Source organism: Bidens hawaiensis, unplaced genomic scaffold (assembly GCF_021521415.1).
Source record: "Bidens hawaiensis isolate Kalapana, Puna unplaced genomic scaffold, B.hawaiensis_p1.1 tig00002442_1, whole genome shotgun sequence".
Classification (NCBI taxonomy): domain Eukaryota; kingdom Viridiplantae; phylum Streptophyta; class Magnoliopsida; order Asterales; family Asteraceae; genus Bidens; species Bidens hawaiensis.
In genome coordinates this window covers 1,598,565-1,742,743 of record NW_027491135.1, presented here as the reverse complement: position 1 = coordinate 1,742,743, position 144,179 = coordinate 1,598,565, and positions in this window count along the sequence as shown.

Genomic DNA, 144,179 nt, shown 5'->3' with positions numbered 1-144,179 from the left:
TGACAAGAGTATGTACGAAAGTATGTTATATAAGGAAAAAGGTATGTATGGTTAAAGGGTTGCAGACCCTAATAATATCAGCGAGGTTAAAGGGTTGCAGACCCTAATAATATCTGCGAAGGTTAAAGGGTTGCAGACTCTTCTAAACTCTGCGAAGGTTAAAGGGTTGCAAACCTTAATAATATCTGTGAAGGTTATAGGGCGAAAGCTCTTAAAAATGAATAGTTAGTAATGTTTGAAATGCACAGATTAAAAGAATGAAAGTAGGAAAGAAAGAAAGTAGGTATGTACGAATGAAAGAAAGGTAACATGCTAAGTATTTAATATGTGTCTTAGGATATGTATATAAGAACTAATGTGAATGTATTGTATTTTGCCTGATTAACTAGAACTCACTCAGCGTAGCTGACTTTTAGTATGCACGCAGGTGTATAGATTGAGGCAGTTGACTTGAGAGAATGACACATGACAGGATTGAAGAGACTGGCATCCAGAGAATTCTCGTCATGATGTTTTAAATAAACTATTTATGTTTTGTTTTAAGACAAGTATCGAACGTTATAATGAATGTTTGAAGTTTTATTTATTCCGCGATAGTTTTATTTAACTCTGATATTTAGAACTGGGTTTATGAGTAAATCCAACGCTAATGTAGGGTACCGGGATCGGGGCCGTACATGAAATGATGGAAGCATGTGATGATTAGATGAACCGAGGGCTTTGGGATAATGCAAAATCGTTCTAGGGTTCTTATCTGGCTGTTGGAATGAAGGATATCTCGAATAGAGGCTCAAAACAATTTTATATTATTTAGGTTTGCTTTTTCAATTTTAGTTGGTTCGTGTAGCGCGAACTGGCTCTGGCTCCTTTGCGTAGGCCGAATGACAAAATAGTCAAGCTCTGATTTGGCTTGCTTTGCGTACGCGAAGCAGCTGGTACTCATCCCTTCGCGTAGTGTGAAGGGTCCATTTAGCAGGGATTTTTCTAGCAATTCTTATTTTCTACATTGGGAAGCGTGCCGATCAATTCCATTTTTCAGTCTTAATTCCAATCCCATAATTCACCCTGATAAGCATCCTTAGCGTCCAATAACCTAAAACACGTACACACATTTGAAGTACCAAAGTTCACACTATATTTAAACTAAAATGACACAATTAATATAATAATATACAAGAATTATACCCGACCATCATACATATTTCTACTGATTACATGTAAAATAGTTTTATAAAATGTGTCAGCGACAGTTGATGGTGAACACATTTTCTACTGATTACATGAAAAACAGTTTTATAAAAATATGTCAGCGACAGTTGATGTTGAACATGTTGACACTTCTATAAACCTTTAGCTTCACTCATGTCAACTCAACGGCCCTACAAACCGGCTTACCAAATATATAACATAATCAAGCCCAAAGGGCCCTATAGTTTGTCTTAATGAGGAGGCACATGGCACTAAGTGTGGTGGGGATTGCCTACCCTCTGACCACATATGAATGGATCCAAACACACATATATAAGAGCCAATGACTACTAAAGTTTTAGGAATCTATAATCCCATGTAATCTTTTGACTCTTGAAATAACTCAATCTAACTAGACTATTAAACCAATAGACTTTAACTCAACTTGGCCTCTTCCTATTGGTGTTTTCTTAAACTTTCCATGTATATCTAGCACTTCTCTAATTTTCATGTGAATAAAATAAATCTAAAATAAATTAAAATAGTATACAATCAATTCTCTTTAATGATTCTTAATTATTAATTATTAATTTTTTTATTTATCTTATTTATATATTTTGTATTCATTATTCATGATAACGTATTTTAACCTAAAAACCCAAATTAATTATCCCCACTTTCACACCTCTTTCCTCTTCCACCGATCTCTACCTTCATTTCATTTATCCGGGAAATTCACCGTCCACCGTCGATGAAGCTGTTCACCAGCCGGACATTTAATCTACAGCGTCTCAGCCTACCCGTGAATATGTTCAGAAAACCATCAACGTTACTACCGGTCACTTATAGCATCAGGTTTTATTTTGAGAATTTTGATTCAACCTAACAAGTGATTACGGATCTAAATTTATTATAATTGGTTTTAATTTTAGATTTATGAAATTTTACCGATTGACTAATTAAAAAATATAACCATTAAAGTATAAACTGAAATCCGTAATCAATTTCTCTATATTAGGAACAAATCAACCATATGATTAAGGAGTACTTTTATTACGGAATTTCAAAATTATAATCAATTATTATATATACGTGGTATATATGATTTTAACATAATCATCAAATTAACCATATGATTAAGGATTTAAATATATCATAATGATTTTAATTTTAGATATATGGTAATTGATATCTATTACCAGTTACCACATGTTTTAAATTATTCAATTGTTGATTAATTATATTACTGGTAATAAATAAATAAAAATTAGTAAGTTATTTTTCTATATCACTACCTTTATGCTATAGGTTCAAATATGGTGTAGCTTTAAACATATAAATTTTAATTATATTGTAATTATAATATAATAATATAATAATATAATTAAGGATTTAAATATATCATAATCATTAAATAACCAAATGATTAAGGATTTAAATATATCATAATTGATTATAATTTTAGATATACGCTAATTGACAATCAATTTTAAATATACGGATTTATTGAATTGATGATTATTATATTAATGTTAGTAATTAAATTAGTAATTTAATTTTCTACCTTACTAAGTTAATGATGTAGGTTGAAATATGAAAATCATTTAACAAAATTAAATTCAAGTATTTCAAAATTTGAAAATCCCTAATGCAAATCTCCTAATTTTCATCCATAATTTAAGCTAATTCAAAATCTCTAATTTTATGTTTTTAATTAATTATATTTATACCTTCCTTCTTTATTCAACTATCCAAAAATTTAATCATTTACTACTTATGTATATATATTGATCTTCACACAAGAATTTTTACACCGTGACACCATCACGCCGGATATAGCAAAAACGAATTTGTTTCTTTGTAATGTTTATATTTTTGGTCATGCTTATATAATTCATTTTGTTTTTTAGTTGTTTGGTTAAAAGTATTATTGTTCAAAAATTAATTCAGATTTTCTGCCTATTAAGTTAAATGTGAAGGACCAAATTAAAAGTAAACGAAAACACCTTATTATATGTTCATTCATATTCTATTAGATTAGAAGAAATATAATTAGCTTTGTTGTGTTCTTTATATTCCACAAATCATTATTCATGTACTTTTGGATGTATGTTATACAATATGTATTTGAATTATCATGAAAAATTCTCTTATTTGATGGTGAAAATTTCGTTAGGTTATCATGTTGGATCGCCTCGGCATCATTTAAAAAAAAAAGAGACCCAGAGCCGATGGTTATTGCTTTCATATAGAGGTATGTGATCAATAAAGTCAGAAGGCACAACAGTTATGACATTTCATAAAGTGTTTTTAGAAATCATTTATGACAAAATTATACCCAAAACACTTCCCATAATTCCGGTGAGAAATGTTTCATTTTTTTCAAACTATTTTAAAACGATTTATATGTTTTCCTTATTTACCAAATTCAAAGTGTTATCTGTATTAATTATATTTAATTATGCATTGACCTTTCCTTAAAAAATTTTTATAAAACATTTAAAAGATATTACATACGTATTGGTTATAATCAATCACAATATCACAATATTGGTTATTACACACATATATGTTTTCAATTTTTAATAAAAAGAGTTACAAAAATAAGTCATGTTTCTACTATATAAGACGTCAGTAAGTCTTTCATTTTCCGCACTTCTCTTCATTTTAAACTATTTGTGTAGTGCAGCTCCTCCTCCTCCTCATTTAACATCCAAGGTTGCTAAAGAATCTGGTAAACTTTTTTTTTTCTTTTAAACATTGTATGCGTGCACACGTGTGTTATGTTTTTTATTTTATTACTTTTATTTATTGTGTATTAAAAGTAGTGTGATACATTTTGTTTAGAAGGAAGCTCACCTACATACCTTTGTTTGATAAAGGATTTGGAGAAGGTGTTGATAACAGGGCAATTCACATACAGGCAGCCTTAAATGTACTTGTATGATCAATACATATATATATATATAAACGTTTACATGCATGTGTATATATGTTTCATTAAAAATTGTCTTCTTTAAGTTCATTTACTATAATCTAATTGATCACTTGTCTGGTTGGTTGGAACTTGCCTTTTCTTTTTTTGTTTATGTCTTTGATTAGCTTGTAGTTTTCTTGTCATTTATATTGTATATTGAAGTGTTTTTTTTTCTTATTTTTATAAATAAAAAATCTCTTTTCATGTTTATATAAGCGAATGAAAAAAAAGTCGACCTTTTGAGAAAGATCATGTCTATATTATTACTGCAGACAAGTTGAAAAACTTCAAATATCATTAAGAAACTCATTTTATATCATTGAAGTCTTATTGAAGTGTGTTATCTTTGAGAAGTGGGCCTCATTCAAAGGTGAGTTTTATTTATTGTTGATTTATTTATAAATAAATACAATGGTTATGAATATTTGAATTATATTTTTGTTTATATTTGTATAGATGAAGATGTAACCAAATTAACTAATTTGATCATGAGTTGGCTTTAGAACAAAGTTGATACAATGTGATATTGTGGATGTTGTGAGTGTAATAGTATCCCCATTTGGGTTTATAAGTCATGTGAGCTACTTAACTTGATCAATATAGAGGTAGGGTACCAAAAAGACCCAAATACCCTTAAGTATCACCCACGGGTCAGTGGGAAGCCCCTCATATGTCACCCGCAGGACATATGGATCACTCGTATAACTCACTAAAGGAAGAACAACGATACGTCCTAGAGACCACACTCGGAAGCATCCAGGCACCCTCAGAAGTCATCCGCAGGGTAACGTATTCACCTGCTAGGATGACAGGAAGGAAATGCCACATGATAGCTGTAATTAACTAATTACCTTCTGTTAGAGCATGAATTTTATGCTGAGGATCCATTTTCCTTAACTATCTTGTGGATAGATTATCCTTAAGATATGTATTAGGTTATGAAGGATCAATGATCCTCGTAATTATTTGTTTACTAACGATTGCATTTTTAATGGTGTTGTGTTAGCCAGGTATAACAATTTTATGATCAACTCTACCGTATATCTCACTATAGGGCATCTGTAGCACATAATCAAGATTGAAGACTAGGCTGAAGAAAGAAGTAGCAGAATAATAAGACCATTTACTGAGTACTAAGGGCAAGATATGTTATCCTTGAAGACGTGCTTGGATCAATTATCCTCATGGAGAATTCTCTAGCTGAAGTCTGGATCCAAGATCCTAGTCAACATAGCTATTAATGGATGATTTTCGTATGAAGAGTGAAGTTTAAATAACATCAATGGCTCCTAGACTTAGTCTACCGCTTACTTCATCACTAAACATCTATTAGCACGTGGTCAAAGAGCACGATGAAGAAGAGTGGAAGACTAGCGAGTTTATAGGACTTATTTGTTAGTTTGTTATTTTTCTTTTTCTTTATATACATTGAGTTGTGATCGACATTAGGCAGACACATTCACACATACTCTAGCTGCTAAGTTATTTGTAATCACACACATAGCATTCATTGTATCTGTTGATCAACAACTCCAACCTTTGTAACCTTTTTTATGATTAATAAATTGGTGATCGACGAGTTGTCATCACCCGGGGTTTTTTTTTCTTTTGATCTGAACAAGATCAAAGGGTTTTTCCTCGCAACAAATCTCGGTGTTCACTCTAGTTTCATTCATTTAATCGTTGTTATTAGCATAGCACTATTCCTCACTTTTACAGATTTGGATACATTATCCTTAGCTGATTTTTATCCGAAACAATTTGGCGCCCACTGATGTGCTAGAAACAGTCAATTAAATATTAACTAAACTAAACAAGTAATAAAAACTAGACTTAAGACTCAAGTACACAAAACACCGGCAAGTGAACCGGTCAATTTTACTAAAGCTAAGTAAGTCCGGAATATCGAACCCACAGGACTCTATAAATTACGTTAATTAGCTAATTAGACTCGACTTACGACACGACTATTTATTATTAATGTTTAAAGGGGGTTTTTAAACTAAGATTTAACTAAGAAAGCAAATAAACGAGTAAACAAGAAAACAAGCAATTTATCACAAGATCGAAACCAATAAGAGAAGGAATCTACCTAGGTAAGAATCCCATGCATCAACAATCATCAAGCAATGGACAAATAACATGATTATTGAAACTGATTTCTAAACATATTCATCTAACAATACCCTAAGGACCCTTGACTGAATCAAACGAAATCCCAAAGAACAATTATTAGATTATTAAGCAATCAGTATTATTGATTTCCGCAAAGTCATCAATTAGAGTTAATTAATAGTATCTATAGGAAGCAGTCTTACAAAACACTAAACCCTAGATAACTTGATAAACATAACATGACATCATGAACATGGATCAACACAATAAGCAAGAATATTATTACTACTATCCTAGCATGCAATTGACCAAGACACATAAACAACTCCTCACATCACAGCTATTGGAATTTAGCAAAACATCCAAAACCCTAACCAACTGTCAACTAGCTTCTATGATCTAATAGGCCTATTCAACCAAAGTAATCAAAACACCAAGTAATGATTAAACATAAACCCTAAATCTAAAGAACACAATCAAGATATATAGGATCTATGTGAAGCTATACTTAACAATTAATCAAGATAATAAACACTCATATGCATCATGAAAACAAAATCAAGTCTTTACTATTAATATAACGAAACCATAATCAAATCATTAGTACAAAGAAAGAATCAAATCAACAGGTGTTCATCAAACCTAGGTAGACATGAAGTCTAGCCTAGAATCATTATTGAAAACAATCCTAAAAAAGTATTAAAAACAAAGAGGAAAGACATGATAAATAATGAACAAGGAACAAAAATTAGAGCGATAAAACCCTTTGCGATTGATCCTTGAACACCCGGATGAAAGCTTGATGATCCTCCTTGATTCCTAGCCTCAAAACCTTCACAAACCCTTGGAAAATCGGCTCCAAGAATCTCTAATTCGGCTAGGTTTGCAAGAGATGTTTATATAAGCGAGTAACAGGCTTGGACTTGCGAAGATGGCTTACCAGGGAGCCCTAGGCGCCGCGCGAAGGCATATTTACTTTTGCCTTAGCGCGGCGCGGCTTGATTTTTTAGGAGATCCGGGATTTTTTATATTATTTCTTGATTATTCTTGTTAAATCTTGATAATATTCGTTCTTGAACTCCAAGTAACGAAAAGAATCTTCTAGAACTTGCTTCCCGTTCTTCTCCAAGCCACCATATATATTAAAACATAACCAAACATTAGTGAAGCAATCACGTAACTGTTTGACGAATAAAACAAACATAAGCTCCGCATGACATGATAGAAAGAATTAAGTTTAACATGCAAGACACCAAAAGATATAAAACATGAAAAACATATAATACTTGACTCAAAACCTAAATAATAAAAGATAAACCAAAACACGAACTAAAACGAACTCGAAAAATTAAATAAACACAACTTTACAAGGGATCCAAGATGTATAAATAGATGTATATCAAATATCCCCACGCTTACTCTTTTTTCGTCCCTAAAAAAGTCTTATGCAGTTGGATCAGAATCGGAAAATTACAGTCTAACAAACCTATAGGTTTATTTTTAAAGCTTAGAAGAAGCAAAAACCGCGATCACCGATATTGTTGTCCATTTAAACCCATGCCTTAATCTTTACAGGGACAAATAAGATCCGACAATTTTAGTACTCAGTGGCTTACACAATTAAGACCCGCTTATTTTCAGCTTTTACCGGACCAAGCCACCCCAACTTGACTTAAACCTCAAAATTAGCAGAATTAAAACTTTTGTTGCTCTATTTTTTTTTCATGAATAGTTAAGACGATCAAGGGTATTGTTTATCCACCTAAGCTTAAGCAACAAAGTCTACCAAAAAGCCATTAGATACGATTAAGGTTCAATTAATTAATAGCTAGTGTTCCCCACAACATGACATACCCCCGTTATCAAGCAATACCCCAAATCCATCACCATAAGTGAGCATGCAAAATTTCATCTGTAGGGCTTACATGTAGCGTGTCCCTTGTGGTCTGTTTCTTAATGGTAATAAGAGGCGAGCAAGGGGACCCCACATGGTTAACAACGTGGATGATCAAGTCTGTAGTGAATTTGTACTTTTGTACTTTTGTGATCATGTTTAAAGACTTATAAGGGTTTGCTCTTTTTGGCTTTATTTTAAATATCCACAACCCCACTTAGGAATTGTGAATACCTAGATGAATAGATTGCATACAGACCCATGGTCTCTGGACCCGAAGCATCCCATCAATACAAGATTTAAGGTTATAAAACCATACGCCAATGAGGTGTAAAACACTAAACTAACAGTTTTAAGTTTATATCACAGGCTACACGGCATACTCTAACGTTAAACCTACCCAAGCATCATATGATAACGTATTCAGATTTTTAAAATTTATGACATTTCCACTTTTCATACCAATTGAGGCTTGAGTATGGCCCGACCTTTCATTACTTATTTTCCACGGATAAAACGCTTTACCCACAAAAGATTTCGACCCATTTTATCAAATTGCCCTTTCATTTTCAAGGCTGAGCCTACCGAAACATCCCGAGTTAAGTGTATTTTCTTTTATTTATCTCATATTATTATTAGTTTGAAAAACCAATTTCCCGATAAATATCATCATCTCCTACTTTAACGCAAAAAGCTATATTCAATGGACATTTTTAAAACATTTTTCAAATTTTTTTAAAAAAAATTTTCAAATTTTTAAATTTTTTATTTCTTTTTAAAATTTAAACTCGATTTAAACTACGACTCAAATATCCTATCCTCACACTTAAATTTTGCATTGTCCTCAATGCAAGGATAATGACCACTTAAAATAAAAATAAAATTAAAATAAAGTCGGACTACGAAAACTAAGACTCTAAATTTATAAAAACAAAATAAAAAGTTAATATGCTAGATAATGGAAAAGAGTTAGCTGATAATATGCGCATGAAACATGATGCTAAAGTCTTCTTTCCATGAATGTCCTCCAACTACGAACGTGCTCAACAAATGGTAACTCCTTTTCTCACGAACGTAAGCGGCAAAACAAAACAAACATGTCTAAAAATGTATCTTATCATAACGATAGATATTAAGCAATTAAAGTATTTCACCAATAAATATATAAAATATAATAATCAGGAGCAAATAAATAAGCATGAAGTATACGGCTCCACTGCTACATCCCCACACTTGTCTTTTTCAATAAATTCTTCCTTGGGGATCTTCTCTCTATCTCATACAGTCTCTCTTTTACTTAGAAAAACTCAAAAACACAAAAACAACGACGAACTACAAAATACTACGTTAGCGACTCGATGACTCAACGAAACTAAGAAAATAAAAACTAAAATAAAGGAAAATCTACAAACTCTACACTTGAGTTTTCACTCAAGAACCTATTTTTATGAGAATCACGTGGCAAACCGAGTGGAGCTTCTTCCACCTTCTTCCACCTTCACAAGGTTCATGAAAGCTTGATGATCATCCTTGGTTCCTAGCCTCAAAACCTTCACAAACCCTTGGACAATCGGCTCCAAGAATCTCTAATTCGGCTAGGTTTGCAAGAGATGTTTATATAAGCGAGTAACGGGCTTGGACTTGCGAAGATGGCTGACCAGGGAGCCCTATGCGCCACGCGAAGGCATATTGCCTTTTGCCTTAGCGCGGCGCAGCTTGATTTTTTAGGAGATCCGGATTTTTTTTTTATTTCTTGATTATTCTTGTTAAATCTTGATAATATTCATTCTTGAACTCCAAGTAACGAAAAGAATCATCTAGAACTTGCTTCCATTTCTTCTCCAAGCCACCATATATATGAAAACATAACAAAACATTAGTGAAGCAATCACGTAACCTTTTGACGAACAAAATGAACATAAGCTCCGCATGAAATGATAGAAAGAATTAAGTTTAACATTCAAGACACCAAAAGATATAAAACATGAAAAACATATAATACTTGACTCAAAACCTAAATAATAAAAGATAAACCAAAACACGAACTAAAACGAACTCGAAACATTAAATAAACACAACTTTACAAGGGATCCGAGATGTATAAATAGATGTATATCACCCACCGTGGGGCAATTGGTGCTATAATCCATATCATTCCCACCAATTTTCAATTTTTTCATACCCATATCACTATCAATGGCCTCTCAATCAACCTCTGCTTCATCAACTTTGCCAACATCGGTTCCTCTCTCATCAAGGACTCTACCACCGATGCCTCCGCCAATCACGGGAGAACAACGGCATGCTGCTGCTGGAAGCAAGACGCAACTACCAGTCTTCCAGAGCTCAAAAACCGTTGTTGCTGTGCCGGTGGTTAACACTAAAAATGACGTTTCATCTATTTTGTCGCAAGTTAAAGCATATATGGAGCAGCAGAACAAGACCAACCAGTGGATCCTTCGTGAGATAGAAGATCTCAAGAAGACTAAGAGGCCAGCCGAGGATCACACTCCTTTGATGCCCAGGATGCTGGATTTCACCAGTCCAGGGTCCATGGCTTAGTTCTCTCAAGGATCATCTATCCTACAACAAGGATCCATGGGTCAATAGACTCAAGGGTTCTCGTTGGTTCAGCAAGGATCATCTATCCTTCAACAGGGGTCCATGGGTCCACAAGCTCAAGGATCCTCACTGTTCAGCAAGGATCATCTATCCTTCAACAAGGGTCCATAGGTCAACAGACTCAAGGATTCTCGCTGGTTCAACCAGGATCATCTATCCTTCAACAAGGGTCCCTGGGTCAGCAAACTCAAGGATCCCCATACTTCCAACAAGGATCATCCATCCTTCCACCAGGATCCTTTGGGTTATATCACCATGGATCCTATAATTCCCAACCTCAAGGATCCTTCGTTCAGAATCAAGGATTTTCAGAAGTCCAATATCAACGATCCTCCGAAGTCCATGAAGGAGATTTCATTCCCATGCAGACTTTCGCGTCGGGTGGTCCAACTCCAATCGCCGACTCTTCTTATCCCAGATACTCATCCGAGATGCCAACCTTCACCCAGTAAAGAGGTAATTTGTATGATTCTTTATCCTTAGATGCTAACCGTGGTTCCATGCAGGATGCAGGTATCAACCAAGTTATGGCTAAGGAGCTACAGAAGCTCAAGGATATGATATCCAGTGTTCCCGGGGTGATACGACCAATCCCCGAGATACCTGAAGGAAGCCACAAGTTATCCAGAATTGCTCCACCTATCTGTGATCCTGAAATCCCGAAGCAATACCAAACCCCCAACATGAAGACTTACGATGGAACCACCGATCCCGAAGAACATGTGGCACAATATAGAGAAAGGATGGAGATCAACCCCATTCTTGAGAGACTCAAGGAAGCCTGCTTAAGTAAAGGCTTTGGATATACACTGACAGGATCAGCATTAAAGTGGCTGCTAAGTCTTCCTCCCTTTTCAATTACTTCTTTTCACATTTAGTTAACTTGTTCAACAGTCAATTTTCCTGGAGCAGGAAATTTAAGAAGTTAACTAGTGATTTATACCGAGTTGTCCAACCAAGTGATGAATCCCTTAGGGATTTCGTTACGAGGTTCGGCAGGGAAGCTCTGGAAATCCCAAATCTTGATATGGCTACTGCTGTTGAGGCCTTCAAGATGGGACTTCAGAGGGGCTCCCCCATTTATGATGACTATGTGATAACTCCTTGCATGTCTCTAGATGAAGTAAGGAACAGAGCATTAAGGTTTATACGGCTGGAAGATGATAAAAGGATCCAAGAAATATTGGGGGCTCAAACAATGCAAGAGTCCCCTGACAAGAATAAAGGATCCTCATACAGGAACAACAACTCAAAGCCATACACCAAGTTCAACAATCAAAATGTACGAGCAGTCGAAGAAGGAGATGATGATGAAGACTATCCCTACATCTCCGAGTATTGTTTCTCCGTAGATAACCATGGCTTGATCAGTGCCATGAAGGATCTAGGGGAGAAATCAAGGTGGCCCCGTAAGAATGAGAAGACGACCACCTTCAAAGACAAGTCAAAATGGTGTGCCTTCCACGAAGATTTTGGCCACATGACAGACGAATGCATTGGCTTAAGGAGGGAAATTGGATACCTCCTGAGAAAGGGCCACTTTAAAGAGATCTTGGGAAGGAAGAAATCCAAGATCCAGGATCCCGAAGATATTCCACAGAAAGCGACACCACCACCACCAGATGCTCACGTGATCAACTTCGTCCCCAGATAATACAACATATTTCAAACTTGTTGTCCCGCAGAAGAATTCAAGTTGGATGATGATACTCACCAGGACGAACTGGATGTGCGAATAGTCATTTTCATCTATGGAGGATGCGACATATGTGGAACCTCCTTCTCAGCAGTAAAAAGACTCGCCAAAGAGATCAAGTTGGATAACGGAGACCGACCAATAGTATCCACCACTTTAACGACGGACAAAGGATATTCTTTGATGAGGAAGATAAATCAAGCATCCAGGATCCTTATCATGACAGTTTGATTGTTACTTTGTTTATTGCTAACCATTATGTACGCAGGATCCTTGTCGATGGTGGAAGTTCGGTCAACATCATCCAACAAGATGTCCTTCAGAAGATGAACATACCAGACTCAGAAATTATCCCGATGACGTCAGTGTTAGTCGACTTCAGTGGGGAAACCAAGAAGACATTGGGGGACATTAACCTCCCAATATATATCGAAGGGTTAAATTCTTACCAAAGATTTTGTATTATTGATAACCTTTCTTGTTGCAATGTTATTTTAGGTTGGCCTTGGTTACATGTGATGAAGGCGGTGACTTCTACTTACCACAAGTGCATTAAACTCCCAACTCCTTGGGGAGTAGTGAGGATAGACGGTGACCAGGTGGAGGCCAAGAATTATTACTCTTCATCAATGAAGCCGACAGCTAAGAAAACTATAGCATAGCAACCACAGCAACATCCTAGGGACGTGATAGAAGCTCGAGAGAAGGACTTAAAGGAAGTATCCTTGGACCCCGAGGATCCAGATGTGAAAGTGCTCCTAGGATCCAGTATCCCCAGTGAGATTGAGGAGGATATGATATCCTTCCTAAAACGAAGAAAATCCACGTTTGCCTTCAAACATTCAGACATGATAGGTATTTCAAAGGAGGTAATCACTCATAAACTCGGCCTTGACTTATCTATTAAACCCATCCATCAAAAGCGAAGGAAATTTGCTCCTGAGAGGAACAAGATCATACAAGAAGAAGTTGAAAAACTTCTTAAGGCCGGTATGATCAGAGAGGTTCAATATCCTCGATGGTTGGTTAATGTGGTTGTAGTTTCAAAAAAGAATGGAAAGTGGAGGGTATGCGTTGATTTTACATATTTAAACAAGGCATGTCCCAAGGATCCTTTCCCATTACCACATATAGACTCCATGGTGGATGCAATAGCAGAACATGAGATGCTTAGCTTCATGGAAGCTTCCTCTGGATTTCAACAAATTCAGATGGAACCATCTGATCAAAAGGATACTGCATTCATGACTCCTACCGGCATATATTGTTATATTGCTATGCCATTTGGACTAAGAAATGCAGGGGCAACTTATCAAAGACTGGTCAACATGATGTTCAAGGATAAGTTAGGTAAGACCATGGAAGTCTACATAGATGACATGGTGGTGAAGTCAAAGAGGGCTGAGGATCACCTCAGGGATCTTGAAGAAGCATTCAATATCCTTGACCAGTATAATATGAAACTGAATCCGTCAAAATGCCACTTCGGTGTTAAGGCTGGAAAGTTTCTATGATACATGGTGACTAAAAGAGGAATTGAAGCAAGCCCAGAAAAGATTGAAGCCATCATCAACCTAAAGTCGCCTGCAAATGCCAAGGATGTTCAAAGGCTAACGGGAAGAATAGCCGCTCTCAACCGATTCATCTCAAGGTCCTCCGAGAAATGCAAAGACTTCTATGACATTCTTGGAAAGAATAAGAAGTTTGAATGGATATAAAAGCATGAGGTTGCGCTCAAATCCTTGAAGGATTACTTATCCTCAGCTCCAGCCCTGATGAAGCCTGTGGATGGAGAATCCTTATATTTATATCTGACAGTTTCAGGTAATGTAGTGAGTGTTGTTCTCTTCAAGGATCATGAAGGTGAACAACACTGTTTCGGTCAAAAATTGGCAAAGCAACTTTTGATCAAATTAGTGGGTGAGGTGAAGTGATTGTTGATAATAAGACCGAACACAATGATATGATTACGAGAGAAAAATGTTGGAATTACGTATGCCCGAGACACATACTTATATTAATGTGGATAACTGTGTTTGATCCAAGTCGGGTCATACCCAATAACAAGCTAGACGACACCAAATGTATTCTTTTAATGATTTGATCATTTAAATGAATACCGAACACTACGTGTTTAGAAAATTGGTTTTCTAAACAAACACACTTGAGGATTTAAATAAATTATCTGGATAATTTGTTTTTATAAATTAATTATTTAATTGGTTAAATAATTATATAAATGTATGTACATTTTATAAAAATGAGTTTTATAAAATGAATGGAGATGTTTTAATGGTTAAAACAAAAAAAAAAAAAATAATAATAATAATAATAACCGTCCACCCCATGTGGGTGGAGGTTTTTGGTCCAATCAAAAGCCTTGTCTTCTTAAGTTGACCACTTGATAAACCTCCATTCACAACACATGCATTTGTGTCTTGTTTTTTTGAATCCTTTCAAGTGTATTCAAGCTTCAATATCTCTCTCTTCCTCTCTAATAAACTCACGGCAGCAGCAGCAGGAAAAAAGAGAGCTTGGTGAGCTTGTTTTGTGTTCATAAATCCTAGCAAAACAACTTGGTGTTGTCACAAATAGCTTGGGGTATCATACTCTTGAGGTCTTCTTCTTTGGAGGCTTGTCATTCATCCACCATCCCTTCAACAACCCACTTGTTCTTCTAAAGGTAGAAGAAGGTACAATTTACATTTTGTGAGCATCTTGTTCTTGTAATTTTGATCCTTGGCTTCGGGTTTTAGTTTTAACATAATGGTATGTTCATTAACAAGTTTTAAAATCTAAGCTTCCGTTGCGTTTTCTAGTTAAATATGGTTAACTTGAACTTTGATAATCTTGTATAAAACCCAACAATGGCATCAAGAGCCGGTTACAAGGACTTATGCTCCTTACATGTTCCTAAATTTCGGGTTTTTTCATGGGTGAAAAAGGGGTCCGAAAATTTGGTGGATTTTACCCCTCATGGTTTTGTAAGATCTTGACATGCATGGAAAGATCTTAGGAAACCATTTAACATTTGGATGTTGAAATATCAAAATTGTAAAATTTGGGGGGGGGGGTGGCCGTAGCCTCTTGGGGGGGGGCACCTTTTGTCTTTGTGATATTTTGGGCATTGGTTGCTTAGGTTGCATGCTTAGAACATTTGGTATGTTTGATTGTGTCATAACCGAAACCTAGACCTTGGATGTGTTGATTGTTGTTTGTGTATGTTGATTATGTTTATTATTCAATATGGTTGTAATAATTCATAATCTTAGGCTTATGTAATTTATTTATTCATAAATTGGTATGTAATAAATAGATTAGTTGCATTTTCCTTTTTTTTAGAAAAATATGTATTAGGATACATTTTGTAAAAATTGAAGATGCAAGAATTGGTGGATTTGGGCCTTGGACCGAAATTTTGGGCTTGTTGGGCCTCACCGGCCCATCATGGGATTCAAGCCCATTAGGCCCATAAATTTCACTCTTGGGTCCAAGAAGACTTTTGGAAGTTTGGAGCCCATTAACAAGCCCATAAGAACACAACAACTTGGAGAGGATACTTGAAGCATTTGGATGCAAGGTCAAGTGGGAGTCAACATTCCATCCTTGTGTCATGTTTTGTCCCTTAGGTGTGACTTATGACCTACACTTGTTTCGGCTAACAAGTATGGTCAAATTTAGTGGTTTTCGGTTATGACTATATTTTGCATGTGTATGCTTGGTTGTTTGTTTTACTTATGTAATGTGTGGTTGATAGATATTAGGATATCCAAACCGTCACATAGGAACGACAACAAACATAAAACGGGTTCTAATATATATTTGGTAATATCGCGTCAATTAGTTTAATTAAATGGGTTTATTAAAACTAAGCGATCACTCACCTATAATAAAATTGGTTTTATTATAACTAGAACCTTGAAAATTGGTTTTCAAAATCGCCATATTTCTAAATGCATGTTAGGATATGGCATAATGTTTTTCAACTAGAATATTTGAAAAATTTAAAATCCCTTTTTTCATAATTACCAAAGAAACAAGTCTAACACCATCCTTTTGTATGACACTTAACGTATTAGGAAACTTTTAATGGGATAAAGGTCACCTAACCATTTTGAGCAAACTAATATACTTAGGGTAATATTAACATATTTGTGGGATAAAGGTCACCTAACCACTTGTATGTTAATCTTACATGTTTATACAAGTAGGACGACTTGAATTAGAAACCATGTGATAAAGGTCACCTAAGCATGGGATCCAATGGTGTTGATGGGATAAACATGCCAACACGAAATAAGGATTTCGAATGGTCCCATACCTCTAGAATTTGCAAAGGGTTGCAATTGTCAAGGTTGACTACCTTGTTAAATCAAATAACGGGATAAAGGTCACCTAACCGAAATTTGATTTATCGTTGGATTCTAGAATTTAATTATTATTTTAAAATCTGGAATAAAAGGGTATTAATAATTAAATTGTTCATAATACTAAAATAAAACTTTGTTAAATTTTGTAGATGGCCGCTAACAATGCAAACACCTCTACCCATAACACCCGTAACCTATCCTTAAGAACCATCCTTGAAAAGGATCGTTTAAACCATAATAACTTTATGGATTGGTATCGCAACTTGAGAATAGTTCTCAAGCAAGAAGAGATATCATATGTCTTAGACGATCCCATTCCCGACGAGCCTGACGTGGAAGATGAGGAGGCTTATAACAATTGGGTCAAGTACACCAAAGATTCGGTGCAAGCCTCTTGCCTCATGTTGGGGACTATGATTCCCGAAATCCAAAAGGATTTCGAGCATCATGGGGCATACGACATGATAACTCAACTGAAGGAAATGTTCCTTCAACAAGCTAGAGCGGAACGTTTCGAAACGGTTCGAGCGTTTCATGCATGTCGTATGGAGGAAACCCAAAGCGTCTCATCTTATGTCCTAAAGATGAAAAGCTACATCGAAAAGCTTCGTAGGTTGAATTGTCCCGTGTCTAATGAGTTGGCTACGGATTTGATCCTCAACTCTTTGACCAAAAGGTTTGAAACCTTTGTCATGAATTATAACATGAATGGGTGGGACAAAAGCATTGGTGAGCTTCACGCAATGCTAAGAACGGCCGAAGCGGGAATGGGTAAAAGGGTTTTACCCGTTCTAACAATCAATGAAGGAAAAAGGGGACATAACTCCAACCCCAAAGCAAGTGTTGCTAAGGGCAAGGGCCACGTCCAAGGAAAGGGAAAGAGGAAAGCCATCACGCCCATTAAACCGAAGGAAAAGAAGCAAAAGGTTGCGGCGCAAGATCCATGCTTTGAGTGTGGAGAGATAGGTCATTGGAAAAGGAATTGTCCAACCTATCTCAATGCGTTAAAAGATAAGAGGGATGCGGGGCATACCTCAGGTATTATCTTTACTATACATATTGAACTAAATGTTATTTCTTCAAATACATGGGTACTTGATACCGGATGTGGAACTCACATTTGCAATTTGTTGCAGGGGTTCAAAAGAAGTAAACAACTCAACAAAGGGGACATTAGTCTCTTTATGGGCAATGGAGCAAGAGTTGAAGTCCAAGCCCAAGGAGACTACTTGTTAAAGCTTCCAAGTGGTTTGGAAGTAATTTTGAAGAATGTTTTGTATGCTCCTAAGTTAAGGAGAAACATTATTTCCGTGTCTCTTTTAAAACAATGTGGCTTTGATCTTAAGTTTATTGATTATGATATTCATGTTTTGATGAATGGCATATTTTATTTTAAAGCTATACCCATAAATGGTATATATGAAATAGATCAAATTGGTGCGTCACATAGTAGTTCAATGTACAATGTCAACACCAAGAAACTCAAGAAGGACTTGGGTGATTCCTATCTTTGGCATTGTCGCCTTGGACATATAAGCAAGAATCGCATGCAAACTCTTCGCAAGAATGGTATTCTAGAAACAAATGAGTATGATTCATTTGATGTATGTGAATCTTGTTTACAAGGCAAAATGACAAAGCAACCCTTTAATAAAACTTTTGAAAGGTCAAAAGAATTATTGGGTATCATACATTCGGATGTATGTGGTCCTTTTAGACCAATGACTAGGAATGGTGAAAGATACTTCATTACCTTTATTGATGATTATAGTCGATATGGTTATGTGTACTTATTGAAACACAAAGATGAAGCTTTTGAAATGTTCAAAGACTTCAAAATTGAAGTAGAAAGACAACTCAAGACCACAATCAAAGTACTTCGTAGTGATAGAGGAGGTGAATACCTAAGTGGTGTTTTTCAAGATCATCTTAAGAATTGTGGAATTATTTCACAACTTACTCCACCTGGAACACCACAACATAATGGTGTGTCTGAAAGGAGAAATCGTACCCTATTAGATATGGTTCGATCGATGATGGCTAGAAGCACTTTACCTCTATCATTTTGGGGCTATGCTTTACTTTCCGCTGTTCGCATATTGAATATGGCTCCAACCAAGAAAGTGGAGAAGACACCTTTTGAAGTATGGCATGGAAAGGCTCCATCGCTATCATTCTTAAGAGTTTGGGGTTGTGAAGCTTATGTAAAGCAATACACCCCAAACAAATTAGAAGTCCGATCCACTAAGTGTATCTTTATAGGTTATCCTAAAGATGATTTAGGATATTACTTTTATGATCCTAGTGAGCAAAATGTTATTATTGCTCGAAAGGGTAAGTTCTTGGAAACTAAGTTCCTTAAGGAAGGAACTAATAGTAGAACAGTGAAATTTGATGAGGATCAAGAATCACAAGATGATACACAATTGGTTGATACTAGCACTCAACAAGAGGTTGTTGAAAGAGATCAAGTGGTTGATCAAAACACACAAAACGTTCGCAGATCTGGTAGAGTTAGCAATCCACCCGAAAGATATGGATTTTTTGTAGAAGGATGCTACGTGGTAGATTCGGATGAACCAACCACATACCGTGATGCAATGTCCAAGAATGATTGTGACAAATGGCTTGAAGCCATGAACGTTGAGATGCAATCCATGTATGACAACCAAGTTTGGGAATTGGTTGAACCACCACTCAACTCCAAAGCTGTTGGAAGTAAGTGGGTTTTCAAAAGAAAAACTGATATGCATGGAAACTTGGATACTTATAAAGCAAGACTTGTAGCTAAAGGTTTCACTCAAACTCAAGGGGTTGATTATGATGAAACTTTTTCGCCTGTCGCAATGCTAAAGTCTATTAGGATATTATTTGCCATAGCTGCACATTATGATTATGAAATTTGGCAAATGGATGTCAAGACCGCTTTCCTAAATGGATATCTTGAGGAAGATGTCTATATGGTTCAGCCTGAAGGTTTTGTCGATCCGAAACATCCTAATAAAGTATGCAAGTTAAAGAAATCAATCTATGGATTGAAACAAGCATCTAGAACTTGGAATCATCGTTTTGATGAAGAAATCAAAAATTTTGGATTCATCAAGAATGCTGATGAGGCTTGTGTGTATAAGAAAGCTAGTGGGAGTATAATTACCTTCTTAGTATTGTATGTCGATGACATTCTACTATTTGGAAATGACATTCCAACCATGGAAAGCGTTAAGGCTTGGCTTGGAAGTAGATTTTCCATCAAGGATCTTGGTGAAGCTGCCTATATTTTGGGAATAAAGATCTATAGGGATAGGTCAAGGCGCTTGATAGGTTTGAACCAAAGTACATACATTGATAAGATCTTGAAAAGGTTCAAGATGGAAAACTCCAAGAAAGGTTTTGTACCTATTCAAAGAGGGACCATATTGAGTTCAGCTCAATGTCCAAGCTCAAAGGGTGAGCAAGAGATGATGAAACAAATCCCATATGCTTCTGCTATAGGATCCATCATGTATGCGATGATATGTACTAGACCGGATGTGTCATGCGCTTTGAGCATGACAAGCAGATACCAACAGAATCCAGGAAACAGTCATTGGATGGCTGTTAAGAACATATTGAAATACCTTAGGAGAACTAAGGATATGTTTCTGATATATGGATCTGGTGAGGAGGAACTCGCTATAAAAGGTTACACGGATGCGAGCTTCCAAACTGATCGAGATGATTCTCGATCACAATCTGGGTATGTGTTCACTCTTAATGGAGGAGCTGTCTCTTGGAAGAGCTCAAAACAGGAAGTGGTAGCATTGTCCACTACAGAATCAGAATACATCGCCGCTTCATTGGCAGCTCAGGAAGCTGCATGGTTGAAGAAATTCATTACTGATCTAGGGGTGGTCTCTACCATTCAAGACCCCCTAGAAATCTTTTGTGACAACGAGGGTGCGATTGCACAAATCAAGGAACCTCGTTCGCACCAAAAGACAAGGCACATAGAGCGGAGATTCAACTACATAAGGGATGAAGTTGAAAAAGGAAAGATATGTATTCGCAAAGTTGGAACTGATCAAAATCTTGCGGATCCATTCACGAAGCTCCTAGAAAGACCGAAACATGAGCGTCATGCGAGTGGCTTAGGACTCCGATTTTCTAGTAATTGGATTTGATCTATTTTGTATTTACGTTTAAAAGACTTTTGTAATTTAACTCTTTTATATGATTATAGAATCTTGAGTTAAATTCTAATTTTGCATGTTTAATCCATGAATAAGTTATCTTATTCTAAAAGTCCGTAGTCGATCACATTTGTGGGAACAAATATGAAGCAAGACTATTATGAACTAGGATTGGTGGATATTCATAAGGAATGAATATGGAGCATAGGTTTGCTGCCAAGGTTCATAGATATTTGTGGGATACGAATATTGGACTGACCCGCTCTCAATATTACTACATGGAGTCAATGGACCTGATCATTAGTAATTTTGAGTAAAGGAGAATTTCATATTATCCTTAGACCTGAGATGTATACTGGGTCTTGATTTTCACCAAGTATTACACTTTGACTCTGCCCTTCGCTATTCGTAAAAGATGGTACATAAGGATGAGCTCAGGTGGAGTATAAAGTGATAGTGAGAGGCGTATACAGTCAAGATGGAATTTGTTCCTCTTATGTGTTGAGAGTTTAGATGTCTAAGGCCTGATAAAGTTGAATTGTAAAGAGAATGATCGCCTATGTCTCTTAGATCCAACATGACATCTAGTAACAAAGGGATATAATGATAGATTCACCTAAACCATATCAAGTAAGGGACTTGAAGGGATGATGTTATTGAATGGCACTTCGTCAAACACATTAGGGGTGGTGAACTGTTGTTAGGCGGTATTCACCACTTGCATTAATTTTCTATGTATCTCGTGCAAGTGGGAGATTGTTGGAATTACGTATGCCCGAGACACATACTTATATTAATGTGGCTAACTGTGTTTGATCCAAGTCGGGTCATACCCAATAACAAGCTAGACGACACCAAATGTATTCTTTTAATGATTTGATCATTTAAATGAATACCGAACACTACGTGTTTAGAAAATTGGTTTTCTAAACAAACACACTTGAGGATTTAAATAAATTATCTGGATAATTTGTTTATATAAATTAATTATTTAATTGGTTAAATAATTATATAAATGTATGTACATTTTATAAAAATGAGTTTTATAAAATGAATGGAGATGTTTTAATGGTTAAAACAAAACAAAAAAAAAAATAATAATAATAATAACCGTCCACCCCATGTGGGTGGAGGTTTTTGGTCCAATCAAAAGCCTTGTCTTCTTAAGTTGACCACTTGATAAACCTCCATTCACAACACATGCATTTGTGTCTTGTTTTTTTGAATCCTTTCAAGTGTATTCAAGCTTCAATATCTCTCTCTTCCTCTCTAATAAACTCACGGCAGCAGCAGCAGGAAAAAAGAGAGCTTGGTGAGCTTGTTTTGTGTTCATAAATCCTAGCAAAACAACTTGGTGTTGTCACAAATAGCTTGGGGTATCATACTCTTGAGGTCTTCTTCTTTGGAGGCTTGTCATTCATCCACCATCCCTTCAACAACCCACTTGTTCTTCTAAAGGTAGAAGAAGGTACAATTTACATTTTGTGAGCATCTTGTTCTTGTAATTTTGATCCTTGGCTTCGGGTTTTAGTTTTAACATAATGGTATGTTCATTAACAAGTTTTAAAATCTAAGCTTCCGTTGCGTTTTCTAGTTAAATATGGTTAACTTGAACTTTGAAAATCTTGTATAAAACCCAACAAAAAAAACCCTTGATCACAATAATCTTACGTCGGTCAATAATTAACAACATAATCTTTGGTTGAATTACTTCGATCAAAGATTAAGAACATAATTTTTGGTCGGATTCGTATATGATTATGGTAATCTCCGGCACAAAAAACCCCCGGACGGTGAAAACTATCACCGTCGACTTTATTAATAACGTAAATTGATTATTACAAGTGGTGGAGATTATAAGTGATCGAATGCTAAGTGTTACAGAGTATGCTAGTAGCTAGTTAAGTGAATGTGTGTGTTCTAATGATATAATCAGCTCATTTATATAAGAAAAGAGCTACAACTGAAATCCTGGGAATTCCGCCCTTATCTTTAATAAAAAACTTTCTTGCTTTGATCTCGTGGTTTAATTGCTTTAAATGCGAGGTTATGTCTCTTAGCCGTTACTCCTCACGTCTTTGACTGATTCTTTAAGGAGTCACTTTTAAAACATAGTCCCATATGCAAAATAACTTCAAATATTCGAGGATAATACAACTGTTAGCAATTATCGTGGATACAGAATACTGAAATCCTGTCAGTAAATCCGGGATCCTTATACATAGAAATGATTCCAGACAATAATAGAGTTCTCCCACGTGCTAATATTATTTATAAGTGCGAGATTTCAGCATACAGTCAATATTTGACCGTTAACCATTAATTGGCCTTTACTCCTAACGGTTATAACACATTTGAAGCGTTTTCTTCAACCACCAACCGTGTATTTCGCATGGACTAAATCAACAATTAATATTGCAATTATAAATCAACACCAAGAGAGAAATATCTATTTATTAGTATTAATACTCAGGATACTAAACTTATTCGAGAATCTTGAACATATTCGGGATCCTAAGCATAGATCCGACCATAAAATTTGGGCCCTAACAATTACCCCAAAATTTGACAGCTGTTTTTACCAATTTCAGCTGTTAAATTTTCTAATGATAAACTGTTTTCCATGTAGCACCAAAATTTTTTGATTTAGCACCGACTAAAGTTGACATCATTACGAGAATAGATCAGTCCTTCCAAATCCCTGTTTATTAAATCTTTAGAGAAAAAATTGAGTTTATTAGGAATGGAATTCTTTAATAACAGTTTAAGTTTAATTCAATAAACCAACATCAAGTCATAAACTTTATCTTGTAAATAATACGAAAAATCAAATATTCACAAATAGTAAATCATACCAGAACCGTACGTCAATTAACATGGATATTGTCTAGACCATCTTATTCTTGCAATAAGACCATTGTTTAGGATGCTCCTCTAATCCCAGGGATATAGCGATAGAATTGTAATATCAGCATTATCCTGAAAATAATTTAAGAAATTATGGCGACAAGGCCTAAATAAACTGGCGACAAGGACCTTTAGAAGAGATGAAAAATCTCTTAAACCATTAGAAACGAACTTGCGAAAAGGCCTTTTAGAAGAGATGAAAATCTCTTAAACCTTAGGAATGAACTAGCTATGAGGCCCTTTAGAAGAGAAGAATCTCCTAAACCTTAGATTAGGGTACGTCTACCATAAACTTGAGATCCAAACCAATAGCTGAGGATAACGAGGTAACAAGTCACTATATTTCATGTGCTGGCCCCGCCTCTCGAAATAAGGCCGAATAAACATGTGCTACAGGCGACTTTAAGAAGAGGTGAAAATCCCTTAAACCTCAAGATTCAAACCAATAGCCTAGGATAAAGAGGTAACAAGTCACTATATTTCATGTGCTGGCCCCGCCTCTCGAACTAAGGCTGAATAAACGTGCGCTACAGGCGACTTTAAAAAGAGATGAAAATTCCTTAAACCTTAGATGAGATGAAAACCCCTTATACCTTAGGAATAAGCTGGCGACGAAGCCCTTTAGAAACTGCCTACGAAGGCCCAAGTTAACTTCATTCCATATGAGAATCCCTCATATCTGCAAAACAGTCAACTCTACGTGAGGGGTGGGTGTTAGACTTCCTAACACCCCCTCCGATGATTAAGTCAGTACCTTGTTTGAAGAATAATAATATTGAAAATGAATAAAAATAGAAATTTGAATACATACCTTAGTTGTTTAACATTACTGTTAAATTGTCCTTGGGATAGAAGTCTTACATAAAATATTTTTTGTGGTGGATAGCATTCCAAACCCTTGGTAATAAGTCACCATCCAAAGTAGACAATCTGTATGCCCCCTTTCCTGATTCTGACTCAATCAAGTAAGGACCTTCCCATTTTGGTGCGAGCTTTCCATCTGCAGGATTTGTAGTATTCTGAAAAGCTTTTCGGAGAACCAAATCTCCTTTTGAAATCTTCGAACTCTGATATTCTTGTTGTAAGACTTTTCTATCTTCTGTTGATAGGATGTCATTCTGATCTTTGCCAAATCCCGGAGTTCTTCTACCGCATCTAGATCTTCAAGTAGACTTCGAGTATTATCTTCCAGATTTTGATGACTAATTCTGGTTGTCGGGATAACCATCTCTGTAGGGATAACTGCTTCAGCTCCAAATACTAATGAGAAAGGAGTCTGACCAGTAGCATTCTTCAAAGTGGTTCTATCTGCCCAAAGAACAATGGGTAGTTCCTCGGCCCACTTTCCTTTCTTAGACCCCAACTTTTTCTTCAGGTTATTGATAATGATTTTGTTGCTTGATTCATCCTGTCCATTGGCCTGAGGGTGGATAGGTGTTGACGTGATCATCTTGATTCCCCAACTGGCACAGAAGTTAGTTGTTCTCTTGCTGATGAATTGCGAGCCATTGTCACACACTATCTCTGTCGGAATCCCAAATCTTGTCAGGATATTGCGCTTGATGAATGAGATAAATTCTTTCTCTCTGACTTGAGTAAAGGCTTCCGCTTCGATCCACTTTGAGAAATAATCCGTCATAGCCAATATAAAGACTTTTCCTCCTGGGGCTCTTGGTAATTTCCCCAGGATATCCATTCCCCACTTCATGAATGGCCAAGGGGATATAATAGGATATAACGGTTCTGTTGGCTGATGCAAAATGTTGCTATGTCTCTGGCATGCATCACATTTCTGAGAATAATTCATAGCATCTCTCTTCATCGTTGGTCAGAAATATCCCGTCCTGAGGATCTTAGAGAATAGTGCTCTTCCCCCAGTGTGATTCTCACAATCTCCATCATGGATATCCTGAAGAACTTCTTGAGCCTTGCCTTCTACAAGCACCTAAGATATGATCCTGCAAGAGATTTTCTGTATAATATGTTATTTATTATAGTATATGGGATTACCTTTGTGCGAAAAGCTCTTGGGTTTTGATCTTTGGGGATGACACCATCCTGAAGATACTCCTTGATTGGGATAATCCAAGAACTTTGATTATCCTCAGGATCGTGATTCCCATATCTCTACCATCTTCTGATATCTCATTGACACCTTGTTCTTCTATTACTGGGCTCAGGATATGTATGATAGGGATCTTGACACCTTTTGGTATCCTGAAGGATGAAGTTAAATATGCTAGGGCATCTACTTCAACATTTTCTTCTCTAGGTACCTGTGAAATATCAAACATTTCGAAACACTTTGCTAGATTTTTTACTAGCTCTAGATATTTCATTAGTCTTTCTCCTCTAACAGTATATGAACCATTAAAATGATTAGTTAATAATAACGAAACAACATATACTTGAATAAACCTGATTTTCATGTCGATTGCTAGTTGTAATCATGCTATCAAAGCTTCATAATCTGCCTCATTATTTGTGGTTTGAAATCTGCAGGATATGTATTGAGGTATAATGTCCCCTGTGGTGATTTCAGCAGAATACCGAGACCTGTTACTCTAACATTTGAAGCACCATCAGTGTATAGAGTACACTTATATTTGGTTTCTTCAAGTTGTTGGACTTCCAAGTCTGCCTTTTCTTTAAGTTCACTGGTGAAATCTGCCACAAAGTCTGCTAATGCCTGGGATTTGATGGCAGTCCTAGGTTCATATGTTATATCATATGCTCTTAGCTTCACAGCCCATTTTTTCATTCTACCTGACATTTCTGGTTTTCTCAAAACAGACTTAATAGGATAATTAGTTTTAACACATATAGGGTGAGTTTCAAAATAGTGTCTAAGTTTAGTAGATGCCATAATAAGTGCTAAAATTAACTTTCAAGATAAGAATACCTGGTTTCAGTATCCAAAAGACTTTTACTTACATAATTGTTTCGGTCAAAAATTGACAAAGCAACTTTTGATCAAATTAGTATGTGAGGTGGAGTGCTTGTTAACAATAAGAGTGAACACAAGGATATGATTACGAGGGAAAAAACCCTTGATTATGATAATCTTCGTTTCGGTCAAGAGTTTACAACGTAATCTTTAGTCGAATCTCTTCGGTTAAAGATTATGAACTTAACTTTTGGTCGAATTAACGCTTGATTATTATGATCTCCGGCACACAAAACCCCCGGACGGTGAAAACTATCACCGTCAATTATATTAATAACGAAAATAGGTGATTACAAGTGGTGGAGCTGATAAGTGATCGTAAGCTATGTGTTACAATGGTTGCTAGTGAGCTAAGTCGTGAAAAGTGTGTGTTCTAGTGATATTATCAGCTCATTTATATAAGAAGAGATTACAACTGTTATCCCGAAGTAACTGGAAACCCTAGACTAATTCTTCTTTAATCCGTTAGTTGCCCATGTTCGAATTTGACGATGTCCAGATAATATCCGTTGTAGTCCACGTTCTTATTATCACATTTACCACGTGATCTTACTGCAAAACAAAGAAAAATAATATAGGACAATGAAATTAGTCAAACCTCATCCTCGGAATATTAGCGTTGACGAGATAGCTCAAAATCCTTGAATCATAGCTCATCCTGAGGATAAAAAATCTACACCCAACAATTGCCCCCAATTTTTACAGATAACGCGTTACAGCTGTTAAAATTTCAAATTTGGAAAAATAAAATATCTTCTGCCAACTGAAAGGACATTCACCGGATTGTGGAGACTCTATAACCATTTCTTTAGGTTATAATTAAACCATTCCCAATTTTCCAAATCATAATACTTTTCTACCGGTTCATAATCAGGTTAGTTCTTAACTCTTTTCTTCTCAATTTCTTATTATTTTTCTTCCGATTCAATCGATAATGAGGAAGAGAATGCATCGAGAGCCCAATCCTTTCTCTTTCACAACCTCAGACGATTTTGTCGACCAAGCCCTTATTTCGGCCACTGATGAAGACCAGTGTCTCTTTAGAGATCTAGAGATCTTAACATTAGATTTCTAGAGATCTTCCAAAACCTGGGTGTGCTTTTTCTATTACCCTTTTTCAACCGGCCTTTCATACCCTTTCTCCCCGCTTATCAAGGAGTTTTTTGACGTCATTGGGTTCTTGTATTCACAAGTCAAGCCGATGGTGTGGAGAGTCTTGGCCACCGTAGATCGATTGAATAAAACTCATGGGTTGTCGATTGGTATACCTGAGATAGCCGCCACCTATAACCTCCGTACACACGGGTCTTTCCGCTACTGCCTTCAATCCAAATCCAGCCGTCTTTACATGGTTCCCAAGGTGTCCATTAGCGACCTTGATTGGAAGAAAAAATTCTTTTTTGTCCGTCGTGACTCTATTCCCGACGGAATGAATTTGCCTATCAAATGGGTTCACAAGGGTAGGAAATCTTTAGGATAGAATTTCTTTTGCAAATACTTTGTGTTAATATGGTTTCTTTGTTGGCAGTTGTGTTTGAAGATTTGGTAAAATATAGGAAGGATACAAATAGAAGGCTTAAGGCGTTGTTTAAGTTTCCACCAGAGGATAGGGAGTTTTGGTTAGAAGAAGAAACGGGAGAGTCAAGTGTAACTGCTGCAAAGTATGTTGAGAGCATATCTTCTAGTAAGTTTTTTTGGATCTTTATGAATTCCTTAGGATTTTACTTTCTTGGGAATAACTTGATAAATTCTTGTATAGGAATGCCGAAGCCAAAGTCTTCTTTCAGCTTAGTTGAGCTGGACGATCTAATTGAGGATAGGACCGTGGTAAAGCAAGAACACTCCAAGACCGCTTCTCCGATAGTGAGAATTCCAACGACCCGCCAGAAAAGCGCGGCACGGAAGAAGAGGAAAGCCACTACTTCGGTCGAGACCGAGCCCTGTGCCGATATGAGCATTGCTGATGCTGTGGAGAAACTGCAAGCTCTTGCCAATTTCCTTGGGACAGTAAGTATTTTTGTTTATCCTGAAAATAGTAAACTGCATAAAACATATGTCAATTTGGGAATAACAGAATACTGAAGGTTGCCGTCAGAGATCCCAGGATGCTGAGTTGGCCCAAAAAGATGCTGAGGCTAAGGTTGTCGATCTTCTGCATGCTGCTAACATCAAGGACAAGCTGCTTAAAATGAAGGATAAAGAGATTTCGGATCTAAGAGCCTCATTTGAGTTGGAGAAGACTGAGTTCCTCGAAGAGGCCAAAAAGTGTGCAGCCACCAGTATCCTGGAGTCGACGCTCAAGATGTTAGAGGAAGTTCAAGCAAAAGGCTACACGATGGATTATTGAAACTTTGTGGCTTGGAGGAAGAAGCTGAAGATGCTTAGGGGTGAGAGAATCGAGGAAGATGATGTGGCGGGCACTTCTGAGGTGGTCAAGGAAGCTGGGTTGGCGAGCAGGTGAAGGAGAACAAGGCAGGTGAGGTGACGGAGTCGGAGAAGAAGGAGGGCAACCAGGTTGAAGGTGATAAGGTTTAGGTCTGGTTTTCAAATGGTTTTTATGTGTTTTTGGATGGTTATTTGGACAAAATTTATTCTTGTTATGTAAGGATAATGTAGTATGCTTAGGATAACGGTTCAGGACGAAGCCCAAACCTTTTATTTCCTTCTTTAAGACAATTTGATGGTTCAGGTGGATGGGCTCTTTTTTGAGTGAAACCCGAATCATCCTTTTCCTGCACTTTTAATATTAGTATAATAACCTTTTATGACTTACGTTAGTGTTTTATCTTTGCTCATGTTATCGAATTTTTACAATAAAGTTGATTTCATTTAGAACTTAAAAATCTAAGTGAGGTAAGAAACAAAATTTAGGTTTAAGTTAATGAACCAACGTAAAGTCATAAAATTCTTTAAATAGAAGGAAATAAAGAACATTGTAAAATAGGAAGCCATACCATAATTATTTAGTAACCACTTCGTCCTTTAATAAGATTACCTCTCAGGTTATTCTTCTAATCATAAAGATATCCTGCAATATTATCCTGAGAATAATTTCAGAAATTCTGGCGACAAGGCCCAAATATACTGGCGACAAGGCCCTGAGAAGAGGCGAAAACCCCTTAAACCTTAGGATTAAACTGGCGACGTAGCCCTTGAGAAGAGGCGAAAACCCCTTAAACCTTAGGATTAAACTGGCGACATGGCCCTTGAGAAGAGGTGAAAACCCCTTAAATCTTAGGAAATGGTACGTCTACCATAAACTTGAGATTCAAACCAATAGCTGAGGATAACGAGGTAACATGTCACTATATTTCATGTGCTGGCCCCGTCTCTCAAACTACGGCAGAATAAACGTGCGCTACAGGCGATCTTAAGAAAAGGTGATAACCCCATAAACCTTAGAAAGTATTGAATAATACCTTTAACGGGAGACAAAGACCGACTGGCGACAAGGCCCTTAAGAAGAGGTGAAACCCCTTAAACCTTAGGATTAATCTGGCGACAAGGCCTAAAAATACTGGCGACAAGGCTCAAATTAACTCCCTTCCATGTGGGGATATCACATATCCTCAAGCTACAAGACAGTCAACTTTAAGTGAGGGGTGGGTGTTAGCCTTGCTAACACCCCTCTGATACTTAAGTCAGTACCAGGATAGAAGAATAATAATATTGAAAAAACAAAAAGATAAATTAGAATGCGTACCTTAGTTGTTTAACATTACTGTTAAATTATCCTCGGGATAGAAATCTTACATAAAATATCTTTTAAGGTGGATAGCGTTCCAAGCCCTTGATAGTAAGTCACCATCCAAAGTAGACAATCTGTATGCCCCCTTTCCTACTTCCGAATCTATCAAGTAAGGAACTTCCCACTTTGGTGCAAGCTTTCCATCTGCAGGATTTGTAGTATTCTAAAAGGCTTTTCTGAGAACCAAATCCCCTTCTCGAAATCTACGAACCCTGATATTTTTGTTGTATGACTTTGCTATCTTTTGTTGATAAGAGGCCATTCTGATTTTGCTAAATCCCTGAGTTCTTCTACTGCATATAAATCTTCAAGTAAACTTTGAGTGTTATCTTCGGGATTTTGATGACTGACTCTAGTTGTAGGGATAACCATCTCTGTCGGGATAACTGCTTCAGTTCCAAACACCAATGAGAAAGGAGTCTGACCAGTAGCATTCTTTGAAGTGGTCCTGTCTGCCCAAAGAACAAAGGGTAGTTCCTCGGCCCAATTTCCTTTCTTATACCTTAACTTCTTCTTCAGGTTATTGATAATGATTTTGTTGCTTGACTCGGCCTGTACGTTAGCCTGTGGATGGACAGGTGTTGAAGTGATCATTTTGATTCCCCAACTGGCACAGAAGTTGGTGGTCCTTTTGCCAATGAACTGCGAGCCATTGTCAAACACTATTTCTACTGGGATTCCAAATCTTGTCAGGATGTTGCGCTTGATGAATGAGATAACTTCTTTCTCTCTGACTTGAACAAAGGATTCAGCCTCGATCCACTTTGACAAAAAGTTTGTCATTGCCAGCATAAAGACTTTTCCTCCCGGAGCTCTTGGTAGCTTTCCCACTATATCCATACCCCACTTCATGAAAGGCCAAGGGGGATATAATAGGATACAATGGTTCAGCCGGCTGGTGCAGAATGTTGTTGTGTCTTTGGCATGCATCACACTTCTGAGAATAATTCATAGCATCCCTCTTCATCGTTGGCTAAAAGTATCCTGTTCTCAGGATTTTGGAGAATAGTGCTCTGCCCCTAGTATGATTCCCACAGTCTCCTTCATGGATATCCTGGAGAACTTCTTGAGCTTCTGCGTTCTCCAAGCACCTAAGATATGGTCCTTGATGTGCGAAAAAATATATATAAATAAAACACAAGTCACAACTAAGCTTTAAAAACCAAACAATCTATCCTAGTTCACACAAATGGCAAGTGTACCGGTCGCGTATAGCACAGATGAGGAAAGTCCGGATATCGAACTCGAAGACACGTGAAAACGTTTATAATCACTAAACTCTAACCAAGACTCACCAAAATAATTAATTGATTTTTTTAGATTTGATTTAACTACTTAGCTTAACTAAATGAAAACTTTTGACAAAACTTCGGAAACTTTGACTGCAGTGATAAAAACGTCTACCTAGGTAAGAATCATATTGAAGGAGATGACAAGACAATGGATTGAAAACTCTCACGACACCGGTTCTAAAGGATGAAACAACTAAGGTTCGCTCAAGAAGGTCAGATCACATCTCGGTCTCACTAACAAACTCTAACTTATCTTAGTTGATTTTAAGAACAAACCGGGAAAACAAATTATTAACGTGTTCTAATGCCGATTCACCTCTCGGTCTCACCGACACACTAGCCTAATGGAAACGAATACTACGCAACCAAGGATAGAGGAACAATTCAACTTAACTTAAACTAGACCAACTAATCGCTCAAACACCCAAACCCGACAAGAACAAAACCCGCTCTCGCGCGATCTTAATTCTAACAAGTAAAAGTAAAGAGACAAGTTTACTTCTTATCACCTCTCGGTCTCTAAAAAGGTGTTTCACAACTGATTTTATCTAATTAATTTACCTACTTATCCCTACGGTTGTACTCCCCACAAATAAACTCTAAACACAAAGTAAAGAGCCTTAAACATGCAACAACTACTCAAAACCGATTCAATTAATTAAAGCACGAGGTTATTAGGTATAATCAAACAAAACACAGCCACTAAACACAATCTAATTTACTGTTAAATCAAACTTTACATTAACAATTTAAGCCATGATCATTAACAATCCATATTACTAGTCAAAACCTAACAATATTCATCAAACCTAGGTAGAACAATCAAGATTAGCTACTCATTAAGTTTGGACAGCAGCAATATATCAAATTAAACATCATATAACTCAGCATAAACATAACAAAACTCATTCAATGATCAAGAACAATCAAACACAAGTCAATCTCTAAGTTACTTGCAAAACAATCCAACAAAAAGATCAAGTTCAACTAGTTAGGGTTCTTGAACAAGAGATAAAGTTTATGAATGAATACTTATGATTTATAGCTGAGATTATGAATGTATAATGACCCTACGCTGCTGTACCAAGTCTTCCTTAACGATCTCATTCCTCTCCTAGCCATCACAAAGCTTGCACAAAAGTTTTTAACTTCTTTTCTTGGCTGCACTAGGTCCGATCGGAAATTCTGGGCATATTGTAGGGTGTTTTAATTCTTCTTATTGGTTGATATTTGTTGCTGATTTTTTCCACATAAATCAAATTTGTGTTCTTCTTTCTGAGATGTTGGTTCACGCCAACATTAATTGACCAGCCAATCAACAACAACAACTAGTTCTTGATTTTTTTCTTTCTTTTTTGTTGCTACCGTCCGCTACAAGATTAAGGTGCTTAGGGTTTTAATTTTTTAAGTCATATTATATATTAAGACATGTAAGGCTTTCTCTAGCGGGCTTGGGTCGGGCTTTGAGCTTTGGTCTTGTTAACTTGATCATAAAGGCCTCCAATATCTTCAAAAACCCGAACCTTTTCCCTTTTAAAACTCGTCACCTACACAAAATAATAAACTTTGTAAGATCATATAAAAACAAGCCATAATTATTATTTATTATACGATTAAACACTTAAAACATGATAAAAAGGATAGGAAAAGTAAGTGTGTTTTACGACACATCAAACATCCCCACACTTAAGACTTTTTCGTCCCTGAAAAAGATTTGACTGCAGTTGGACCAGAATCGGAAAATCAAAGTCAAATCAAACATATAGGTTAGATTTTAAAGCTCAGAAAAATGCAAAAACCGCGATTATCGATATTGTTGTCCACCTAACTCATGCCTTAATCTTTACCGGGACAAATAAGATCCGACAATAATATTACTTAGTGGTTTACACAATTAAGACCCGCTTATTTTCAGCTTTTACCAGACCAGACCACCCCAACTTGATTTAAACCTCAAAATTAGCAGATTTAAAACTTTGTTGCTCAATATTTATGAATAGTTAAGACGATAAAGGGTATTGTTTATCCACCTAAGCTTAAGCATCAAAGTTTACCAAGCAGCCATTAGATACGATTAAGGTTCAATTAATTTATAGCTAGTGTTCCCCACAACATGACATACCCCCGTTATCAAGCAATACTCCAAATCCATCACCATAGGTGAGTATGCAAAATTTCATCTGTAGGGCTTACATGTAGCGTGTCCCTTGTGGTCCGTTTCTTAATGGTAATGAGACGCAAGCAAGGGGACCCCACATGGCTAACAGCGTGGATGATCAAGTCTGTAGTGTATTTGTACTTTTGTACTTTTGTGATCATGTTTATAGACTTATAAGGGTTTGCTCTTTGGCTTTATTTTAAATATCCACAACCCCACTTAGGAATTGTGAATACCCAAATAAATAGATTGCATACAGACCCATGGTCTCCGAACCCGAAGCATCCCATGAATACAGTATTTAAGGTTATAAAACCATACGCCAATGAGGTGTAAAACACTAAACTACCAGTTTAAGATTTATATCACAGGCTACACGGCATACTCTAACGTTAAACCTACCCAAGCATCATATGATAACGTATTCAAATTTTTATAACTCATGATACTACCACTTTTTTTCATACCAAAATTTGAGGATTGAGTATGGCCCGACCTTTCATTGCTTATTTTCCACGGACAAAACACTTTACCCACAAAAGATTTCCGTTTAACTGTTTTATCAAATTTGCCCTTTCATTTTCAAGGCTGAGCCTACTGACACATCCCAAGTTAAGTGCGTTTTCTTTTATTTATCTCATGCTATTAGTAGTTTGAAAAAATCATTTTCCGATAAATATCATCATCTCCCACTTTAATGCAAAAGAAACTAAAAACAAGGGACATTTTTTTAATCATAAACAACGTACGAAAACGAAAAACAAGTGAAAACTTTTTATTTTTTAAATTTTTTTTCTACAACTAAGTAAAATAAATTCCCATCCCCACACTTAGAACGAAATCGTCCTCGATGAGAACAAGGAAAAGAAATAAAATAAAAATAACTGAAAAACAAAATTAAAACTTAAAGTAAAAAGTAAAACAGAGAACGGGTTACTCCCCTGGTTTAGATGCAGAATCATCACCAGCTGTGTATCAATCGAACGACCGTATAGCATTTCATTCGCGGCCGCAACCTCGGGTGAACCAGTTCCAAAACGCCATCAGAGCTACCATGCGCATAATAATACCTGCAATAACTCAAACTCGCTCGCATGTAGCGACGTACAAAATAAAAAACAAAACATAAGAATTAAACATATTTTTGTGTTTTTGATTTTTCTATTTTTTTTTATTTTTATAATAAATATCCCATTTTTTTGTATTTTTATGTTTTATAAACATAAATAAAAATAAAAACAAATAATAACGAAAGTCATAATACAAACTCTACAACTCGAGCTGTCTCCCGAGTGATGCATCCATCACGACTATTCCTCGGTGAATGAGTCAAGGTAGAACACCTCGACTGTCTGATCAGTTATCGGCTCTCCTATGTAGTGCTTCAATCTATGTCCGTTCACCTTAAACCTCCCGCTTCGATCTTGTATCTCAATCGTGCCATACGGGAAAACCTCAGTGACCGTGAACGGTCCCGACCATCGGGATTTCAACTTTCCCGGGAATAACCTCAACCGTGAGTTATACAGTAAAACCTTATCCCCACACTTGAACTGCTTATTACCCTTCAATTTCCTGTCATGCAGTTCCTTCGTATGCTTCTTATACCGAAATGATTATGCATATGCGTGATCCCGGAGCTCCTCTAATTCGTGTAATTGATGAAAATGATTACCCTCTACGGCGGGTAAATCAAGATTAACCCTTTGAAGGGCCCATAAAGCGCGGTGTTCCAATTCAACAGGAAGATGACAGGCCTTCCCATAAATCATCCGAAATGGTGTGGAACCAGTCGGAGTCTTGTAGGCTGTACGGAAGGCCCACAGAGCGTCGTATAATTTGTCGGACCAATCCTGATGATTTGAACCAACCTTTTTCTCGATAATACGTTTGATTCCCCAATTACTCACTTCTACTTGCCCGCTAGTGTGTGGGTGGTAGGCGGTCGCAAGCCGATGGGTGACCCCATAACGCTTCAACGCCTTATCCATCTGCGAGTTGCAGAAGTGAGTACCTCGATCACTGATCAAGGCTTTCGGGACTCCAAAACGAGCAAATAGACTTTTTAGAAAATGGACTACCACTCGGGCATCATTGGTGGGTAGAGCTTTGGCCTCAACCCACTTAGAGACGTAATCGACGACCACGAGTATGTATTTGTTTCCACGCGAAGATGGAAACGGTCCCATGAAATCAATACCCCAAATATCAAAAACCTCACAAACTTGAATGGCATTCTGGGGCATTTCGTTTTGTGAAGAAATTTTGCCGACACGCTGGCAACGGTCACAACTCTTAACGAACAGATGAGCATCCTTAAAGATAGACGGCCAGTAAAAACCAGAATCAAAGACTTTCTTTGCCGTAGAACTCACACCGTGGTGACCTCCAGTCGGTCCCACATGACAATGGCTCAAAATTTGCCATCCTTCCTTGACATCTACACACCTTCTAATAAGCTGATCGGCACCAATGCGGAAAAGATATGGATCGTCCAAAGGTAAAATTTGATGTCCGCAAAGAATTTCTTCTTTTGCTGGTAAGGCAACTTTGGGAGGTATCCGTCAGCGAGATAGTTCGCAAAATCAGCAAACCATGGAAAACCTTTCTCTTGTGCAGTAACAAAAATCAGACTCTCCGTCGAAAAACGATCATCGATCCTAACTCCAGAATCTCCTAAATCAACTCCCTCTAGACGTGAAAGATGATCAGCGCCACATTCTCGGCCCCCTTTTTATAACGGATCTCTATATCGAACTCTTGAAGCAACAGGATCCATTATAATACGAGGCTTGGCATCCTGCTTGCTGAAAAGATATCTAATAGCGGCATGATCCGTAAAAACAATCGTTTTGGACAAAACCAGATAGGACCTAAATTTGTCGAAAGCGAACACCACAGCTAAAAGCTCTTTTTCGGTGGTGGTATAGCTTTCCTGCGCGCCATTTAAGGTCCGGCTCGCATAGTAGATCGGATGGAAATGTTTATCCTTCCGTTGTCCAAGAACTGCTCCGACTGCGAAGTCGCTCGCGTCACACATCAACTCGAATGGTAACGACTAGTCGGGAGCAACCATGATTGGGGCGTTGACGAGTTTGTCTTTTAGAAGATCAAACGCCTCGATACACTGTTCAGAAAAAACAAATGGAGCATCCTTCTCCAAAAGTTTGGTCATGGGTCTCACGATTTTAGAAAAATCATTGATAAACCGGCGGTAGAACCCGGCATGACCTAGAAAACTACGAATTGATCTCACAAAAGTAGGCGGGGGAAGATTAGAGATGGTCTCGACCTTTTCCCGGTCAACCTCTATCCCCGCACTTGAGATTCGATGACCTAGAACAATGCCCTCGCGAACCATGAAATGACATTTCTCCCAGCTAAGGACTAGGTTGGTGTCAACGCAGCGGGACATCATCCTCTCGAGATTTGATAAACAATGATCGAAGGAACTCCCAAATACGGAAAAATCGTCCATGAAAACCTCCATGGAGTCCTCGATCATATCATGGAGAATGGCCACCATACACCTCTGGAATGTGGCCGGAGCGTTACAAAGTCCAAACGGCATACGTTTGTTAGCAAACGTTCCGTAAGGGCAGGTGAAAGTGGTTTTCTCCTGGTCGTCGGGAGCTATCGGAACCTGGAAGTACCCAGAGAAATCATCTAGGAAGCAGTAGTACTGCTGACCTGCTAAACACTCTAACATCTGATCAATGAATGGGAGAGGAAAGTGGTTTTTCCTGGTGGCATCATCCAGTCGACGATAGTCGATGCAGACTCGCCATCCCGTCACAGTCCTCGTGGGAATAAGCTCGTTCCTCTCGTTGGTGACGACGGTCATTCCACCCTTTTTAGGAACCACTTGGACTGGACTCACCCAAGCACTATCGGAAATGGGGAAAATGATCCCCGCATCATGGAGTTTAATGATCTCCTTCTTTACGACCTCTTGCATTTTCAGATTAAGCCGCCGTTGCAGCTGGACGACAGTTTTGAAATTTTCCTCCATGAGGATTTTATGAGTACAAAACGAAGGGTTGATACCCTTGATGTTGATAATCTTCCATGCAATAGCCTCCTTGTGCTCTCGTAGCACCCTCAACAACTTCTCCTTCTCGACCTCGGTCAAAGCAGATGCAATGATAACCGGAAGCTTCCTCTCTTCATCTAAAAATGCATACTCAAGGTAGGAAGGTAAATCCTTAAGCTCTAAGGAAGAAGGAGGACTCTCGACCAAAGGTCGGTCCATCGGATCGTCTCGTACGATCTCAGCAGACACGCCAGATTCAGGGGTCAGCGACTCGGTGTCGTCATTTAAGGACTGATTAGTTACGGCAACCATTTCAATCTCCGGAATCTCCCAATCAAGAATCTGGGTATCAATGAAGTATAAGGAGTCATCAGCAGACTTGGGGTGTTTCAGTGACTGTCGAACATCAAAGTTGACGTTCTCATCCCCAACTCTTAAGATTAATATACCCTCGCAGACAACGATCAATGCATGTGCAGTGGCAAGGAATGGTCGGCCCAAGATGAGTGGGACACTATCGTCATCGTTCATGTCCAGGATGACAAAGTCCACCGGGAAGATGAACTTGTCGACACGAACAAGCATGTTCTCGACCACCCCTCGGGGGTATTTCACAGAACGATCAGCAAGCTGGATACTCATACGGGTAGGCCTCGGTTCGCCTAGACCCAACTTGCGATACACGGAATACGGCATGAGATTAATACTGGCACCAAGATCTGCCAGCGCATGGACGACCGTATTATCACTCACGATGCGGGAATTGTGAAACTCCTAGGATCGGACATCTTTTCTGGTAACTTTCTCTGCAAGACTGCAGAGCAACCAGCACTCAGAGGAATGGAAGAGACTTCGGCTAACTTCTCTTTGTTCGAAAGAATATCCTTAAGAAACTTTGCGTATTTGGGCATTTGCGTAAGTGGCTCAAGGAAAGGAATATTAAGATGAAGTTGCTTCAGAAGATCAAAAAATTTGCAGTTATGCTCCTCGTCTCTATCCCTACGGACTCTCCCGGGATATGGGAGTCTAGGTTTGTAGACTCTCGGTGGTGTGCTGGGTAATGGTTGGTTCTCGGCCTGTGCTGAACTTCTGGGGCTGTGCCTCTGATGCACCTTGGCCGGTGGAGACTCCAACTGAATCTCCTCGTCTACCTGCTCCTCTACATCTACCGCAGGCTTGTTAACGAGTCCCCTCGTTGCCTCTTGAATCACAGGCTCGCTACGTGCCCCTTCACCGCTCCTTGTCGTCACAGCCTTCGCGAACGCTTTCGGATTTTGTTCAGTGTTACTTGGAAGTATACCTGGAGACCTATCATTTAGACGACTTGCTTTCTCTCCTATATGACGCTCATGATTTTGAATTAACGCTCCTTGATTTCTCATGAATGACTCGTGCTCCCGGAATTTCTCTTGAGTTTCTTTGTGACGGGAGTCCTCTCGAGTCATGAGTTGCGACAGCATCTGTGTCTGCTGTGCCATCATCTCCTCTAACGTGGGCTTCTTCCCCACTACTCGTTCCCTCACCAGAATCCTGGAATAGTCTCTGACTTTGCTGGAAGCCGGACTGATTTCCGTTCCTCCAGTTGGAATTTTGGTTACCTCTCCACCCCGAATTATAAGAATTGAAAGAATGTTGATTTCGGTTTGGATTATTAACAAAGTCGACTGCCTCCTCCTGGAAACCTACGGGGCACTGAACATTATCATGTCCCCCTCTACAGATCTCGCATAACTTACTTTTCACCTGCAAGTCCTTCACGATCTTTGCTAACGCTTCAACTTGTGCCGCAAGTGCGGTGCTCATGTCGACCGAATGCATGCCACGTGATAAGGAATCGACGGTTTTGGTTCTCTTAACTGGTGGTCGCTGGTATCCACTCATGGCTAAACCATTAAACAAGGCAATGCACTCATCTGTATCCTTAGTTGTTAGTAGGTTACCTCCTGCAGCTGTGTCGAGCATACTCTGAGTTGCGTACGTCACTCCGTTGTAGAACTTCTCAACAACCGCCCAGTCTTGTAGGCCGTGGTTTGGACATAACGCAAGTAGATTTTTTAACCTTTCCCACGCCTCGTAGAAGCTCTCGGTGTCCTCCATCTGGAAAGAATGAATTTGGCTACGCAAACGAGCGGCCTTAGCCGGAGGATCGTATTTTTCAAGAAATTGGGTCTGCATGGCAGCCCAAGTAGCAATGGATCCCTGTGGGATGGACTCAAGCCACAGACTCGCATGATCAACGAGTGAGAACGGAAAGATTCGGAGTTTGATGGCGTCTTCGGATACGCCGGCAAGATGAAACGTGTAGCAAATTCGTGTGATGCGAGTGATATGAGCATGTGGGTTCTCATGGAGTAACCTGTGAAATTGATCAGAATGAGCAATCGTGTTCAGAACATTAGATGGAATCTGCCAAGTCGTTTGAACTCCTATAGCTGGTGGAGCAATGCTGGAAGACGGTTTTGTACGACGTCTCTCAAAAAGCTCTCTCTCTGGTTCGGGAAATCCTTCAATTTCTGGTGGTCCTAGAGATCGAGTACGTCTCATACAACTATTAAAACAAATAAAAGAAACTATAATTAGCTAAACTATTTTAAACTAACAAACAAAACAAATAAGAAAGACAAGTAGTAAACAAGGCAAGTCCTAACTCGAGTCGTTCTTAATACGCCTCAAACCGTGTCCCCGGCAACGGCGCCAAAAACTTGATGTGCGAAAATATATATATAAATAAAACAAAAGTCGCAACTAAGCTTTAAAAACCAAACAATCTATCCTAGTTCACACAAACGGCAAGTGTACCGGTCGCGTATAGCACAGATGAGGAAAGTCCGGATATCGAACTCGAAGACACGTGAAAACGTTTATAATCACTAAACTCTAACCAAGACTCACCAAAATATTTAATTGATTTTATTAGATTTGATTTAACTAATTAACTTAACTAAATGAAAACTTTTGACAAAACTTCGGAAACTTTGACCGCAGTGATAAAAACGTCTACCTAGGTAAGAATCATATTGAAGGAGATGACAAGACAATGGATTGAAAACTCTCACGACACCAGTTCTAAAGGATGACACAACTAAGGTTCGCTCAAGAAGGTCAGATAACCTCTCGGTCTCACTAACAAACTCTAACTTATCTTAGTTGATTTTAAGAACAAACCGGGAAAACAAATTATTAACTTGTTCTAATGCTGACTCACCTCTCGGTCTCACCGACACACTAGCCTAATGGAAACGAATACTACGCAACCAAGGATAGAGGAACAATTCAACTTAACTTAAACTAGACCAACTAATCGCTCAAACACCCAAACCCGACAAGAACAAAACCCGCTCTCGCGCGATCTAAATTCTAACAAGTAAAAGTAATGAGACGAGTTTACTTCTTATCTCCTCTCGGTCTCTAAAAAGGTGTTTCACAACTGATTTTATCTAATTAATTCACCCACTTATCCCTACGGTTGTACTTCCCGCAAATAAACCCTAAACACAAAGTAAAGAGCCTTAAACATGCAACAACTAATCAAAACCGATTCAATTAATTAAAGCACGAGGTTATTAGGTATAATCAAACAAAACACAGCCACTAAACACAATCTAATTTACTGTTAAATCAAACTTTACATTAACAATTTAAGCCATGGTCATTAACAATCCATATTACTAGTCAAAACCTAACAATATTCATCAAACCTAGGTAGAACAAACAAGATTAGCTACTCATTAAGTTTGGACAGCAGCAATATATCAAATTAAACATCATATAACTTAGCATAAACATAATAAAACTCATTCAATGATCAAGAACAATCAAACACAAGTCAATCTCTAAGTTACTTGCAAAACAATCCAACAAAAAGATCAAGTTCAACTATTTAGGGTTCTTGAACAAGAGATAAAGTTTATGAATGAATACTTATGATTTATGGCTGAGATTATGAATGTATAATGACCCTACGCTGCTGTACCAAGTCTTCCTTAACGATCTCATTCCTCTCCTAGCCATCACAAAGCTTGCACAAAAGTTTTTAACTTCTTTTATTGGCTGCACTAGGTCTAATCGGAAATTCTGGGCAGATTGTAGGGTGTTTTAATTCTTCTTATTCGTTGATATTTGCTGCAGATTTTTTCCACATAAATCAAATTTATGTTCTTCTTTCTGAGATGTTGGTTCACGCCAACATTAATTGACCAGCAAATCAACCACAACAACTAGTTCTTGATTTTTTTCTTTCCTTTTAGTTGCTACCGTCCGCTACAAGATTAAGGTGCTTAGGGTTTTAATTTTTTAAGTTATATTATATATTAAGACATGTATGGCTTTCTCTAGCGGCCTTGGGTCGGGCTTTGAGCTTTGGTCTTGTTAACTTGATCATAAAGGCCTCCAATATCTTCAAAAACCCGAACCTTTTCCCTTTTAAAACTCGTCACCTACACAAAATAATAAACTTCGTAAGATCATATAAAAACAAGCCATGATTATAATTTATTATACGATTAAACACTTAAAACATGATAAAAAGGATAGGAAAAGTAAGTGTGTTTTACGACACATCAGTCCTGCAAGAGATTTTCTGTATAATATATCATTCATTGTTGTATATGGTATTACCTTTGTGCAAAAAGCTCTTGGGTTTACATCCTTGGGGATAACACCATCCTGAATATATTTCCTGATGGGAATAATCCAAGAATTTTCATTTTCCTCAGGATCCTTGGTTCTCATATATTCATCATTTTTTGATATTTCATTGACACCTTGCTCTTCTAATGCTGGGCTCAGGATGTGTATGATAGGAATCTTGACACCCTCTGGTATTCTGAAGGATGAAGCTAAGTATCCTAGGGGATCTACTTCAACATTCTCTTCTCTGGTACCTGTGAAACATTTTGCTAGTTTTTTTACTAGCTCTAAATATTTCATTAGTTTTTCTCCTCTAACAGTATATGAACCATTAAAATGATTGGTTAATAACAATGAATCAACATGTACTTGAATAAACCTGATTTTCATGTCGATTGCTAGTTGTAATCCTGCTATCAAAGCTTCATATTCTGCCTCATTGTTTGTGGCTTGGAATCCGCAGGATATGGATTGAGGTATAATGTCCCCATATGGCGATTTCAGCAGGATCCCGAGACCTGTTCCTTTAACATTTGAAGCACCATTAGTGTATAGAGTCCACTTATCTTTGGTCTCTTCAAGTTGTTGGACTTCCAAGTCTGCTTCTTCTTTAAGTTCACTGGTGAAATCAGCCACAAAGTCTGCCAGTGCTTGGGATTTGATGGCAGTCCTAAGTTCATATGCTATATCATAAGCGCTTAGCTTTACGGCCCATTTTGCCATCCTACCTGACATTTCTGGTTTTCTCAAAACAGACTTAATAGGGTAATTAGTTTTAACAAGAATAGGATTAGTTTCAAAATAATGTCTTAACTTAGTGGATGCCATAATAAGTGCTAAAATTAATTTCTCAAGATAAGAATACCAGGTTTCAACATGCAAAACTGCACTCACAGCATTATTTGATACAGCTAGATATAGAGATAGAGGTTCACCTTCTTCGGGTTTTACCAGCAGAGGAGCAGAGGAAAGATAAGCTTTTAAGGACATTAAAGCTTCCTCATGCTTACTGGTCCACTCGAACCTTTTTTTTTTCCTCAGGATATCATAATATTCTTTGCACTTTTCAGAAGACTTGGATATGAATCTGTTGAGTGCCGCTATCCTTCCAGTCAGCCTTTGAACATCTTAGACTGATGCCGGGGATTTGAGATTCAGGATAGCGTGTATTTGCTCTGGACTTGCCTCTATCCCCCTTTTGGTGACCATGTATCCCAAGAATTTGCCAGCCTTCACCCCGAAATGACACTTCGCAGGGTTCAGCTTCATGTTATATTTGTCGAGGATATCGAATGCAGTCTTGAGATCTTGGAGGTGATTCTCAGCTCTCTTGGACTTCACCACCATATCATCGATATAGACTTCCATCGTGTCCCCCAGTTGCACTTTGAACATCATGTTGACTAACCTCTGATAGGTTGCACCTGCATTTCTAAGTCCAAAGGGCATGGCGATATAACAATAAATACCTGTGGGAGTCATGAAGGCCGTGTCTTCTTGATCTGAGGGCTCCATATGGATTTGCTGAAATCTTGAGGATGTGTCCATAAACTTCAGCTTCTCGTGGCCGGCTGTAGCATCTACCAGTGAATCGATGTGTGGCAGAGGGAATGGATCTTTAGGACAGGCTTTATTCAAGTCTGTAAAATCCACACAAACTCTCCATTTTCCATTCTTTTTCTACACCACTACAACATTTGCTAACCATCGGGGATATTGAACTTCCCTGATCATATTTGCCTTCAAAAGTCTTTCAACTTCTTCTTGGATAATTATGTTTCTCTCAAGTGCAAACTTTCTTCTCTTTTGATGGATTGGCCTGAAAGAATTATCAATTCCAAGTTTATGTGTTATAATATCTTTGGAAATACCTGTCACATCTTCATGTTTCCATGCGAATGTCGACAGTCTTGACTTGAGAAAATCGAGCAATTTTGACTCAATATCCTCAGGAATGCTGGTTCCCATCAGCACTTTGACTTTAGGATCCTCAGGATAAGGGAATACTTCTTTGATTTCTTGTTCCCTGGCCTCCATTACGCCTCGTGCTGGTTTCTGTAATTTCTATGCCTGCTGGGGTTTGGAAGTACACTTCATAGAGGATGTGTAGAAATTTTTTGCATCTTGTTGATCGCTGATGATTTTGATGACTCCCCACGGATTTGGGAGTTTCAAACATTGGTGATGGGTGGAGGGGACTGCTTAATATAATATTGCAACAAGACAAACAGTCAATAACACAAAATTTTGTATTTTATTTACCCCTTCGACGTATACTGGGAGCTTTATTTCCCCAATAGTGTTCTTAGTCTCTCCGCTGAATCCAACCAATACTGAGGAACTGGGAACGATCTCATCCTCAGGAATATTCATCTTTCTCAGCACATCTAATTGAATAATGTTAACAGAGCTTCCACCATCTACAAGAATCCTGCGCACATAATGGTTAGTTACATATAATGTTATTACCAAACTATCATGGTGGGGATCCTGGATGTTGACTCTATCACTTTCATCGAAGGTCATGGTCTTTGTTTGAGTGAGAACGGATGTCTTTGTTTGTCTGTCAGCCACTTCTAACTTTCTCTGGTCAGCATTTCTTTTTGCAGCAGAATAAGAGGTTCCGCAGATGTCGAATCCTCCGAATATGAACATGATTGTTTTTGCATTCGTTGGTGGAGGAGTTGACTTTTCAGGAACATTCTCAGGATTCTGCTCTCTTCCCTTTTTTCTGCCAAGTAACTCTTTCAAGTGTCCTTTGCATAGAAGATAGCTAATTTCTCTTCTGAGAGCATTGCAATCATCAGTCAAGTGTCCAAAGTCTTCGTGGAAGGCACACCACTTTAATTTGTCTTTGTAGACACCTTGTTTTTCCACCTTCTTTGGCCACCTGGATTTTTCACCTAAATCCTGCATGGCACACATTAATCAACCAATATCAACAGAAAAACAATATTCAGAAACTTTAGAATATTCTTCATTATCCTCATCATCAACTACATTGATCCTGGGGTTATCAGGCTTGTAATAAGGTTTTGACCAATACGATTTTCCTGGGATTCAGCATTCATGTTCGTCTGGTCATACTTCGGGATACCGATCTTATAGTTTTTCTTATCATCTTCCAGCCTGATAAACCTCAGAGCTCTGCTTCTTGCTTCATCTAATGACCTGCATGGAGTCATAACAAGATCTTCATAGAAAGATGAGCCCTTTTCTAACCCCAGCTTAAGAGCTTCTACTGCTGAAGCCGGGTTTAGATTTGGAATTTCCAACGACTCCTTGCTAAACCTGGTAATAAAAACTCTCAAGGATTCCCCAGGATTTTGGGTAACCCTGTAAAGATCACCTGTCATTTTCTCAAATGTTCTACTGCAAGAAAACTGGTTATTGAACAAGTTAATTAAATGAGATAAAGAAGTGATAGTATTAGGAGGAATACTCAGTAGCCATTTCATGGCTGCTCCAGTCAAGGTAGACCCAAATCCCTTGCAAAGACATGCTACCTTGATTTCCATAGGGATTGGGTTGATCTCCATGCGCTCTCTATAATGTGCGACGTGTTCCTCGGGATCCGTTGAACCATCGTACAGTTTCATATTTGGGGTTTGAAACCGTTTTGGGATCTGTACGTCACCAATTGATGGCACAAATCGGGATATTCTGTGACTATCAGTGGGCACTTCAGCTATGGGACGGATAACACCAGGAACATTTGATATCATGTCCTTAAGCTTTTGTAATTCTCGGGCTAAACTTGAACTTATGCCTGCATCCTGCAAAAATCCTTGATTAGCATTAAAAGGAATTGTATTGAAAGTGTTACTCTGATTGATATTCTGAGGAACGGTTTGGGTGTTGTAGCTGGCATTCCCGAACATAGTATTTCCTGAAGTGACAAATGGAGTGGCCGAAGTGTTAGGCTGCATAGGGATGAAGTCTCCCTGGTGCATCTCGGAGGACCCCGCAAATTGCTGAGTCTGAGCAAATGGCTGCTGAGGATTGAAGAACCCTGATGGAGGTACTCCTGAGAATCCTGCCTGTTACAGAAATCCTGAGGATACCACCTACTGATAAGGAGCTGAAGATCCTCCCTGCTGTGTCAATCCTGAGGATAACGCCTATTGATAAGGACTTGAGGATCCTCCTTGTTGCGCCAATCCTGAGAATAACGCCTGTTGATAAGGACCTGAGGATCCTGCACGTTGAAACGGCCCAGCAAAGGGTGCATGCAAGTATCCTTGGGATCCAGATGAGTACAATCCCGCAGACCCTGAGTGTTGAAGAGCGAGGATCCAGGTTTGTACGCCGTGGTTGACTCAAGACGCATCAATCCTGAGTATCCTGGCGGAGTGAAATCCAGAGATGTCGGGATTAATGGCGTGAATTCTTCCGCCGGCTTCTTGGCTTTTATGATATCTTCTAGTTCCTTCACCAGCATCTGGTTGGTCTTGTTCTGACGATCCATCTGTTCCTGTAACCGCTTATAAATAGACAAAAGTTCATTATTAGATACCATAACGGGATCCTGGGAAATGGTCTCAATCCCGAAAATACTGGAGTAGCAGTTTTCTTCCGAATGTTATCAGATTTCTTCGGAATAACAGCAACAGAAGGAGGAGGAGGCATGGAAGGTTTCCCGGAGGAATCTGAAGCTGTGGCAGAAGAAGAAACAATCTTTGGTTAGGAAGACATGTTGTGGATATTGAAAGTAGGGTTTAGTTTGAAAGTTGACAATGATCAAAGCACCGTTTGCCCCACGGTGGGCGCCAAATTGTTTCGGTCAAAAATTGACAAAGCAACTTTTGATCAAATTAGTGCGTAAGGTGGAGTTCTTGTTAACAATAAGAGTGAACACAAAGGTATGATTACGAGGGAAAAACCCTTGATTATGATAATCTTCGTTTCGGTCAAGAGTTTACAACATAATCTTTAGTCGAATCTCTTCGGTTAAAGATTATGAACTTAACTTTTGGTCGAATTAACGCTTGATTATTATGATCTCCGGCACAAAAAAAACCCAGACGGTGAAAACTATCACCGTCAATTATATTAATAACGAAAATAGTTGATTACAAGTGGTGGAGCTGATAAGTGATCGTAAGCTATGTATTACAGTGGTTGCTAGTGAGCTAAGTCGTGAAAAGTGTGTGTTCTAGTGATATTATCAGCTCATTTATATCAGAAGAGATTACAACTATTATCCCAAAATAACCGGAAACCCTAGACTAATTCTTATTTAATCCGTTAGTTGCCCACGTTCGAATTTGACGAAGTCCAGATAATATCCGTTGTAGTCCACGTTCTTATCTGCAAAACAAAGAAAAATAATATAGGACAATTGAATAAGTCAAACCTCATCCTCGGAATATTAATATTGACGAGATAGCTCAAAATCCTTGAATCATAGCTCATCCTGAGGATAAAAAATCTACACCCAACAATAATATATGGGATGTTGTTGAACTTCGAGATCCGTAGCCAAAACTGCACTTATAGCATTATTTGATACCGCTAGATATAGAGATAGGGATTCACCTTCCTCGGGTTTAACCAGTAGAGGAGCGGAAGAAAGATAAGCTTTTAAGGATGCTAAAGCTTCCTAATGCATACTGTTTCACTCGAACCTTTTGTTCTTCCTCATGACATCATTAAATTCTTTACACTTTTCTGTGGATTTGGATATGAATCTATTGAGTGCCGCTATCCTGCCGGTTAACCTTTGAACATCCTTGACTGACGCTGGGGATTTCAGATTCACGATAGCTTGTATATGATCCGGACATGCCTTTATCCCCCTTTTGGTGACCATGTAACCCAAGAATTTGCCAGACTTCACTCCGAAATGGCACTTTGAACGATTCAACTTCATGTTGTATTTTTCAAGGATATCAAATGCGGTCTTGAGATCTTGGAGGTGATCCTCAGCTTTCTTGGACTTCACCACCATATCATCAATATAGACCTCCATCGTGTCCCCCAGTTGCTCTTTGAACATCATGTTAACTAACCTCTGATAGGTCGCACCTGCATTCCTAAGTCCAAAGGGCATAGCAATATAACAATAAATACCTGTGGGAGTCATGAAGGTCGTATCTTCTTGATCTGAGGGCTCCATCTGGATTTGCTGAAATCCTGAGGATGCGTCCATAAATGTCATCATCTCGTGGCCGCCTGTAGCGTCTACCATAGAATCAATGTGTGGTAGAGGGAATGGATCTTTAGGACAAGCCTTATTCAAGTCTGTGAAATCTATACAAACTCTCCATTTGCTATTCTTTTTCTCTACAACCACCACATTTGCTAACCATCGGGGATATTGAACTTCCCTGATCATTTTTGCCTTCAAGAGTCTTTCTACTTCTTCTTGAATAATTATGTTTCTTTCAGGTGCAAGCTTTCTTCTTTTTTGATGGATTGGCCGGAAAGAATTATCAATTCCAAGTTTATGTGTTATAATATCTTTGGAAATACCTGTCATAACCTCATGTTTCCATGAAAATTTTGACTGCCTTGTCTTGAAGAAATCGAGCAGATTTGACTCAATATCCTCAGGAATACTCGTTCCTATCAGCACTTTGACTTCAGGATCCTCGGGATAAGGAAGTACTTCTTTAATTTCTTGTTCTCTGGCCTCCATTACGTCTCGTGCTGACTTCTGTAATTATTGCGCCTGCTGGGATTTGGCAGTACACTTCATAGAAGAGGTGTAGCAATTCTTTGCATCTTGTTGATCACTGATGATTTTGATAATTCCCCACGGACTTGGGAGTTTCACACACTGGTGGTATGTGGAGGGGACTGTTTCCATGTCGTGTATCCAGGGCCTGCCTAATATAATATTGCAACAAGACAAACAGTCAATAACACAAAATTTTTGCATTTTATTTACCCCTTCGACATATACTGGGAGTTTTATCTCCCCAATAGTGTTCTTAGTTTCTCCACTGAATCCAACCAATACTGAGAAATTGGGGATGATCTCATCCTCAGGAATATTCATCTTTCTCAGCACATCTAGTTGAATAATGTTGACAGAGCTTCCACCATCTACGAGGATCCTGCGCATATAATGGTTAGCCACATATAATGTTATTACCAAACTATCATTGTGGGGATCCTGAATGTTGACTCTGTCGCTTTCATCGAAGGTCATCGTCTTTGCTTGAGTGAGAATGGATGTCTTTGTTGGTCTGTCAGCCACTTTTAACTTTCTTTGGTCAGCATTTCTTTTTGCAGCAGAATAAGAGGTTCCACAGATGTCGGATCCTCCGGATATGAACATGATGGTTCTTGCATCCGTTGGTGGAGGAGTCGGCTTTTCAGGAATGTTCTCGGGATCTTGCTCTCTTCCCTTCTTCTTGCCAAATAGCTCTTTCAAGTGGCCCTTGCTGAGAAGATAGCTGATCTCCCTTCTGAGTGCAATGCAATCATCAGTCAAGTGTCCAAAGTCTTCGTGGAAGGCACACCATTTTGATTTGTCTTTCCAGGCTCCTGGTCTCTCCATTTCCTTGGCCACCTGGCTTTCTCACCTAAATCCTGCATGGTACACATTAATCCACCAATATCAACAGAAAAAAAATATTCAGAGATCTTAGGATATTCTTCATCATTTTCCTCGTCTACTGCATTAATCCTGGGGTTATCAGGCTTGTAGTAAGGTTTTGCTCGATATGATTTTCCCGGAGAATCGGATTTCCTATTCGTCTGATCATACTTCGGGATATCGACCTTAGAGTTTTTCTTGTCGTCTTCTAGCCTAATAAACCTCAGAGCTCTGCTTCTTGCTTCGTCTAAGGACCCGTACGGAGTCATAACGAGATCATCATAGAAAGAGGAGTCTTTTTCTAACCCCAACTTGTGAGCTTCCACTGCTGAAGCTGGGTTTAGATTCGGAATTTCCAGCGACTCCTTACTGAACCTGGTAATAAAATCTCTCAAGGATTCCCCAGGATTATGGGTAACCCTATAAAGATCACCTGTCATTTTCTCAAAAGTTCTACTGCAAGAAAACTGGTTATTAAACATGTTAACTAAATGAGAAAAAGAATTGATAGTATTAGGAGGAATACTTAGTAGCCATTTCATGGCTGCTCCGGTCAAGGTAGACCCAAACCCTTTGCAAAGACATGCCTCTTTGATTTCCATAGGGATTGGATTGATCTCCATACGTTCTCTATATTGTGTGACATGTTCCTCAGGATCCGTTGAGCCATCATATAGTTTCATATTTGGGGTTTGAAACCGTTTTGGGATCTGAACGTCGCTAATTGATGGCACAAACCGGGATATCCTGTGACTATTAGTGGGAACTTCAGCTATGGGATGGATTACGCCGAGGACATTCGATATCATGTCCTTAAGTTTTTGTAATTCTCGAGCTAAAATTGAACTTATGCCTGCATCCTGCAAAAATCCTTGATTAGCATTAAATGGAATCGTATTGAAAGAGTTACCCTGATTAACATTCTGAGGAGCGGTCTGGGCGTTGTAGCTCGTATTCCCAAAAATAGTATTTCCAGGGTTGGCAAGCGGAGCAGTTGGAGCATTGGCCTGCATCGGGATAAAGTCTCCCTGATTCACATCAGAGGATCCTGAGGGATGCTGAGCTTTAGCTAATCCTGAAGATACCGCCTGCTGATAAGGACCAGCCTGATGGAACAATCCTAAGGATTCGGACTGTTGAAACAATCTTGAGGATCCAGACTGCTGGAACAATCCTGAGGATCCAGACTGTTGGAATAATCCTGAGGATCCAGACTATTGGAACAATCCGGAGGGTCCTCCCGGCTGTGACAATCCTGAGGATCCTGCATGTTGAAAAGGCCCAGCAGATGACGCATACGGGTATCCTTGAGATCCAGATAAGTGCATCCCACAGACCCCAAATGCTGGAAAGATGGGGTCCAGAGTTGTACGTCGTGGTCGGCTCTGGATGCACCAATCCTGAAGATCCTGGAGGAGTGAAATTCAGAGATCTCGGGACTAGTGGTGTGAATTCTTCCGCCGGCTTCTTGGCTTTCTTGAAATCTTCCAGTTCCCTCACGAGCATCTGGTTGGTCTTGTTCTGGCGATCCATCTGTTCCTGTAGTTGTCTGTACAGAGACAGAAGGTCGTTGTTGGACACCATACCGGGATCCTGAGGAGACGGCCTCAAACCTGAGAATACAGGAGTAGCAGGTTTCTTTTGAACGTTGTCATGTTTCTTCGGGATACCACCAGCAGGAGGGAGAGGCATAGGCGGCCTCGCTGAGGAATCTGAGGTTGCGTCAGAGGAAGAAACAATCTTTGGTTGGGAAGACATGTTGTGGATATTGAGAGTAAGGTTTCGTTTGAGAGTTGATAACGATCAAAGCACCGTTTGCCCCACGGTGGGCGCCAAATTGTTTCGGTCAAAAATTGGCAAAGCAACTTTTGATCAAATTAGTGCGTGAGGTGAAGTGCTTGTTGATAATAAGATCGAACACAATGATATGATTATGAGGGAAAAAACCCTTGATCACAATAATCTTACGTCGGTCAATAGTTAACTACGTAATCTTTGGTCGAATTACTACGGTTAAAGATTAAGAACGTAATTTTTGGTCGGATTCGTATATGATTATGGTAATCTCCGGCACAAAAAACCCCCCAGACGGTGAAAACTATCACCGTCGACTTTATTAATAACGTAAATTGATGATTACAAGTTGTGGAGCTGATAAGTGATCGAATGCTAAGTGTTACAGAGTATGCTTGTAGCTAGGTAAGTGAATGTGTGTGTTCTAATGATATTATCAGCTCATTTATATAAGAAAAGAGTTACAACTGAAATCCCGGGAATTCCGCCCTTGTCTTTAATAAAAACGTTTCTTGCTTTGATCTCGTGGTTTAATTGCTTTAAATGCGAGGTTATGTCTCTTAGCCGTTACTCCTCACATCTTTGACTGATTCTTTAAGGAGTCACTTTTCAAACATAGTCCCATCTGCAAAATAACTTCAAATATTCGAGGATAATACAATAGTTAGCAATTATCGGGGATACAGAATACTGAAATCCTGTCTGTAAATCCGGGATCCTTATACATAGAAATGATTCTTGACAATAATAGAGTTCTCCCACGTGCTAATATTAATTATAAATGTGAGATTTCAGCATACAGTCAATATTTGACCGTTAACCATTAATTGGCATTTACTCCTAACGGTTATAACACATTTGACGCGTTTTCTTCAACCACCAACCGTGTATTTCGCATGGAATAAATCAACAATTAATATCTGCAATTATAAATCAACACAAAGAGAGAAATATCTATTTATTAGTATTAATACTCAGGATACTAAACTTATTCGAGGATCCTGAATATATTCGGGATCCTGAGCATAGATCCGACTATAAAATTTGGGCCCTAACAAACACCCCGTTTATTATGTAAGTAAAAGTCTGTTTGATGCAGAAGCCAGGTACTCTCACCTTGAAAAATTAATCCTTGCTTTAATTATGGCTTCTACTAAATTAAGACATTATTTTGATATTCATACTATTATTTTGAGAACTAATTATCCTGTTAAGAATGTTCTTAGAAAACCAGGACTGTCAGGAAGGATGGCTAAGTGGGCTGTAAAGCTGAGTGCATATGACATTCAGTATGAGCCTAGAACAGCTATCAAATCATAGGCGTTAGTAGACTTTGTGGCTGATTTCAGCAGTGACATGCAGAAAGAAGCCGACTTGGAGGTTCAGCAACTAGACGTAACCAAGGATCCTTGGATCCTCTTCACAGATGGAGCATCCAACGTAAGAAGAAAAGGATTGGGCATACTACTGAAATCGCCACAGGGGGACATAATACCCTAGTCCATTGCATGTGAGTTTCAAGCTACCAACAATGAGGCAGAGTACGAAGCACTCATCGCAGGTTTACTTTTAGCCAAAAGCATGAGGATCAGGTATCTTCAAGTTTATATGGATTCCTTACTTATAACTAACCACATTAACATTTCTTATACCATAAAAGGTGAGAATATGATCAAGTATTTAGAAATTGTGAAGGAATTGGCAAAATCCTTCGAAATGTTTAGTATAGTACAGGTACCAAGAGAGGAAAATGATGGGGCAGACGCCTTAGCAAATTTAGCCTCATCCTTGAAAATTCCAGAGGATACAAAGATTCCAATCATACATATACTCTCACCAGCAATAGGAAAGCAAGAAGTTGGGGAGATAACAAGTGATAAGCAGATTGTACTGTGGGATCCATTATACTCAGACAGCCAAGGATCCTGGATCCTCCCAATCAAGAAGTACATTCAAACTGGAGAGATCCCAGCTACAGAGAATCATAATTCCTTCAAACTCAAGGTATCACAATATATTTTATTAGAAAATATGCTATATAGAAAATCTCTTGTAGGTCCATACTTAAGGTGCATAGAGGATCCTGAAATCCAAGAAGTACTTAAAGATTTCACGAAGGAGATTGCGGCAACCACACAGGGGGGAGAGCATTATTCTCCACGATACTTAGGACTGGATACTTCTGGCCGACAATGAAGAAGGATGCAATAGATTATTCGAAGAAGTGTGATGCTTGCCAAAGGCATGCAAATATCCTTCATCAACTAGCAGAACGAATGTATCCTATATCCTCTTCATGGCCTTTCATGAAATGTAGAATGGACATTGTTGGTAAGCTACCAAAGGCACCAGGTGGAAAGGTCTTTATGATTGCCATGACGGACTACTTCTCTAAATGGATTGAAGCAGAAGCATTCGTACAAGTCCGAGAAATGGAAGTTATATCTTTTATTAAAAGGAATATTATAACTAGATTTGGTATTCCTTCTAAGATTATATGTGATAATGGTTCCCAATTTATTGGGAAAAGAACAACTAACTTTTGTGATAGCTGGGGCATAAAGATGATTACTTCAACTCCAGTGCATCCTCAAGCTAATGGTCAAGCGGAGTCTAGCAACAAAATCATCATCAACAATTTAAAGAAGAAGCTAGGATCCAAGAAGGGAAAGTGGGCCGAGGAACTACCATATGTTCTTTGGGCCGACAGGACAACACCCAAGAATGCAACAGGCCAAACACCCTTTTCGTTGGTATTTGGATCAGAAGCAGTAATCCCAACAGAGATGGTGGTTCCTATAGCAAGAACGAGCATCCGTGATCCTGAAGCCAACGAAGAAATCCTTCTTGAAGACTTGGATACTGTAGAAGAACTCAAAGACCTGGCCAAGATCATAATGGCAGCTTATCAACAAAGGGTAGCTGGGGCATACAACAAGAATATAAGGATCAGAAGATTTAAAGAAGGAGATTTAGTTTTGAGGAAAGCCTTCCAAAATACTACCAAACCGGCTGATGGAAAGTTAGCACCCAAATGGGAAGGACCTTATTAGATCGAGTTGGAGGCAGGAAAGGGGGCATATCATTTGTTCACAATGGAAGGCAACAGGTTACCAAGAGCATGGAATTCTATACACCTCAAGAAGTATTTCTTCTGATCAGGATCAAGTATCCTTGAGGATCCATTATCCTTAGAGGATCCAGGATCCCGAAATTGATAATATCTATCTGATTACTTATTTTTTGTAATTTCCTATTATTAATTCCAGTATAACATATTCTTAATAATTTATTTCTTCCAAGTTTTAAGTATTAATGTAGGATGTTAATAAGGTGTGTAATAACCAAGAGGTTGGCCACCTCTCCTTTACATTCAAGGTACTATACTATTTCCCTTGGCCTAGCCCATGATTGGATATGACCCCTGATGGTCATATCCCCTAAGGATTAAAGGTTTTCACCTTTCTTATAAATTAGAGTTTCTATACTCTCGCCTGGAGCGCACGCTATCCAACGTATAGTCCGGGGCAGCGGGACCAGTACACGCTTAGTGGCTGACAATTTCGTTGTCTTCGGCTATATAGAGGATCCTACAATTTATGGTAGACGTACCATAACACCGGTTTATAACATTTTCACGTTATCTCACGTTTGGCGAAATCCCGGTTTAGGCGAGTCCCCAGTTGACATCCGTATCTTTGGGCCAGTCCCCAGTTTGGGCTTGTCCCGAGTATTTGGGCTTGTCCCCAATTTAACACCAGTTTGGGCTTGTCCCCAGTTCACGGGCTTGTCCCCAGTACACGGGCTCGTCCCCAGTTGCACGGGCTTGTCCCCATTTTATTATTTGGGCTTGTCCCCAGCTTAATGGGTTTGATCCTAGTTAACATTATAAGTTGTTTGCAACAGATTTTTTAAGTTCATCATAAAGACAAAGTCTTATAGATTCAATATCCTAAGGTTATTTCATCAAGTATCATTGACCGTTCAATACTTATGGTAACTTAAGGTCTACCTAGACCTTCTGGTATGATCTCTATTAATAAATTTATACTATCTTAGTTGCGATAATTTTAAATGTTTTGATTTAAAGGATTATTCCTTTAAGGATATTCTATTATAAAAACTTTTGTCAATTTTTAAGGATACTTTATCCTGCGGTTTGTTCTTTAAGGATATTCTATCCTAAATATTTTTCATAAGGATCTTATATCCTAAAAATCTTTTACTCAAAATTATTTTTCCCAAACTTTCAATAAAGCTAAAGCTATAATTAAACAAACTTTCAAAATAACAATAACAAGCAAATAGTAAAAAGTTTTATATTATTTAAAATAAGTTGCCAGGACTTATCTAAAATCCTTAACCCGGACTTCACCATGCGAAAGATGGACCATCCACCCGGGTTAAGTAAGTAGTACTAACTGTTCATAAGTGCCGGAAAATTAAAAACATGGGCACCAAAGGTTTCATCCCCACAAACAGAGGATCCATCCACCTTTGTTACCCCTGCAAATTGTCTTTAGGATCATGGATCCTTTACCCTAGTTACTATTTTCTGTTACAAACCATAGTTATTGTTCATAAAAACATCATCAAGCAGAATAAAACGGGCTTGGGCGTTGTCTTCTTTATCCTTCATCGCCTGTTTATGAAGTTGCTTCCACCTCCACCGTTGCCTCGTTTCCTCCCTCAGCTTCGTCCAGATCCTTCACACCGCTTGTGCCTGCTCCACCGGCATCAGCCATCTCGTCTTCTGCTTCATCCTCGCCTCCACCCAAGTCAATCAAAGCTTGCTTCCACTTCTTGATTTCCCATGAAGACTTGTCAAAGGATGGATCATTGGCTTCAGTCACCAGTTTGATTCTAACTTGGAGGACCGATTTAGCTGCCCAGACCTTTGCTTCCTCGATGGCCCAGTTGATCTCATCCTGCATTTGGACTGCAAGTGTGGAGGCATGGTCTTCTGCCTGTTTCTTCTCCTTAGTCATCTTGGAGAGGGCCTTGTCCTTGGCGGAAGCCATAGATCTCATTGCAGTGAGGGTCTCTTCGTACTCTCCAACGGTCTTCTCATAATGGCTTTGGGCAGAATTGATGGCCTCTAAAAGAAAACAGGATAAGCTAAGAAGGATAATTTGACAATAAAGATTGAAAGAATAAAGGATCCTTACGGTTGAAAGCATTTCCAGAAGTTGTTTCTAAGTATCAAAGGGGTTCTCTGGATCCGAACTCTTCTTCCTCTTAGCTCCTGACTTAGCTCGGGTTGTGATTGGACGAGGCTCGGACGTTGGAGTTGGTTTTGGGATCTCTTTCTTGGTAAACATGCAATCGATATCCTCAAGGGAGAACTTGGAAGCAGACTTTCCTGACTTTTGAGCAACTGTAAATAGTAATTCGTAGATAAGTTTTCAATTATTTCTCTTTTTTATATTAAAAATTATTACCTTTACTTGACATGATTAACTCTGAGTTTGACTCCTGAAAAGCTTCAATGAACTTGGCTTGAAAGGTTCTAATTGCAGGATCCAGTGATAGGAACTTCTCAACTCTATCATCGACTCCAGGTAGATCAGACAGCAAATCAAAGTTTTCAACTACACAAGCAAAGAAAAATATTAGCAAAACAATATATTATCCTACCTTGGTTACCTAAGGATCCTAGATCCTACCCTTTGGTATCCACTTTTTGGGAAGGTCGGTTCCACCCAGAATGAAATTCCTTTTTACAAAGAAAAATTGGTTCCTCTAGAGGGTACCATTCAGAGTAACTTTGGAGATAGGAATAACTTGGTGAGGTTTTGATTTGAAGACGAAGCGTTAGGAACCATGGATAACTAGATTGTATAGGTATGATAACTCTGCCAAGCCGAACTCAACACCCTCCTCTTCGATAATCCTCTCTATGGTATGAAGAACTCTCCACAAAATCGACATGGTTTGGATGTAACTATTCCCAGTCAAGGTAAAGAACCTTTGGGTTAAATCAAAAAAAGGATACTTGTAGCCTATGAGAAACGGTTGGGCTGGAAAGCAAACCCAGTTTTTCGATTTATTGTCACTACGGGCTGAAGAATCAAAGGGTCGGAAACTAGTGTTGGCCGGAAAGTGTGATCGGATTTCATCGATTTCTGGATCTGTGAACTTACAGATCTCGAAAGAAGGGGCTTGAAGGATGCCTTGATGGTAAAGATCGTCGGAGTCGGTATGATTAAAAGAAGAAGAAGAAGAAGAGGATACAGAAATAGTTGACATATTGAAAGAAAATAAAGAAGGAAAAAGAAGGATACCTGGAAGACACCAGGATCTGTGGTTATAAGAGAGTTATAATCATCTCATATATAGGCGGCATATAATTATGGTTTATCGATATTAACCGCCTGACACACGTCTAATCATCTTCTTTTTTGCAGGGGTTTGAAATTCAAAATGACAGCTGTTTTACACAGTCACCCGCCATTTTGGGGGGCAATTGTTAGGGCATGAATTTTATGCTGAGGATCCATTATCCTTAACTATCTTGTGGATAGATTATCCTTAAGATATGTATTAGGTTATGAAGGATCAATGATCCTCAGAATTATTTGTTTACTAATGATTGCTTTTTTAATGGTGATGTGTTAGCCAGGTATAACAATTTTATGATCAAGTCTACCATATATCTCACTATAGGGCATCTGTAGCACATGATCAAGATTGAAGACTAGGCTGAAGAAAGAAGTAGCAGAATAATAAGACCAATTACTGAGTACTAAGAAAAAGATATGTTATCCTTGAAGACGTTATTGGATCAATTATCCTCATGGAGAATTCTCTAGCTGAATTCTGGATCCAAGATCCTTAGTCAGCATAGCTACTAATGGATGATTTTCGTATGAAGAGTGAAGTTTAAATAACAACAATGGCTCCTAGACTTAGTCTACCACTTACTTCATCACTAAACGTCTATTAGCACGTGGTCAAAGAGCACGATGAAGAAGAGTGGAAGACTAGCGAGTTTATAGGACTTATTTGTTAGTTGGTTATTTTTCTTTTTCTTTATATACATTGAGTTGTGATCGACATTAGGCAGACACATTCACACATACTCTAGCTGCTAAGTTATTTGTAATCACACACATAGAATTCATTGTATTTGTTGATCAACAACTCCAACCTTTGTAACCTTTTTTGTGATTAATAAATTGGTGATCGACGAGTTGTCATCACCCGGGGTTTTTTTTCTTTTGATCTGAACAAGATCAAAGGGTTTTTCCTCACAACAAATCTCCGTTTTCACTCCAGTTTCATTCATTTAATCGTTGTTATTAGCACAGCACTATTCCTCACTTTTATAGATTTGGATACATTATTCTTAGCTGATTTTTATACAAAACACCTTCTATAAGATTTACCAAGATCCTTTCTTGGAGAATATGTGACTTATCAGCCAATTAATAGGGGACAGCTGGACAGGTTGTTATAACTGTGCACATGGCCAGATATATTTCGTCCTATCATAGAAAGACACGTGTCCAGGTTGTTCTAACCGTGCACATGGCCAGATATATTTCGTCCTATCATAGAGAGACACGTGTCTAGGTTGTAATAACCGTGCACATGCGATGTATAGCTCAACATATCACATAAGGACATGTGTCAAGACGGTTAAGAGAGCATCTTCTAGAAAGGGACAGTTGGCCCAATCACATTCCCACACTCTTCGGCTATAAATACTTCACAATCTCAATTAGGTAACACATTCACTCACCACTATCTACTCTAAATACTTAAGTACTTTCTCTCCATCAGAACCATACTTATTTTCACACCGGAGGGTGGTTACGGGAAGACCCCCCCCCCTCTTGTCCTTCCCGTAACGAGCTCACGGTGCTTGTTTTGCAGGTTTCTGTCCCTGGACTTCTGGAGGTTGTGCTCATATCGTAGTTGGTTGTTATTTGTATCCTCCCATGTGGACTCATTAGATCCAGGACCCGTTAAGGGGATTGGATTTGTGTTTCTTCATTGGCGCCATCCGTATTGGTGTTAGAATAGCAAACATTTTCTCTTGGTTTTTTGTTCATACGATATGAGTCAGCCTCTCGAGGGGCCGATGGAAACTCCTATAATTTCTAGACGTTCTACTAATGTCGATGCATCTGGAGGTTCTACTCTAGGTAACTTGGAACATGTCGTGGAACCTGGAGGTCCTTCTCTGGGTGACTTGGGACGAGTCACGATACGAACCCGCCGGACTCGCACAGAATTGGGTCTGGAAGAAGATTCTGACGTCTCTGAGTCGGCGGAGACCCAGCATCAAAGTTCCAGGGCTAGAGGACCTTTATCCCCTGAGGAATGGTTCCGTATCCAACGGGAAAGTGTCACAGCCGAGTACGAGCGCATGGTGCGTGAAGAGCGACTTCATGCTTGTACTCTAAATTATGATGAAACTCCTAGGAGATCTCTTTCTCCTCCCCCAACTCTGAGGAATAGTCAAATTCATGGAAGCCTTCAAACTGATGGTTTTCTAAAAGATGAGCTTGTTAGGAGAGGACGTGGTTATCCTCGCAGGGTTACACATCCACCCTCCTACAGATAAGAATTAGAAAGTTTTGATCCATCATACCGTTCGAGTGTTGTCAGCTACTACAGCGGAGATAGCAGACTCCATGGTTGGGAGGGGACTAGTCACCCGTGTGCGACAGTCCACCATGCCGTATACCATAGTGATGCGGAAGAGGACTTTACCAACCCGTATCGTCCTGCAGCCTTTGCTGAGAAATCAAAGTTCATTGCAGATGTTGCAACAGCCCCATTCCCATTCAATGCAAAAACTCCAACATCTGTAGGGAAATACAACGGGATGACTGATCCTAGTGATCATCTGTTGAATTATGTAGCTATTAGAGGAGTCAGAGGTTGGATTCTTTCCTACTGGTGTCACATGTTCGCTTTGACATTCACTGGGGCATCACATGAATGGTTTGAGAAGTTGCTTAATCGGCAAATCAAAAGTTGGGCTAATTTTGTTGCCAAATTCTCCCAACACTTCAGTCAACAGAGAAAACACACTCGTGATCCATCCGAAATATTAGACGTGGTTAGACGAAATAATGAGTCTATTGAAGACTTCATTACTCGGTTTAACAATGAGAGTCTCAATATTGGCAGAGTAAGCGAAGATATGTTGCGGGGAGCCTTCTGCAAAAATGTGAGGAGCAATGAGTTGATTTGGACTCTAACTGGTAGAGATGGAATGCCCACATATTGGGATGAAATAATGTCCATGGCAAAGTTGTTCGCAAGGACTCAAAAGACTTTGGGTACTGATAGTCGAAAGCAGAACGCAAAGGTGAAATTCCAAACTCCACGGCCAAACAAACAGGCAAAAGGAACAATTTGGTCAAGACTACAGCCTTCCGCGGAAGCGTCTAAACCATTTGATGCCAGATTTTTTATTGGAAACAAGAACAAAGAAAATTTCTCAGCTCGAGGCATTAACAATTGGACTCCACTGTCGAAGACTCCTACAGAAATTCTTACTACTGAGAACATGAACTTCAGGAAACCACAGCCACTCACGAGGAGATCGTTCCTTGATGCTAAAAAACATTTTTCGTTTCATGATGACATAGGTCACTATATGAATGAGTGTGTAGCTTTGAAAAATGAAATTGAGACGGCGGTAAAATCTAGAAAACTTGGACACTTGGTCAAAGGTGCAAGACCAGGAACTAAGAAAGCTTCCGCGCTAGATAACTAGGGTCTGCCTAGGAAACAAGTCAAGGAGCTGAATATTTAAATGGTTCAAGGCGGACACAAGGTAGGAGGAAGGAGGAGAGAATTCGATGATGAGGAACGGAAAAATGAGCCGGTAATCTTTCCGCGGGTCAAATGAGGACCTTGCAACAAGAATCCTTTGATAATCACTGCCCTCATAGGCCACTATTGTTCACATTATGTCTTATTTGATACGGGATATACATCAGACATAATGTACAAACAATGCTTCGAAAAATTGGATGACAACGACAAGGTGAGGTTGAAGCCGATTCATGCACCTGTGTCTGGATTTGGTGGTGAAGTGATGCACGCGCCGGGGGGTGGGTAATATCGTTCCCAGTCACTCTTAGTGATGGGATTCATTAAAGAACTGAAGATGTAAAATTTTTGGTTTTACCGGTGACATCAAAGCATTATATCATCCTGGGTCGGGAAGCGATTGGTGACTTTAATGCTCATCCTTCTACAGCACACGACGCAGTGGGAGTTCTGACTCGCACTAGCAATGCTATCATCCACATTAATCGCCACTGCTTCACGACAGAAAGTTCGAAACCTAACAAAGTTCTAAAGCAAGTTTGAAAGACCGAGCCAGAAAAATGGGTATTGAACAAGAAGTTCCCGGACCAAACTGTAACTATTGTGTCCGCTATCTCTGACATAGTGAGGACATTTTTAAAACAGTTGTTGACAAAGAATATGGACATCTTTGCATGGCAACCCGCGGATATGAATGGTGTCCCGCGGAGGATTACAGAGCATAAGTTGCGAGTAAATCCATCGTTTACTCCAATTGTGCAAAAGAAACGTAAGATGGGTCCGGAACAAACTAAAGCAATGAACGAACAAGTTCAAGACCGTTTACATGCTAGAACCATTCGTCCAATCCAGTACCAGACTTGGGTCGCCAATCCAGTCATTGTCCCTAAAAACAATGGGACATGGCGAATGTGCATGGATTTCATAGATCTAAACAAGGCGTGCCCGAAAGACTGTTATCCACTGCGAGAAATCGATCTCAAAATCGATGTTGTAGCCCCATTCAAGTTTAAGTGTTTCCTTGACGCTTACAAAGGCTACCATCAGATCCGCATGGCAGCAGGCGATGAAGACAAGACAGCGTTTCGCACAGACCAAGGCACATTCTGTTACAAGATGATGCCCTTTGGCTTGAAAAATGTGGGTGATACGTATCAACGACTGATAGACGAAGCATTTAAGGGACAAACTGGGAGAAACCTGGAGGTGTATATGGATGAATTGGTAATAAAGAGTGTTAAGGAAGATCAGATGCTCTGGCAGATTAACATGAAATTTAATCCAGCCAAGTGCTCCTTCGGGATGGAGGAAGGAAAATTTTTGGGTGTCATCGTAACGGGTGAGGGTTTCAAAGCTAATCCAGACAAGGTTCAGGCAGTAGCCCGCATGCCTTCACCTTCCTCACTCAAGGAAGTACAGACACTCAATGGAAGGCTAGTGGCACTGAACTGATTCTTAGCCAATCATGCGGCTAAGTCTTACCCGTTTATCTCGAATCTGAGAAATTGCCTCAAGAAAGCACACTTCAAATGAACCGCGGAGGCTGAACAAGCATTCCTGGAGGTCAAAACATGTTTATTAAAGTTGCCTACCCTAACATCACCACAAGCGGGGAAACCTCTGACACTATACTTGTCAGCGTCTGATATCGCCATTGGAGCCATGCTATTGACAGACAGAAAGAACGTTCAAACTCCAATTTATTATGTCAATAGGGCGTTGACCGGGCTTGAAACCAGGTATTCAATGCTTGAAAAACTGGTTGTAGCACTTGTCTATGCTGCCAGGCGCCTCCGCAGATATTTCCAAGGTCATCCCATAAATGTGCTGACAGGGTATAAACTCAAAAATGTGTTAAGCAAGCCAGAATTGTCTTAGCGATTGGTGAAATGGGCCATCGAAATTGGAGAACATGCAATTGAATATAAACCCAGACCAACAATCAAAGGGCAAGTGTTGGCGGACTTCGTCACAGAAGTTCAACAACACAAAGAAGAAGAATTTTTAATTGAACAGCAACCCCAAGTAACTCCGGAACAAGGATAAGTTTGGTCATTGTTCACTGACGGAGCTTCGAGCAATGAGTGATATGGCGCAGGCCTTAAGCTAGACAATCCCGAAGGTCATGAGTTTACGTACGCCATCAAGTTAGACTTCAAAAGTACTAACAATAAGGCGGAGTATGAAGCCTTTTTGGCGGGCCTGAGAATAGCTAAGAAGCTTGGGGTAAAACACCTAGAAGCGCGGGTGGATTCCATGTTGATTGCGGGACAAGTCAATGGAACTTATGAAGCGAAAAACGATGTAATGGCTTCGTACTTGTTACAAGCGAAAGACTTGGTCCTTCAATTCTCTTCGTGCAAAGTCATTCACATAAAACGAAGCGAGAACAAATCAGCGGATGCTCTTAGCAAGCTGGCTTCAACAAATTTTAAGCACTTCTCTAAAGACATTCATGTTGAAGTCCTTGATCGATCATCCATTCCACAGAACCAAGTTTTAGTAATTCAAACCGGCGTAGAATCCTGGATGGCGCCAATCATGGCTTACTTGTCATCAGGAGTTCTACCGGAAGAGAAGGCCGTGAATCGAAAGATAAGATACAAGGCCTTGAACTACCAAATGTAAGATGGCGTTCTGTACAGAAGATCCTTCTATGGCCCACTTATGAGATGTGTGGACGCCGAGGATGCGAATTATTTGCTTAGGGAAGTTCATGAAGGCATTTGTGGTCTTCACGCGGGCCCGAGAATGGTCGTAGCGAAACTCATGAATGCCGGATACTACTGGCCGGGGATGCATATGGATGTTGTACAAGAGATAGAAAGTGTGATTCTTGTCAATGCCATGCTCCGAATACGTTGCGTCCGAAGAACGAGCTTGTACCAGTAACGTCCGCTTGGCCATTCCAAAAGTGGGCTATTGATATCATGGGACCTTTCCTAGAAGCCCCGGGACGCGTCAGATATTTAATTGTAGCCATTGATTACTTCACCAAGTGGGTGAAAGCCAATCCGGTTGCAACCATTACGGCATCAAGTGTCAATAAATTCTTATGGGAATTCATTATCTGTCGATTTGGCCTTCTACAAGAACTTGTGAGTAAAAATGGGACTCAGTTTGCGGATAGCGGATTGCAAGAGTGCCCAAGTCACCCAGATTTTCACGTCTGTAGCTCATTCGCAAGCTAATGGTCAATTAGAAAGAACCAACCGAAAAATCAAAGAAAGGATTAAGGCAAGATTAAGAATCAAACAAACAGGCTGGGTCGATGAATTGCCCCATGTGCTTTGGGCCTTTCGCACCCAGAGAAATACAAGCAATTCTGAAACGTTGTTCAGTTTAACCTATGGCACTGAAGCCATGATCCCGGCTGAAATAGGGGTTCCATCCGCACGAATTTTGATGATCAATGACAACGATAAAGAGTTGTGGATGAACCTAAATCTCCTTGAAGAAAGGAGAGAGTTATCATTGATTCATGAGCATAACTACAAGAGTCAACTACAAAATTATTATAACTCGCGGGTCCAAAAATGCACTTTTGATGCGGGAGATTTTGTCTTCTGCAACAATGAGGAATCTGGTCAAGAGCCTCCGGTCAAGTTAGCCCCAACTTGATAAGGCCCTTACAGAGTTAAAGAAGCATTATCCAACAGTGCTTACAAGTTGGAGAGGTTAGATGGGACTGAAATTCCCAGGACATGGAATGTTGCACAGTTAAAAAAGTGTTACATTTACGTCAAGCTTGTATTCGTTACTTTTTATTTTGGCATGCGTGCCCCAATAGATGAGTAGGAATGAATTTGATATCATAGTTTGTAACATATTGGCATGTGTGCCTTTCTTATTGAAAAATTTTATTTGACGTCATCTACAAGTCTTGGGCAACAAACATCTCCAGGTCCGCATACCTGAAAGGATCCGCAGGACCTTATTAAAAATACAAGTAATCCTTTATTGACAACTAAGAATATCCTACAATTAAACACTGATATTATGTACATAAGACAAAGTGTGACGGAGAAACTTCTTATATACAATCAAAAGGGATTACAAAAGTCTTATGACAATTACAAGAAAGATAAAGCATGCGGTTACAAAAATATATATTTATGACGACGGATCCTCATCCGCATCTTCATCTTCCTGATCATTATTTTATTTATGATCGGAGGAGAAGTAGGCCTTCAAAAGTTCAACGCCATCATCTTGATTAGCAAGCTCCGAAATAGTTTCTTCAATTTGAAACTTTAGATTGTCGAAAGCTTCCTTCTTTTCAGCATAAATCTTGGTGGTATCTAGGCCATGAAGCTCGAATTCTTCAACGGGGCGTTTATCCTCAGCGAACTTCATGCCTTCATGAAATCCTTTTTGCCGGCCAGCTTGTGAAGATGCAACAAGCAGGGTGGCAAGACAGTTTCCAAGTTCAGCACCTTCATGGATGTGCTCAATAACCTAAAACAAAGAAAGTGTAAACAGGTAGTAAAAATATATTCATTAAATGGAAGTAAAGAGAGAAGAGTTACCTGGGGAATTCCTTCCGCCATTAGCCATTTATTGTCCGTCTTAGACCGGATGAGGTCCATTTTGTTATCGGCACATTCAAGGGCCTGCTCCCTATTCTTAGTGGCAAGGCTGGCAAGGCGTTCATCCTTAGCAGATGTTTCGGCTCTTAAAGTGTCCACTTGCTGTTGTAAGAAAGCATTGCTTTCTTCAGCAATGGTTCATCGAGCCTTCTCTGCCTCTAACGCCTTTTTCACATTGGCCAGTTGCCTTTCAGCAATACTGGCAGCCTGGCGGTGGTCCTAGGCTTCCTTTTTGGCTTCCTCAGCCTCCTTCTTCATCTTCGCCCTCTCGACTTCCAAATCTTCCCAAGCATCATTCATACCTATCCAATCTCGGTATATCTCTTGACTTGTAGAGATGGCATTTGCTAGTGTATAAGAATAGGAGTTCACTAGCTCCGAGCGAGGACACCCACGTTGGCGTTCCCTCTCCGCGGGAGGGATACCTTGTTGCAAATACTCATGGCATACATCAGTATTTGCAAATGTGGAATCCTTGTGCACTGACCAACGCGGGTGGTGTACCAGTTGATCCTCCTCATGATGAGATGTGGAAGTTTGAGGACCACTGGCAACAGCACTTGGTCCCTCCTGATCCACCGTGTGAGTAGGAGAATCAGGAGGCAAAGAGATGATAGGCTCCTTAAAGCTGAATGGAGTCCCCTTTAGTTCACCCTTACCAGGAGGGGTGTCATCAAGGACGATAGGATCCTTAACACCTTTCGACGGAGATACGAACGGTGTAGTCAATTTCTAATGGGATTAATCCTTGGCATGTTTCCCTATAGCATCCACAGATCATTTCACTTTATCAATAACATTGTTCTTACAAAAAGAAGTAGTTGATAGCATGAAAACACTAAAAGTGTTACCTGGAAAACTACTTTCGATGCAAGCTGATGGATGAGATCCCCCCCCCCCAAACTTCACCCTCTTGTGTTTTTTAAAAGCAGCGGGCTTAGATAATTTTGATTTACCCTTCCTGGTTGGCTTTGGGGCATTCGCATCATTAGCTCGATGCTCATCATCAGCAGAAGCATCAACAATGTTTTCCCCTGTCTCCACATCCTTACTAGAAGAGTCGTTTTGTTTCCGCTTGTGGGTCAAACCTACAGTTGCACGCATGGTACCCTCGGCGTCAGTAGTATCGATAGGTAACTCTTCTTCTTCACGGGGTACTGACTCCTCACTAGAAGAAAGAAGTACTATCACCCCGCTAGAAGTGAGTGAAGTAAGAGGACGAGGTTTCAAAATTCCCTCACCTTTCGCAACAATCTCCTCACCTTTGGAAAACATTGCCTCATAGACTACAGGCTCTTAGTGGAGGGTTGTAGAAAACAAGAAGTTGATGCGGGTACGTTCGAGAATAGGCTCATCCTTTGGGTCTATGGGACGGCGCACCATAAGACCCTCATCATGATCCAGTAGAGAGCTGAAGATTGATCCTTCACCTTCATAATTAAACATTTAATACCTAAGCAGGACCTTAAAGAATAAAATTACACTTACTCTTGTTGGACTTCTCATAAAATGGTTCCAAGTCAGGAAAAGACCATAGGCAGCTCATCTTGGCACTCACTAGTGCTCCCTAGTGTATCGCATGCATGGGAGTAGGAGTATGGGTCAAAGTTTTAAACCACGAAACGTCCAATTGAGTGGTGGCATGGACCACAGGCATCTCAGCATCAGATTTGCGATAAGTCATCGCAAATGGAATGACATCTTCCCGGATCCAGAAAAATTTTGGTTTCCACTCATGGAGGCTCCAATACCATTCAGTACCAATAACGCCCTTCCCAGTGGTGGCCCAACTATAGTACCCACCACAGCTGATCATCTTGTAGAAAACTGCGAATCTGCTAACTGAAGGCTCCAAGCTATGAGCCTGAAAGCAGAATTCGAAGTGTCGAATTCTTAACATCCCAAAAGGATGGACTTGCGATAAATGGACCCCATACGCCGTTAAGACGGCCTCGATAAACATGGTTACAGAAAATCAAAGATTTCCTGTCGTAAAGTGATCCGCATATACGGCCATCTTTTTAGCCGGAGGCTTATCGGCAGTAGAACCATCCGCCCGATATTCTGCCTCCCATTCCGGCGCCAAGCCATAAACGTTTACAATATCTTCGAAGTCTCTTTCCTTCCAATGGATAACAACGCTATCAATAGAAGGACAACCTTTCTTTTCTCCAGCCATTATATCAATGGGCAGATGGAAGAAGTGAGTTCTTGTAAATATTTGCAAGGAGAAGATCTAAGAATCAAGAAAATTTCAAGAGAAGAAGAGAGTTGAAAGAGATAAGAATGAAATCAAATGGTGAATGCACTATTTTTACACATCGTAATTAATGTGATGGATGGATTGCCAGTGGAGAGAGACACTACGGCTCAATCAAAGGATGACACGTCAGGAGGGAAAGACAAAAAATCAAAAAGGAACTACAGAAGGACGTCATACACGTCTTATTAATTGTCATGCGACAGTTCTTTTTCCGCCACGTCATCGTCTCACCCCACTTGCAAATTCAAAATATCTCAAAATAAAATATCCTAGGTTTAACACAATACAAATTTCACAAAAATGGCGGATGACTTCTTTTTATTCACATCTAAAAATAATTTAAAAATATGAAATGAATTTACAAGTCAAAGCCTATTATATGGGTCCGGAGCGGATACGTCTTTCGTTTCGGATGTTTTGGCGGATGGTGAATCTGGCTTTGATGATGAAGGAGGCGTGGATGGAGTATCTTCATATTCATCCTCTAAATTCTCCTTCAAGCGTTGGACACCATCACTCGCCGCTGTAAAATTCAGGAAGCATACCTTGTAAAGGGAATGACAGGTTGTCATAATCATCTAAGCGCATCTGATACTCCTGTGTTACGTTCAACCCATGCAGCGGGTGTTCCTTAATTGGGCGGCCAGCCTGAGCATACAGTAGTCCTTCATTAAAGCCCATCAGGTGGCCAGATTGAGAAGAGGCATTGAGCAGGAAGGCGAGACTATCCACCACCTCAGTCCCTTCTTTAATGTGTTTGATGACCTGTCAAAAACGGAGACACTTATAAAAATTGACGGCATGATCAAGATTAAGGAAAATAATAAAGGAAAAAAGGGAGAAACATACCGAGTTGAGGCCCTGTCCTAACAGCCACCGTCGTTCCCTTTTAGCTCGCTCTGCCCTTTCCTGAAGCTCGCGGTACCCGCCAGCTATTTTCTGTTTATCATTTAAATATTTGACTATACAGACTTCCGCCTCCTCACGCGCTTGCAGAAGCAAGAGTAATATGCGGTTTTCATATCGATAGCTCTCTTCTCCATGAGCTCCGCTCGCTCCTTCTGCAACTTAGACTCTACCTCAAGGTCCTGAATAATGGCACCTTGGCGAGTCACTTGAGCCTCCAGTGCGGAGTTGGCATCAATAGCCTTTGTCAAATCCTCCTTTTTTCTCTGAGCTTCATCACGAGCAGCTTGAAGGAATGTGTTCTGTTTACTGCAAGACTCTCTCCATTGGCGAGCTGCAACGGCATACCTGTCTTTCTCAGCCTTCAGAGCGATTTCGGCATCAGATAATTTCCATTTCGCAGTGTTAGCTGCCAAACATTGCTCGTTGGCTTCTCCCTTGGCCTCATCGGTCGCCCGGGACATCTCGCCACCTCTCACCCATGGACCGCCATTCCCGTAAAATTTCTTGCCCGCTAGCCATGGTGTTGGCTAGGGAGGAAGAGAAATCCATTTGAAGGTCATGACGAGAATGACCAGGCTAAAAGATCTGTTCCGCAGGAGGAACACACTGGCTAACAAAAAAAGCACAAGTGTCTGGATCTGTGAAACGGGATCCTGATGTGTGAAAAACGTATATAATATTAAAAACCAAGTTTTACCGAATTCACCTAAAAAACACACAATCGGCAAGTGTACCGGTTGCAATGTAATTAGCAATTAAGAACGGATATCGAACCTAAGACACTATGGTTAAACTCTAACTATTAAACCTAAAAAATTACTAACCTAGACTTTTCTTTTGATTTTTAGAATTATTTGTTTTATATTACTTAAACTAATAATCTTAACTAATTAAAAATTAAGTAAAAATAAAACTTTATAAAAATTGGGCTTTAAAACAAATATGAGAAACGACTACCTAGGTAATGGAATCCTACTAGTTAAATTAATAGTCAACGAACTTGACTTGGTTGAAAAACTATATCTTAAAAATATGACACTAAAGACCACTAAAGTACGCTAGATCGCCTCCCGGCCTCACCAACGACACCCTAGAACTCTAATGATATGTGAAGCTCAATTGCTGAAGGTTTGGATCATCTCCCGGTCACACCTTACCTAATAATATTATGGTTCCTCAAAATCCAAATCCCGGTTTCTTAAAATACAATATATATTAATATAAGGGGTATTTTTAATTAACTTGAACACAACTTGTATCACAATAATCTAAGGGACCTAGGATAACTTACTCCCGTGCAATTATTACCCCAGACCACAAAAGACAAAGATGACGCAACACTAAATTGCCTCCCGACCTCTCTAGAGATAGAGCAATATAATCAAATAAACTTTCAATAAATATTCCTCCGGTTTTTTCGACCAAAAACCTCAAACAAGTTGAAAACATAAAGTATACAACCTAATCATGTGTCTAACATTCACCAAAAACTATGAAACACATATGGAAAAAAATATTAAAGTAATAAAAAAGATTTAATTACTGAACTATATCATGAACAAACCAATTAAAAACTTTAAAATAACACCAAATCAACCTACGTCAAATAATTATTCGTTAAACAATTAATATAACATAGTACTCAACCAAAACCTAGGTAGTGTAAAGATTTAGTTACTCTTAATAAAATACGAAACAAAAATAATATATATGTTATTGTTGTTCATTGAAAAATAAATAAATAAAATAGACAATAGCCACAACTCACCTCCCTATAATAATAATGTTGACTTATGTTCCTTTGTAGCTGGCCTCCCCCTCACGAAATATTAATAATCTCTTTTTCCAAGTTATAATAGATATATTATATTTTCGTCTCACCTTCTGCGCGGCTGTGTTTTCTTCCCACAGTAGCAAAACAATTCAACTCAATATATGATGGGATTTCTTTTTCCTTAGTCGGCCCCACCAAATTATATTATATATATTATATATTTTTCGTCTAACTTGTCCAACAAACAAAAACACCTAGATAATATATTATTATATGTTATTAATGTTGTAGGGTTTTGTTCTTTTTATCCAAGTAACAGCCTCACAGCAACGGGTTTTCACCTTTTATATTTTGGCCCGGATCAGTAATTCTCTTTACTTTGAAAGTCCATGTGACCAAACATAAGCCCAACATTCCTTGATTTTGTGGGCCACTCTATCATCAACCCATTTGAAATATTTCAACAAGCTCTCCTGCACTTTGTAAAGAAATAAAACTCAAAAGTAATTGGTGCATGGTTAACGTGGAATTTTATCTTTTAATAAGAATGTTAACATGAAACTCCACAAAATATGTGGCCATCTGTTCCACCAATTATTACTTTGATGTCATTGTGGTCTCAAGTTTAGCATAAATACTTTAGTTTAGCTCGTTAATTCATAAAATCTTTAAAATTCAAAATATGAGCCACCAACGAATATATTTGATAAAAAAAGCACCCAAAAGCTACCCAAAAGTATAGGAAATATTTATATAAATTATGTATATTTAGACCATATCAAATCCTTTCGCGATATTTCAATGAGGAATATACAAGTGGTCATCCTCCCCCGGATTAGGTACCCCATAATAGTCAGAACTTGATTGGGAGCGTACCGAGAAGGAGACAGAAAAGTGAGGTGGAGGAGGAAGAGGTGATGATTGATGTCTTGCCAGTCTTTCTGTGACCAAAATTGGTTCCGGCCTCCTAAATCCAGAAGCGTCACTAGATGTGACAGTTGTTGACGCTTCCGCGGGCTCCGAAGGTGGAAGTGGTTTTCCCTCTGTCTCTGGTGGAGGGGACGGTAACTTCTCCATCGTTGATAGTGGATATGGTGACTTCTTCGTCTCCAACGGCGGAGATGATTGTTTCTCCATCTCTAGAGAAGGAGATGGTAGTTTCTTGGTCTCTGGCGGCGAAGATGGTGGTTTCTCCGATGATATGCTTCCACCAGTAGCTCCAATTGGCTCTACACACAACAAAAACAACGTTTAAACAAGGTTCAAGATATAACAGAAAAATAAAATTTTCATGAAGACTTACGGGACATCTCTTTGATATGATCACCGAGTTTGATCCTCTACTTTTTCGGGCGATGGGTCCGTGCTTTCTTCTTCGCTGGTTCTCCCTCATAATCCGTGTGGCTTGCACCCGCATCACTTGCCTCGGAAGAATGAAGCCTCCTCTTCTTCTCCAACTCTGCCAACGCATGCGAGACAAATGAGATTTCAACATCAGAGGCATGTTCTTTTTGGGATTACGATTCGTCACTCGAAGATAGAATGACGATCACCCCATCGGAGGTATGGGCATTAAGCGGACGATGATTAAGGATGTACGCACCTTTTTGGAAGATAGCTTCCAGACTATAGGTTCCGCGCACCCCTTAGTCGGAAAGAGGAAATGATTCCGGGTCCTGTCCAGAATAGGTAAGACTTTCGCGTATTTGATGCATTTCTGAGGACAACCCTTATCGTCATAAAGGGCATTCAGCATAGTCCCTTGACCTAAAACATTCACAACAAAACTTCAAATAGAGTTTTTACAAAAAACAAAAGTCACAAAGGGTATGAAACTTACTCTCGTCCACATTCATAAAGAATGGTTCCAACTCGAGATACGGCCAAAGGCGGCTCATGCCCACCCATACTAGGGTTCTTCTGGAAGGGACCGCATTGGTGTGTTGGTTTAGACATCAGGATGCGAAACCATTCCTGGCCTTCGTGTGAAGCCGTAACGACATCCGGCAGCACCTCATTGGCCAGACGATAAACCATGGCACTTGGAACAACGTCTTCTAAAATCAAGAAGAATTTATTATGCCATTCCTGAGCACCGCCAGTTGGTTGAATCCCGATAACCCTACCGGATATCGGAATACATTTGAATCACCCACCACAATTGATCACCCGATAAAAAACCTTGAACCGGTCGATGCGGGGCACCATCCCGTTAGATTTACACACGAATTCGAAGTGTCAAATTCGGGTAAGTGCGAGAGGGTGTAGTTGGGAAAGATGGATCCCATAGGCACTAAGTACCTTCACAAGGAACTTAATTACTGGAAACCGAAGATTCCCGTGGCAGAAGAAGTTGTCGTAAACGGCCATCTTACCAGTAGGGGGGCTACTGGCAACAGACCCAACAACAGGGAATTCTGGTTCCCACTCTGGTGCAATTCCATAAGTATGAATCAATTTTTCATACTCAGAAATATCCCAATAAATCTCTACTGTGTCAATATCCGGTGATAATGATCTTCTATCACTAGCCATGGGTCCAACAGTAAAAGAGAAACAGCGAGCAATCTTGAACGAAATCGAAAGATTAATCGAAAGTCTGAAAGAGAAGGCGAAGAGAGAAACTAGAAATCAAAGGCGATGAAACTTCGAAAAGAAGATAACCTCCACTATTTATACCCATCGCAATTAATGCGATGGGATACGAATGGTTGAGAGAGAAATACGTCGTCCACTCAGAAGACGCCATGTCACGCGGGAAACCAAAAAAGTGAAAAATGTGCACAGTCGAGTACAATGACAGCCGGCATAAATGTCTCGTCACCTATTCACATGCCTGCAAGTTATCAAATTGTCCTTTTTTTATGGTTATCCACACCACAACAGAAGATATGTCTACCAAAAACTTCAAAATTTAAAAAACCCCCAAATATATCATGTCTAAAATTTCACCAGCATAAAAATTTACACGGAAGAAACAATGGACTGGGGGACTTATAGAGGTAGGGGACCAAAAAGACTCAAATACCCTTGAGTATCACCCGCGGGTCAGAGGGAAGCCCCTCATATGTCACCCGCGGGACGTATGAATCACCCGCATAACTCACTAAAGGAAGAACAACGATACGTCCTAGAGACCACACGCGGAAGCATCCAGGCACCCTCGGAAGTCATTCGCAGGGTAACGTATTCACCCACTAGGATGACCGGAAGGCAATGCCAAAGGACAACTGTAATTAACTAATTACCTTCTAGAAGATTTATCAAGATCCCTTTTTGGAGAATACGTGACTTATCAGCCGATGAATAGAGGATAGCTGGCCAGGTTGTTATAACCGTGCACATGTCCAGATATATTTCATCCCATCTTAGAGAGACACGTGTCCAGGTTGTTATAGCTGTTCACATGCGACGTATAGCTCAACCTATAACATAAGGGCACATGTTCAAATGGTTACGAGAGCATCTTCTAGAAAGGGAGAGCTGGCCCAATCACATTCTCACACTCTTCGGCTATAAATACTTCACAATCTCTATGAGGTAACACATTCACTCACCACTATCTACTCTAAATACTTAAGTACTTTCTCTCCATCAAAACCGTACTAATTCTCATGCCAGATGGTGGTTACGGGAACACTCCCCCTCTTGTCCTTCTTATAACGAGCTATCGGTGCTTGTTTTGCAGGTTTCTGTCACTGGACTTCCGGAGGTTGTGCTCATATCGTAGTTGGTTGTTATCTGTATCCTACCCTGTGGACTCATTAAATTCAGGAACCATTAAGAGGATTGGATCTGTGTTTCTTCAATCAATATCTCATTTATTATGTTTGTTTATGTAAGACTTTGTGGTAAGATACTATTATATTTTTACTTTTCACTTTGTTCCAGATAGATAAATGGTGAAGGCTTGGAAAGGGTACAACTCTTAGTACAAGAAATACCTAATTCCAAGTTCAAACTTTAAAAGGCAACATAGTTTAGTAAGTGGATAAATTCACTTTTCTATTTACTCGATCTGCAAGACCCATGTCATATGTAGATAACTTTTTAGGTTCATCCATTTGACCTTAAATGGCAAAATTGTTTCAATTAATATAGCATATTTAGTAAACAATTTAAAAGTGTTCACTTTGGCAAAATGATCAATAGCAAATGTTTCTGAACACTGATTATTTACAATCTGTAAATTTACATTTATAAGTTTGTGAATTATGGTTGTAATTTAACCTTGTCTTTACTATAATGATATGCAATTTTATTTATCATTTTTTTATTTATAGAGTTATGATTTATAAAACTAATCATTTTTTATTTATACATGGGAGATTTTGTTACATATATAGGTATTCACCTACAAATTAATATACTATTATGCTTCATTGGCTTAATAAAGCCTAAACTATTGTAGAATATATATTAGTTCCTGATGCTAATATGATCATGAGATGATCGATTACACCATGGGAGCTAATAGCAGCAAGTTGCAAACAACATTCAATTCCCTATGCCTTGTATTATAATTGGAACAATTGTGATTTATATGGTTGGACGTGTTCAATAATGTGTCAAAACGAGTTTGGATTGGCATGGATTATTTTTTTAGCAAAGATGGCTAAGCTAATCAAAAAGATACCCTTCTTTGTGTCTATTTTCATAAGTATTTTTTTAAGTTTAATGCATTGATTATGATTACATAAATGTGTCATGGCATTAAGAGAGTGTAATATGTAATTTTAGTAATTAGAAGTATATAGATTTATTTTCATATTTTTGATGTTTTAGTCCATGTAATACACGAGTTTTTTACATTGTTTTGTAAAATTATCCGTTTATACCACCTACCGACAGTTTTTTCAATTATGTTAACATCTTTTTATAATTGCGCATGTTATTAAAATTTCAGCCCATGTATCACACATGTTTTAATCCATACAAAAAACGAGTTCTTCACAGCGAGACCTTGACGATGGTCATGAAGAAAGCTATAATAGTATATATAAAGAACTCACTACCAATGTATCAAAAAAATTATTTTTTAGAACATAAAGAATATGCTCCTCACGAAAGCAATGATTATAAAGGAAAAGATATGCCTTATATTTTTGAAAAAAAAAATATACGACTACTTGAATAGTTTATTTGACAATATCTATAACTAGCTTCATAATATCCTGCACTTATAAAGTAACATCTATATTGCAGGTCAACATGTGCATCAGGGAAATAACAACCCGTTCACCAGGCTAATAAAATCTACACCAGAGTTATAAAAGGTGGACCTGACATAACAAAAAAGAGGATCCGACCTACATTTTCGTGGGCGTTTATGTACAGTAACAAAACATTATCATATTTGGTACGGTAACACAGTAAAAGTAATTTTCATGTACTAATATTGGTTTTCAAACTTATCTTGTAGTGGTCTAACGACTTCCGATAAGACACGATAGTTTAAATTCAAGATCAAGAGACGACAGTTTCATGTTGCAGTTTGTTTTGTAATGACCATTGACAAATGTCAAGGTCAGTCTCTAGCAAGAGCTGGAATATACTTGACAGATTCGGTTTCACACATAGTCCACTATATGTAGCTTTATCAAGAGTGAATAGTAGAAACGGTGTTATAATGTGTATTTTAGATAAACAGGGTAAAGTTACAAACAAAACAGCAAATATGGTTTAAAATGTTTAGTAGCTTAAGAACATTATGTTTTAAACTTTCAAATAAATTTTGTTTGTGAGCATTCTACTATGTAACGCCATGTTTTGTATGTTTTTGTCTTTTAATACTTTTTTTCGTATGAATATGAATTGCATTTATAAATTATGTTGTTTTCTCAAAAAACATATTTAAAAATATATCGTCGTTTGATTTTATATATGTGTTTACTTGACAATTTTTATATTTCCATCTGTGTCGTACATAGGTTAATAACCTAGTTAAATACTATAAAGAGTTGGGAGTATTCAATATTTGTTATGATGATTAGTTGAACTAATACATGCTTTGATGAGTTACCACAGACATATAGTACGGGAATAACATTGTGTACATCTAGTTTCAGACCTCAGCTAGTCTGATTTTTATAACTTAAACCTTGATAACATATTTTATTGTTAAAATATTACTTTAAACCTTTAGTCTATAAATTCACACCTTGATATTGACGTTTCTTCATGTAGAAGAAATCACTTAAATTATATGTTTCCCCTCTAGAAGATATCATGTTTATAAAACTTTTATGTTTCTTCCTGTAGAAGAAATATGATTATATACTTCGACTACTTAAAGATTTTTGGTTCGTATGATGTTTCGTGTAACATGCTTTGGCCTAATAGGTTTGAACACTCTCACAGAGCTCTCCATGAAAGTAAACAGGTCCCGCAGTTGTTTGGGATTTCACACACTAGTTTGTGTCTCCCGTGTTACGAGGGTAATATATATATATATATATATATATATATATAGAGAGAGAGAGAGAGAGAGGATCGTTCAAGAGAGAAGTCGTTTTATTGCGAGAAATAAATATGAGCAATTGATTTTGTTAATTAATGGTAGATAATAACAATGGCATATTTGTAATAAATAAGAAAGTCAAGTCAATGGTTTTAAGTTGAAATGGGCAGTTTAGTCTTTTATGTCTAGACATATTAGAGGCAACATACATCCTAATAAATTACATTAAATGCAATTTAATAAATTATATTAACTACACCTTTAAATCTAGAGAAATCTGCAATTTGCCTCCCTGGGTTATATCGTCGCTGGATGGAATAACCACTGAAAACGAAATTGCGCATTTTGCACGTCTGTGTTTCTCCGGCGGGTTTTTTTGACTCCTGTCGTCAGTTGACCAAACATTGACTGTTAATGGTGAAGGGTAAAGTTGTTATTGTACATTATAATAATAAAAATAAAATAATAATAATAGATAATAATAATAATAATAATAATAATAATGAGTAGATCTGATGAAGCTTCATCATCATCAACCTCATCACCCTCCCGTCCACCCTCCCCGTCGCTCCTCCACCACCGCCGCACCTCCACCCTCCCGTCGCACCTCCACCACCGCCGCACCTCCACCCTCCCGCCGCACCCTCCCCGTCGCACCTCCATGATGATGGTGAAGATAGAGAGATCATGATGAGAAAGCCAGATCATATTTATTTTTACAAATTTCTTTATACCCATTTCAAGATTTTTTCAGATCTGCCCACTTTTCTTGAAAAAAATCCCTACATATATACATACCATACATTGGCGGTGGTGGTGGTCTTGCCGACGCCGCCTTTGTCGGAGGTGATGACGAACGGTAGGGTTTGGTGGTGGTGGTTGGTGGTTTGATTAGGTCTTTGTGAAGTGGGTTTGATGGAATGAAGGTGGAAGAGAATAGTGACGTCATCTCGCCGGTGACGGCGGCGAAAGATGATGGGGTTGGACGATTCCTAGATCTGTTTGGTTGGTTTGGTACATGAGCAAATAAATCCATGGATTTACCAGGTAATAAATTATTTGATCAACATTCTTTTCTGACTAGTTTTAAACTATTTTAATTGATTTTTTTTATTTATGACTGGGTAGATCACTGTACAAAAACAAAGAACATGCTGAAGTTGAATTCACTGTAAGTTCATTCATTTTCCTTTACTTTTGTTTTATTATTATTATTATTATTATTATTATTATTATTATTATTATTATTATTATTATTATTTCATTGAACGAGATCTGTCAGGTTTTCCAAATCAAAGTTTCCAGGCGACGATCAATTTTAAGAGAAGATGAGAAAAGAGAAGAGACAAATTGAAGTGAGAGAAGGGTAGCTGGTAGCAGCGGTGACAGGCGGGCGGTTGTTACCGGAGACGGTGGTTGTTGGCTTTAGTGATAAAAAACAAAAGGCTTGGTCATCTATCTTTGATTTATAAAAGGCTTCAGTGATTGATTAATCGAGATGATGAAGATGATGATGATGATGAGGAAGTGATAAATATATATTTCATATTGTGTAAGTATAACAAACATTAGTTTCGTTCAAATGGTAAGTTTTGTTTGTTGTTAAACAAGAGGTCAGGGGTTCGAACCCCAGCCTCTACACGATTTTGAAATATAAGTTTTAGAATTAATTATAGGCTCAGGGAGGTAAATAGCATATTTCTCTTAAATCTAACTATACTAATAAAAGAAAATAATGAGGATGATGTGACAATCCCACATTCATTCTAGGCCTAATCTCTCTTCTCATTCATCCTACATATCCATGGGTTATGGAGCTAAACCATATTGACAAATAGGTTATAATTTCCTTTCTAATTCTCTAATTCATCTCATTCATCCTAACTATCCATTGGTTATGGGCCAAAATAATTTTGGCAATTGGGTTATAATTTCATTTTCAGTTCTCTAATTTATCATCTTATTTATCCTACATATCCATGAGTTATGGGATAAAACAGTTTTGAGAAATGGGTTATAATTTCTCTTTTAATTCTCTAATATCTCATCTCATTTATCATAGTTATCCACGGGTAATTGGTCAAATCAATTTTTGCAAATGTTGTATATAAAAAAAATCAAATTTTTAAATTTGAGATTTTAGACTTCTTAATGTTTGTACTATATATTTTATCTTCTTGTTACCTATAATTTTGTTCATTTCTTTCTGACAAATCCCGTGTAATACACGGGTTAAAAAGCTAGTATTCTTATATATTAATAAAATTATAGAAAAACAGTGTGATCATGTGTGATTTAGAAACTAATGGGATGTTCATAAAATTAAAAGAAAAACAATTGCCTTTAATGAAATAACAAATATTTTAACACACCAACACAAGAAACTAATTTACATATACTAAACTTTTACACTATATCATCTACAAATATCCTTACATAAATTACTATGTAGGATGTGTACGTGTAGGGACTTTATGAGGTTGTGTGTGTCTTAGTTTGATGGTAATGTGTAAGAAAGTTGGCAGGTTATGTATGTGTAGTTTAATATTGTGATTTGTGTAGGTAATAACTTGAAGTAGTTTTGTATGTGTAGGTTAATATTGTGATCGGTCTAGGTTTTTATTTTGTAATGGTACTATGTAGGAAATTTGGGAGGTTATGTATGTGTATGGTAATCTAGTATTAAATTATTTTAACTGACAATGTCAATGTTTGAATGATGTAAGATAGTGTATGTACTAGGGTATATACCCGCGTAACACGCGGGTGGAATAACATGTCACTAAACATAATAAATTTATATAAAAAATTCAAGCACACAAAACTTCTTCAACTTTCGGATCAAAACGTTAATCATTTACAATGTCTAGATATTAAAACTTTAAAGTTACAATAAGTTAGTGTACACCAAACCACAAAAAAAATCAACAAAAAGATCTAAACATGTTCTTTCATATTACATCACCATCAACTTCTTCAGTTATTTTAACAAAAAAAACTCATTTTGTTTCACCACCTGAAAATTTAAAAAAACAATATTATCCAAATTAAATATATCATTAAAATAAAAACATGTTTAATAATGAAAGCCCGTGTTACACATGGATGGAAGTTATAATAAAAGTAAAATAAATATATCATGTAATACGTAAATTGATTTATATTATATAATGATTTTTATTTACGACTTTTATTATAAAATTTTGATATATTAATACACTGTTAATTAGAGGTGGCAATGGGAGTGGGTTGGGTTGGATTTGGATGATGGGTCAGGATGGGTATGTGTCAGAATGGATATGGGGTCAGGATAGATTTTTAAAATAGTGGGTTATGATGGATATGGGTCAAGATGGGTAAAACTAACCCATCTTGACCCAAGTGAAGGTTGACATACAAAGGGTTTTAAAAACCCCTAAAAAAATATTCAAGAAAACTATTAAAAAATAATAACTCAAAATATAAATAAAAAACGCAAAATGTAAAATAACTAAAATGTTTCCCCACATCATCCTCGTTCATAAAAAAAATGTACCGGTTCAGGTTCGAGTTTTTCAAGGGTTTTTTCGGTTCGATTTTGTTTTTTTCATTTCGGTCGGTTTCGGTATCTGCTCGGTTTCAATGATTTTGGTTTCGTTTTCTCGGTTTTTTCGGTTTCAGTTTTGTTTTAGTCAGTTTTTTCGGTTTCATTTCATTTTTTTTGTTTCGTTCGATTCATTTGTTTTATTTGGTCGGCTTCGTTTCAGTTTTTTTGTTTCGTTTTGGTAAGCTTTTTGATTGCATTTCGCTTTTTTATGTTTCGTTTTGGTCAGTTTTTCGGTTTCATATCGGTTTTTTTGTATCGTTTTGGTTGTTTTTCTATTTCGGTTTAGTTTCGTTTCAGTTTTTTGTTTCGTTTGGTCGGTTCGGTGTTTTTTATTCGTTTTGGTCCGGTTTTTAAATCTCATTTAGTTTTTTTATGTTTCCTTTTGGTCAGTTTTTCAGTTTTAATTCGATTTTTTTGTTTCGTTTCAGTCGTTATTCTATTACGGTTCAGTTTCGTTTCGGTTTTTTCGTTTCGCTTTGGTCGGTTTAGTGTTTTTGTTTTTTTTTTGTCAGGTTTCAGTTGCATTTCGTTTTTTTTGTTTCGTTTTGGTCGTTTTTCTATTTCGGTTCAGTTTCGTTTTGGTTTTTTGTTTTGTTTCGGTCGATTCCGTGTTTTTGTTTCGTTTTGGTCGGTTCGGTGTTTTTGTTATGTTTTGGTCCGCTTTTCAGTTGCATTTCGCTTTTTTTTTTTGTTTCTTTTTGGTCAACTTTTCGGTTTCATATCGGTTTTTTTGTTTCGTTTTGGTCGTTTTTCTCTTTCGATTCAATTTTGTTTCGGTTTGGCCGATTCGGTGTTTTTGTTTAGTTTTGGTTAGCTTTTCAGTTGCATTTCGCTTTTTTGTTTCGTTTTAGTCAGTTTTTTTGTTTCATTCCCGTTTTTTTGGTCGTTTTTCTATTTCGGTTCAGTTTCGTTTTTGTTTCGTTTATTCAGATCGGGGTTTTTTTTTCGTTTTGATCGTTTTTTGGGTTTCGGATGAGTTTTCTTTCGCACGTGATAGTTTGGGTATTTTGAATTAGATAAATTTTGGATAACTTGGATAGTTTGTTTTGACCCATTTTAACCTATGAATGAAACTCAATTGTATATTTCCAACCCATCCTGACCTACTTGAGGAATTTTTATGATCCATCCTAACCCATTTTATTTTTAAAGTTTATCCATCTTGACCCAAAACAATCCATTTGGGTTGGGTTTGCCACCCTTACTGTTAATTATAAACTATAATTTGCAAACCAAACATTGGTGTTTTATTTATTTTAAAACAAAACATTTATACCGATATCATTATACATTTTATGTTTCTAAAAATAACTTTTAGAACAAAATGTTGTCACATATTAAAAAAAATGTATTTTTATAACGTTGGAAAAATTGGAGACAGAGACTTAAACAATAATGTAAAATTTCAATATCTTTCAATGGTTAGTAACCTGTATCATACGCATGAAAATTGTGTGTGTACATATATATATATATATATATATATATATATATATATATATATAGCGACAATGATAATAATAATAATAATAATAATAATAACTAATTGATAGTGTAATATTTATAAGAACAAATAATTTTACATTCATTATAAGGTATTACATTGTTGTTTTTATTAAAATAAAATAGCATACAACAACAAATAACGTATAATGCCAACTTAAAACATCTTTCTAACTTAATCCATGAAGCCAAAAAGATATATCAATAAAAACTACATCATGATATATGAAGTCATAAAGTCTTGTTTATTAAACAATCATCAAAAAAGAAATAAATGTGTTGTAATTTTTTATACTTAAAAAGAAGAAAAGTAAAATCGCTACAAAATCAATTCAATGCATTGTTAATAAGAGAAATAAAGGTACAAATACAATTCACAAACTTATAAACAAATCATAAATCTCTATGTACATCCTTGAAATGAAAGAATGAATTTTATGATAAGAATTATATAAAGATAGTCATCATATTATCATTTTACTACTATTATGCTCATAACTATGCATAAATTAAGGATCCGAGAGTTTTATTTTAAGCAATATTTTTGACATAATTAAAATATTTTAATATAATATTGAATTATTAAAAAAACATTAACCTAGAAAGTATTTTGAGATTTAAAAACATTTAATGCGAGTTTTATTTTAAGCATCCATTTTGACATAATTAACATATTATTATAATATAATATTGAATTCAAATTCAATTAGAATCGTGTAACCATTAATTGGTATTTTATTGGAATTTTAAAAAAATCTTGATAGTATTTTGATATTAGAATATTTTTAATGACGGATTTTTAACTTCAAATAACATTATGTAACCATTAATTTGTATTATAATGAATGTTTAACCTTAAACTAGAAAATATTTTTGGTTAATGTATATATTATAAATTTAGTAAAATGCAAATGTCATATTTATATAAAAAAGAATAATTTAACATAAATTATGAGACATTAAATTATTATGTAAATTCAAATACAAAAACACACAAACACTAATAAAGATAAATAAAAAGTTAAAACATTTTTATAACTTATAACATGAGAAAAAAACACATATTAATTAAAAATTAAGCATCTAGTAAAATCAACACCCAAAAATTGCAATCTATAAGGAATACTTCAACATACAAGAAGTCCGAGACCTGAAAAATTACAAAACATATTAGAATATATAGGGGGTAATAATAGTATTTTCGTGTTTTTATCATAAAATCTATTGCTAAATAAGTATATATATATATGTGTGTGTGTGTGTGTGTGTGTGTGTGTATGTGTGTATGTGTTTTAAAAGGAAAATCAAACCAAGCTGACCCATTAAAAAAATATGTATTTAACTCTAAAAAGTTTTGAAATATAATTTGTTATTATGGAAATGTCAAATCCGTTTTAAAGTACTAATTTATTGACTGCTTAACAAAAATAGTTTGTAAAAACAATCAAGAATTTAATTTGTTCTTATTTGAATTTCAAAATTTTGACCACAAATTAAAACATAGTAAAATTGCTTAAACAAAATACAACAAAATAATATATACACGATATAAATATAAACGTGAATGAATAACTTAAATGTGGACATTTTGGAAACAATTATTGTAATTATAAATGATTCAAATATTTAACAAAAATAAGTTTATAAACACAATCAAGACTTTAATTTGATCTAACTTGAAATTCCAAAGTTTGACCATAATTATATATTTAATATTTAGGTAATAAAAGTAATATTAACATTCAATAATATAATAGTCATAACAATTTGCAACAGAACCTCATCACAATGTCTTGTGAAAAATAATTTTATGCACAAGTATCACCATCATATATTGTTTTCTTTAAATTATCATAAGTTGGAACATTTAGAATTCATGGTTTTAATATTGTTATTAATTAAATATTAATATATAAGAATGGTTAAACTTTCGAATTTCATCGTTGATAAGTTGGAAATAAATTTATTAGTTGGGAAACAAAAAAATATATATGATACAAAAGTTAAATTAGTTCTAGAGAAATTGTGAAGATATAGATGATTTGAACAATTCAAAGAATGCATGGCTGATATGTTGCTTATATAGTCATTAAATATTATAAGGTTATTTTTATTAATTTTCGTTTAAATAAAATGGGTATAAATGCTAATTAATTAATGTTATTTTAAGATTAATTTTAAACTATTTTTAACGTATACATTAATCTTGATATTTATGCGTAATTAAAAATTATTCAAATATTAATTAAATGATAATTGCTTCATTTGGAATTAAAAGTATAACTCTAATACAATTAATATGTTATAAACAAAATGGATTCATATGTTATAAACAATTACAAAAGTTTAAATAAACATGCATATCTACCTATAATATGAGTTGGACAACAGACCTTGTCATTTTTCATAATCCATGAATAATAACAAAAATATACATCAATATTAAACAAAAAAATAAGATATCATATCAACAAATCTTCAACCCACGAAATTAGCTATATCGAGTTGGGAACATAACCTGAAATGAGAAAATTAAATATTAATATTAATATCACATAATAAAAAAATTACCAATTATGGAAGATTTAAATTATGTAAACAAATGTAAAATTGATGTTCTAATTGATAACCAGAATATTTGAATCTCGTTATCGGAAAACCGAAATAGGGAAAATCTCCATTGTATCTTCGATTTTGATATAGAACTTAAAGAGATTATAAGAAAATCATAAAATAATTAATATAAATACAAAAAAAAATCTTACCGTAAACTTTACCGGAAAACCGTAATAACTTCAAAATATCAATTCAATCTTGGATTTTGATATACAACCTAAAGAGATTATTACAAAATCATATAACAATTAAAATAAATATAAAACCATATCGGAAAACCTTACCGGAAAAAAATATAACCTTGCCGAAAAATCATATAACATTGTTGGCCATTAGAGTATAATATATAACCTTACCGGAAAACGATTAATCCTGATCTACATTACCAGAATATAGAAGATGGTGGATGGTGGAATTAGTAAGCAGAGAGAGAGAGAGAGAGAGAGAGAGAGAGAGAGAGAGAGAGAGAGAGAGAGAGAGAGAGAGAGAGAGAGAGAGAGAGATTAAAATGATTAGGGTGAAAAATCTTAAGGTTTAAATCAACGCTGACAGACCCAGACCGGACATCGACCCGGACCCGACCAGAGAGATTGGACCGGACATTAACCCGTATGACGTCATAATTAATATATATATATATATATATATATATATATATATATATATATATATATATATATATATATATATAATAACTAATTTCGGTTAACAGTTCAAATTTCAAATGATTATTGATACTGTATTGAGAAATTCAGCCATTGCCATAATTACAAAAACCTTCCATTTACAATGGTTCTTTCAATATATAGGATTTGTATTTCAAATAATTGAACATCAGTAGTCATTGGTTGGTTGGCAATTGTTGCATTTATTAAGTTTCCATCTCGGGATTGTGCCAGGGTTCGATTCCCATCATTAACATCATTTTTGATTTAATAATATACAAGATAGAAAAGGAAATAGATGACTTGGTAATGATGTGGCATTGATGTGGAGAGGCTAGTTGAATGACATGTGGACAATTGATGCGGAGAGACTAGTTGAATGTCACGTAGACAATATGTATTGCTTTAATATTATTGTTAGATTGTTAGATTATAGTAGTGGTTGGTAAGAATATTTGTGTTTATTATAGTGTAGGATTTTATTGAGCTACGTGTATGGTATATAGGTAGTATGTGTAGGGTAGTGTAGGGGGTTGAGTATTTATGAATAAATTAAGATTAATAATATATATAAAAAATAAAAAAAATTGGATATAAACTATAATCAAATCTATAATCATACGTTTCCTAAGTTTTAAATTAACAGATAAATAATATAATTTATAATTGTTATCAAATATTAAAACTTCCAAACAACCATTAATTTTTACCATATAAAACAATTAAGATGTTTACCATTATAACCCTATATTTAATTAAAAGATAAACAAATAGAAAAAATCCGATTGGTTGAAATGATTTCTTACGCTTCTTGCATTAAAACGACTTTTCTCATTAACTTAAACACACACACACACATATATATATATATATACAGAAAAGGGTTCAAATAAAAAGAAAGAGTTTCCTAGGAATGGTAAGAAACAATAGATTTTTAACATGTGGCATTACAACATATGGTGAAAGAACAAATCTAGGAAACTATGTCGTTTATAATGGTAAAAGAGTAATTCTAGAAAATTATGACGGTTTTTGATAATTTTAAATCTCAACAATTGATTAACATGATCCAATGGCTATGATTTATTCCTAGTCTTCCTAGGAAACCACTTGTTTTTAGGATAACCCTCCTATATATATATATATATATATATATATATAGAAAGGTTAGAATAAGAAGTTGGTATTTTCTAAAAAGTTTAGGAAGTGATTAAGACCATTAGATTAAATACAAATCACAAGGATAGGATCGTCATACCTTATTTATTATTTGCTAACTAATAATATATATATATTTAAGCATATGTAAACTCTTCAATTTATATTCTTGGTAACTCAAACAAAAAGTCAATTTTCTTGAAGTTTGAGTCTTACACCAGAAGAAATATCTAAAGTCTCCATTAAATCACAAAAAGAGGAAAAGAAACAACATTTTTGTTCAACAAGTAGCAATCTAACCAACTTTCTTGTTTTCATGAACCGGAATAGGCACCCCGACCAACGCCAACATGTTCAATTCCGATCGCCGGGCACCAACTCTACCATCCAGTTTTGGTTCAGTCGCTGCGATCTATTATTTTGTCAACCCCGACACCATCGCTTTACCCTCACCGCCATCGACGTTGTCAGCGGCGCCACAATTAGATGTATGAACCTAATGTCTTCTGTCTTTTTATTAAACTTAATCAACAACATGTAAACTTTCATTAAAATAAAACACATCCAAAAAACACTATCACCCGGAATAACAGACGGTAACATTCCTCGTAACAAAACTATCTAATGTGAAAAAAAAAACACACCAACAGATTTATTTTGCAAATAAACACACCAATTAAAAGGGGATTTTCTAGAAAAACTCTGTTAGCCAAAAAAACACTCTAACCAATAAATCGTCGTCGTCCACCAAAAAACACTAAGTAATTACCTTCGATTGAACGATTTTGCTTCAATTAAGGATGATGAACACAATAATGCTTCTTCCTGGTGATTTCTTAGTAATCGTTTAACAAGTAAGATGTGAGAGAAAGAATTTTTATGATTGCTAATTTGTAGGACTTGCTATAGAGAGATAATGGACATTTTTACCCCTGTATCCCTTTAGTTTAGCCATGAAAATATAACACACCGAAGAAATAACCCACTTTGATTCTAAACCCTTAGATAACCCAATCCAACGCACGAGATCACTTCCTACACTTTACTTTTTATGATAGCCTGACCCTATATATATATATATATATATAGGGTAAAGTTAAAATACAAAGTACAACAAAAATGAGAATGGTGAGAAGGAATCCAGTCCATTTATCTTAGATTTGAATGGCTAAGATTAATTTAATAAATAAAAATTGATGAAAAGTGCATTAAGGTAATAACCCACATTTATTGACTCTCTCTCCACATGCGAGCCACGTGCCAATCCCCCATAATTTTAAAACGTCTATAACTTTTTCATACGAAATTATTTTTTTTTTAAATCACCATAATAATAAGCGTTTTTTTATCTTTAATATGAGTATCATATTGTTATAAAAATAAAAAAAAAATAATGGGTTTTTTAATTGTGTTTTTTTGTTGTTCATTGTGTTATTGTGTAATATGTTGTTTCCATTGTGTTTTACATTTCAAGTCATTGTGTTATATATATTCACTATTGTGTGTTACGTTTTAGGCCATTGTGTTATACGTATTCTCCATTGTGTCTTACGTTTTAGGTCATTGTTTTATACGTATTCACCATTGTGTTTTACGTTTCAAGTTATTGTGTAACATGTATTAATGGCGAAAAAAGACATAATGGTGTGCGAAAAGACACAATAACGAAAAAAGACACAATGATAAGCGAAAAGACACAATGGTGTGCGAAAAGACACAATGAAGAAAAAAGACACAATGGCGAAAAAAGACACAATGATAAGCGAAAAGACACAATGGTGAGCGAAAAGACACAATGAAGAAAAAAAACACAATGACAAAAAAAGACACAATGATAAGCGAAAAGACACAATGGTGTGCGAAAAGACACAATGACGAAAAAAGACACAATTATAAGCGAAAAGACACAATGACGAAAAAAGACACAATGATAAGCGAAAAGACACAATGGTGTGCGAAATGACACAATGACGAAAAAAGACACAATGATAAGCGAAAAGACACAATGGAGTGCGAAAAGACACTATTATAAGCGAAAAGACTCAATTATAAGCGAAAAGACACAATGGTGTGTGAAAAGACACAATGATAAGCGAAAAGACACAATGACGAAAAAAGACACAATGACGTGATTTTTGTTTTAAATTTTATATAACAAAAATCATACTCATATTAAAGATAAAAAAACGCATGTTATTATGATGAATTTTTTTTTAAATATCATATGAAAAAGTTATAAACGTTTTAAAATGATGGGGGTATTAACATGTGCCTTGCATGTGTGGAGAGAAAATGTGTACAATTACCTTTATATCCTTTTTCATTTGGTCCTCACTTGACACATGTTAATTATTTATAGGTTCTCACACTTCTCATTTTTATAACCCTTTGTAAAATAACTTGACCCTATATATATAAAGGTTTAAATGAAAACAACTCCCTGTAACTTAAAAACTATAAGACTCTTAACCAATCAAATTATTTTGTTTATTGTTTTTTCTTTTTTATTTATAAAGGGCATATTTGGAATTTTTTGTTCCTATATTGTTGGAATAAGTTCTCTTTCCACATGGTAAAATCACACAAAAATTCGATCCAAAAGAGGGTAAAACCACCGATACCACATAATCTCAATTGGTGATTCGTTTTCCGATAAAAAAATATAGTGATATTCAAATGTTAATGTTTAAGAAATAGGTCTCACCATTCTGCCTCTTGAACACATCATCACCAGAAAACATCGAACAGAATGAGCACAGCCGCCTAAGATTGACGACTCTGCGACGGAACCCTAGACACAGCTACCACAAACTACGCATTTCCACCACTGCTGAGTCATCCATCTTTTACGGCCGTCAACCATCTTCAATCTGCTCCAAGGGGAACAATATAGGAACTGACCTTCGCCGTAAAACGTACGTAGTTTGGTGATTGTTCAACACCACCGCAAGATTTTTTAACAATCTACATCTTTTTCATCTCATGTATTTCTGATGCATGCGATTGTTATTTAGTTTGTAACGATTTCTTCTTTCAAAATAGTGTTTGGTCAGGATCTTATTTAGATTATTTTAAATTATTATTCAATTTATTGTTTAACTGTCTAGTTTCATGTTGATGATATTATTTCTTAGTTTCTTTGTTTATTACACACATATATTTAACCCGAAACATATATGAAACATCCATAAGCTAAGTACATGTAGCTTGTCAAGATACATATACGAACTTCTACAAGCTATATATATGTATCCTTTCGAGTTTCATATACGTAATATGATGTACAGAAACATCTATAAGTATCTTTCGCCATTTACATATATGTAACTTTATTTGTATGTGTTTATTTTAGTGAAAAGATCTGAGTTTTCTTTTGTTACTTCCATGCATATTTAATAGTTTGATTTTTGACAAGAAATTAGGAGAAAGGAGAAAGAAAATATAAAAGAATAAATATAGTAATTTAAATAGTTTCTAAATTAGTGTTTTTTTTCCTGCCGGATTTTGGCCTTGTCTTATTATAATAATCACCTCTAGTTTGAATATATTTACTTAAATGTCATTTACTATATTGACCATTGGTATATAGATCATTGGTCTTGATAGATTTAAATGGTTTTCTAGAAAACTATGGTTTTTATTTGAATCATCCAATATATATATAAATATAAATATATATATATATATATATATATATATATAAATATATATATATAGGGGATGGTTTAAGAGTAATATAGATCTATTGCAAGAAATGAAAGAAGTAGATCTTGACCATTGATTATGTGTAATCAATGGTGGACATCAAGAATGACATGCTTGTAATTATCATGACATTAAAATTAGTTTTTTTAGTAAAAAAAGGTAGAAATGTCATATGCATGTTAGCACAATTAAATTAAAATTAATGTTTATTGTAAATTTCCCTAAATAATTAATGTAAATCATCATATTTTCTTAAATTAACGTCATCTACATTTATAATTGTTGAACTACATTTATGACTTTCATAAGTCATAATAATTAGTGTGTGCCGTTTTTTTCTAATGTGTATGCTTTATCTTTAAACAAATATTTTATATATTATTTTGTTTTATTATCATATAATATAAAAAGTGTTTGTAGTGTCTTTAAATATTAACAATCATCATGATATGTAGATCTTATGTGTTTGTGTTAATTTACAGGTGTAGGGGTTGTTTAGATTTTAAAGTATGTTTTGTTGTAGTATATTGTTTGTGTAGAGTATTACTAATATACTGTGTAGGGTATTCTTATACAACTTTGTATGTTTCGTGTCATATGTGTAGGTTATTTTGAGGTAATAAAAGTATATTTTGCTGTAGTATATTGTCCGTGTAGGGGGTTATTAAAATACCGTGTAGGGTATATAATTGTATGTCGGGTGCCATATGTGTAGGCTATTTTGTGGATGAAAAATAATCTAAATACATTTGCGCAGGCTATTTTCTGTAAGGTTACATGCAGGTGTAGTTTGTGTAGTTTTGTGTAGGTTTTTAAAATATGTTTTGTTGTAGTATATTATTTGTGTAGGGTATTACCAACATATTGTGTAGGTATTCATATACAACTTTGTATGTTTGGTGGCATATGTGTAGGGTATTTTGAGGTAATAAAAATATGTTTGGTTGTAGTATATCGTTTGTGTAGGGTATTAAAATATTGTGTATGGTATATAAATATACAACTGTGTATGTTTGGTGCTATATGTGTAGGCTATTTTGTGGATGAAAAATAATCTAAATTCATTTGTATAGGCTACTTTGTGTAAGGTGTATCTTTTTTTTCGAATGAAAACTATATAAAAACAATCGTGTAAGATTATTTTTCAATTGTGTAGGGTTCCATTAACTTTGTGTAGGTTATTTAAGTAACATGCATGAAATTTGGATAAGTTTGAAATTAATGTGTATTTAACATAAACTGTTTGCTATAAAAGAAACCATGGAATACTAATGTTATCTGCAAATAATGTTCATGAGAAGGTGTAGGCAATAATATATGTTTTTGTATAATTAACATGAAATATGCCAAGGTCAATTAAAAATGTTAGACATATCACGAGATGGTGTGTTCTATTTAGTGTGATATGTATTGTCAACGAAGACGCTGATAAAAAAAAGTAGTAGTATAAACCAGAATTGGAATTAAAATAGTTTAATACAATTGAAAGTTACCAAAAATAACATAAATAGTTACCATATAAAAAGAAGGTGTGTTTTACTATCATACCCTTGTATTTAATTAAATGAGAAAAAGAAAAGAAAAATTTTGAGGTTAGAGGGACTTCTCACACTTCTTGCATTAAGATGATTTCTTTCTTGAACTTAAACATATATATATATAGGGGATGGATCTTGCGAGAAGTGATATTACAGCGAGAAGTGAATGTATAACTCCATAAATCCTTAATTTCACTCTCTTTCATACGATGTTACATACATATATGTAGGTTGGTTGTATTTGTGTCTTAATTACACATTCAAACCTACCTACAAACATATAAATATACCGAGCCACATTCAAACCTATGTACCTGCACACATACAAACACACATACCCATATACAAACATACGTACACATATACAAACATGCGTACCTACACACCTTAATATGCACCTACACAACGCACATACACATAAGAAAGGGAGTGAAATTAAGGATTAATGGAGTTACACCTTCACTTCTCGCACTTCTCGCTGTAAAAAAACTTCTGAAGTGATCCAATATATATATATATATATATATATATATATATATATATATATATATATGATGGGGTTATTGTAAAACGTATAGTGTCTAAGAAGTGTAGGAAAAGATCTTGATCATTGGATGAGGTGTTTCAATAGTCAAGATGGAAAGTTGATATAATCCATGGTGTGTTCTATTTTAAGCTTGTTTTACAACACTCAAGGGGCATAATCATCTAGTGTGTTATATTAAATATGGAAACTATTAATCAATAATTAATACTTGCTTGCACAAAAACATGATATACAAACATGTGTGTGTTTTTTACAATGGAGGCTCAATTATAAGCTTACAATGGATTTGAATTTCTATACATGAACAAAAGCACTATTTTAAACAGCATAACCAACCATGATGAGCAAAAACACTATAGGTTTGTTTGATATGAGATAATGGAATGGGCTATGGAATGAAATGAGCGAAGGAATGAAATGAACACGGTAATGGAATGATTCATTACCATTACATTGACATGTTTGGTTACCATGTGGGAATGAAATAAATTTCTATTTCTTTTATTTTTTGGTAAGCTAGAAAAAATCGGAATAAAATAAAAATGGTGGTGAGTGGTGGTGGGATGGTGGTGGCGGTAGGCAGCGAGCAGTAATGGTGATGGTGGGTGGTGGCGGTGGTGGGCGGCATTGAATGGGCGGGAGCCAGGAACGATTTGTTGGTAGTGGTAGGTGGTGGTGGTGGTAAGCGATGGATGGCGGGCGGTGGTGGTAGTGGGCGACGCCGATAGGTGGTGGAGGGTGGTTGGTGGTGGCGGCGAGGTGGGTGAAGGTGGTGGCAGGCGGCGGAGGCGGTTAGTGGTGGTAGCGGGCGGAGGCGGTTGGTGGTGGTAGCGGGCGGCGGAGGTAGTGTGGTGGTGGTCGGCGGCGGAGGCGGGTGGTGGTGGTGGCCGACGGCGGAGGCGGCAGTGGGTGGTGGCAACAGTAGAGGCGGTGGTAGTGAGAGGGAAATGGGTAGTGGTGGTGGAGGTGATATAGTGTGAAAGAGAGATGGAATGAAAAAAACAAGGGGGGTGGATGAAATGAATTTCGGTTGTTTTAGGGGGAATGGAATGGACATGGTAATGGGTGATTTCATTCCATCGATCAACCAAACACATCTTTTTTCATTCCATCGTAATGGTCCATTCCATTCCGCCTCTTATTCATACATACCAAACACTACCTATGTTCTTGATTCAAAATAGTTAAAATTACAAAAAAAAAAACAAAAAAAAAACAAAAGCATTGTAAATAATGTAACATAATTACAATGAACAAAAACATTTTGTACAAAATAATTACAATTAACAAAAACACTTTCAAAAACACCTTGAATAAAGAAAATACATAAACCATTCATAAAACACATACTAAAACAACATTAACATTTAAATAACTAAAACACTATAACCTAACTTACTATCATATAATATTAAACTAAAACAAAACAAATGTACTCTACGTTGGATTTATTCATAACACAGTTCTAAATATCATAGTGAAATAAAACTTTTCGCGAAATATAAAAACATCAAACAATTATATTAAAATCTTTTCTTTAAACTTTCAAATTATATTAACATAAAACATAACTTTTCTTCACTAGATGCCAGTCAAATCAGTCCATGCCATGTGTCCCCCTCAAGCCAGCTCCTTCATCCTATTTTCCTGTGTGCATACTAAACATACTTACATATACGCATCCGAACAACATACATTTCATAAACGTACTTACAACATACATTTCATAAACATACTTACATATAAGCATCCGAAGATACACATCATACACTTTACCTGTTATCTTTCTTTCCTACATTCATACATACATTTATACATACATTCCTTCACTTCATCACAATTTCATACTATATGCATACTATCCTTTCTGTCTCAGATATTATTAGGGTCAGGTCCAATCTGTCTCAGATATTATTAGGGTCTGGTCCCTTCTGTCTTAGATATTATTAGGGCCTGGACCCTTCTGTCTTAGATATTATTAGGGTCTGGTCCTTTCTTTCCATACTACCATACATACTTTTCTTCTCATACACATTTCATTACATACTTTCAAACATACATATATCATACTAGGCATACTACACATTACACTCCCTGGAGATGCGTGCAATATCCGAAGATCGTTCACGAACCGACAAGCATTCATCCATAACATCAATACAATAACTATCACATCAATCATTTTGACATACACTTACCACTTAAGGTAAATGTATTAACATTCGCATTGAGTATGCACACAGCCCCGAAAGCTTAACAAGGAAGTGGGGCTAGAAACTCACCTGTGTCATGTGCTTCTTAGTGTTAACTATAATACTCTTCCTTAGCAGTGCACGGCTAACTGTATAACAATTACACGTATCAATTAACTAACCCTACCCATATCATTAAGGTTTTATCAGGAAACTTTTAAGTCTGCGCTATTATAATCGAATCCTCATTCTATTCGAATGACAGATTCTATTCGAATGGAAGATTCTATTCGAATGGACTTTCTATTCGAATGGTAAATTCTATTCGAATGGACTTTCTATTTGAATCGAATCACACATTCTATTCGAGCACTTCCCCATTTGATTCGATTACATTCCTTTGATTCAGGTCTCCTAAGGAGCCGATTCGAATATGGTTATATTTTCATCACCTTCCAGCCTTTCCTTTCGACTCGGCTTGCCCGTTTTGCATAAGGAACTAACCTTGGTCTATAACTACCTTGTTTCCTTGCGTTAACACGGTCCAAACGTCTCCCGTTTGTCCCGCCTCAATCCAAACAACTTGTCTATGTTCAAGTTAACATTTTTTTCACATAATAGGTCCGATTTACTATCCTACTAAGTTTTATGTAAAACCGACTTCGTTTACCGGTTCTTTTTACAAACCAAATACTACTCGTTTTACCCGAAACGAACCAACTAACCCGTTTACTCACAAGTTCATTACTTTATAAATAATCGTGACCCATTCTATCATCGTACCAATTTTGATGCAAATCCGTACACGAAAACTAAACCTTTTTAACAAAAACGTACCTTTGAGGTTTTCGTTTGAAATCACTCGAATAAACAAAACCATATAAAACGAACTCGGAATTGAGTGATTCAAGAGGCCACCGAACCATCTCGCCCCTCTCTACAAACCCATGAGCTCGCCTTCGCCAGAAAACGCCGCTACAGTTTCCAGAAAACTGAAACATTTTCCTGAAAAACTCCATTTTTGTTGTTACGATTTTGCTGATAAAAACCGGACTTCCCGACCTCTGTTCGAAGATCTAATCGGTGGAAATCTTCATTTATATGCAGTGAGCACTCAGTTGTGTCTTTGTGAGCTATTTTCTCAAAAATGGGAATTGGAGAATTGTGTGTTTTTGAAGGTGCAGGTTATGGTGTAGAGACGGATGGAAATGGAAAGGATTAGGGTTTAAGGGGTATTTATACTCCCTTAAGCCCGTGGACCTTAGGCCCATCTTTCCTTTTTAGTCCATATTCAATTCCATCTTTAAAGCCTACTTAACCTTCCATCTTTATTATTTTATTATTTCTTCTACTAACTCAATTAAACTTTTCCATCATAATTAAAAAATATATTAAATATCATTTTTAGAAATTTCGAGATGTTACAAGTCTACCCACCTTATAAGAGGTTTCGTCCTCGAAACCTGCTTAATCCTTGTAAAAAGAACACACCTTGTATTCACATCCTTTATGGAATCCTTTTAGATCATAGCTTACATGCTTATCCTTGCCTCACAGTCATCGAGTGATGTTCATTAGTTTAAGCTGTCCACGGTAGCTTGTCCATGAAGTCCTCGATACCTTGCATGCTTTTCTTTCCTTAATCATGCTTTTCTTTCTTGTTCTTCAAATAGAAACATTGCACTTACAATCATAACACTTAGCACTGAATGACTGTCACACCCTCAAAATCCGCTAACGGAGTTTTACCGTCAGAGGGTGTGAACTGGCAGGATCGGAATCATCAGTTATAATCAAACCATAAAATAAAGTTTCAAAACCATAAAAACGTTTACGAGTAATTAAATGCGGAAGCATAAAAACCTTTAATCAAAAGTTGCGTCACGCAGGACGACTTAAAACCAAAGATGATCGTTAAAAATAAGTTTGCAGGACAAAAGCGTTTTCAATCAATGCATGTTCCTAAACCGCGCGCCCGCCTCGGCTACCTGAGAATAATATACTAAAAGTGTCAACACAAGGTTGGTGAGTTCACAAGTTATATAAAATAAATCGTTTAGCGTTTGCGTTCAGCGTTTTACGTTAAGCGTTTTGCGTAACCACGTTACGGCGTTTTGCGTTAAGCGTTTTGCGTAACCACGTTACGGCGTTTTGCGTTAAGCGTTTTGCGTAACCACGTTACGGCGTTTTGCGTTAAGCGTTTTGCGTAACCACGTTACGGCGTTTGCGTTAAGCGTTTTGCGTTACCAGATAGTGTTATGTCAAATTATATATCGATAGGTAGCTAGTCTATACAACAAGTATTACTAAGTGTTCGACACCGAAGCTGACTCGTTTAGTAAGTGCCTTGTCACCAGGTCCTCCAGACCATGGTACGTGTTAGCCAAAATTACACCCGCTCGACCTCCAGTCGAGTTTAGCGTTGGGTGGGGTTTGTCAAACCCAGTAGTACTACTCAACAGTGACTCGCTATTCTAAATATTAACCGGTTCGATGTGTAGGACTTCAAATATTTCGTTTGCCACTTAGCCTTTACAAGTGATATATAATTTATAACAAAATCTTAAATGCGTTGTGGAGTATGTTATCTCACCCAAGTGAAAAGCGTTTGAAAACAGTTTAAAGAGGGGAAAGTGAAACTCACTGTTTGCGAATAATTTCCCAAAATAATCACCAAGATGCGCGTCACCGAAAAACTCTCTCTAACGTTCTAAAACAACAAAGAGATTTTTCTAAGTGTCGGAATATTATCGAGTCTCTAGACCCGGCACATAATACCTATGCACATAACATGTTTCGTGTTTCGTTCGTGAATCGTGTGTGACTTTAGCAAGTGTTTTTGTGACACATCACATGTGTAAGCAACCATATACGTGTCATGTATTCATAACGTACATTACTAGCAATTCTTCCCCGTAAGGGTATTTTGTTGGTGCATGATGTCAGTACTTCAGTGTCTAGTGTCTGTAATCGCGTTTGTAATATTTTATGTTTTGTATAAGCGAAGTTGCTAACAAGTTCGCTGATATGGGCGAACTTGTTAGTCAAGTGAAGTTAGTGACAACTTCGCCTGAATATGCCAGGCGAAGTTGTCGTGATTATATAAGCCATCTGTTACGGCTTAAAAAAAAGGAGAATTCAGTTTTCGTGTATTTGAGTCAGAGAGAGTCTGTAATCAAGTGATCTTCGTATCACGTGTTTAAGGTTGGTATACAACGTGTTTGATTATCGTGTGTTAATCGTATTGTTTTCTATACTCGTAACGTCTTACGTAGGGATTCCGCACCTGCGTAATACGCGATATCTCGTGTAGATCCGGCTGGGAACCTACAATTGGTATCAGAGCGTTTGCTCGATTGTGTGGTTCGGGATTATCACGCGGGTATAGAAATTGTTCCGTTCGACTATTCGCGGGACGAGTTTTCTGAGTTTTTGTGTCCTACTCACCCCCTACCTTCAAAAACAACCCATAACACCTTCACACACCTCGAAAAACCCCAAGAAATCTAATCTGCAGAAAGTTCGTGTTCATCAGGCGAAGTTGCCGTCACTGTAAGTAGGGTTTCGGCGAAGATATAAGGTTAAGCGAAGTTATCCACAACTTCGCTTACCTCTTCAAGTTCGCTTATCTTAAGCGAAGTTACCCTCAACTTCGCCTACCTCCCAAGTTCACTCAACTTAAGCGAAGTTATTCTCAAGTTCGCCAATCCAGCGAATTTAAGAAAGTGAGCGACGTTACAAATTCACGCGAAGTTAAGCTTTAAGCGAAGTTATCCACAACTTCGCCAACAGTGCTGTTTGAAAATAAAATTTTTATTTTCGGATCTCTTTGAGTTTAGAGAAAGATGTCTTCGATAAACATTACTGAACTAGTAAAGATGGAAGTAGAAGCAGGTTCAGCTACAAAGGCACCCAAGATGCTTAAGAAAACGGATTATGTAGCGTGGAAAGATCGTTTTGAACAATATGTCAAGTATCAAGATGCCAAGATGTGGGTGTGTATACAAGATGGTTACATTCCACCTACTACTGAGTATGAAGGTCGTGATCAGATCAAGAAGTACAAAGAGATGGAAGATGAAGAGAAGAAGATGTATGAGGCAGAAAGTAAAGCTCATGCAGCAATTACAATGGCTCTTCCACAAGAGATACTTCACACCTTCCGAAAGTATAAGACTGCTAGAGAGCTTTGGGAAGCTCTTGAAAACCGTTTTGAGGGCAATGTGGGAATTTGTGCTTTGAAGATTAAACTTCTAAAAACCCAATTCTCGGTCTTCAAGTATCTGAAAAACGAATCACTTGATGATATCATCACCAGATATTATCATCTGATGACTGAACTCAGCAACTATTCAATTGCATACAAAGAAGATGAGATTGTTGAGAAGCTTCTTGATGCTCTCCCACCAAAATGGGAGATGTATACTGTGTTGATGAGAGAAGATAAAGACTTTGCTGACTATGACCTTGAGACAGCAGTTAACAAGCTGAGAACGTTTGAACTGAACATGGTACGAAAGGAGACACCTACCGATCAGGTTCAAGATCCGGGTATGTATGGGGCAAATGTTAACTCCGGATCAAGTTCTAAAACGGAATCATCTGCTTATTACTCTATGGGAGAGTCAGGCGCGAGCTCAACACATGAGGGACATGTATCTCTCAATATGAACGGTGATGTGTGCTATGTAGCTGGAGGGTCAAATACTTCTCAACCTCAAGCGACCAAGAGTAGTTATTCCCCAAGTGTTTCAAACAACAACTACTCGAAGATGCCCATGAGTGTCAAATCTGCTGAACAACAGTTTGCTCTCTATGCATCTTTTATTGCTTCGTATGAGAACTACATTCAGGGTAAGATCGTTGATCCTGCAGTTTTGGATGAAGATTATGACCAGATCGATGCTGATGATCTGGAGGAGATGGATCTGCAGTGGCAGATGGCCATGATAGTGAGAAGGGTATAGAGGTTCATGAAGAAGACTGGCAGGAAGTTTGTCGGAGAGAGGCCAGGGTTTGATAAGTCTAAGGTTCGCTGCTACAACTGTCAGCAGAATGGCCACTTTGCAAAAGAATGCATGAATGAACGTGTAGAACGCAGTCAGAATAGATCTACACAGCAAAGTGGTAGTGGTAATGACTATAGAGCCATGATTTCCAGACAGAATGAAGAGTACAACTGGAATCTGCATGTTGAAGAAGTATTTGAACAGGCCAACTTGGCAAACATCGAAAATGCTGATAGTGAGAAGGGAACTGGCGAAAATGAAGCGTACATGGCAGATGTAGCAGACCAGCTCTCCGAGGTAAGTACCGAACTCCCTTGTACTAAGTGTGAACTTCTGTCTGAACAACTGACAACTCTAACTGATCAGTTTATTAGTTTGGATGCGCAATATAAAACTTCCTACTGGTGCAAGTCTACGTAGACGACATTATCTTTACTGCATCAAAGGTCGCCACGTGTCAGGAGTTTGAGGCCGTCATGAAGAAGAGATTTGAAATGAGTGCTATGGGTGAACTAACTTTCTTTTTAGGATTGCAGGTTGATCAGAAGAAAGACGGGATGTTCATTCATCAGACGAAGTATGTCCATGATGTTCTCAAACGCTTCAAGATGGAGGACAGCACTCCATATGATACTCCAGTCTGCGTCAATCACAAATTGGGTGCTGATTCAGACAACGATGCAGACGTGGACCCAACCCAATATCGGGTTATTATAGGTTCTTTAATGTACTTAACTGCTTCTAGGCCTGATATAATGTTTGCTGTTTGTCTTTGTGCACGCTTTCAGGCAAACCCAAAAGAATCTCATTTGAAGGGTGCGAAGAGGATACTGCGTTTTCTTAAGGGCAAACCGAAGCTGGGGTTGTGGTACCCGAGAGGAGGAGACTTGGAGCTAGTCGCTTACACAGATTCTGATTATGGAGGGTGCAATCAGAGTCGGAAGTCTACAACTGGTGGATGTCAGTTTCTTAAGCAGACTTCAGTCGCAATTTCAACCTGTGAAGCAGAATACATGGCAGCATCCAACTGCTGCTCCCAGATTCTTTGGATTCAACAACAGTTGCGCGACTATGGTCCGAATTTCTCACTTACTCCTATTTGCATTGATAATACAGCTGCTATCTCAGTAACTAACAATCCCGTGAAGCACAGTAAAACTAAACATATTGACATACGTCATCTATTTATACGGGATTGTGCTGAGAAGAAGCTGATTGAGCTCGAAAAGGTTGATACGTTAGATAATTTCGCTGACTTATTCACGAAAGCGTTTGACACAACTAGATTTCAAAACCTTGTTGAGCTGAATGGGATGATCAATCCCGAGTAACCATGCTTTGTGTTTTTGATTAAAAAAAAAAAAAAAAAAAAAAAAAAAAAACCGTCACTATCGCTTAGAACTATGTTAGTTGCCTCAGTTTGAAGGACATGTCTTAGGATATGTTTGGTCCTTATTTCTACTTGTAGAATATGAGGATAGCCATTAACCAGATGACTGAAAGTGACCAGGGCGGTTTATGATGAGTTTTCATTCTTTCGCTGAAAATTAGTCGATCATACTTAGTTAGAAGGACACATACTAGTATGTGGTCGGTCCAGCTTATCCATTGGATCTTCGGGATAGCCGTTAACCTGAAGACTTGGTCGGGGCGATAGAAGTTAAAATTTTCTTTTAGGGAGATTAAATTATTTTTCAAGTCTACTACGTCGTAAGAAGTTACCTTACTATGTTTAACAGAAAATTGATCCAACCTTGGAAAGTGATAGATATACTGATTCTGTGTGCTTAGCTAGTGAAGTTATTAGGCTTAAAAGTCTTTAGAACAGTCATTGTATGTCATGGTAGCTTTTTATGGTGCGTAAAAGTAGAAGTGATACTAACTAAATCTACTCGATTTTATGTGGAAACTCCTTAAGAGTTGTGCATGTCTTCATACATATCTTTCCGAAAGATAGGCAGAAAATCGATTACCCAGTCATACACGAGCCCGTGAGTGTTCTGATTCCCGTGAAGATAGAGTGTCAAGACGCTGCAGTGATCCAGATTCGGGACTTGCAGTTATTTTCTTCTTGAAGTTGTGTATATACATGTTAAAAAAAAAAAAAAAAAATTCTAGAGTTCATAATGATAATGATTATCAATCAAGACACAAGAAGGTGAACGGGAAACAGAGTCTAAGATCGAAGAGTAATTACTACTTAATCAGACACTACGGGTTAAGGTCAATTCGGGGTGACTTGGGGAAAATCAAATACGCCTTGAGAATAGATAGGAGGCATCATAATCTCTGTGTTGTTGCCCACTTAAGTTTTGGCTTAATTGAACCTAACTCGTATCACAGAAATGATGAAAACCATTTTAAGTATATTACCTGCTTACAACCTGTTTCTTTATGTCATAATACAGCTGAACACGGATCTGTGTGACAGTCACGAAATTAGTATGATTCTTGTTCGGATCTTTTCCAAAACATGGTAGTCCCTGTCGAGACTGAAATTTGATCCCGTGTACTTTAATTTTTCAAATTTTTGTTACTTTTGTAATTGTTTGATTTTATACCTGGTTACTTGGTCTTGATCATTTCATTTAACACTTTAAAGGATGTTTTAAAACCTAATTGCAAATTGTTCAAATTATGGGGTTTGTTTTGAAAAATTTTAATATCAGCGAAGTTCTGCATAACTTCGCCTGATAGGCGAAGTTATCCACAACTTCGCCGGTACATCTGCGGCCCTATATAAAGAAGTTTTAAAGTCAAACAGTATCATTATTTCAAATTCACAGCGAACTTATCTTTCTAAACCTAGGCGAACTTATCGATCATAATCCATCGATCTTCTGTGTTCATTCTTTTCCGATTCTAATCCGATTATAGGTGTGTAGGGTTCTAATATCATTGTTTTTGATCATCGGTCGTTTCGACTCGATTATTGACCTCGTCTTTCGACCATTATCACCTGATTTTCATACTTACTTTCACGTGATAGTAAACATATTAATCGTCCAAATCGACTCAAAATCAAGTGTTAACTGGCCGAAATCTTCAAAATTGTCCAAATCGATTGGATTCAACAGCCTTCACTGTCGCCGTTTCGAATTCGGCGAAGTTACAGTTTAGGCGAAGTTATCCGTAACTTCGCCTAAGGTCTAACTTCGCCTGATAATTACTTTTTAAACAGTTTAGGAGGCGATGTTGTGGTTAGGCGAAGTTCTCATTAACTTTGCCTGGATCATTTTACTTAACTATTATCAGACGAAGTTCAAGTTGAAGCGAAGTTGTTTCCCAACTTCGCCTCACCTTTAACTTCGCCTATACAGAATTGATCACAACTTCGCTCATGGTAACAGGCGAACTTGTGATTCGCTTTGATGTTTATCTAACTTAACCTGTTTGTTGCAGATATGGCTGCTGTTGCTGGAGCAGGTGGTGCAGGCGGTGATGACGGAGGTGATCAACAAAGACAGTTCTTCCCGGGTCACAACATGTACATAACATTAGACCCGGAAGCGAGCGGAGTTGATGATTTCCGCGAAATCATCACATTTCTTTTACGCTCAAGGATATTCCACGCCATTACAACAACTCTGCCGATATCCTTACCCAACATTGAGGATTTCTGGCGGACTGTGGAATACGACTGTAGAGTCGAACCCCCGGTGATGCGAGCAACAGTAAACAATCAAAGAGTTCAGTTCTCTTCTGAACATATCCGGGTGGCTCTGCAGTTTGGAAACGAGACAAGGGATGACCCGACAGAGTTTGTAGCTCCTTTCCGCGATGGAGCATTTTTGAGGATGGGTTATTCAGGTCCCTTGGGGGATTCGCAGAGAAGGAAGGGTTTTCTGCTTGACCAGTGGCGCTTTCTCATGCATGTTATGATAGTATGCATGTCAGGGAGAAAGGCGGGCACTGATGGCATGGGCGCGACCATGCAGTCAGCGATGACTGCTCTGACATACAACAAGCGATTCAGCTTTAGTCAGATGGTCTTTTATGAGATTGATCGTCAACGAAGAGCGATGGCGCGTGAGCGATTCATCATGTATCCAAGATTCCTACAAATGATCTTGAATCATGTTGCTCCAACACTTCCTCAGCGTCGTCCGATCCGATATGTAGAGAGTGTGAACAAACGGATCTTCGCCCAGTGTCGATCCTCCAGTGCGAGGAGCAAACCTGAGCTTCGTCCTCGCCATACTCCACTCTTTGGGTACTTAATCAACCCGGGGTATGTGCCTGCTCGTGGGGATGAGTTTAGGGACCTAGCACCATAACAGGCAGGAGCACCTCAAGCTATACCTGCTGCTCCTGTTGTGTCACCGGAGGAGAACGTGGACCTTGATGCAGAATTTGGTGGTCAAGGCTTCTTTGATATGGATCGGGTGGATCCAGAGGAGAACGTTCAGGTCCCTGTTGAACGTGCCTCGACCGTGCATGTTACTAGGGCAGCTACAACGGTGGCTGGCTCAGATTCTGATGATGAAGTGGTAGAGGCGAGAAGGATTATGGTGACTCGAGAAAGACTACATGGGAAAAGAAAGAGAACAGATGATGATGACGAGTCAGACTTTGAGGAAGAGGTACAACAGTTGATAAGAAATTCAAGAAGGGAACGGATAGGTGCAGGATCAGGAGCCGGTGAAAGCTCTAGGGTGGTACGTTTCACTCCACCAGCACTATCCGGTATGACAATGGTTCCCTCATCCCTACAGGTTACAAGGCCAAGCGCTACGGGTGTTCCCGTGGTGGCTACCTCATCTACATTTGGCCTTCCACCCACTACTTTCCAACTTTCGGCTCCCGTGATCGTTTCGTTGCCGCCTCCGACTGTTACTCCATCGGAGGTCGTGGCACGCTTTATTGAGTCGACTGTTGTGGCCACTGCAGGGCTATCGGTGACGATACCACCTGCGGTTACGTCTATTTCTACTTCTGAGGTCCCGGTGACATCGGAAATCCCTCCTTAGTACACTCAAGACATTTCACATATGAGGTTCGATTTCGATGCAACCCTCTCAGACTCAGAACGAATAGCAGCACTTGAACGGGTCGTGGCAGAACAATCAAGGGTGAATCTTATCCAGACCCAGGCTATTCAACGCCTAGTTGCAGAGAATCAGATGCAGTCGTCCCTGCTGGTAGAACATGGAAAGATCATAGATGCTCTGAAGGAGTTCTTGGCATCTCAGAGGGAGACGAGCTGTAAAGGCGACGAGTTGAGGACCAAGAGAATGAATGATAGAGACGATGATCCCAATGCGTCGAAAGATGCAGGTGGTGAGCTACCAAGAACTACTCAAGCTCTTGGAACTTCCACAACTCAGGGGGAGTCGACAACTGCAGCTGGCGGTGATGATGTGGTGGTAGTGGACGTAGAGGAGATGGATGATGTTTTGGTTGGGGATGATGATGTACTACCAAGTGATGTGATAGAGAAGATTGGAGAAGATATTGTGATTGATACAGAGATAAAAGAGGGAGAGATAGTAGAAGAGAATGTGGAGCATGAGATACCAGATGTTGAGAAAGCAGGTTTGAGTGAACAGACTGGAAGCGATGAGTCTGAATGGGAAGAGCAGCCAAGATGGAAGGAAGGCTATGCTCAGTGGTTCGTCAAAACGAAGAAACCGGCGGTCCCTACAATGTTTAAGAAGAGTTACAACATTAAAGGCTATGCTGAAGCGAAGAAAGGGATTATATGCTGGATCTATGATGAGCAGTTGAGGCTCTTCGTGATTAAAAGGTATGACGGTGTTCAGTATTTTAAAAGAATGTTAAGATCGTTGAATACACTGCCGGAATGTGAAGTGAAAGACTTAGCCAGATTGGGGTTAATCAATCGAAGTGATGATAATATGGCTAGAGTCATTGGGAAAATTGTATGGAAAGAGAGTATAAAAGAGAAGAAGTTTGAGCTGTTGAAGCCACAAAAGGGAAAACTTGTTGAAGACAAGGATAGAGGTTTGAGAGCTGATGGAAAGCCTTGGATGATTATGAAGTATAAACCGATCCGGTGTTTGAAAGAAGTACCGATGAAGCTTATGCCCAAGGATGTGCTTAAAGACCTAAAGTGGTGGTTTGTAGATTGTGAGACAGCTGAGGCGGTGATGGAAGACGAGGATGAGCAAGAGGTACTAAGAGTTTACGATCCGATGCGTTTGGCAAACTTATCGCAAGCTGATCTGCAGGTGCTCAATGAGAAGAAAATCTTTTATATTCCTGCTTGGAAAGACGAAGCGAGGAAATATCAAAGAGTTGTGTCGGTTTGTGTTAGAGAAGGAGTGCATGCGTGAAGATACAAGGTTGAAGATTACAAGACACGTGTTTGAAGCTAAAGAGATGAAGCTACTGCCAAGGGGGAGTCTGTTGGTGCATGATGTCAGTAGTTCAGTGTCTAGTGTCTGTAATCGCGTTTGTAATATTTTATGTTTTGTATAAGCGAAGTTGCTAACAAGTTCGCTGATATGGGCGAACTTGTTAGTCAAGCGAAGTTAGTGACAACTTCGCCTGAACATGCCAGGCGAAGTTGTCGTGATTATATAAGCCATCTGTTACGGCTTAAAAAAAAGGAGAATTCAGTTTTCGTGTATTTGAGTCAGAGAGAGTCTGTAATCAAGTGATCTTCGTATCACGTGTTTAAGGTTGGTATACAACGTGTTTGATTATCGTGTGTTAATCGTATTGTTTTCTATACTCGTAACGTCTTACGTAGGGATTCCGCACCTGCGTAGTACGCGATATCTCGTGTAGATCCGGCTGGGAACCCACATATTTTGGTCAACAATTAACAATTAACTAGCCATTATTCCCCATAAGGGCATTTTGGTCAAATTATGACAATCAATTAGCAGTTATTCCCTGCAAGGGCATTTTAGTCAAAACACGACAATTATCTTGCAATCACTCCCCTCAAGGGCAATTTGGTCAAAACACGATAATAAATTAGCAAGTATCATATTTCATGCATTTTCACAAAACTCAGCAGCTAGTTTCACCGAGACAGAAATCCTACTAGAAAGATTGTACTACTTCACCGATCATAGCATCTCAATTAATTTTCCAAAAATCATCACAGAAGCACATACGTCTTAGGTTTCCAGAACATATTTTATTACATTTTTATTCCACATAGTTTTCTCACAATCATCAAATCATTACAGCAAACTCATAACAGTCAGATTCATACACAACAGAATGTTATTTGCAATTCCTGTTAAACGAAAAATTCAATAAATGCAAGACCACTTGGGTTAGGTCCCTAACTCAATGAGTCAACTTCCAGAAGTGGAACCAACCCAATTGGTCTCGTAGTTCATGAGATATAATATTTACAAAACAACCTAACAGCAGGTCTAATAGCTCAGCTTTGCACAACGTTTTTGTAAAATCATAAAAGTTAACTTCTACTTGTCCAAAAATTACAAATTTATACTTTATAGAAACTAGACTCAACCTAGTTTACTGCAGTACCAATAATCTCAACCAATTTTCACGTTTACACTTCGTTACAGTCACTTAAACATCATATACACATTCTGTCCAGAAACTGTTTGCATCCAAACTCCACATAATAACAATCTATGAACTATCATGCATTCATATAACCCTCTAGACTCCATAAACACCATCCATGCACATCAATTACATATTACATACTTGATTAGGGTTTGTGTTTGAACTCAAATCAAAGACACAACAATCATCATGCAACAAGATTCAATCTAGTTATCAAATCATCATCCAAATAACAACAATCATATTAACTATATGCACTCATGAAATCGGCCAGCTAGGGTTTGTTATTAACCCAACAAACATCAAAATCAATCAACAAGAATGTAAAGGATGATCAATTATACCTTCCTAGCACCTAGTTCTTCAATCAAACACTTGATTTGATGATTGAATGTGTATGTAGAGTGGACGGCAGCCAAGGAGAGGGGGGGGGGTGGGGTTCCGATCGGGTTAGGGTTAATAATAATAATAATAGTTAGGTTTAAGTTAATGATATATTTATAGACATACAAGTTACACTCAAGTCCCTCTACTTTCAAGTGTTCTTTTTCTAACTTAACTAACTTGTTTATGTCTTGAGTTAACGTTTTATACTATGCTATCACATAACACATAAGTCTAACACATAATTATCACATAATTATTGTTTTGACGTTTTTCGTTTATTCATCAATCGTTTGCGTCAACTCGTTTGCGTTTCGGTGCAAATCCCGAAAGACTACACATGTAGTAAGTGTTAAGCGTCATTTAAACCCTAGTTTAAATGTAATGAAGTGTGTGTTATAGATTCAATGATCTCAAGTTTGAATTGACGGAGTTGAGTTAACGGAGTTAACCTGAAATTGACGATTGTCACATCATTCCCATGTTAAAGAATTTTCGTCCCGAAAATTTGAGTCAAGTCGTGATGAGTGTCTGAAAGAGTAAGAAAAAAATTTCAGTTTGTCATATCATCCCCTAGTAGAAAGAAATTTCGTCCCGAAATTTAATTCATACCTCCGGTGATGTCTGACGGTTTGCCGAGTTTCGCGGTTTTCTGTGTTTGGTTAGCCCCTCAAAAAGGTGAGGATACTTTTTCATCATTTGATCCTCGTGTTTCCCACGTGAACTCCGGTCCACGTCTCGAGTTCCAACGAACCTTAACGATTGGAATTTTGCTGTGCTTGAGCGTTTTGGTTTCCCAATCCAAAACCTCGACTGGTTCCTCAATGAAACGTAACTGTTCATCAACTTGTAGTTCCTCCAAAGGGACTACTTGGGTTTCATCAGACAGGCATTTCTTCAAATTTGACACGTGGAATACATTGTGTACGCCACTGAGTTCTGTTGGTAGGTCCAGTCGGTACGCCACCGGACCAATGCGCTCAGTTATCCGGTACGGACCAACATACCGTGGGTTGAGTTTGTTTCGCTTCCCAAAGCGGACCACACCTTTCCAAGGTGAGACTTTGAGTAACACCCGATCGTTCACTTGAAATTCGAGAGGTTTTCGGCGCTTGTCGGCGTAACTCTTTTGGCGATCTCGTGCTGCAGCCATGCGATTTCGGATTTGAACAATCTTTTCCGAAGTTTCGAGTACCAGTTTCGGACCAGTGATTTGGCTGTCACCCACCTCTGCCCAGCAGAGTGGTGATCGACACTTCCGTCCGTACAGCGCTTCAAACGCGCTGCCTTAATACTTGCGTGGTAGCTGTTATTGTACGAAAACTCTACCAAGGGTAAGTGGGGTTCCCAACTTTTTCCGAAATCCAATACGCAGGCACGCAACATATCCTCCAGGGTCTGTATAGTTCGCTCACTTTACCCATCCGTCTGAGGATGGTATGTTGTGCTCATATCGAGACGGGTGCCTAGTGCGCTTTGCAACGACTTCCAAAAGTGCGAAGTGAAACGAGAATCTCGATCAGAAATGATTGAGACAGGCACTCCGTGTCTAGACACTACTTCCTTCATGTAAACAAGAGTCAGTCTTTCCATTATGTCCGTTTCTTTAATTGCTAGGAAGTGTGCCGATTTAGTCAACCGGTCAACGATCACCCAGATGGTATCGCATCCCGTCGGTGTCTTAGGTAAACCCGTAATAAAATCCATTGAGATATGTTCCCATTTCCACATTGGGAGTTCCGGTTGTTGCAGTAGACCAGATGGTTTCTGGTATTCTATCTTGACTCTGGCACAAGTCAAGCATTTGCTCACGTAGGTGGCAATGTCGGCTTTCATGTTCGGCCACCAGTAAAGTGCCTTTAAATCATGATACATTTTATCTGAGCCAGGGTGGATAAAATATCGGGACTTGTGTGCTTCATCCATTACTAGAGTTCTCAACTCTCCGTATCGTGGAACCCAAATCCGGTTCTCAAAATATCGAACCCCGTCCGATCTGGTTTCAAGTTGTTTGTTCATGCCCCGCATGAGTTCCGATGGAAGATTGTCATCTTTCAAAGCTTCAAGTTGCGCATCGCGAATCTGATCGGGTAAGCTGGCATGAATCGTGAGTTGCAATGCTCTCACCCGTCTGGGTTTATCTGTTTCTTTTCTGCTGAGGGCGTCGGCCACCACATTGGCCTTGCCAGGGTGGTGCTTGATGGCACAATCGTAATCCTTGAGCAGCTCGACCCAACGACGCTGTCGCATGTTCAGCTCCTTCTGATCGTAGATATGTTGGAGACTTTTGTGTTCGGTGTAAATGGTAAACTTGGTACCGTACAAGTAATGCCTCCATATCTTAAGAGCAAACACCACAGCTCCGAGTTCCAAATTGTGGGTCGTGTAGTTCTTCTCGTGAACCCGTAGTTGTCGAGAGGCGTAGGCTATAACTTTCTCGAGTTGCATCAGCACACAACCGAGACCTTGTATAGATGCGTCACAGTGTACCTCAAAATTTTCCGTTCCCTCGGGGAGGGCTAGAATAGGGGCGCTACAAAGCTTGGTTTTCAACAGTTGAAAAGCGGATTCTTGCGCGTCACCCCAATTGTACTTAGTGCCCTTGTGAGTCAAAGCGGTGAGGGGTTGAGCAATCTTTGAAAATCCCTCGATGAAACGCCGGTAGTAGCCGGCCAGTCCTAGGAATTGTCGCACCTCAGTCGGAGTCTTAGGTGCTTCCCAGTTTTTGATGGCCTCTACCTTACCGGGATCGACATGGATACCATTCTCGTTGATCACATGTCCTAAAAAGTGAACCTCGCGAAGCCAAAATTCACATTTCGAGAGTTTAGCATACAGTTGTTCCTTCTTCAATAGTTCCAGAATTACCCTTAAGTGCTCTTCGTGGTCAGTCTCGTTCTTGGAGTAGACGAGAATATCATCGATGAAAACAATCACAAACTTGTCGAGGTACGCCTTGCATACTCGATTCATGAGATCCATAAATACGGCTGGTGCGTTGGTTAGGCCAAAAGGCATAACCGAAAACTCGTAATGACCATACCGTGTTCTGAAAGCCGTCTTTGAGATATCTTCCTCGCGCACTCTCAGCTGGTGGTAACCAGATCGCAGATCGATCTTCGAGTAGTAACTCGATCCTTGAAGCTGGTCAAACAAATCATCAATTTGGGGTAAAGGATAACGGTTCTTGACCGTCACCTTGTTCAATTCCCGGTAGTCGATGCACATTCGGAAAGTCCCGTCTTTCTTTCGGACAAACAAGACAGGGGCTCCCCACGGCGATGAGCTAGGTCGGATAAAACCCTTATCCAACAAATCTTGCAACTGAGTGGACAACTCCTGAAGTTCCGCCGGTGCGAGCCGATACGGGACTCGTGCTATGGGTGCTGCACCGGGTGTCAACTCGATTTGGAATTTGACTTGACGAATAGGAGGGAGTCCGGGCAAATCCTCCGGGAAAACTTCCGGGAAGTCTCGCACAACAGGTATATCTTCAATTCGTTTCTCCTCCGCGTGTTTCTCAACAATCTGCTTCAAAATTGCCGGATGACCCTTTCGTAGATACTTCTGCGCCTTCATAAGGGTAATGACGCTGGTGGTCATGCCGCTTCTCTCGTCTCGGACTGAAATGATCTCGCCGGAAGGGGTGGCAATATGGACTATCTTATCGTGGCATATAATCTCCGCTCGGTTCTAGGATATTAGTAGGGTTCGGTTCCCTAGTTCTCGAATATTAGTAGGGTTCGATTACCTCCTCGTTACCGTACATCCATCCTTTCCTGCTTTTATTAACTTTATCACATTCATACACATAAGCATACATATCATACTTACCTTATACTTAGCGTTACAACCTACAGTACGTGCAATATCCGAAGATCGTTCACGTACCGTCAAGCCATCATTCATACATTTCACATTATCCACATAAGGCATACACTTATCTCTTAGGATAAGCGTATTAACAAACATATTGAGTATGCACACAGCCCCGAAAACATAACACATAAATGGGGCTAGAAACTCACCTGAACACGGTTACGTTCACCGTTAATCGTAATCCCTTTCTTCAGTTGTGCACGGCTGACTGTATAACAAGTATACGTATCAATTAACTATCATTTCTCATATCATCTTTCTAGTCTTAACTAGTACCCACAACGAACGGGGGTCCGGGGGCAGCGCCCCTGGCAGCGGGGTCTAGGGGCGGCAGCCCCTAGCAGGGTCCAAGGGGCAGAGCCCCTAGCAGGGTCCAAGGGGCAGAGCCCCTTAGGCGAAGTTATCAATTAGGCGAACTTGGCCTTAGGCGGAGTTACCAGTTAGGCGAACTTGGCCTTAGGCGAAGTTATCAATTAGGCGAATTTGGCCTTAGGCGAAGTTACCAGTTAGGCGAACTTGGCCGTAGGCGAAGTTAAGCCTTGAAGGCGAAGTTAAGCTTTGAAGGCGAAGTTACCGTTTTGAAGGCGAAGTTGCCCAGTTCGCAGGCGAAGTTGCCCAGTTCGCTACGGGTTTGGTTTTTATCACGCATTTTGGCAATTTTAATACCCTTGTTATGGTTCGACATCACCCACTAACGTTCCCTGACCATTTCGTTCGTATATATATCCCGAATAAACTATAAAGCTTGGATCTTTAAGCTTAAGGACATTCAATAAAACATAAACTTTAAAGGTCAAGAACATATCTTTTGTGCTCGTTTGGATCTCGTTTAACTTGTTTAATCACAACTAATCGTTTACTCTCTCTCGGATCTTGCTCGTTTCTCTCCCTCGGCCGCCGGCCGTATATGGCGGTGTGTGGTGTGTGTGTGTTTTGGAGTGTGTTAGAGAATAAGATGGAAATGAAATGAGGGTTTAGGGTTTTAGGTTGGTTTAGGGGATATTTATATCCCTTATAGCCCATGGACCTAAGGCCCATTCTCATTTAACCCATCTTAATTAATCTAAGTCCATGATCCGTTCTTTACTCGACATTAATTAATAACGCGAAATCACTAAACGTAACTTTCTTTATTTAACATTATAAATTTTAGGATGTTACATGTGAGATGACAGAATGTAACAGTCAAGCTACCACCGCACCATTATATTGTCCGCTTTGGCCTTTTTCACCGTTTTTCGTCCCGCTCGATCCAGATCTGAGCTAGGGTGACCCCTAAGCTCACCTTAGGTTCGGTTTATACCCGACTCCACCCGGATCTCGTGACTTAAACGGTTTAACGGTGTCGGCTCGTCGTTTCGCAACTAGATCTAACGGGTTTAACATCATACAATATCATAATTTCATTACCTTGGATCGAGATCAGTTTCCTTGGTGATTTCGGCTTAGAGAGAGAGAGAAAGATGAGAGAGAGAGCTAAGTGTATGAATTGGTGGTATATGGTGTATGTGTAAAATGAATGATTAATGAGTATTAATGGTTTATATAATTATGGATCATGGGCTTAAGCCCATGGTCTTTCCTTCTTTCTTTCATAACCCAAGTCCATAACCCATATACATTTAACCCAACACTAGCCCAACTCGTATTCTATTTATCTAAACCGATAACGACCCACTATAAATAGACGAAATTTATTTTATTATTATAACCAAAAGTAGGGTGTTACAGTAATGAAACACCGGTCTCATGGGAAGTTTCACCGCTCACTAGCTTGCAAATCTCTAATGGCGAAACTAAGTCAATCCGGGTTGAAACCTTTTCAAATCAAGAAAGTCATAAATACCATGAAAAACCCACATGAAAATGATGTTACATCAAATCAATGTTCTGATGTCTTAGCCGATCAGCGAAAACAATACACAGGTAAGGAGTTTTATGGGCTTATTAAACATTTTTAAGATAAATTACTAGAAGATCCTAACCTTTTTTTTTGTTGTGGATTTATTTGATGATGGGTCTCCACGAAATATTTTCTGGGATGACGTGAGATCAAGAGACTAATATATAAAATTTAGGGACGTTGTGGTTTTTGACGTCACATACATGACCAACAAATTTAAGATGCATTTGCATCATTTATCGGGGTTAATCATCATGGCTAATCTATATTGTTTGGTGGTGCACTATTGGAGAACGAAAAACAAGATAATATTGAATGGTTATTTCAAACTTTTATAAAGTGCATGTTTGATAAGCATTCATTAGCGATAATTATAGATCAAGATAAAGCTATTTGCAATGCAATCAAAACAGTTTTTCCAAACACTCGACATTGTTATTGTTCATGGAATATTAAGAAACACGAGACCGAACATCTTCGAGGTCTTAAATTTCATTATAGTGACTTTGAGGAGGATCACAAACAATGGAAAAAAAGTGATACCATTGAAGAATTTGAAACTTGTTGGGAATCTTTATGTTAAATATAATTTTGAAAGTGGAAGTTGGATAACGGAGATGTATAAGCAACGCAAATTATGGGCTAAAGCCTTCTTGAAAGATTGTTTTTTTTTTGTTTTTTTTTGCTGGCATGACATCAAGTAGAAGAAGCGAGAGCATTCATTCTTTTTTTGATGGATATGTGAATTCAAATACTATGTTGAATGAGTTTGTAGTACAATATGATAAAGCTGTTGCGGCTCGAAGGGCCGCCGAAGTAGATGAAGACTTTGGGTGCATGAATTCTAAGCCGAATTTTTCTTCTGTGAACCCGATAGAGGCAAAAGCAAGTTCACATTACACTAAACAACTCTTTAAAGTATCCATGAATGAATGGACCTAAGCTACCTTCAATTTTAACTCATGAAACAATTAGCAGAGTTTAAAAGAAATCAGCTATAAGGTTGGATAATTGAATATTGATAAAATATTTTGGAGAAATGCTAAGTTTCGTCTCTCAGATAAGTTAGATGTTACTTATTGATGTTCAAAGTTTGAAACATATGGATGTTATGCAAGCATATTTTATATGTATTGAAGAAAAAAAATGTCCAAACCCTACCTGATCATTATATTTTACCTAGGTGGACACTTGATACTAGTTATAAGTTGACTGATTGCACTATTGGGATCGAAGACATACATAGTGGGAATGAGGTCAGTGCATTAACTTTATGGTGTGTTCAATCAAATTTTAGAAAAGCTACCGAACAAGCAAGAGATTCCCTATCTGAGATTTGGAAACTAAATACCATGTTGTTGAAGTTTTTAGAAGAACAAAGCATTAAAGCAAACTCAAAACAGTCTGAGATTGATTACTAGATTCCAATGTGGGAAGTTCGCAAGTGAATACGATGCCTCAAATTTCTGTTTGCGATCCACCATTTGATACTAAAACTAAAGGTCGTCCCAAAAATGAAACTAGAATCAAATCATCCCTAGAAGTAACAAAAAAGAGAAAATGTTCTTACTGCAAGGAAATGGGCCACTACATGGATGCCCGAAAAGAAAGGTAAAATCTACGCTCGTTAAAAATTAATGACCAGTATTTTAGTAAATATAATTCACATAATTTATTTTTTCTTTCGAGAGAAGGAGTCTTTACTAGTAAGAGAAGGATGATTTATGAATAGGCTTGAAGATACTTCTAACGTTTATGGTTGTTTGAGTACTCCGTTGTTTAATTATAAGTTGAGTAGATACTAACATTTTGGTTTTTTTTTTCTCATGATGTATTCAAATGGTGGATCTCTTTTTATTTCAGTAAAATGTAGCACTTTAAATTTATACTGGTCAATGTGCAACAACTTTAAATTTAAGCAGGTCGTACAGCAACTTCTAATTTGAACTTGTCAAAAGGGAACAATTTAAAAATTGAAAAAGTGAAAATGCACCAATTTTATTTAGAATGTTGTATATCCTACAAAAATGGAAATGAATAAATATAACAGACTTGGTATGTGAACAATAAGATATTTAGATTCATCCCTTTTTTTTTGCCATGTTGGTCTCAATCTCATTAATTTATCTCTTTTGTGTTGTGAGACTAAACAGTTATGCTAAACAACATGTAATTGCTTTCTCTAAACTGAGCATTGTCTACGCTCGTCTAGTTTGTTTAGCTCGGCTCGTTATGTTATTTGGTTATGTTTTGCATGGTTGTATTCATTGTTGCTGTTGTTATGTCCTTGAGCATCCAGGTATAAACTAAGTCATTTTTCCATACCAATTTGTTATAACAACACAAAAACAGAAACAAAACATAACACAAAGTATATTATTGGTGGCATTAAAAGTTAAAATCATTAAGTATGCCAATGTAAGAAAAAAAAAGAAATTATAACATTTTTAATAAAATTCTAGACTCCCATCAGGTTTGTATGTGGTCAACTTTGAAACAAGAAAAAAAGTTGATTTTGACTTTTTATCTACATTCCACTTTAGCTATCACCAAACTTAACTCATTTGACCCAACCCAAACAATGCTACAGCAAACAGGTGGTAGGTGGTCTTAAGTCATCCATAGCTTTATGATTTGATCTCTAAAACTAAGTAACTTCAATTTTGGCATCATTTATCTTACATCGGCTACTGCAACAACAAGTAGAAAAAACAAAAGAATTAGTAAGGACTCCAATTTAAATATAAACAAGTGGCAAACAAACAATTAAATAAGCAAAAATTTAAATTAAAAAAAACAACAATTTGAAGAAACAAAAGAATTAGTATGTACTCCAATTTCATTATAAACAAGTGGCAAACAAACAACTAAATAAACAAAAACTTAAATTAAAAAAAAAATTGAACTGAATAATAAAAAAATGAACTAAATTAAAGACGACCTCCGCTTCTAACCAAATATAAAGCTGACCCTGATTGAATCAATTTTGGGAAACAGGGCGAACTTGATACACTCGTTGAAACAGAAGCAATGAATTGCAATTACGAAAAGTTGTTGCAGATCCTCACCTTGGTAGAATCAGATGGAGAGGAATAAGGGAAATAAGGGTTTAGTGTTGAAGAAACAATCGATGAGAAGAAGATGGCCAGTTTGTAGAATAAACCATCGATGGGAAAATTAGGGTTGGAAGGATAAAATGCATTATGAGAAATAAGGGATTTAATTAGATTTAATCAAAACTACGTAATTTTGATAGTTTTGCATCTAACTTGGGTGTATGACAGCCCTATATTCATTATCCCCTATATATATATATATATATGATTATTAAAATTGATTAAGGGTTTTAAATTAAAATATATATTTAACGCTTATTGTTAATAAATATAGTAAAATATAGTTCAAGTATTTTATATATTGATAAATATCTAAATAATAAGATTTTTAAACAAATATAAGTATTTATAAATACACTAAATATACTTTATTTAAAATAAAATAAATGGTTAAAACAATCTCTTTATATATTCTATCAAAAATTATAAGTATTTATATATAATTATAATGTTACATAATTAAAATATATTTTATTAATTAGCATTGTTAAAATAATTATCTGTACAAATATTTTATAAACAAATGTATTTTTATATATTATTATTATTTACTCACAATTTTTAATTAAAGATAACAATTCTAAATAAATAATAATACTTAATTAAGTTATTATTTCAAATACACGTTCATATCTCGATTCTCTATTAGTCTATTTATTAATTCGTAGTATTTCCCGTTATTACACTTGTTAGGATTTGACTTTGCTATATCTCGAGCGTGACGTTTATTTTACTGTTCTTTGCTCACTCATTCCTTCGTTTATTCGTTAAGATGAGTATTTCACTCCCCTATTTTACTCATTTTAATCTTTTGGGTACATATGCATAGCTTAAATATTTACCTATTATATAGTATACAAAATTGCAACTGTTTAATCCTTGTGTGTATATAAGTTGATGCCTAAATTTCTATATGTTTATTTGCTTTATTTTACCGCATTCGGAGATGTCCATCGTAATAGTATGATCATACGACCGTCGTAGTGGCCGTCGTCCAATTGCATGACAATGGTTTAACTGATAACTCATATATGGTAACCAATGCCCGATTCGTATGGAAACGGTTTAGCTCAATCTTTATTATCTGTTTGAATTGTTTAAATGCTTTTGCTTAATTGATTATCTCACAGTAACATTTTCTGCTTTCTTTTAAAGATTATATTATATCTCAAATTAACTGGTGTTTTACTCACTCAACATGTATTGTTGACAAAATTATTTCTATATTATACGTATATGCAGGTTATCGTTGAATTAGTCGCAATATTTGGTGAAGAATTTAGGATTGCATACATTAGAAGAATAAATCAAGACTTATATTTGTATTTATTGTTTGGTTTAATGAGTTGTACTTTTGTATTTGACTTTATTTGAATATTTAGATAAATTAAATAGATATTGTCGTCTTTAATTATTGCATGATAGTACCATGATAGTTGTGAGCAATTAGCTCACGCCCTGACATTTCGGCCTTAGGTTGGGGAGTGACAATCATCAACATCATAATCATCATCATCATCATCATCCTCATCATCGGTATTATTCCTATCCTTATTATTAAAGTTTTTATTAAGCAAGAATCCAATCTTGGTTCGATTAAAGTTTGAATCTTTATTTTTATATGTTTATCAACCCGAGTTAACTAGATCCGAAAAGCCTAAAAAAATTATTTTCGTTATGAGACGTACCTTGTAAATACGATCTTGAACTTTTCTTGTTAGTTGTGTCTTGTTGTAACTTGGAGAATGAATAACACCAAACGATTTGGATCGTTTCCTTGAACCTTGAATCCGAATTATGGAGGAAGAGGTGTGTGTGTGGTTTGAATGTGTTTGGAAAGTATGAAAGAGTGAGGAATATGATATCTAGGGTTTAGGGAGGTTTAAGAGGTAGTTATACCTCAAACCCTTGGACCTTAGACTCATATTTTTACCCTAATTCCATGTTTATTCCTAAGTCCACCATCTTAACTATTAAAAATTTATTCTAAAATAAATAACTTTCCCAACACCAAATAATAATATTTTATTATTATCTTTAGAATTTTGGATGTTACAACTCACCCCTATGCGCACGCGCGCGCGCGCACACACACACACACAGATATATATATATATATATATATTTAGGTATTGGATCATTTCAGAAGTTTTTTTACAACGAGAAGTGCGAGAAGTATATGTGTAACTCCATTAACCCTTAATTTCACTCCCTTTCTTATTGTTGTAAGGCCCCGTTACTGGTGCTTCACATTTGGACGTTAGATTTACTCATTAAAATAGTTCTAATAATCAGAGTTAATAAAAACATTCGCGAATTATTAAACTTTCAATAAGACATACATATTAATCCATAACTTGTCTTAATAAACATACTGTCTTTAAAACATAACTAATAAACGTCTTGGGTTTTCCGATGTCAGCCTCTTATTCAATGCCAAGTGTTCCCCTCAAGCGAGTAGCCTCATCCTACTCACCTGCGTGTATACTAAAAGTCAACTATGCTGAGTGAGTTCTAGTTAATCATACCACATACAATTCATTCATACTTACATACTTTCATTTATACTTTCATACTTTCATTCATACTTTATTACTTTCATACTTTCATTCATACTTTCATACTTTTATTCATACTTTCATACTTTCATATCTTACGTTATAAAGAGCATTACGCCCTACTTCCTCGAGGATTATTAGGGCCCGGTTCCATCTTTCCTCGGGTATTATTAGGGCCCGGTTCCCTCCTTCCTTGATTATTATTAGGGCCCAGTTCACTCTTTCCTCGAATATTAGTAGGGTTCGGTTCCCTAGTTCTCGAATATTAGTAGGGTTTGATTCCCTATTTCCTCGAGTATTATTAGGGCCCGGTTCCCTCTTCGTACCATACAACCATACGTTAACCTTCTTTTATTAACTTTATAACATTCATATATATAAGCACACACACTTTCCCTTCATTAAACATAGCATTAAAACTTGTCAGCACGTGCTGACAAGCCATCATTCCTAACCTTCACATAATCACATAAGACATATACTTATCACTTAGGATAAATGTATTAACAAACACATCGAGTATGCACACAACCCCGAAAACATAACACGGAAATGGGGCTAGAAACTCACCTGGATCCTATTGTGTTCGCTGTTAATCTTTATTCCCTTCTTTAATTGTGCACAGCTAACTGTTATATATATATATATGTTAATTAACCGTATAATTAGTTAAGTTGGTATTTAGTTAACCAATGTATTTTCTACGTTGGGCTTGTTATTTAACTTAAGATAATGGGCTAGTTTGTTTGACTGAGGATATCGGCTTAGCATTTAGGTGGCATAGTTAATTCCGGCCCAACGGTCTACCATCCGAGCCCAACCGGCCTTTATAGCATCTAGGCCCAACTGGACTCAAGCCCAAAACCCAACAGAGGACTGTGGCTGAGATCTCTTGGCAGAGAACCATTTTGACCGAGAACGCCCAGGTTTGATGCTTTCAGCTTGATTTCCTATCTTAACACCCTTAACCCTGCTTTAGGTACCCATTTCATTAATCTCTACAACCTTTTCTACCATTCATAATCATTTTGTGCCCCCTATTAGTTCATCACCAAGATCTAGCCCATTTTAGTATAAAGTTTAAACCTTTACGGATTTAAAACATTCTAGGCTAGATCTAGGGTTTCCTTCATGAACCGTATCTAACCGTAGGTCCATTAAGTCCATTTAGCCATCAAGTTTGCAACTTTATGGTTTTTCTAGACCCGATCTACTCTAGGTTTGTGTTTCATGATTATTCGTTCATAAGAACGTAACCTTTAGGATCAAGAACGTACCTTTATGATTCCCTCCGACTACGGTTAGCTTGTCGCGTGATCTTGGACTTGTTAGCTTGCTTGTATGATCGAAGATCTAAGGTTACTATGATCAGTTTATGGCTTGGATGATGGCCAACGGCTATGGGAGGTGTATTTGGCTTAAGTGTGTGTTTTAAGGTGTGTAGGGAATATTATGGATAAGATGGATGGAAATGGAAAGATTTAGGGTTTAAGGGGGTACTTATACTCCCATAAGCCCATGGACCTAAGGCCCATCTTTCCTTTTTGGTCCATGATTAATTTCCATCTATTTAGCCTACTTGTCTTTCCCTCATTATTATATTATTTATTTACTAACTCGAGTAAACTTTTCCATATAATAAATAATATATTAAATGTTTTAATATGAAATTTGAGATGTTACAAGTCTTCCCTCCTTAAAGAGGTTTCGTTCCCAAAACCTAACTATCATCTAAAAAAGCAGGGTAAAACTTGCGCATCTCTTCCTCGACTTCCCAAGTGGCATCCGATCCCTTGTGGTGCTTCCATATCACTTTCACTAAGGGTATAACCTTATGACGAAGTTGCTTCTCCTTACGATCGACAATCTCTATCGGTTGCTCAATGTAGTTCAGCTGTTCATCAACCTCGATGTCCATCAGTAGCACGTGAGACATGTCATCAGCTAGACAATTTCTCAGATGAGAAACATGGAAAGTTGAATGAATCCCTTCTAACTCATCAGGTAATTCCAACTTATAGGCTACTTCACCCACATGATCTATAATCTTAAACGGTCTGATGTACCTCGGACTCAAATTTCCTCTCTTTTTGAATCAGATGATTCCTTTCCAAGGCGAGACCTTGAGCATCACATTGTCACCAACGTTGAACTCAATTGGTCGCCAGCGTTTATCAGCATACGCCTTCTGTCTGTCTTGAGCAGCTTTCATTCTTGCTTTAATCTGATCAAACTTTGAAGAAGTTCCTTGAACAACTTCTAGGCTTCCCATTTCTTTCTGTACAATCTCCCCCCAGCATACGGGAGTTCTACAACGTCTTCTATAAAGCATTTCAAATGGCAGCATACCAATACTTGAATGGTAACTGTTGTTATAGGAGAACTCTGCCAGATGCAGATGATCATCCTAACTTCCATCAAAATCTAAAACACAAGCACGTAGGATATCCTCAAGGGTTTGGATCGTCCTTTCAAACTGTCCATCAGTTTGAGGATGATGCGCCGTACTGATGTTCAATCTCGTTCCCATAGCTTCATGTAACTTCTTCCAAAACCTCTAAGTAAACCGTGTCTCTATCAGACACGATCGATAATGGTACTCCATGCTTAGTCACAACCTCTTTTATGAAAAATCTTGCTAACGTTTCTGACGAGATAGCCTCTCGTACGGGTAGAAAGTGAGCACTCTTGATCAAACGGTCCACCATCACCCATATGGTATCATGATGCTTAGCTGTACGAGGTATCTTAGTTATGAAATTCATGGTGATGTGTTCCCATTTCCATTTAGGTATCTCAAGCGGTTGCATTTTCCCATAAGGCTTCTGATGTTTGGCTTTGACTTGTAAACAAGTTAAGCACTTACTAACATAATCCACCACATCATTCTTCATTCCTGGCCACCAGTAGTCTCTTTTCAAATCTTGGTACATTTTGTTGGATCCTGGATGAATCGAGTATCTTGACTTATGAGTTTCATCTAAGATTCGACCTCTAAGATCTCCATGGCGTGGAATCCACATATGGTCAAATCTAGTCTTAACACCATGAGTGTTTTCCATCAACTCATTTTGCTGGCCGTAAATTCTTTCTTTCTTCACTAACACTTCGTCTACCAGCACTTTTCAGACTGCACTTTGATGATTTCTTCAAAAAGACTATAATTCATAATCAACTGGTATGACTACACTGTTGCAATGACTTCTTCATTCTTACGGCTTAGCGCATCAGCGATCACATTAGCTTTACTAGGATAGTACTTAATATCGCAGTCGTAATCCTTTATCAACTCTAACCATCTCCTCTGCCTCATGTTCATCTCTTTCTGCTCGAAGAAGTACTTTAAACTTTTATGATCGGTGTAGATGGTACATTTAGTACCATACAAGTAGTGTCTCCAAATCTTAAGAGCGTGCACTACTGATGCTAGCTCCAAATCATGCATCGGGTAAGACTCTCATGAACTTTCAACTATCTAGACGCGTAAGCTATCACTTTTCCTCACTGAATCAACACGCAGCGTAACCCACGATACGAAGCATCAGTACAAACGACCAAATCCTTGTCACCATCGGGTAGAGCAAGGATTGGAGCTTGCGTGAGCCGCTTCTTTAGTTCCTCAAAAGCTTCTTCTTTGAACTTACCGCAACTGAATACTACCGTCTTTCGGGTTATACCGGCCAACGGTATGGCTATCTTGGAGAAACCTTCGATGAATCTCCAGTAGTAGCCAGCTAACCCTAAGAAGCTTCGTATATCAGTCGGATTCTGTGAAGTCTTCCAATTCGTTATCGCTACAATCTTAGCTCGGTGTACGGTAATCCCTTCAAGATTTATCACGTGACCTAGAAATTTCACCTCTCATAACCAGAACGTGCATTTCGAAAACTTAGCATACAATTTCTCTTTCTTCAGAGTCTCCAACACTTCCCTCAGATGCTCTGCATGATCAGACTCGCTTCTAGAATAAATCAATATATCGTCGATGAAGATGACGACTGACTTATCCAACATCGGCAGACACACCTTATTCATCATGTCAAAAAATGTTGCAGGAGCATTTGTTAGACCGAATGACATCACGAGAAACTCGTATTGTCCATACCGCGTCTGAAACGTTGTTTTAGGGATGTCTGCCTCTTTCACTTTCAATTGATGATACCCTGATCTGAGATCTATCCGTGAGAACCGACTTGAGCTTTGCAGTTGATCAAACAGATCATCAATCCTTGGCAAAGGATATCTATTCTTGACCGTAAGCTTATTCAACTCGCGATAGTCTATGCACATTCTCATACTTCCATCATTCTTCTTCATGAACAACACTGGTGCGCCCCACGGGGAAACACTTGGTCTAATAAAACCCTTGTCGAGGAGTTCTTGTAGTTGGGACATGAATTCTTTCATTTCGGACGGCGCTAGATGGTAAGGCGCTTTTGCGACGGCTTGGCCTCCTGGTACTAAATCTATCTGGAACTCTATCTCTCGCTCCAGTGGCAACCCCGAAAGATTCTCAGGGAATACTTCTGGGTAGTCGCGCACGACAGGAACATCTTTCAATTATTTCGTCTCGGCCGTAGCGTTGACAACATAAGCCAGGTAGGCACCGCACCCTAGCCTTAACAAGCCCTCAGCTTTTATCATTGAAATGACGTTAAGCCCAGAACTTTCCTTATCACCATAACCGTTACCGCATTACCTTCCAAGGAGTTTAACCTTATTATCCTACTCTTACACACTATCTGAGCTTCATACTCAGACAACCAATCCATTCCCAAAATTACATCGAACCCTCCTAAGGTCATAACATACAGGGTAACTGGGAACTCATGTCCCTCTAACTATCTTACAGTCTTTAACTATTTTCATTATTTTAACCGATGCATCACTAGCGGTTTCTACTATAAAAGTTTCAGAAACTTGGCAACATTTCATTTTAGATGATTTACTAAATGGCGTGGCAACGAAACTTTTATTCGCACCCGAATCAAATAATACCAAAATGGAAATACCATTTACTAGAAACGTACCTGTCACGACATTTGGGATCTGTTTGGCTTGCTCCTGGTCAACATATAGGCCCTGGTCTTTGGCCTAGATAGTTCACCATCTTTCTTCCCACTTCCTCCAGTTTCACCCTTAGTGCATTCCTTAGCAAAATGACCCATCTTTCCGCACTTGTAACATGCGGGCTTAGCACTGCACTCATGAGCATAATGACCGGCCTTTCCACATTTATAGCAAACATTCGATCCAACTCTGCACTCCCCCGCATGCATCTTTCCACACTTATAACAAATGTCAGAACCCTTACCCCACCTGCACTCACCACTGTGTGCTTTGCCACAAGTCATGCACGACCTGTTCTCCCGTACCTTCTGTTTCTTATCCTTTGAGTTCCACAACAGAGTACCGGGTCGTTTGACATGATTTACCCACTTCTTATCTTTCTTTTCTTCTTCAACCACAAGATCATCCGCAGCCAGGTCTGCATAAACCATCTCTGCAAGCTCGACCGCAGAGTCAAAAGTAGCAGGCTTACTCGTCCTGACTAGCGTGCGGACTTTCTATGGCAGTCCCCTCACATAGCATTTGATTCTTTTAGCTTCAGTGTTGACCATATCGGGTAACAACCTAGACATTCGTTTGAACTCGGTGGTGTACTCACGATGTGTCATCGTCTCAGCTTTCAAGTTCAGAAACTTCATCTTCGCCCTATCAACCTCGGCGTCTGCACATAATTTCTTCATAACCAGTTCTTTCAGATCCACCCACTTCATAGCCTTGATTTCCACTTGACTCTTCCTCTACTCAATCGATTCCCACCAGTACATCGCCTCATCTCCAAACGATTGGGTGGCATAACCTAAAGCTTGATCGGGACCGCACTCGCTAATTCGGATAACCTTGTCCATAGTATTTATCCATTGGAGAGTAGCGAATGTGTCTCTGATGTGTGTCTAACGATGCTCTCACAACTAAGCTTTAAATTTATTAAACGAAATTCCTAAAGAAGCCACACAAAACCAGCAAGTGTACCGATCACTAATAGTATAGCACTAAGGAAGTCCGAGTGTCGAACACAAGGACACGTGAACACATATCTAATACTTAACCCTAAATAAGACTCACCTAAGAATAATATATTTTAAATTGATTTTTATATTATTAAATACTTAACCTAACTTAATTTAATTAACTTAAAATACTTAATTTAACTTAACTAAACTCTTAACAAAACTTGGAAACTTAACTGAAATAAGAGAAAACGTCTACCTAGGTAAGAATCATATTGAAGGTATAATAAGATAATGGATTGAGGATTCTCACGACACCTATTCCTAAGGATGACACAACTAAGGTTCACTCAAGAAAGCTAGATCACCTCTCAGTCTCACTAACAAACTCTAACTTACACTTAGTTGATTTTAAGAACAAACCGAGAAACGAATTGTTAAAGTGCTCTAATGTCGACTCTCCTCTCGGTCTCACCGACACACTACCCTAATGGAGACGAATACTACGCAACCAAGGAGAGAGGAACAATTTAGTTTAACTTAAACTAGATCAACTAATCGCTCAAAACCCAAACCCGACAAGAACCAAACCCGCTCTCGCGCGATCTTAATCCTAACAAGTAAAAGCTAAGAGACGACCTTACTTCCTATCACCTCTCGGTCTCTAAGAAGGTGTTCACCCGCTGATTATATTCAATTAAAACACTCACTTAAACCCTACGGTTGATCACCCCGCAAACAAACCCTAAACACCAAGTAAAGAGTTCTAACAAGCAACAATCAATCAAAACGTATTCAATTAATCAAAGCAAGAGGTATATGAGTGTATTTAATAAATTCACAGCCACTAAACACAACCTAATTCAACATTAACCCAAAATTTTCATTAACAATTCAAGCCATGATAATCAACAATCCATATTACTCATTAAAACCTAACAATATTCATCTAACCTAGGTAGAACTAACAAGTTTAGCCGAACATGATATTTGGACAGCAGCTATACATCAAAGTAAACATCATATAACTCAACATAAAAATAATTAAAATCATTCAAGAATCAATCTCAATCAAGCACAAGTCAATCTTCAAGTTACTTGCAAAACAATTCAAGTTAATGATCAAAATTAACTAGTTATGAATCTTGAACAAGAACATAAAGTTTATGGATGAATACTTAAGATATATGGCTGAGTTTCTTGATGAATATGGTCCCTAGCTGCTGTACCAAGTTGTCCTAAGCCTCCTTCTTCTTCACTTGGTCACACAAGATGCAAAAACGACTTTCTTTGAAACCCTAGATGCTGCCAAACGGATGTTTTATGGCTGGTTGATGCTGATTTCGGGATTTAGGGGCTGTTACGGTTCCTTTTTCTTATGTTTAATTAATATATTATGCATGTAAGGCTTCTAACTTGTGGGCTTGGGTCGGGTCTTGAGTTGTAGTCTTCAAAGTTGCTCAAATAAGCCCCTAGAGTCTTCAAACTTCATTCTTTTTCCACCAACTTTCATAACCTACAAGTAAATATTCAATTTTGTAAAATCAAGCATAAACAAACCATAAAAATTAATAATTAAACTAAAAAGCAATTAAAACATGATAAAAATGATACAGAAAGCAAGTGTGTTAAACAACACATCAAACATCCCCACACTTAAGTCTTTTTCGTCCCTGAAAAAGTCTAATGCAGTTGGATCAGAATCGGAAAATACAGTCTTACAAACATATAGGTTAATTTTTAAAACTCAGAAAAACGCAAAAACCGCGATCAACGATATTGTTGTCCACTTAAACCCATGCCATAATCTTTACCGGGACAAATAAGATCTGACAATGATATTACTCAGTGGTTTACACAATTAAGACCCGCTTATTTTCAGCTTTTACCGGACCAAACCACCCCAACTTGACTTAAACCTCAAAATTAGCAGAATTAAAACTTTTGTTGCTAAAATTTTTTATGAATAGTTACGACGATAAAGGGTATTGTTTATCCACCTAAGTTTAAGCATCAAAGTCTACCGAGCAGCCATTAGATACGATTAAGGTTCAATTTATTAATAGCTAGTGTTCCCCACAACATGACATACCCCCGTTATCAAGCAATACCCCAAATCCATCACCATAGGTGAGTATGCAAAATTTCATAAGTAGGGCTTACATGTAGCGTGTCCCTTGTGGTCCGTTTCTTAATGGTAATGAGACGCGAGCAAGGGGACCCCACGTGGCTAACAGCGTGGATGATCAAGTCTGTAGTGTATTTGTACTTTTGTACTTTTGTGATCATGTTTATAGACTTATAAGGGTTTGCTCTTTGGCTTTATTTTAAATATCCACAACCCCACATAGGAATTGTGAATACCCAAATGAATAGATTGCATACAGACCCATGGTCTCCGGACCCGAAGCATCCCATCAATACAGGATTTAAGGTTATAAAACCATACACCAATGAGGTGTAAAACACTAAACTAGCAGTTTAAGATTTATATCACATGCTACACGGCATACTCTAACGTTAAACCTACCCAAGCATCATATGATAACGTATTCAAATTTTTAAAACTCACGATACTTCCACTTTTTCATACCAAAATTTGAGGCTTGAGTATGGCCCGACCTTTCATTGCTTATTTTCCACGGACAAAACGCTTTACCCACAAAAGATTTCCGCTTTAACCGTTTTATCAAATTTGCCCTTTCATTTTCAAGGCTGAGCCTACCGACACATCCCAAGTTAAGTGCATTTTCTTTTATTTATCTCATATTATTAGTAGTTTGAAAAACCGATTTCCGATAAATATCATTATCTCCCACTTTAACGCAAAAGACACTAAAAACAAGGGACATTTTTTATTTATTTTTTTTAAACACAAACAACGTACGAAAACGAAAAACAAGTGAAAACTTCTTATTATTTTTAAATTTTTTTTTTCTACAACTAAGTAAAATAAATTCCCATCCCCACACTTAGAACGAAATCGTCCTCGATGAGAACAAGGAAAAGAAAAAAATAAAAATAAAACGTAAAGCATAAAATTAAAACTTGAAAGAACAGAAATTAAAATAGAGAACGGGTTACTCCCCTGGTTTAGATGCAGATTCTTCATCAGCTGTGTATAACTCAAACGAACGACCGCATAGCATTTCATTTGCGGCCGCAACCTCGGGTGAACCAGTTCCAAAACGCCATCAAAGCTACCATGCGCATAATAATACATGCAATAACTTAGAATCGCCCGCATGTAGCGGCGTACAAAACAGAAAACAAAAACATAAGAAATAAACATATTTTTGTGTTTTTGTATTTTTTTAATTTTTTTTTATTTTGATTTTTATGATTTTTTAAATTTTTAATTAACAAAAATAGTAGAAACAAAACTCTAAATCTCGGGCTTCCTCCTGAGAGGGCTTAGTTTAACGGGTCCATAGCCTGACCCCAAATCTCAATTTCAATCAGGTGGCTTCTCCTTTATCCGTTTCCCACTCGACCCGTTTCGTTTTATTCGTTTATTATTAGTTGGGAAAAACTCACCAGAAAAATTTAAAGAGATATTGAAAAACTGAAACGGGTCGGACCATTAAGACTTATACTTACCCGTACCAAACTTTATACGAGTCGTGTAATGAAGGAGGATGTCATCTTTGCTGTGTGTCAACTTTTTATGTTGTTTCGTATGTCTAATCCTCACCTTCAAGTTCGTTTGATCCAAGTATACACGTTCCCTCTTCTGTGGTGTCTCTCTGAGAATTAATCTTTCTATTCCTTCAATGTCATCACCCGGGTCAAATTGCACATCATCTACTTCCATAGAGGTACCCTCCACAAGCTCTTCATGACAACCCCCAATATCCAAGACAACCACATTCGCCTCTTTAATCAGTTCAGACTTTTGGTGTTCTCCTTCTAAATCCTCAATCATATCATTCTCACAAGACAGGTGTGATGCATCAAGTGGATCTGTTTCATGGCCGGGTGGATTCTCACCTTCTTCATCACATGAGTACAAATGCTCCTCCTCTATCTCTTCCCCTACTCTTGAATCCTCAATCTCATTTAGGGGTTCGATAAGCGTTTGACTCGGAGGTGGAACATATGCCGAGTCATTCACAATAGCATGCAGTACATCGTTCATTATTGCCTCCAATTCCAGGGTGGGCTCTAATATATTTCCTAATGAATCTCTATACCCTAAGAAGTTCCCCATCAGATCATATGCGAAACGGTATGGAGGTTCCACCCAAAGTGATTCGAAGTCAGCCTTTTGTGCCTCGGTTTCTATCCTCCTTCGCTCATAAGCATCATGTACCCAGTGATCTCCGCCACACACTTTGCACCATGGCGTTCCAACATTTCGTCCGAACATATTTCCTTTAAAGAACACTCAAAATAAAAAGGATCACGGGCACCAGATAAAAATAGAATAAAATACTTAAAATAAAATTAAACTAAAACTAAACTAATTAAAATAACTAATCTAATCTAAATATACGAAAATACAATAGGCAAATCCTAACTCGGGTTGTTATCAATACGCCTCAAACCGTGTCCCCGGCAATGGCGCCAAAAACTTGATGTGTCTAACGATGCTCTCACATCTCACAACTAAGCATTAAATTTATTAAACGGAATTCCTAAAGAAGCCACACAAAACCAGCAAGTGTACCGATCACTAGTATAGCAGTAAGATAGTCCGAGTGTCGAACACAAGGACACGTGAACACGTATCTAGTACTTAACCCTAAATAAGACTCACCTAAGAATAATATAATTTAAATTGATTTTTATATTATTAAATACTTAACCTAACTTAATTTAATTAACTTAAAATACTTAATTTAACTTAACTAAACTCTTAACAAAACTTGGAAACTTAACTGCAATCGGAGAAAACGTCTACCTAGGTAAGAATCATATTGAAGGTATAATAAGATAATGGATTGAGGATTCTCGCGACACCTATTCCTAAGGATGACACAACTAAGGTTCACTCAAGAAAGCTAGATCACCTCTCAGTCTCACTAACAAACTCTAACTTACACTTAGTTGATTTTAAGAACAAACCGAGAAACGAATTGTTAAAGTGCTCTAATGTCGACTCTCCTCTCGGTCTCACCGACACACTACCCTAATGGAGACGAATACTACGCAACCAAGGAGAGAGGAACAATTTAGTTTAACTTAAACTAGATCAACTAATCGCTCAAAACCCAAACCCGACAAGAACCAAACCCGCTCTCGCGCGATCTTAATCCTAACAAGTAAAAGCTAAGAGACGACCTTACTTCCTATCACCTCTCGGTCTCTAAGAAGGTGTTCACCCGCTGATTATATTCAATTAAAACACTCACTTAAACCCTACGGTTGATCACCCCGCAAACAAACCCTAAACACCAAGTAAAGAGTTCTAACAAGCAACAATCAATCAAAACGTATTCAATTAATCAAAGCAAGAGGTATATGAGTGTAATTAATAAATTCACAGCCACTAAACACAACCTAATTCAATATTAACCCAAACTTTTCATTAACAATTCAAGCCATGATAATCAACAATCCATATTACTCATTAAAACCTAACAATATTCATCTAACCTAGGTAGAACTAACAAGTTTAGCCGAACATGATATTTGGACAGCAGCTATACATCAAAGTAAACATCATATAACTCAACATAAAAATAATTAAAATCATTCAAGAATCAATCTCAATCAAGCACAAGTCAATCTTCAATTTACTTGCAAAACAATTCAAGTTAAAGATCAAAATTAACTAGTTATGAATCTTGAACAAGAACATAAAGTTTATGGATGAATACTTAAGATATATGGCTGAGTTTCTTGATGAATATGGTCCCTAGCTGCTGTACCAAGTTGTCCTAAGCCTCCTTCTTCTTCACTTGGTCACACAAGATGCAAAAACGACTTTCTTTGAAACCCTAGATGCTGCCAAACGGATGTTTTATGGCTGGTTGATGCTGATTTCGGGATTTAGGGGCTGTTACGGTTCCTTTTTCTTATGTTTAATTAATATATTATGCATGTAAGGATTCTAACTTGTGGGCTTGGGTCGGGTCTTGAGTTGTAGTCTTCAAAGTTGCTCAAATAAGCCCCTAGAGTCTTCAAACTTCATTCTTTTTCCACCAACTTTCATAACCTACAAGTAAATATTCAATTTTGTAAAATCAAGCATAAACAAACCATAAAAATTAATAATTAAACTAAAAAGCAATTAAAACATGATAAAAATGATACAGAAAGCAAGTGTGTTAAACAACACATCAAACATCCCCACACTTAAGTCTTTTTCGTCCCTGAAAAAGTCTAATGCAGTTGGATCAGAATCGGAAAATACAGTCTTACAAACATATAGGTTAATTTTTAAAACTCAGAAAAACGCAAAAACCGCGATCAACGATATTGTAGTCCACTTAAACCCATGCCATAATCTTTACCGGGACAAATAAGATCTGACAATGATATTACTCAGTGGTTTACACAATTAAGACCCGCTTATTTTCAGCTTTTACCGGATCAAACCACCCCAACTTGACTTAAACCTCAAAATTAGCAGAATTAAAACTTTTGTTGCTCAAATTTTTTATGAATAGTTACGACGATCAAGGGTATTGTTTATCCACCTAAGCTTAAGCATCAAAGTCTACCGAGTAGCCATTAGATACGATTAAGGTTCAATTTATTAATAGCTAGTGTTCCCCACAACATGACATACCCCCGTTATAAAGCAATACCCCAAATCCATCACCATAGGTGAGTATGCAAAATTTCATCTGAGGGCTTACATGTAGCGTGTCCCTTGTGGTCCGTTTCTTAATGGTAATGAGACGCGAGAAAGAGGACCCCACATGGCTAACAGCGTGGATGATCAAGTCTGTAGTGTATTTGTACTTTTGTACTTTTGTGATCATGTTTATAGACTTATAAGGGTTTGCTCTTTGGCTTTATTTTAAATATCCACAACCCCACTTAGGAATTGTGAATACCCAAATGAATAGATTGCATACAGACCCATGGTCTCCGGACCTGAAGAATCCCATCAATACAGGATTTAAGGTTATAAAACCATACGCCAATGAGGTGTAAAACACTAAACTAGCAGTTTAAGATTTATATCACATGCTACACGGCATACTCTAACGTTAAACCTACCCAAGCATCATATGATAACATATTCAAATTTTTAAAACTCACGATACTTCCACTTTTTCATACCAAAATTTGAGGCTTGAGTTTGGCCCGACCTTTCATTGCTTATTTTCCACGGACAAAACGCTTTACCCACAAAAGATTTCCGCTTTAACCGTTTTATCAAATTTTCCCTTTCATTTTCAAGGCTGAGCCTACCGACACATCCCAAGTTAAGTGCATTTTCTTTTATTTATCTCATATTATTAGTAGTTTGAAAAACCGATTTCCGATAAATATCATTATCTCCCACTTTAACGCAAAAGACACTAAAAACAAGGGACATTATTTATTTATTTTTTTAAACACAAACAACGTACGAAAACGAAACAAGTGAAAACTTCTTATTATTTTTTAAATTTTTTTTTCTACAACTAAGTAAAATAAATTCCCATCCCCACACTTAGAACGAAATCGTCCTCGATGAGAACAAGGAAAAGAAATAAAATAAAAATAAAACGTAAATCATAAAATTAAAACTTGAAAGAACAGAAATTAAAATAGAGAACGGGTTACTCCCCTGGTTTAGATGCAGATTCTTCATCAGCTGTGTATAACTCAAACGAACGACCGTATAGCATTTCATTTGCGGCCGCAACCTCGGGTGAACCAGTTCCAAAACGCCATCAGAGCTACCATGCGCATAATAATACCTGCAATAACTTAAAATCGCTCGCATGTAGCGGCGTACAAAACAGAAAACAAAAACATAAGAAATAAACATATTTTTGTGTTTTTGTATTTTTTTAATTTTTTTTATTTTGATATTTATGATTTTTTAAATTTTTAATTAACAAAAATAATAGAAACAAAACTCTAAATCTCGGGCTTCCTCCTGAGAGCGCTTAGTTTAACGGGTCCATAGCCTGACCCCAAATCTCAATTTCAATCAGGTGGCTTCTCCTTTATCCGTTTCCCACTCGACCCGTTTCGTTTTATTCGTTTACTATTAGTTGGGAAAAACTCACCAGAAAAATTTAAAGAGATATTGAAAAACTGAAACGGGTCGGACCATTAAGACTTATACTTACCCGTACCAAACTTTATACGAGTCGTGTAATGAAGGAGGATGTCATCTTTGCTGTGTGTCAACTTTTTATGTTGTTTCGTATGTCTAATCCTCACCTTCAAGTTCGTTTGATCCAAGTATACACGTTCCCTCTTCTGTGGTGTCTCTCTGAGAATTAATCTTTCTATTCCTTCAATGTCATCACCCGGGTCAAATTGCACATCATCTACTTCCATAGAGGTACCCTCCACAAGCTCTTCATGACAAACCCCAATATCCAAGACAACCACTTTCGCCTCTTTAATCAGTTCAGACTTTTGGTGTTCTCCTTCTAAATCCTCAATCATATCATTCTCACAAGACAGGTGTGATGCATCAAGTGGATCTGTTTCATGGCCGGGTGGATTCTTACCTTCTTCTTCACATGAGTACAAATGCTCCTCCTCTATCTCTTCCCCTACTCTTGAATCCTCAATCTCATTTAGGGGTTCGATAAGCGTTTGACTTGGAGGTGGAACATATGCCGAGTCATTCACAATAGCATGCAGTACATCGTTCATTATTGCCTCCATTTCCGGGGTGGGCTCTAATATATTTCCCAATGAATCTCTATACCCTAAGAAGTTCCCCATCAGATCATATGCGAAACGGTATGGAGGTTCCACCCAAAGTGATTCGAAGTCAGCCTTTTGTGCCTCGGTTTCTATCCTCCTTTGCTCATAAGCATCATGTACCCAGTGATCTCCGCCACACACTTTGCACCATGGCGTTCCAACATTTCGTCCGAACATATTTCCTTTAAAGAACACTTAAAAGAAAAAGGATCACGGGCAACAGATAAAAAATACTTAAAATAAAATTAAACTAAAACTAAACTAATTAAAATAACTAATCTAATCTAAATATACGAAAATACAATAGGCAAATCCTAACTCGGGTCGTTATCAATACGCCTCAAACCGTGTCCCCGGCAATGGCGCCAAAAACTTGATGTGTCTAACGATGCTCTCACATCTCACAACTAAGCATTAAATTTATTAAACGGAATTCCTAAAGAAGCCACACAAAACCAGCAAGTGTACCGATCACTAGTATAGCACTAAGGAAGTCCGAGTGTCGAACACAAGGACACGTGAACACGTATCTAGTACTTAACCCTAAATAAGACTCACCTAAGAATAATATATTTTAAATTGATTTTTATATTATTAAATACTTAACCTAACTTAATTTAATTAACTTAAAATACTTAATTTAACTTAACTAAACTCTTAACAAAACTTGGAAACTTAACTGCAATCGGAGAAAACGTCTACCTAGGTAAGAATCATATTAGAGGTATAATAAGATAATGGATTGAGGATTCTCGCGACACCTATTCCTAAGGATGACACAACTAAGGTTCACTCAAGAAAGCTAGATCACCTCTCAGTCTCACTAACAAACTCTAACTTACACTTAGTTGATTTTAAAAACAAACCGAGAAACGAATTGTTAAAGTGCTCTAATGTCGACTCTCCTCTCGGTCTCACCGACACACTACCCTAATGGAGACGAATACTACGCAACCAAGGAGAGAGGAACAATTTAGTTTAACTTAAACTAGATCAACTAATCGCTCAAAACCCAAACCCGACAAGAACCAAACCCGCTCTCGCGCGATCTTAATCCTAACAAGTAAAAGCTAAGAGACGACCTTACTTCCTATCACCTCTCGATCTCTAAGAAGGTGTTCACCCGCTGATTATATTCAATTAAAACACTCACTTAAACCCTACGGTTGATCACCCCGCAAACAAACCCTAAACACCAAGTAAAGAGTTCTAAAAAGCAACAATCAATCAAAACGTATTCAATTAATCAAAGCAAGAGGTATATGAGTGTAATTAATAAATTCACAGCCACTAAACACAACCTAATTCAATATTAAACCAAACTTTTCATTAACAATTCAAGCCATGATAATCAACAATCCATATTACTCATTAAAACCTAACAATATTCATCTAACCTAGGTAGAACTAACAAGTTTAACCGAACATGATATTTGGACAGCAGCTATATATCAAAGTAAACATCATATAAGTCAACATAAAAATAATTAAAATCATTCAAGAATCAATCTCAATCAAGCACAAGTCAATCTTCAAGTTACTTGCAAAACAATTCAAGTTAAAGATCAAAATTAACTAGTTATGAATCTTGAACAAGAACATAAAGTTTATGGATGAATACTTAAGATATATGGCTGAGTTTCTTGATGAATATGGTCCCTAGCTGCTGTACCAAGTTGTCCTAAGCCTCCTTCTTCTTCACTTGGTCACACAAGATGCAAAAACGACTTTCTTTGAAACCCTAGATGCTGCCAAACGGATGTTTTATGGCTGGTTGATGCTGATTTTGGGATTTAGGGTCTGTTACGGTTCCTTTTTCTTTTGTTTAATTAATATATTATGCATGTAAGGCTTCTAACTTGTGGGCTTGGGTCGGGCCTTGAGTTGTAGTCTTCAAAGTTGCTCAAATAAGCCCCTAGAGTCTTCAAACTTCATTCTTTTTCCACCAACTTTCATAACCTACAAGTAAATATTCAATTTTGTAAAATCAAGCATAAACAAACCATAAAACTTAATAATTAAACTAAAAAGCAATTAAAACATGATAATAATGATACAGAAAGCAAGTGTGTTAAACAACACATCAAACATCCCCACACTTAAGTCTTTTTCGTCCCTGAAAAAGTCTAATGCAGTTGGATCAGAATCGGAAAATACAGTCTTACAAACATATAGGTTAATTTTTAAAACTCAGAAAAACGCAAAAACCGCGATCAACGATATTGTTGTCCACTTAAACCCATGCCATAATATTTACCGGGACAAATAAGATCTGACAATGATATTACTCAGTGGTTTACACAATTAAGACCCGCTTATTTTCAGCTTTTACCGGACCAAACCACCCCAACTTGACTTAAACCTCAAAATTAGCAGAATTAAAACTTTTGTTGCTAAAATTTTTTATGAATAGTTACGACGATAAAGGGTATTGTTTATCCACCTAAGCTTAAGCATCAAAGTCTACCGAGCAGCCATTAGATACGATTAAGGTTCAATTTATTAATAGCTAGTGTTCCCCACAACATGACATACCCCCGTTATCAAGCAATACCCCAAATCCATCACCATAGGTGAGTATGCAAAATTTCATATGTAGGGCTTACATGTAGCGTGTCCCTTGTGGTCCGTTTCTTAATGGTAATGAGACGCGAGCAAGGGGACCCCACATGGCTAACAGCGTGGATGATCAAGTCTGTAGTGTATTTGTACTTTTGTACTTTTGTGATCATGTTTATAGACTTATAAGGGTTTGCTCTTTGGCTTTATTTTAAATATCCACAACCCCACATAGGAATTGTGAATACCCAAATGAATAGATTGCATACAGACCCATGGTCTCCGGACCCGAAGCATCCCATCAATACAGGATTTAAGGTTATAAAACCATACACCAATGAGGTGTAAAACACTAAACTAGCAGTTTAAGATTTATATCACATGCTACACGGCACACTCTAACGTTAAACCTACCCAAGCATCATATGATAACGTATTCAAATTTTTAAAACTCACGATACTTCCACTTTTTCATACCAAAATTTGAGGCTTGAGTATGGCCCGACCTTTCATTGCTTATTTTCCACGGACAAAACGCTTTACCCACAAAAGATTTCCGCTTTAACCGTTTTATCAAATTTGCCCTTTCATTTTCAAGGCTGAGCCTACCGACACATCCCAAGTTAAGTGCATTTTCTTTTATTTATCTCATATTATTAGTAGTTTGAAAAACCGATTTCCGATAAATATCATTATCTCCCACTTTAACGCAAAAGACACTAAAAACAAGGGACATTTTTTATTTATTTTTTTTAAACACAAACAACGTACGAAAACGAAAAACAAGTGAAAACTTCTTATTATTTTTAAAATTTTTTTTTCTACAACTAAGTAAAATAAATTCCCATCCCCACACTTAGAACGAAATCGTCCTCGATGAGAACAAGGAAAAGAAATAAAATAAAAATAAAACGTAAAGCATAAAATTAAAACTTGAAAGAACAGAAATTAAAATAGAGAACGGGTTACTCCCCTGGTTTAGATGCAGATTCTTCATCAGCTGTGTATAACTCAAACGAACGACCGTATAGCATTTCATTTGCGGCCGCAACCTCGGGTGAACCAGTTCCAAAACGCCATCAGAGCTACCATGCGCATAATAATACCTGCAATAACTTAGAATCGCCCGCATGTAGCGGCGTACAAAACAGAAAACAAAAACATAAGAAATAAACATATTTTTGTGTTTTTGTATTTTTTTAATTTTTTTTTATTTTGATTTTTATGATTTTTTAAATTTTTAATTAACAAAAATAGTAGAAACAAAACTTTAAATCTCGGGCTTCCTCCTGAGAGGGCTTAGTTTAACGGGTCCATAGCCTGACCCCAAATCTCAATTTCAATCAGGTGGCTTCTCCTTTATCCGTTTCCCACTCGACCCGTTTCGTTTTATTCGTTTATTATTAGTTGGGAAAAACTCACCAGAAAAATTTAAAGAGATATTGAAAAACTGAAACGGGTCGGACCATTAAGACTTATACTTACCCGTACCAAACTTTATACGAGTCGTGTAATGAAGGAGGATGTCATCTTTGCTGTGTGTCAACTTTTTATGTTGTTTCGTATGTCTAATCCTCACCTTCAAGTTCGTTTGATCCATGTATACACGTTCCCTCTTCTGTGGTGTCTCTCTGAGAATTAATCTTTCTATTCCTTCAATGTCATCACCCGGGTCAAATTGCACATCATCTACTTCCATAGAGGTACTTCATGACAACCCCCAATATCCAAGACAACCACATTCGCCTCTTTAATCAGTTCAGACTTTTGGTGTTCTCCTTCTAAATCCTCAATCATATCATTCTCACAAGACAGGTGTGATGCATCAAGTGGATCTGTTTCATGGCCGGGTGGATTCTCACCTTCTTCATCACATGAGTACAAATGCTCCTCCTCTATCTCTTCCCCTACTCTTGAATCCTCAATCTCATTTAGGGGTTCGATAAGCGTTTGACTCGGAGGTGGAACATATGCCGAGTCATTCACAATAGCATGCAGTACATCGTTCATTACTGCCTCCAATTCCGGGGTGGGCTCTAATATATTTCCTAATGAATCTCTATACCCTAAGAAGTTCCCCATCAGATCATATGCGAAACGGTATGGAGGTTCCACCCAAAGTGATTCGAAGTCAGCCTTTTGTGCCTCGGTTTCTATCCTCCTTCGCTCATAAGCATCATGTACCCAGTGATCTCCGCCACACACTTTGCACCATGGCGTTCCAACATTTCGTCCGAACATATTTCCTTTAAAGAACACTCAAAAGAAAAAGGATCACGGGCACCAGATAAAAATAGAATAAAATACTTAAAATAAAATTAAACTAAAACTAAACTAATTAAAATAACTAATCTAATCTAAATATACGAAAATACAATAGGCAAATCCTAACTCGGGTCGTTATCAATACGCCTCAAACCGTGTCCCCGGCAATGGCGCCAAAAACTTGATGTGTCTAACGATGCTCTCACATCTCACAACTAAGCATTAAATTTATTAAACGGAATTCCTAAAGAAGCCACACAAAACCAGCAAGTGTACCGATCACTAGTATAGCAGTAAGATAGTCCGAGTGTCGAACACAAGGACACGTGAACACGTATCTAGTACTTAACCCTAAATAAGACTCACCTAAGAATAATATATTTTAAATTGATTTTTATATTATTAAATACTTAACCTAACTTAATTTAATTAACTTAAAATACTTAATTTAACTTAACTAAACTCTTAACAAAACTTGGAAACTTAACTGCAATCGGAGAAAACGTCTACCTAGGTAAGAATCATATTGAAGGTATAATAAGATAATGGATTGAGGATTCTCGCGACACCTATTCCTAAGGATGACACAACTAAGGTTCACTCAAGAAAGCTAGATCACCTCTCAGTCTCACTAACAAACTCTAACTTACACTTAATTGATTTTAAGAACAAACCGAGAAACGAATTGTTAAAGTGCTCTAATGTCGACTCTCCTCTCGGTCTCACCGACACACTACCCTAATGGAGACGAATACTACGCAACCAAGGAGAGAGGAACAATTTAGTTTAACTTAAACTAGATCAACTAATCGCTCAAAACCCAAACCCGACAAGAACCAAACCCGCTCTCGCGCGATCTTAATCCTAACAAGTAAAAGCTAAGAGACGACCTTACTTCCTATCACCTCTCGGTCTCTAAGAAGGTGTTCACCCGCTGATTATATTCAATTAAAACACTCACTTAAACCCTACGGTTGATCACCCCGCAAACAAACCCTAAACACCAAGTAAAGAGTTCTAACAAGCAACAATCAATCAAAACGTATTCAATTAATCAAAGCAAGAGGTATATGAGTGTAATTAATAAATTCACAGCCACTAAACACAACCTAATCCAATATTAACCCAAACTTTTCGTTAACAATTCAAGCCATGATAATCAACAATCCATATTACTCATTAAAACCTAACAATATTCATCTAACCTAGGTAGAACTAACAAGTTTAGCCGAACATGATATTTGGACAGCAGCTATACATCAAAGTAAACATCATATAACTCAACATAAAAATAATTAAAATCATTCAAGAATCAATCTCAATCAAGCACAAGTCAATCTTCAAGTTACTTGCAAAACAATTCAAGTTAAAGATCAAAATTAACTAGTTATGAATCTTGAACAAGAACATAAAGTTTATCGATGAATACTTAAGATGTATGGCTGAGTTTCTTGATGAATATGGTCCCTAGCTGCTGTACCAAGTTGTCCTAAGCCTCCTTCTTCTTTACTTGGTCACACAAGATGCAAAAACGACTTTCTTTGAAACCCTAGATGCTGCCAAACGGATGTTTTATGGCTGGTTGATGCTGATTTCGGGATTTAGGGGCTGTTACGGTTCCTTTTTCTTATGTTTAATTAATATATTATGCATGTAAGGCTTCTAACTTGTGGGCTTGGGTCGGGCCTTGAGTTGTAGTCTTCAAAGTTGCTCAAATAAGCCCCTAGAGTCTTCAAACTTCATTCTTTTTCCACCAACTTCCATAACCTACAAGTAAATATTCAATTTTGTAAAATCAAGCATAAACAAACCATAAAACTTAATAATTAAACTAAAAAGTAATTAAAACATGATAAAAATGATACAGAAAGCAAGTGTGTTAAACAACACATCAGACATCACCACACTTAAGTCTTTTTCGTACCTGAAAAAGTCTAATGCAGTTGGATCAGAATCGGAAAATACAGTCTTACAAACATATAGGTTAATTTTTAAAACTCAGAAAAACGCAAAAACCGTGATCAACGATATTGTTGTCCACTTAAACCCATGCCATAATCTTTACCGGGACAAATAAGATCTGACAATGATATTACTCAGTGGTTTACACAATTAAGACCCGCTTATTTTCAGCTTTTACCGAACCAAACCACCCCAACTTGACTTAAACCTCAAAATTAGCAGAATTAAAACTTTTGTTGCTCAAATTTTTTATGAATAGTTACGACGATCAAGGGTATTGTTTATCCACCTAAGTTTAAGCATCAAAGTCTACCGAGCAGCCATTAGATACGATTAAGGTTCAATTTATTAATAGCTAGTGTTCCTCACAACATGACATACCCCCGTTATCAAGCAATACCCCAAATCCATCACCATAGGTGAGTATGCAAAATTTCATCTGTAGGGCTTACATGTAGCGTGTCCCTTGTGGTCCGTTTCTTAATGGTAATGAGACGCGAGCAAGAGGACCCCACATGGCTAACAGCGTGGATGATCAAGTCTGTAGTGTATTTGTACTTTTGTACTTTTGTGATCATGTTTATAGACTTATAAGGGTTTGCTCTTTGGCTTTATTTTAAATATCCACAACCCCACTTAGGAATTGTGAATACCCAAATGAATAGATTGCATACAGACCCATGGTCTCCGGACCCGAAGAATCCCATCAATACAGGATTTAAGGTTATAAAACCATACGCCAATGAGGTGTAAAACAACAAACTAGCAGTTTATGATTTATATCACATGCTACACGGCATACTCTAACGTTAAACCTACCCAAGCATCATATGATAACGTATTCAAATTTTTAAAACTCACGATACTTCCACTTTTTCATACCAAAATTTGAGGCTTGAGTTTGGCCCGACCTTTCATTGCTTATTTTCCACGGACAAAACGCTTTACCCACAAAAGATTTCCGCTTTAACCGTTTTATCAAATTTGCCCTTTCATTTTCAAGGCTGAGCCTACCGACACATCCCAAGTTAAGTGCATTTTCTTTTATTTATCTCATATTATTAGTAGTTTGAAAAACCGATTTCCGATAAATATCATTATCTCCCACTTTAACGCAAAAGACACTAAAAACAAAGGACATTTTTTATTTATTTTTTTAAACACAAACAACGTACGAAAACGAAAAACAAGTGAAAACTTCTTATTATTTTTAAAATTTTTTTTTCTACAACTAAGTAAAATAAATTCCCATCCCCACACTTAGAACGAAATCGTCCTCGATGAGAACAAGGAAAAGAAATAAAATAAAAATAAAACGTAAAGCATAAATTAAAACTTGAAAGAACAGAAATTAAAATAGAGAACGGGTTACTCCCCTGGTTTAGATGCAGATTCTTCATCAGCTGTGTATAACTCAAACGAACGACCGTATAGCATTTTATTTGCGGCCGCAACCTCGGGTGAACCAGTTCCAAAACGCCATCAGAGCTACCATGCGCATAATAATACATGCAATAACTTAAAATCGCTCGCATGTAGCGGCTTACAAAACAGAAAACAAAAACATAAGAAATAAACATATTTTTGTGTTTTTGTATTTTTTTAATTTTTTTTATTTTGATTTTTATGATTTTTTAAATTTTTAATTAACAAAAATAATAGAAACAAAACTCTAAATCTCGGGCTTCCTCCTGAGAGCGCTTAGTTTAACGGGTCCATAGCTTGACCCCAAATCTCAATTTCAATCAGGTGGCTTCTCCTTTATCCGTTTCCCACTCGACCCGTTTCGTTTTATTCGTTTACTATTAGTTGGGAAAAACTCACCAGAAAAATTTAAAGAGATATTGAAAAACTGAAACGGGTCGGACCATTAAGACTTATACTTACCCGTACCAAACTTTATACGAGTCGTGTAATGAAGGAGGATGTCATCTTTGCTGTGTGTCAACTTTTTATGTTGTTTCGTATGTCTAATCCTCACCTTCAAGTTCGTTTGATCCAAGTATACACGTTCCCTCTTCTGTGGTGTCTCTCTGAGAATTAATCTTTCTATTCCTTCAATGTCATCACCCGGGTCAAATTGCACATCATCTACTTCCATAGAGGTACCCTCCACAAGCTCTTCATGACAACCCCCAATATCCAAGACAACCACATTCGCCTCTTTAATCAGTTCAGACTTTTGGTGTTCTCCTTCTAAATCCTCAATCATATCATTCTCACAAGACAGGTGTGATGCATCAAGTGGATCTGTTTCATGGCCTGGTGGATTCTTACCTTCTTCATCACATGAGTACAAATGCTCCTCCTCTATCTCTTCCCCTACTCTTGAATCCTCAATCTCATTTAGGGGTTCGATAAGCGTTTGACTCGGAGGTGGAACATATGCCGAGTCATTCACAATAGCATGCAGTACATCGTTCATTATTGCCTCCAATTCCGGGGTGGGCTCTAATATATTTCCCAATGAATCTCTATACCCTAAGAAGTTCCCCATCAGATCATATGCAAAACGGTATGGAGGTTCCACCCAAAGTGATTCGAAGTCAGCCTTTTGTGCCTCGGTTTCTATCCTCCTTTGCTCATAAGCATCATGTACCCAGTGATCTCCGCCACACACTTTGCACCATGGCGTTCCAACATTTCGTCCGAACATATTTCCTTTAAAGAACACTCAAAAGAAAAAGGATCACGGGCACCAGATAAAAATAGAATAAAATACTTAAAATAAAATTAAACTAAAACTAAACTAATTAAAATAACTAATCTAATCTAAATATACTAAAATACAA